The 119,897-nt window shown below is 45.2% G+C and overlaps 11 protein-coding genes and 2 pseudogenes across 12 annotated transcripts; 5 read left to right on the top strand and 8 right to left on the bottom strand.

Moving 5' to 3' along the window:
* Nucleotides 1-8,050: 8,050 nt before the first annotated feature.
* On the bottom strand, nucleotides 8,051-12,378 carry LOC133884696 (putative leucine-rich repeat receptor-like protein kinase At2g19210). Its single transcript, XM_062324208.1, has 13 exons — nucleotides 12,203-12,378; nucleotides 11,565-12,114; nucleotides 10,961-11,457; nucleotides 10,737-10,875; nucleotides 10,546-10,617; nucleotides 10,386-10,457; nucleotides 10,197-10,277; nucleotides 9,935-10,095; nucleotides 9,580-9,848; nucleotides 9,358-9,484; nucleotides 9,140-9,208; nucleotides 8,861-9,053; nucleotides 8,051-8,769 (listed from the first exon to the last, which is right to left on the bottom strand). The coding sequence occupies exons 1-13, from the start codon at nucleotides 12,318-12,320 to the stop codon at nucleotides 8,265-8,267; spliced, it is 2,853 nt and encodes a 950-aa protein (XP_062180192.1). The 5' UTR covers nucleotides 12,321-12,378; the 3' UTR covers nucleotides 8,051-8,264.
* An 11,828-nt stretch (nucleotides 12,379-24,206) lies between these two features.
* LOC133884697 (putative leucine-rich repeat receptor-like protein kinase At2g19210) lies at nucleotides 24,207-28,441 on the bottom strand. Its single transcript, XM_062324209.1, has 13 exons — nucleotides 28,315-28,441; nucleotides 27,629-28,181; nucleotides 27,008-27,504; nucleotides 26,772-26,910; nucleotides 26,599-26,670; nucleotides 26,440-26,511; nucleotides 26,254-26,334; nucleotides 25,986-26,146; nucleotides 25,632-25,900; nucleotides 25,403-25,529; nucleotides 25,246-25,314; nucleotides 24,966-25,158; nucleotides 24,207-24,882 (listed from the first exon to the last, which is right to left on the bottom strand). The coding sequence occupies exons 1-13, from the start codon at nucleotides 28,430-28,432 to the stop codon at nucleotides 24,387-24,389; spliced, it is 2,847 nt and encodes a 948-aa protein (XP_062180193.1). The 5' UTR covers nucleotides 28,433-28,441; the 3' UTR covers nucleotides 24,207-24,386.
* A 1,428-nt stretch (nucleotides 28,442-29,869) lies between these two features.
* Nucleotides 29,870-39,542, bottom strand: LOC133884698 (ATP-dependent 6-phosphofructokinase 6-like). Its single transcript, XM_062324210.1, has 14 exons — nucleotides 38,874-39,542; nucleotides 33,549-33,595; nucleotides 33,397-33,436; nucleotides 33,247-33,309; nucleotides 33,021-33,158; nucleotides 32,417-32,575; nucleotides 32,280-32,333; nucleotides 31,948-32,016; nucleotides 31,709-31,838; nucleotides 31,344-31,384; nucleotides 30,968-31,192; nucleotides 30,758-30,803; nucleotides 30,511-30,662; nucleotides 29,870-30,253 (listed from the first exon to the last, which is right to left on the bottom strand). The coding sequence occupies exons 1-14, from the start codon at nucleotides 39,180-39,182 to the stop codon at nucleotides 30,032-30,034; spliced, it is 1,695 nt and encodes a 564-aa protein (XP_062180194.1). The 5' UTR covers nucleotides 39,183-39,542; the 3' UTR covers nucleotides 29,870-30,031.
* Nucleotides 39,543-42,147: 2,605 nt separating this feature from the next.
* Nucleotides 42,148-46,157, top strand: LOC133885454 (putative leucine-rich repeat receptor-like protein kinase At2g19210; annotated as a pseudogene).
* Nucleotides 46,158-46,592: 435 nt separating this feature from the next.
* On the bottom strand, nucleotides 46,593-50,313 carry LOC133885069 (mitochondrial-processing peptidase subunit alpha-like). The gene is made up of 13 exons (XM_062324703.1): nucleotides 50,150-50,313; nucleotides 49,543-49,764; nucleotides 49,169-49,465; nucleotides 48,926-49,093; nucleotides 48,672-48,839; nucleotides 48,505-48,585; nucleotides 48,253-48,319; nucleotides 48,064-48,161; nucleotides 47,886-47,958; nucleotides 47,715-47,785; nucleotides 47,575-47,624; nucleotides 47,069-47,181; nucleotides 46,593-46,992 (listed from the first exon to the last, which is right to left on the bottom strand). The coding sequence occupies exons 1-13, from the start codon at nucleotides 50,186-50,188 to the stop codon at nucleotides 46,940-46,942; spliced, it is 1,500 nt and encodes a 499-aa protein (XP_062180687.1). The 5' UTR covers nucleotides 50,189-50,313; the 3' UTR covers nucleotides 46,593-46,939.
* A 2,178-nt stretch (nucleotides 50,314-52,491) lies between these two features.
* Nucleotides 52,492-53,240, bottom strand: LOC133884163 (leucine-rich repeat receptor-like serine/threonine-protein kinase At2g14510). The gene has a single exon (XM_062323518.1). The coding sequence runs from the start codon at nucleotides 53,238-53,240 to the stop codon at nucleotides 52,794-52,796; it is 447 nt and encodes a 148-aa protein (XP_062179502.1). The 3' UTR covers nucleotides 52,492-52,793.
* Nucleotides 53,241-55,023: 1,783 nt separating this feature from the next.
* LOC133885812 (putative leucine-rich repeat receptor-like serine/threonine-protein kinase At2g19230) lies at nucleotides 55,024-59,686 on the bottom strand. The gene is made up of 13 exons (XM_062325560.1): nucleotides 59,565-59,686; nucleotides 58,878-59,433; nucleotides 58,257-58,753; nucleotides 58,034-58,172; nucleotides 57,524-57,595; nucleotides 57,360-57,431; nucleotides 57,191-57,271; nucleotides 56,933-57,099; nucleotides 56,585-56,853; nucleotides 56,384-56,510; nucleotides 56,116-56,184; nucleotides 55,838-56,030; nucleotides 55,024-55,757 (listed from the first exon to the last, which is right to left on the bottom strand). The coding sequence occupies exons 1-13, from the start codon at nucleotides 59,668-59,670 to the stop codon at nucleotides 55,256-55,258; spliced, it is 2,850 nt and encodes a 949-aa protein (XP_062181544.1). The 5' UTR covers nucleotides 59,671-59,686; the 3' UTR covers nucleotides 55,024-55,255.
* Nucleotides 59,687-62,576: 2,890 nt separating this feature from the next.
* LOC133885183 (protein OXIDATIVE STRESS 3 LIKE 1-like) lies at nucleotides 62,577-63,594 on the bottom strand. Its single transcript, XM_062324847.1, has 2 exons — nucleotides 63,203-63,594; nucleotides 62,577-63,114 (listed from the first exon to the last, which is right to left on the bottom strand). The coding sequence occupies exons 1-2, from the start codon at nucleotides 63,577-63,579 to the stop codon at nucleotides 62,871-62,873; spliced, it is 621 nt and encodes a 206-aa protein (XP_062180831.1). The 5' UTR covers nucleotides 63,580-63,594; the 3' UTR covers nucleotides 62,577-62,870.
* A 15,032-nt stretch (nucleotides 63,595-78,626) lies between these two features.
* On the top strand, nucleotides 78,627-79,468 carry LOC133885202 (uncharacterized). The gene is made up of 2 exons (XM_062324875.1): nucleotides 78,627-78,672; nucleotides 78,878-79,468. The coding sequence occupies exons 1-2, from the start codon at nucleotides 78,637-78,639 to the stop codon at nucleotides 79,289-79,291; spliced, it is 450 nt and encodes a 149-aa protein (XP_062180859.1). The 5' UTR covers nucleotides 78,627-78,636; the 3' UTR covers nucleotides 79,292-79,468.
* A 10-nt stretch (nucleotides 79,469-79,478) lies between these two features.
* Nucleotides 79,479-84,566, top strand: LOC133885203 (profilin-like). Its single transcript, XM_062324876.1, has 4 exons — nucleotides 79,479-79,504; nucleotides 84,011-84,091; nucleotides 84,206-84,328; nucleotides 84,432-84,566. Exons 1-4 carry the CDS (start codon nucleotides 79,484-79,486, stop codon nucleotides 84,564-84,566), a joined length of 360 nt encoding a protein of 119 aa, XP_062180860.1. The 5' UTR covers nucleotides 79,479-79,483.
* A 4,378-nt stretch (nucleotides 84,567-88,944) lies between these two features.
* On the top strand, nucleotides 88,945-92,356 carry LOC133885614 (auxin-responsive protein IAA18-like). The gene is made up of 7 exons (XM_062325344.1): nucleotides 88,945-89,203; nucleotides 89,749-90,101; nucleotides 90,179-90,338; nucleotides 91,008-91,270; nucleotides 91,401-91,548; nucleotides 91,794-91,857; nucleotides 91,995-92,356. The coding sequence occupies exons 2-7, from the start codon at nucleotides 89,759-89,761 to the stop codon at nucleotides 92,028-92,030; spliced, it is 1,014 nt and encodes a 337-aa protein (XP_062181328.1). The 5' UTR covers nucleotides 88,945-89,203; nucleotides 89,749-89,758; the 3' UTR covers nucleotides 92,031-92,356.
* An 11,319-nt stretch (nucleotides 92,357-103,675) lies between these two features.
* Nucleotides 103,676-107,372, top strand: LOC133884690 (receptor-like protein kinase HSL1; annotated as a pseudogene).
* Nucleotides 107,363-112,239, bottom strand: LOC133884691 (hexokinase-5-like). Of its 2 annotated transcripts, none has more exons than XM_062324203.1 (9): nucleotides 111,751-112,239; nucleotides 110,700-110,850; nucleotides 110,429-110,611; nucleotides 109,753-109,827; nucleotides 109,384-109,539; nucleotides 109,144-109,242; nucleotides 108,923-109,053; nucleotides 108,139-108,220; nucleotides 107,363-108,055 (listed from the first exon to the last, which is right to left on the bottom strand). In XM_062324203.1, exons 1-9 carry the CDS (start codon nucleotides 112,047-112,049, stop codon nucleotides 107,708-107,710), a joined length of 1,524 nt encoding a protein of 507 aa, XP_062180187.1. In that variant the 5' UTR covers nucleotides 112,050-112,239; the 3' UTR covers nucleotides 107,363-107,707. The 2 variants fall into 2 exon arrangements, with proteins under 2 accessions (XP_062180187.1, XP_062180188.1); XM_062324204.1 differs by lacking the exon at nucleotides 111,751-112,239 and adding an exon at nucleotides 110,971-111,130.
* Nucleotides 112,240-119,897: the final 7,658 nt, after the last annotated feature.

Genomic DNA, 119,897 nt, shown 5'->3' with positions numbered 1-119,897 from the left:
ATGCATGCTCAAGGCCAAGAAGCTCCCTGGATACTTTTGGGGCGAAGCAGTGAACACCGCCGTGCACATCCTCAACCGGTCTTCGACACGAGCGCTCGAAGGCAAGACTCCTTTTGAATCCTGGCACGGCGTGCGCCCCGCCGTCCACTACTTCCGCACGTTCGGGTGTGTAGCTCATGTGAAGAACACACGACCGGGCCTCAAGAAGCTTGACAATCGCAGCTCGCCAACCATCTTCATCGGCTACGAGGCAGGCTCCAAGGCGTACCGCTGCTACAACCCTTCAAGCGGGCGCATCGTCGTATCACGTGACGTCGTGTTCGACGAGGTGGCAACATGGAACTGGTATGACGAGAACCTTGACGATTCAATCAGCGACGAGCCTTTCATCATCGAGTACACATCAGAGTACCTCCCAGGTGCGCCACGGGCCAGCACGGCGACACCGGAGTACCTGCCTCCATCCCCTGCGCCTGCGCCATCTCCGAGATAGACGACGACAACAACTCTAGAGTCGAGCCAGTTCGTCTCTCCACCGCCCGAACACAAGGAGGATTTGGACGCAGAGCACGACGACGCTCCACTTCGGTTCTGCGCCATCGACGCCGTCATCGGGCCAGCTTCCCCTCCTGGACTCGTTCCTCGGGTCCTCCACGAGGAGCTCCAGTTCACCACGGCGGATGAACCTGCGTCCTTCAGCGACGCAGAGCGTGATGCAAGCTGGAGGCAAGCGATGCGCGAAGAAATGAAGGCCATTGAGAACAATGGCACCTGGGAGCTCACCGCGCTCCCCACTGGGCACCGAGCAATCGGGCTTAAGTGGGTTTTCAAAGTGAAGCGCGACGAGAGTGGCAAGGTCGTTCGGCACAAGGCTCGCTTGGTGGCAAAAGGCTACGTCCAGCGTGCGGGGATTGACTTCGATGAGGTTTTTGCCCCGGTGGCGCGGATGGAGTCAGTACGGGCACTACTCGCTCTGGCGGCGCATGAGCACTGGGCTGTCCATCATATGGACGTCAAAAGCGCCTTCCTCAACAGCGAGCTCAAGGAGGAAGTGTACGTGTCGCAACCGCCAGGCTTCGTCATCAACGGCAACGAACACAAGGTGTTGCGTTTGCGCAAAGCGCTGTACGGCCTACGTCAAGCACCGAGGGCCTTGAATGCCAAGCTTGATGCCTCTATGGCATTGCTCGGTTTCCAGAGGAGCAGCTCCGAGCACGGCATCTACATCCGCAGCAGAGGATCGTCTCGGCTGATCGTGGGTGTCTATGTCGATGACCTTGTCATCACCGGCACCAGTAGCGCTGAAATTGAAGCATTCAAGTCAGAGATGAAGAAGGAATTCTTGATGAGCGACCTCGGGCTGCTGTCGTACTATCTCAGAATCGAGGTGAGCCAAGTGCCGGAGGGCATCACACTCTGTCAATCGGCTTATGCAGGCAAGTTGCTGGAGCAGAATGGCATGACCTCGTGTAATCCAAGTTTGGCACCGATGGAGTCAAGACTCAAGCTTAGCAGGGAAAGCACTACGCCACTGGTGAATGCCACGGAGTACAGGCGCGTCATCGGTGGACTGCGCTACTTGGTGCATACTCGGCCAGACCTAGCCTACGCGGTGGGCTATCTGAGCCGGTTCATGAAGAAGCCTCACCAGGATCACCAGGATTTTGGTACGTAGCTTCGGTACGTAGCTGGAACGCATGATTTTGGTCTTCACTTCACCAGGAAGGAGGAAGGGCGGGCTCGGCTTGTTGGGTACAGCGATGCTGATATGGCAGGCGACATCGACACAAAGAAGAGCACGAGTGGCGTCATCTTCTTCCTCGGTGGCAACCCGATCACTTGGCAATCCTCCAAGCAAAAGGTTGTAGCTCTGTCCTCGTGTGAGGCAGAGTACATCGCAGTAGCTACGGCTGCTTGCCAAGGCGTCTGGCTAGCTCGACTCGTGACTGACATGATCGGAATCGGGTCTGGAGCGCCGGAGCTCAAGGTGGACAACCAGTCCACAATCGCCCTTAGCAAAAATCTCGTCTTCCACGACCGAAGAAAACACATCGACACGCGATTCCACTACATTCGGGAGTGCATCGACGGGAACAAGATCGTCCTCAAGCATACTTCAACTGAAGATCAATTGGCGGACCTTCTGACTAAGGCACTCGGGCGTGTGCGCTTTCAGGAGCTGCGCGTCTTAATCGGTGTCCAGAAGACTGGTGAGTGCAGCAAGGATTAGGGGGGGAGAAATGTTGCAAATACTCCAGCGCCTCACCATTTGCTCTGTTCTGTTTTTGCTTAGTTTGTTTTAGAGCTTAGTTTGTTTTCTCTAGTAGTTGAACATGGCTTAGAATTGTCAGTTGTGGCCGTGCGCATTTGTAGAAGCCTCGACGCATGCCCGTTCATGCAGGAGAGCTCGTGGTCATGCTCGGCATGGAAGCGGTCGTGGGATGGCACGATCACCATGCGGCCATGCCGTGTGTACAGGTAGTTTGTAGCTCAAGCTTTCCTTTATATAGTTTGCCAATACAATCAGAAAACACTGCCAGTTCTTGCAGCACCAATCACTGGGTTCAATCGTGTTTTGAGTGCGTGAGTTCTTGTGTTCACCGGCAGCGAGAAACCGGCGGTCTTCCACGACATGTGGGTGCTTGGGCCAGTGACCGTGCGTGCCACGGTGGCGGATTCCTCACCAACGACGCGCACATTCCCTCTGTGTGAGCCTGTCTTCGTGTTGAGGGTGTCCTAGGAGCACTGGGCTCCTTCTCTTGTGCAAGTGCGATGCGCTTAGAGTAGGGGAAGCTCTGCCCAAATTTTGTGGCTGCTTCCTTCTTCGGGGTCGATCTAGGCTCGCTCTAGTGGTCGGCTGCTGTCGTCGGCACCCAAAATGGATTCACATGCTCGTGTAGACCATTGGCCCCAAACTTTTGACTCGTCTAGACCATCGGCCCCAAACTTTTGACTCGAGCTGCAGCCCCTAGCACAACCCCGATGAGCTCTCCAATGTTGCTCCGCCGTGCTTGCTCATTGCAGACTTTCTCCTTGCGCCGCCGCTACGCTCTACCGGCGAGTTACGGGTGCGCGCATGGTTGCCCTAGCCTGTTGGTCTGGCCCGACCAAAGCAAGCCGAGGCTCAGCCTGTGAGTTGCCTGCCTGTTGGCCAAAGCCCAACATGGTCGATGGCATTCCACCATGGGCCAGCCCAGTGTCACGTCCCAAAAATACTAATTTTGTAATTAAGCATGCGTAATTATTATCGCATGTGTTTATACGTGTTTGCCTATCAAAGACTAGTTAAACATGTTTCAAATATCTTAGCGATGATTTAGAGCACTTTGAAGAATCTCTAAATACCATGGAGACGGAAAAGAATAGAAGGAGGTTGATGAAGGGAGACTTAGAAAAATTTCAGCAAAAGAACCCCATCACGGTCTGACTGTCAGGTACGCTGTCACGTGGGCTGCCACGTGGATTCCCACGGTTCGACTGGAGCTAGTTGTGGTCTGATCGTCAGCATATAAAGGCTCAGGTTAAGTAGACCGATCACTTTCTTTTGCTCTCTCTCCCCCACGTGCACACTCTCTCCCCCACGTGCACACTCTCTCACACCCTCTCCCTCATTTTTTCCCCAACCGGCCAAGAGAGTTGGTGGAGAGGAGGAGCAAGGAGGGGAGGCCAAGGAGGAGGTTTTTGGCGAGCTCCCCCATCGAAGGTAGTCTTCCGTGTCGAGCCCGAGCTCCTCGGCAACGTCTTGTTCCTCCTCAAGCCATCCACCACCTCTCTGACGTTGATTTCGAGCTCCGGCCATTCTGCGACCTCCACGATCGGACCACGGGCTTGCTAGGACATGGTGAGCACCCTAGACCTCCTCCCATTCCTTCTCCATAGCTAGATCGACCGGATTTGAGCTCATCGAGCTCAACAATGGCCTCCACTGCCATTAGAGGCAATAGCAGAGTTTCGATCGTCTTTTGCATGTGCTTGTTATCCTACGCGGTGGAGTAGATCAAGATGATGCTTTAGGTCCGAAATCCCTACCCGAAAACCACCGGAGGTAACATCCTAAGAGGGTGGTGAATTAGGACATCTAAAACTAATCGACTTCAAAAACTTCACAAGATAAACATATATTAAATTCTATCTAAATGTACTAAAACTTCACAAGATAAACATATATTAAATTCTATCTAAATGTACTCTAGATTTATCTAGTGTGTCTACTCTACCGCTCAAAAGGGTTTGTAACCTATAACTAATCCTAGCAAACTACTCTAGGAAGATAAACAAGCAAAAATAAATTGCAAGTATGTAAATACGGAAACATAAAGAGGGTAGAGAGAGCAAGCTCAGCACAAGAGATTTTTATCCTATGATATTGATGATATAAATGCGACCCCTAATCCATGTTGGAGCAACCACCAAGGCTATTGTTCTCAGACGGCACCCAATCACGACTCTTAAGCCATTTAGGCCTCAATTAGGTTGAGCCACCAAACTACCGAGGCAAGGCCTCACCACAAGCCTCTCTTCCAGTCATTTACTGTCATTTTCACTTCAGATTTTGAACCACCAAGGCAATGGTCTCCGCTTCCCCGTACAAACGTATTGCTACCGTTCCACACTAAGTCGAAGGGTCAACAAGCATGAGCCACCAAGGCTCAAGGTGCCAGTGAGTCACCAAGACTTCAAGGTGTCGGTGTACCACTTAGTACAATGTAAGATCACTCCTTGATACCCTCTCTAGGCAGCAACAACTCTCTGTAAGACTAATAGCACTAATCACTCCCTTAATTTTGTGCTAATTACCTTAGATGATCACTTTTAGTACTTTGGTGGTTTGGATGTCTTCTCAAGTGTATACGAGCTTCCATGGACTCTAGCACACTCAAATGGTCTAGTGGGGGGTATTTATAGCCTCAACCCTACAAACTAGATGTTGCTCCAATGACTCAAACAAACTATGAACACCGGATGATTTGGCATCAATAGCAGTACAAACACTGGACCATTCGTTGCGTACAATAGTGGCAACAAGTCATTGGAACCCACTCAAACTCATTTGTGAACACCGGATGTTCCAGTGTAACCTTGAACTCCATTATCGGACTATCCGATGTGTAGACTTCAGCCAATCGAGCCACTTTACACTATGCATTTGTCCGGTATGTATAATCCTCTGATCACTGGACCATCCAGCGTGAACAACTTCGCTAGCCATTGCAAAATCTTCTGAAAAATGCTTCGGCGAAGACTCCGATGTATGCGCCTTTACATCGTCGAACCATCCGGTGTGTAGAATTCCTTCTACCACTGGAAAAAACTCCTGAAAAATGCTTCAGCATATTTATCACCTCAACGGCGGACCATCTGGTGTAGTATTTAATTTCGTCTTTTGAGTCAAAACACTTCGGTGTGTATTTCTTTCTGAGTACCAGACCATCCTGTGAGTACACCTTACCAAGCACCGGACCATCCGGTGAGTGCAATCTTCTCTGAACTCGTTCAATTCAAACTTTATTGAGTCCCGCTTTGGTAGCTTCTACATGTATTGCATCCATGAGGCCTACTAAAGCATATACTTGATAAACATATTAGTCCCATTGACTATATTGTCATTAATCACTAAAATCACATACATGCCTTAAAAGGGTCATGTTTGCTAGGGGGTGTCAACTTTTTCCTTTTAAATACTTGGTCTTAGACTCTACCGTTAATCAGCTTCCCTGCTAATTGAGAAGTAGACCATACTGTCTGCTTGGTCCTATCAGTCAATCAAAATTTACCCTACAAAATATTAGAAAATTGATAATATTAAAAAGAATGCAGAGAACAAAGACAATATGATTTCCGGTATCTAGCAATAATAACAATATTGATGTTCTTACTATCGTAGAGCTCCAATAGTCAATGAGAGGATGTATTATCATATACATAGATCTAATATCAACAAGCTTACCACCAAAGCACAAGTTGCCAATGGCAACTGGGGAACTAAACTAAGGCTGTGTACTGCAAAACAATTCTACAAAGAGTGACAAAAAAATCTATCTAAGAAAGCTAAATGAGGGAATGTGTTATCCTCACCTCAATTTTGATGGAACAATCTAGCAAAGGGCAAACACAGTGGGGATCATCTAGACCTACAATCAAGAAAAATGCATCCATGTAACATGCACCTTATAGAAATTGAGGGGCATACAGGGAGAACAAATATGCTGAAGCCTTGAAGATCCATTTGAAGCAGGTAGATCCACCATTCCCTGCTTGAACCATATCAATTTCAATACTATATGTAGACTTGCCAACATGACTGAAAAGTATAATGGAAAATAGCAAGAATATGCATGCATAAGCTAATTAAATAATACACCAGAAGAATACTTTATTTATATCCTTTAAGCAGGATGATTCTAGTCTAGAACAAAGAACAAAAGTGAGAAAAATCCAGCAAATGGCAAACACAGTGGGGATCATCCAGACCTACAATCAAGAAAAATGCATCCATATAACATGTATCTTATAGCAATTGAGGGGCATATAGGGAGAACAAATATGTTGAAGGCTTGAAGATCCATTCGAAGCAAGTAGATCCACCATTCTCTGCTTGAACCATATCAATTTCAATGCTATATGTAGACTTGCCAATAGGACTGAAAAGTATAATGTAAAATAGCAAGAATGTGCAGGCATAAGCTAACTAAATGATACACCGGAAGAATACTTTATTTAGATCCTTTAAGCAAGATGATCCTAGTCTAGAACAAAGAACAAAAGTGAGAAAAATGTAGTTGAAATTTTAGAGAAGAGGATAGATCCCCCAAAAAAAACATTTGCAATGGATTGAACACAGATTCTGGCACTAGATTGTCTCAACTCATGATGTGCATGAACGACACAACCACCTTTGCCATGCTCACGGCTCACCATCTCCACGACGTGCTCGATAATGTGCGCCATGACCACCTGCTCAGCCGTGAACAATCCGCATTAGGACAAGAATGGCAAGAAGCCAAGAACGGAGCAAATTGAGAAGGTCCAAGGTTTCTTCTACTCATGGGAGGGAGTGTCTTCCAGAAATCAGGCGTCTAGGTGATCCTGGCGGCCCACAACGCGAGCATGATGATGGAGATGACAACAAGCGGCAGCGTCGACGTGAGCCACAGGTACCAAAATGCATTGAGCACCTTATGGATGTAGATGTTGAAGATCACGTTCAGTGCCCACCACGTCCGAAAGCACACCTTGATCTTGGTGCATCGTGTGGTCTCCGAGGGATCCACCGGTTATGCACCGCCATGGTGGCCACTGGCACCACAGGGGATGCGACGTAGTCGTTGCGCGCCACCGACACCAAGAATGGCTCCTGATGGTACAAGGGTTGTGCCGAGAAGGATAGGGAGAGCGCGCGGTGGCCGACGACAGCGGAAGGAGGTGGAAGGTGGAGGGGCTCGAAGTGCAGGGGCGCGACGACTATCCTGGGTCCGAAGAGCGTGATAGATGGTGTGGAGATTCGACCTCAGGCTACGATTGCCTTCAAGTGGCAGAGACCCAGTAGCAGGAGGTCGCCGGGCTGATCTGAGAGGGGAACGAGGCTAGCTGGCAATGGAGGGAAGGGAGGGAGGGTGCGGCGGTGTCGTGGTTAGGCCGAATCTAAGAGGGGAACGGGGCCTCCTAGCGCTTGGAGGGGGAGGGGTGGGGCGGTGGTCACGAAGAATGGTGGTGGTGGGGAGGAGAGATGGCGGTGGGGAGGGGATGGGGCACAACTGCGGGGAGGGGAGGAGTTGGACTGACAGGCTGTGCGGGATTGGGGCGGTTGGAGACGATAGACGAGTCGAGCGTGGGGAGGGGAGCAAGGGGGCCAGACCCGAAGTGGGGGATTCAGGTACATGTGGGATTCATAGGATTCAGGATATGCGTGAGAATTATTAGAGATTTTTTAAGTAGTAGAGACGAGAGGAAAATAGAAGAAGATGTGACGTGAGAACAAACTCGTGTTTTCTATAGTAAAGACTTCAACACTAAAAATGGTATGTTAGAATAAAAGTTCAACAACCTTTTTTATAAATATACTTTTCATAGTATGCACCCAACATTTACATCGAAGATTCTAAATAAGCAACCCGTTTCCTTGGAATACTCAAGTCGATGACCAAGCTAAACATTTTTGTCTTAACAGCCTCCTGAATCAGGATTGCCAACAACCCCAGCGGCGCTAGGGTATGTTGTCAATGACTCCCATTGATTTATCGTGCAGTAGGTTCAAAAGAGAAGAATTATCGTGCAGCAGGGCCCGTGGGCATTGTTGGCGTCCTCCCAAAATTTTGCTCAATCTCAAATGTAGTGCTGCTCTGGCTCACGTCAGTGGACTGGCCATCAGCGGCGTACCCATTGTAACCAGAGTACGGGTCGCTACTACTGCCGGTGTAGAAGCTGCCATTCACGTCGGCACCGCCGGCGCCAGCCTCCTCGAGCTCGAGGCACTCCTGTAGCTGCGCCACAACGTCGGTCATGGTGGGCCGCTGCGCTGAGGCCTGTGCGGTGCACTTGAGTGCGATGTCTGCGGCCTTCCACACGCCGTTGACGTCGTGGTCGCCACGCATGCGCGGGTCCACGACGCCCTCGATGTTGCCCCGCGCAAGCCGCTGCCGCACCCACTGGATGATGCTGGTGGGCTCCGGGTCGTGCAAGATGGCCGGCCTCCCCGTGACTAGCTCCAGCAGCACCACGCCGAAGCTGTACACGTCGCTCTTTATCGTCGGCTGCATCGTTGCATGGTACCTGCTCGTTTTTTTGTTGCATGAATGAGTAGTTCGGGGAAATAAACAGGAAAACATGAGTGATTTGGTAAAAGGAATCTGGATTGACATACTCTGGATCAACGTATCCAATTGTACCAACAAGCGAATTCGTGTATACTTGCGTGCTGTTGTCACGATTGATAGCCTTAGTCAAGCCAAAATCAGCGATCTTGGCTTCTAGTTTGGCATTCAGTAGGATATTGGTTGCCTTCACATCCCTGTGAATGAGAGGCGGATTGCACCCCTTGTGCAGATACTCCAATCCTGTGCGTACATTAGTGTTCACGCTTCTAGCAAAACCAAACCTTCACTGACAAATTGGCTGCAAAATGATATTTACGAATGGGTACCTTGCGCTGATTCCAGTGCAATTCTGAGCCTCTGTCTCCAGCTTAAGAATCCCCCGTTGCGGCCATTTCCTGCAAATGGATTGACAGAAGGAGAATCTCAGAACAACAGAGGAGCTTAAAATGGTTATATAGATGAATATCTGTAAATTTTGACAAGTTTGAAGCGTTACAGTGTACCATGCAAGCTGAAGTGCAGAACTGCTAAACAACTCACATACCTGCGATGTGCTCTTGCAGGGTGCCTTCTGACATGTACTCGTAGACAAGCGCCATGTACTCCCCATCCTTGCAGTAACCGATCATGGGCACTAGATTCTTGTGATGAATCCGTGTCAAGATCTGAGCCTGAACAAGCGATCACGTCTAATCAAATCTCTGTCCAAAATTTCTCAATTCAAATTTATCGCCAGACACACCAACTGCATCTGAAGAAATCCTACCTCTGCGAGGAACTCCTTGACACCCTGATTGGAAGTCTCAGATCGCAGCTTGACAGCCACCTGAGTGCCATCCTCCAAGAACCCATCATAGACCAACCCGAACCCTCCCCGGCCGAGCACGCGCTGGAAGTTGTTCGTGATCATCTCCAGCTCCTTGTAAGTGAACCGGCGGTTCTCAAGTTGCAACGAGCTCTGCGCGTACGCGTCACCAGTTGGGACATGGCTCGTCGGCGTCTCGTTTTGAGGCTTCACGGCGTTGTTCGTTGGTCCTGAATGGCAGCGGCACAACAAACATCAGTTTTGTGTTCAGGATAATGGGGCCGGGAATTGCTAGAGCAGACAGTTGATGTGTCACCTCGCTTTTGTCGTCTCAAGAAGCAGCAGAGTAGCACTACCACTGATGCTATCACCACAACCAGAACAACAGGAACGGCAATGTAGATGCCTAGCTTGCTCTTCCGTTTCGTGGTTTGGCATGAATTGCCGTTGGTACAGAGGTTTGGATTATTGCCATATCTGCAAAAAAATGAGATGAAGACAGTACTACTTTAATCAAACTGTCAAGCAGTAATGCGCTATTATGTTTGCTAGAACCAAAAAAGAATCTGGGAATGGACCTAAGACTTAGGGAGCCATCTTGAGTTCTTTTGAGGAGTCCAGAGGGAATTGATCCGTTCAGCTGATTCCCTGTCAAATCTCTGAAAGAAACCAAATGGCATTCGTTTGACTCAACGTGATGCATAAAAACATTCCCTTTTTTTTAAGAAATTAGGAACATTCAAAATTTTACAAGTTAGCAGACTTACAAAACTGTCAGTGAAGATAATTGTGAAAGGGAGTCTGGAATTGAGCCTGTCAAGTTGTTGTGTGACAGATCCCTGTAAAACGTGGACTAAGATCTGTGACCTCATTTTGTTTCAGAGAACCACTACAAGATTAAAAATAGATCGAGAACTCCACACGTACACGTAGTGGACGGCCTTGAGATTTGCGAAAGAAGACGATATATCGCCATTCAGACCACTGAAGGATAGGTTTCTGCATCATATGAATACACGGTAGCTACGTTTAAACACAATTAATAACTAGCTTATCCTTTTCTTTTCCATTTTATCATGAGCATAAGCCAGTGTTCGGTATAAATCTGAACTACTCACACGCTGGTGATTCTTGGAGGATTGGAAATGGCATAGCTGCACGTCAACCCATCCCACGCAAGAGTCTTTGGGACGCACGGGTCACCCATCCAGTTCTTCTGGACAAGATACTTCGCCTTGATCGCCGTGATGGCAGATACTGTCAATTGCACACAAGTTAATTTTTCAGTATTACTCTCGCTTTGCTTAATCATCAGCTCATGGATGTGTCTACGTGTACGTACCGTCCAAGGAATATGTAGCAACGTTTGTCGTGGAGATGACGGAGAAGACCTCGACAGCGTTGATGATCGGCGGCAGCGTCGAGTTGGCGGTGGCGTTGATGGAGATATTGTACCGTGAGATGCCCCGATAGGGGTTGCTGTTGTACGTGGCGTCGGTGGAGAGGTACCCCGGCGTGAAGGCCTTCGGGTACCACGGCTCGCCGTTGAGGTTGATGTAGAACTGGCGCACGGCGTTGCCGGGCAGGAGCTGCAGCTCGGAGAAGTGCATGATGCCGATGTACCCCGGCGTCGGGTCCTTGGGCTGCGGCTCCGAGTCCCAGAAGAACTCGATGTTCTTGGAGGCGTTGCGTGGCGTGATCGCCGTCTGCATCACCTTTGACGGCGCCTCGAACAGGTCGTTGTCTATGTTCTGCACCCTCAGTGTCGTCGATAGAGAGTTCCAGGAGGCGGTGTCGACCCAAGGGATCCATACTCTGTCGTGTGGATCATCAGGGTACCTGACCAATCAAAAGTTTTGCGGCCAATTAGTACAAGGATTCCGGTCTTCCTATTGATTATCGTGAAAAAAAAAACAGGTGATGTACTCGAATATTTTTGCTCTCACCTGACGAGGGTAATATCAGTCGGGCCGAAGTTGATCCTGCCGAGGAGGACCAGGCCCTGCGTCGCGTTCACCTGCGGGTAGAGCGAGCTTTTGAGCGGCCTCAGGTCCAGCCCGGAGATGAACGGCGTCCCGGCGCCGGTGTTCACCAGGCACACCTGTACGAAGTCGTCCGGCACGACGACGATGGATTCCAGTATCATCGAGGTGTCGGCGTCCGTGATGTTTGCCACCGTCCAGTAGTTGACGCCGACGTAGAGGTCGAAGATGGGTGGGCGGCGGAGCCCGTCGTAGTTGCCGTACTTGAAGGTGGCGCGGAGGAGGTACTTGAGCCCGGCCACGAGGGACCGGAGGGTGTAGCAGTTGCGCGCGCCGTCAGGGAAGCTGCGCACGTTGTGGTAGCGCTTGGATAGCAGCGGCGTGATGTACTCTGCCGAGATGTTGTGGTTCGAGCCGGCATCGATGAAGGCGGCGTCCGGGGCGTAGGACAGTTTGGTGGTGTCGTCCACATAGCTCGCCGTCCCCGGCAGGCCGCAGTCTATGCTGATGAATCCTGCAACCGCACAGTACCGAGTTCAGTCATCGTACGTGCATAGCATTGTGCTGTGATGATGCCATCCATGCATGTTGAGCAAACATACCGATGCTGTCGGGCTGAGCACGAGCTTGGAGTGCACCGGCTGTGGCCGCGGCGGCGAGGCAGAGAAGCAGCAGCCACGACCTTGCCGGCGCCATTGTTCTCGGCGTCGATTGCTCCATTGCACATGCAAGCAGCTACCGGGGCATAGTGTGTGTGTGTGTATATATGTTCAACTCTAGGCTCTCCTTCTAGCTAAGCACGTTATGTGAGAGCAACGGGCTCTTATTCTAGACAGTAAACAAAGTCTCTCTCTAGCTGAGCATATTGCTCACATCAACGCCACCACGAAAAACCACGGCAGCACAGCTATCCGGTACACAGCTGCAAGTCGTCGACGCCGCCTGGCATTCGAAAAAGCACATATGAACGAGTCACTGGTGAGTGGGTCCTGTTCTAATCATCACCGGTCATCTCTCTGCGGGACCGGCATGTCAGTGTCTGTTTAACAGCGGCAGCTAACCGAGGAAGAGATGAGACAGTTTCACATGGGGGGGGGGGGGGGGGGTTGACTTGCATAGGGACTGGTCAGCGGCCTTGCTGGACGCACGATTTGGGAGCCCGACTTCGGTGGCGGACTGGCCGTGGTCCCGCGGCCAGTGGACTTCTGACTTTTTCGCTGCAGCGATCGGAACTTTGGAGGGTGCTCGTGGAGAGGTACATGTGGGCAGTTCGTGCCAGAAAGAATCCATTGACCATGAAGATTGATGGTTTGCCTCTGCATCGTCCGAGAGAATTATTTAGATTGTGCAACTTGCATTCTACATGATTGACGAAACTGCACTTTTTTATTGTGCTGAATTTCTATTTTTTCGCTGTACTGCATAGTTTTGCAAACCCATGTTCGTAGCATGTTAAGTGTAGCTACTGGCTTCCACAAGTCAGTGTATTCGTTCTGGCATTTTGCGCATGAGAGACAGCACATACTTCGCTTCATAGAACGTATTACGGAATGTTATAGCAATTGCGTACTTAAGTTACCACTGGCACTAGTTTACAGTGGGCAAATTGAAGATTTAGAATGCAACGCATTTTTTTCTTTCGAATCGGGCTTACCCCCATTTCCACTAGCATCAACGGAAAACCAAGTTTGATTCAAAGATATAGATGTTTAGCTGGTAGCGCCACCAGGGTTGTTGGTCGTTCCACAACGAACTTGCAGGCGGTCTTCATCATTGTGTCCATGGCTCCACGCCCTATAGAATCGCTTCCTGGACTCCGTTGTCATACAAACCTGCCCAATAACGCATGAAGGAACAAGAATGATAGATTATCTCACAAGGGTGCCTTAACATTTTCTTATCGAAGCAGGTTTCTTGTTTCGGTCTTTCCATATTGCCCAATAACTGCCAGGCCAAGGGTATAAACCTTGCTGCCTGTTGGTAACCATTTTTTAATTCAACCTCAGTACTGAGATAAACTAGTTGGCGTATCATTTGCCCCAAACCAGGCCAATATGCTTGCTGCTGCTGCTGCTGTAAATGCAGAAAGCTGACATAACATGGTTACATGCCCAAGTCCATTTCGTCAGCTATGCTGCTGGTAACCAAAAAATACTGAAACATTCTTGGCTAGTTTGTCGTGATATCACATATCTGCGACAACAAATATCTCGATTCAAACACAACAGACATGTGGGCCACAGCTTGGAGTCGGTGGCCGATGCCGGCCCGGCCACCGTGAAACTTGGCAATTGACGCAGACCATCACGGCGCTAACACACAAGCCTAACATATGGCCAGAGCCATCACGTTGGTACTGAGTTCATAACAAAACGGAACGGATCCATGGTAGCCCAAGGTCCATGACCCTAGGGCACACGATGGTCAGCTGATGGCACTACCGGCTCAAAGGGGGAAATAGAACTGATGGCACAGCTTGGCAGATTCTGCAGCAAATATATATGATAGTAAGTGTGGACCTGAACCTGAGAAAATTCGCGAGAGCTCTCCGATTTCGTTGGCTATGGTATGAATGGACGGCAGATAATAACCCCGGGTTAGGATGCCTATGCTTTGCACTGACACGGATCGGGCATTTTTTGAGGCAGCTACCATGATCATCATCAGAAACGGGGAAACGGCAAGTTTATGGCACTCATGGTGGCTACAAGGGGAATCGAACATCTTCGTGACTTCTAAAAGGATGAAGCAGAAGGTGAGGGAGGCTATGCATAACAACTCTTGGGTGCGGCACATCAACTTTAACGCTTTTTCTTCCACCTAGAATTTCGTCAAATTTGTCCTCCTATGATCACGCTCCAGCAAGTCCAGTTGAATGAGAATGTCCCCGATGCTATCACCTGGAACCTCACCTCCCATGGAGAGTACATAGCGGCCTCAGCCTACCAAGCGGAGTTCTTAGGTTCGATGTCCACAGGTATGGAACAGTTGATCTAGAAAGTTTGGGTGCCACCTAAGTGCAAGTTCTTCTCGTGGCTTGCTTTCCAGAATCGGATTTGGACAGCGGACAGGCTCATTAAGAGGGGGTGGCTAAACCAGAGTATTTGTCCTTTATGCAGAGCCACAGATGAGTCGGCAATCACATTTTTGCACACTACAGATTTTCCAATCATGTTCGGGAGGCCATCTTCAGTTGGTGCATCGGGAGAACCAAGTGCACAACGGCATGGGATGCCTTCGACACTATCAAGTATTGGTGATGCCTTTGACATTGTCAAGTATTGGTGGAGAGCTATCGGCTCCATGCATGGGGTGCCACCTAGGGCCCTTCGACCTCTCATCATTCTTATAATATGGGAGCTATGAAATGAAAGGAATGAAAGAGTTTTCCAACACCATGAGATTTCGGCAATCGCCTTGGTAGCGAAAATCAAGGAGGAGGCAGGGTCATGGTGCACTACGGGAGCTAAGAACCTAGCGTCCTTTCTTTCTTTGCCCTAATTAGGGTCCTTTTGTTGTCTTTTTATTTCCCATCAGTTTGTTGTCTGACTTTTCTCCTCCTCTATTAATATATAGTTGGTAGATCTCCTGCCAGTTAATTTTTTTTAAAAAAAAGATAGTACGCGTGGAGCTTCATCACTGGCGTTGCATTTGGTTGGGTATTGGTAAGAGGTAATGGGAGTTTAAAGGGAGGGGTTTAAAATTCTCTTGTTTGTTTCGTGGGAGTGGAAGTTTGAGGACAAGTTCCTACCAATCTCTTACAAGAGGGGGGCTGGTAATCGAGTGGGAGTTATGTACTTAATGAAAAGTGATTATATCTTCATCGTTCATCGCAACTTATGTTTCAACTCTTCACTCCTAAACTCACCAACCAAACGATGGAAAAGTATTCATTCTTAGACTCTCTCTTAACTTCCATCGCAAGCCAAATAAGGGATAGGGATTAAAACTCCAACTCCCATTCCCCTTCCCATCGCTTGCCAAACGTGTTGTTGTGTTCATTTATTACTCATGTAGTCATGCTATCAGGAAAGTATACGAGTGTCCTCCACACAAGGCATATGCATATGAAAAGCAAAAAATTGTTGCATCACCAAGCCGTGCAGGCTTCGAAAGGATAGGAATAGTTCATGTACACAATTGTGGTGCACTAATAATCATTAGATCCCGTCATTAGCAACAGTCGATGTAGATTGCTCAAACAGTTCATCACGCGATGGCTGGTGCCCATTGGCAGTGGTGGCCTGTTGGCCAGCCTATCAGCCTCGCTCACTTCATCGATGTCCTTCTGAATTAAGAAGCTTGGATGGTTGGTTGAGGACTGTTAGAAATAAATGCGTGGAAGCAATGGATCTACCAAAATGATGCACGTGAGAGATGACAGACGATACCGGAGACACGATATTTGTTAATGAGGTTCAGCTGAAGCCCACATAAATCAGACATGACTACGGATGCTCCTCCCCACAGTTGCAACACCGGTGAGCCTGACGTCATCTGTTGGACCATGTGTCCAGTTTCTCCTTGTGTCTCATATATCAGTTCCTGGATCAGTAACTGGTACACACAGATTACAACAGGATAATATCATAGTCATACTTCAAACAAAATATATTACCTGAATAAAGCAATACATAGGTCTCACGGCTTAGGATTCCTGCCATCCACAACCGACCTGTCAAATAGAACAGAACTCGATAGTGGCATTAAGGTATGCCCAATGCATAGGCAACTTGAGTTTGGACGTAGCCTTAATGTTCTATGCTTCATCATTATACTCAAAGTAATGACATGGCTTCTCACCTGAATTAAGCAGGCAAGTTTGAGTATGAGAGATACTCAGCAAGTACTAGCACTACTTCAAGGAATAAGTTGATGCTTATAGGTTTTATCAAGGAATCATGCCATAGGGCTTAATTTTGAGCATAAAGACAGTTTCTGTGCAGAGAGTTAAGTTTGCAAAGCATAGTTCAAAGCATTTTGTAACACCAAGCTTAATGTCAACATTAAAGGTATGTTGTTGGCCCTGAGGGAGATGCAATATGTCATGTTAGTTCCTCTGTTTTACAATTGGTCAACACCTTGTCCGCTCCAACTCATGGCACACAACCAACACTTTCCAAAACACATGAGCATACATCCCATGCACACATAAAGGAAACACACACTTGAACTAATCATTAGGAGAGCCCACTGTAACCATGTTCATGACCAAGGACATGGCCATTCGAATAAATTTACACTCTGCAAAGGTTGTACACTTTACTCGCACAATATGCTTATCATCCAACCATGGACAATTACAGATTGGACATAATGAGGTCCCGTATCCACTGAGCTCGCCATGATATCGACACACGTGGCAACTAGGGGCTCATGATCAACATGGCTCAAATCAATTATCTTAGAGTCTCCAGCTGGATCGCGAGACTGTATTTAGCTCGCCCAAGTTTTCTCCTAGCTCCTGTTGCCACTACCAACCTTCAAGTGGACATCGGGTTTAGTTAGTGGGGTGTGAGGCTAAGACCTACCCATACATGACATGTGGTCGTGCTGTTGGGGTTAGGTGTGAGGCTAAGACCTACCCATACATGACATGTGGTCGTGCTGTTGGGAACCTTATAGGGTTTCATGGAATAAAGCTAAATAATATCAAGGTATGGCATAATCAAGCTAGGTCATAACTACTCAAGTATTTAAAACAATTAAAATAGAGTGTGCATATAATAAGCTTTTAAAACGACCGATTGGGTTGTGGTGATAAAACTTGGGTCAAATATGATAAAGGAAGTTAGGACTTGCCTTTATCGAGGACATGTCTCTGCCCTTGCTCACGATCTGGGACTTCTAGGTTCCTCTCGAATGGGTCATACTCTCCAAGTCCTTCCTCATGTTCTTGCTCATATTTTTGTACTTCTAACCTACACAATTTAACATCAATAAGCACAAAATCCAATAAACCTAAATTCAAATTCAAGAGCAACTTGAAATCTCAAAAGAACTCTGAAGCAAAGAAAGAACAAGAAGGAAAAGTGTCTCAATTGTCCTAGAGAGATGGACTCTTTGGTTATATACTATTGTAAAATCATGAGTTTAAGCATTTATAATATAGCAAATTCACTTATTTTTAAAAAATATATAATTACATAAAACAAATTAAAAGCAAGGAAATATATATTTATATATATACTAGTATGTATATATTCAAATGTATTATTGTAGCTAAATATTCTAAAGAGCACCAAATTAAATTCTAAATTAATCAGTGCAATAGTTTGAATCATATGCATTTTGGTTTATTTGTTTTTATGGTTCTTTGAGTGTAGATTTGAATTTGAATGTCTCTCAAATTCAAATCTATTTCTTAGATTCAAATCAACTGAAATCCAAATTCAATTTAAATCTTTTGAATTTAAATCCTCTCCCAAAGTCAGAGTTTCAGATCCAACTCATAATTCAAATACTCTTATTTGAATTAATTCCTAACCCAATTTTAATTTCAAATGCAAATTCAAATACATCAATTTGAATTTATCCCAATCAATTCAATTTCCTTTCTTTCTTCTTGGGCCACCCTTCTCTCTCATTCTCTCTACATAGCCCGGCCATGTGGCCTAGCCGACCCGACATCGCGCCCGTTCTCCTCCATCGCACACACGCCGGCCCAACTCCCGCGCTCGCCCGACCTGACTCACGAGCACGTGAACTCCAGCCCACCATCGCCCTCTCGTTGCGCTCACCGACGCACGGGACCTACGCACTAGAATCATCCCTAACATCCAGCTCGCCCCTCCTTCCATGCTCATAGTCGTACCGCCCTTTCCCCTTGCATTCAAGGCGCCAGAGATGTTAGCACCTCTCTCTCTCTCTCTAGCCATCTCTCTGTCTCTCACCTCTATCGTGCACACGGCCCAAGACGGTGTCACACGATGACTTGGGAGGCCGCCTTGCCGGTTGGATTGCTGCCGCGCAGCCACGCACCCCCACAATTTATGGTGGGCATCGGCCATCGCGCTGCTCATTGAGGACAGTGTAACACTGCAAGCACCGCACCGCCACCTTGCTTCTCTCCCTCCCCCTTTATAAAATGGGAAATCGTCCACCCTGGATCCCCTTTTCACCACCGCCCCCACCACCCTAGTTGCCTCACCTCACCGCCGTCTTCCCGCCACAACACCACAGAGAGGAGTCTTGGAGCTATTCTGTAGGAGTCTTCAACACTCAAGGCCGAGAAGAACATGGGTCCATGAAGGAGCAGCTCGAGCTTGACGCCGCCACCGCCCACTCCACCATCGACTGCCCTTGCGCTTCCTGTCCAAATGTTGGTGAGCCTCCCCCGCCCTTTTGCCTCTCCCAAGATGGCACAAATTGGTCCTAGTGTCCTGCCTTTGCGCGGCAAGGAGGGGTCAGCCGTGGGATTTTATCCCCGCCGCCGCGATGTAGTCGTCGTTGGTGCCCAATTCCTGCTGTTGAGCCGGCCTTCGTGCTGTGGAAGAGCCTAAGAGGTCGTAGCAGTAGGATTGTAGGTGCCCACAGCCATAGAAGTGTAGGGGAAGTGCTCCCCGTTTCTCCTGCTATCGTTCGGTCGCCATCTAAGTGTGCCCCGGCCATCAGCCAATGTCAAGGGCCTAAAAAATGGAATCCCCGCCTCCCTTAGTTGCCCGGCCATCGCTTCCCTTGGTATCCATCGCCTATGTGTCCCTTCTGACAAGGACTTCGGCAAGGAGCCGTCGTGGACCCTCGCTGTCAACTCCTTGCTCTGCTCCACCGACGAACACGCCCACACGAACGCCACATTGGTGCATGACCGTGTCGACCCGGCATGGTCGGCCGGCTTGCTGGCACGGCCCAGTGGCCGATGCCACTTCATCCTTGGGTCGGCCTCCCCCGCTTGGCCCACAAACCAACCGTCCTGAGGCCATTTGCCCGATGGGTCGGCCTAGTGAACTCGACCCAAACTCTATGCAACCCAACCTCTATGTAGCCTCAGACCCAAGCCCAGCCAGCCCAGCCCAAGCCAGTGGGACCCACCAGCACTATGCAGTGGGCCCCGCATACTTGTTCAGTGGGTCCCACTTATGGGCCCCACCCATAAATAGTATCATTTTATAATTTTTCAATTTAGTTTTAGACTAAATCTTTTGAGAGTCATAACTTCTCTATTCTGACTCCAATTCTAGTGATTCTTTTGTCTAAATTCATCTAAATTTGAGATCTATCTTTCTACTGTAGTGCAATATCCTTTAGGGATAATTTGGTATTCCAATTGGTGTTATTTAATTCTTTTCTAGTAAAGTCGTTGTTGACTGTAATCGCGTTTGCAGAATCGGAGGAGTTCGCTGAGGAACCAGAGAACCCCGACTTAGACCAATGTTTAGAAGAAGACTTTAGAGAAGGCAAGTTCAATCTTGATCATTTTGAGCCCATGTTTTTAATAATCTAATTGATCAACTTAAAACTTAACTTATTATCGCATATGATATGTATTGTGCTGTTTCAACTGTTTGAAGTAGTTAAATCCTACCAAATAATTTTCATATCTTAAATGTCATTATCTAGAAAACATATCACCTTAGGATTTACCTGTCATTATCTATATTAACGTCAGATGACACCTTGATATCTAGCATGTTTAGGATGGAATACATCTCCTTAGAGATGCGCAATGGAATACATCTCTTCAGATATGTCACTTCACTAAATACTAATTTAACCCATATCCATGAATCTTTGGCGATTGGAGAAATTCTTGATGTGGTGTAGGATATAGCGGGTGGTGTGTAAAATGGGTGAAAACTGTTTTAGCAGGAGCAAGTAGAGTAGTCCTCTGGTAAAGATGCTCTTAGGGAGCTTGAGTTACGTATGTGATATTCATTGCTAGCTGAAGATACCTGCCTTGACCGTATAAATACCGAATCATTGCGCCATTATGTTAAGCCACTCCAATGCAACTATACAACTTGTATGAGCATGACTTGACTTTTTCTTTCTCCAGACCGAATTGGACATTCTACTGGAAGGGCGATGAGCAACGAGAACGTAAGTGACAATCTGGCTCTCTACTTGGGTGTTGCAAGACTGGCAAAAGCCTAAAGGGATCTGGCATCAGGTACGAGGCTTCTAGAACTTGATGTGTTTTAAAGTAGTTGTCCAGCAAAGAAAGGTGATTGAAGTGTCTTGGTACGATTCGCTCCTCCGCTCGCAACAGATGGAGGCTGAGTATATTGCATAGGTACATTGTACAACCTCTACAGAGAGTAAATCTATTTGAATAGTCATGTGCACGGTCATGGACATGCAAAGCAATGACCTCACTTGGTTAGACTTGGAGCGTGTGTATCTTTGATGAGTAAGTGTGTGGACTAGATATCCATGTGATGAGGTTTCTAGCTCGATCTGCCAGGAGTTTTGTGGTTCTAAAGGTACATCATACATAATGTTAGGGACTACTTAGTGAGGTGTAGCCTTTTTCAGGACCGAAAACCCCCCAAATATACCTTGTTTATGTTGTTTACAAAGTTAACGATAGAGAATACAACTGACTATCTGCATAAAACTGTTTTACGCTTCAAACTAAACCGTAAAGCCTTGTCCTTGATATATTCTTTATGCATCTATCAATACCTTGAAGTAGTATATAACTTATTGAGTACCTTCCGTACTCATTCTTACAACCATTCAGATTAGGCGCGGATGAGGAGTAGATTTAGTAGTCACGTTCGCACCTTAGCTACCTGTAGCTTTAGGTTGTTGTTCCGCTATGTTTTTATTGGCCAGCCTTGTAATATACTCTATGGTTTAAGATCTTTGTACTGTTGTAACATTAATACTTTTATATTTGATATATGACTATGATACTACGTGTTGTACTGTATTTATCAGCTACTTGATCCAGAAACTGGTACATAAGGCATATGAGATCTTAGGAACGAGGTCTTACAACTACTATATGAATTTGAAATATGAAGACTATGTGTTGTTATCTGACGAAAACTAGGTCAAATCCTAATTCTATACTACTATGTGAACCTGAGAGAAAACCTGATCAAATCATTATAACTATATTGATGTGATTTTACAGATAAGCCAAACATTGAAGACACTATTAGGGTTTTCTACGTGTGCATGTGTGTGTGCTAGTATGTCCATGGGTGTTATGGCGAGGCTATTCTGCGCCTATGCGTAGTTGCTATTCGCACTGCGCATATCCCCTAGTTACAACCCAAAACACTGTGAGTTACAACTTGTTATTCGCACTGCGCACATCCTCCGGTTACAACTCGAAACACTGTGAGTTACAAATTGTTAGGTAGATCAGTTACAACTTTACGTCCAGAAATACAGAATTGCAACACGAGAAGTTAACACTATGAGTTACAACTTGTTATTCGCACTGCACACATCCCCCAGTTACAACTTGAAACACTGTGAGTTACAACTTGTTAGGTAGATCAATTACAACTTCACGTCCATAAATACATAATTGCAACACGAGAAGCTAATACTGTGAGTTACAACTTGTTATTCGCACTGCGCACATCTCTTCCCAGTTACAACCCGAAACACTATGAGTTACAACCCGAAACATTGTGAGTTACAAATTGTGGGGTGTGCGCAGACATGAACTACAGTGAGCATACCTGCAGAATATACATACAATATATATAATTATTTAGCATTTATATCTAATCATTTGGCATTTATTTAATAATTACAATAATTAAACTATTATTTAATTATATTAAAATTGAATTTATATCTAAAATATAATAATCATATTTATCTACCTTTAGAATTTTTTATGGTACTAGATAAAAGGTTAATTGTAACTTACAGCAAAAACACTCAAATTAGATTGAAATTCAAATAAACTCCAAAAATTGTGAAATTGGTATGATTGGATAGTTTTTTTGAATTTATATGAATTTTTGCAAAAGAGCTGTTCAAATCGGAGTTGAAATAGGAGAAACGACCATTACAATATTAATTCCGGAAATGAATAAAGGGGAATATTCCCTGTAATTTGAAAAAGGATTTTGGATTTATTAACTAATTTTGGTAACTCGAGAAAAGGCTTGGTCACCAACACGTAGGCCCGCGGCATACAATCAAAGTCAGTATAGCATTACAAAGTAATTAACTTTTTCACCGTATAACATAGGGCTAGAAATAATTTTAAAAATTATCATATCACATAAGAAGAATATTAGTAAATTTTTTCAGATTTTTATAAATTTATTTGAGACCTTAACAATTGTTAGAAATTATAAAGTAGCCTTTTGGAGAATTTTAATTTAAATTCTATATAGTCTTTTTGAGTGAATTCAATTAAAATGGGTTGCACATGGATTATGAAATATGTAAAAAAGTTCAAAGATTTTTTAGCAATAGAAGACTAGTATTTGAACAGAGAAGATGATAGGGGAAATTGAAGCCACCAAGTATCGTTCCCATGGGTTACTGTATATGCACGGGGTTAACCGCCCTTTCAGAGACTATAAGGCATATTTGCACTATGAGAGGACGGTAAGAGTCTATGGTATGAGCGGGGCTGTTTACCCTTTTTTAAGGACGGTAAGGGTCTAACTGTCTTATAAAAGTACAATAGGCATTTATTTTCATAAATCTTTTATCTGAGGTATATTTAAATAAATATTTATATGATAAGTAGAGAAAGACAGAGTTGTTAACGAAGAAGATGATGAACGAAACACCAGCTCCAATAGATTAGAAAATATTAAAAAAAAACTCGACGAAGGGGTGCGGCATGGGATTCACGCGGTGCGGCTGGCCTCGGGGTGCGGAGATGGGCCAAGACAAAAAAGAAAGAAGGAAAGGGAAGGAGGGAGGGGCTGGTCTAGTGGGCTGAAGAATGGAAAATGAAGATGGGTTGTGGCCCGATGGAAAATTAGAATAAGGAAAAGAGAGAGAAAAGGGAATGGGGGCGATGCTCGGCTGATTCTGAGAAGAAGGATTGAGAGGTGGGTTTCAGCTCGAATGGGTTTAGGATTTTAGAAATTGTTTTAATAATTACTCAGAGACAAAGAAAGCTCAAATTTGAATTTCAAATATAATTCTAACAAAATTAGAGAACACCAAAAATGCATTATGGTAGACCTTATGCAAGTTCTCAAATTTAGGAAATTTAAATTTGAAGCACGTTTGGGATACTTGCTTGTATTTAAAATGCAACCCCCCCCCCCCCCCTCAAAGTCACTTGGATTTTGATTTTCCCCCCAAAAGTTGTTTTGTTGCAAAAAAAAAAACCCTAAAGGTTTGATTTTGTTGCAAAAACACTCCCAAAAATTAAAAAAAATTCTAAAAAAAACTAGAGACAATTATAAGACTTTTGTGAAATTTGTTTTCAAAACTAATATCCTTTGTATCATATTTCATGGAGAGGAAGTTTGGAAAAAAAAACGTGCAGCTCATTTATTAATTCGAGTTAAATGCATAGTTAATTATTTACTAATCCAAAAATCATGAAACTAATTTTTTTAGTCTTCTTACATGATCCTCTGTCTTCTAAAAATACATGAAATCTTGAAATAGTTATTGTAGCGTGCATGATTGAGTAAATGCGTTGCAGATAGATTAATTCACAACTAATTCATAACACTCCCAAAATTAGTGAAACCACTTTTATTAGTTTACTTAAACAATTATTTGTGTAGAAAAAATAATTGTAGATATGATTGCCAACAACCACGGCCAACCACAGCGGCGTCAGGGAATAGATTGTCAATGACTCCCATTTAGTTACCGTGCAGCAGGTTCTAAAAAGAATTATCGTGCAGCAGGACCCGTGGGCATCGTTGGCACCCTTCCAAAATTATGCTCCATCTCAAACGTAGTGCTGCCCTGGCTCACGTCGGTGGACTGGCCATCAGCGTTGTTACCAGAGTACGGGTCGCTGCTGCTACTGGTGTAGAACCCAACTTTCATGGCGCCACCGCCGCCGCGAGACTCCTCCAGCTCGAGGCACTCCTGCAGCTGCGCCACCACGTCGGTCATGGTGGGCCGCTGCGCTGAGGCCTGTGCGGTGCACTTGAGCGCGATGTCCGCAGCCTTCCACACGCTGTTGACGTCGTGGTCGCCACGCATGCGCGGGTCCACGACGCCCTCCATGTTGCCTCGCGCTAGGCGCTGCCGCGCCCATTGGATTATGCTCGTGGGCTCCGGGTCCCGCAGAATGGCCGGCCTACCCGTGATCAGCTCTAGCAGCACGACGCCGAAGCTGTACACGTCGCTCTTGGTCGTCGGCTGCATCGTTGCATGGTACCTGCACGTTTGGGTTGCATGAAGTATCTGGAGAGAAAATGGAAAAGAAAAGAGATTTGGTAAAGAGCTACGGGGTTGGCGTACTCGGGATCAACGTATCCGAGTGTACCAACAAGTGTGTTCGTGGACACGTGAGTGTCGTTGTCGCGATTGAAAGCCTTGGTCAAGCCAAAATCAGCAATCTTGGCCTCCAGTTTGGCGTTTAGTAGGATGTTGGTCGCCTTCACGTCCCTGTGAATGAGAGGCGGGTTGCACCCCTTGTGGAGGTACTCCAGCCCTGCATGCACATCATCAGTGTTCACGCTTCAAGCAAAACGAAACCTTCAATAACAATCTGACTGCAGATGAATTCGAAAATTGTCACCTTGTGCAGATTCCAATGCGATTCGGAGCCTCTGTCTCCAGCTTAAGAATCCTCCATTGAGGCCATTTCCTGCAAATGGATCAGCATTTTGGCGGTTTGAAGTGTTATAATGGACCATTCAAGTTGAAGCGCCGAGCTGCTAAACAACTTCGCATACCTGAAATATGCTCTTGCAAGGTGCCTTCTGGCATGTACTCGTAGACAAGTGCCATATACTCCCCATCCTTGCAGTAACCGATCATGGACACCAGATTCTTGTGATGAATCCGTGCTAAGATCTGAGCCTGAACAAGTGATCATGACCAATCAAATTTCGCTGCAAAGTCTACTAAGTCCAGATGCAAATCAGTATCTGCAAACAAGAACCGCATCTGAAGAAATCCTACCTCGGCGAGGAACTCCTTGACACCCTGATTGGAAGTCTCAGACCGCAGCTTGACAGCCACCTGAGTGCCATCCTCCAAGAACCCATCATAGACCAACCCGAACCCTCCCCGGCCGAGCACGCGCTGGAAGTTGTTCGTGATCATCTCCAGCTCCCTGTACGTGAACCGGCGGTTCTCAAGCTGCAGCGAGCTCTGCGCGTACGCGTCACCTGTTGGCACATAGCTCATCGGCGTCTCGTTCTGAGGCTTCACGGCGTTGGTCATTGATCCTGAATGGCAGTGTCGACGCAACAAGCGTCAGATTTGTGTTCAGGATGACGGGGAAACAGATAGAGCAGACAGCTGATGTGTCACCTTGCTTTTTTCCTCTACAGAAGCAGAGGAGTAGTACTACCACTGATACGATCACCGCAACCAGAACTACAGGCACGGCAATGTAGATGGCTAGCTTGCTCTTCGCTTTCGTCGTCTGACACGAATTGCCGTTTGTGCAGAGGTTTGGATTGTTGCCATATCTACAAACAGATGAGATAAAGATAGTACTAATTTAATCGTACTGTCAAAGTGTCAAGCAGTAATGGAATACCATGTTTGCTAAAACCAAAAGAGTAATGGAGTGGACCTCAGATTTAGGGAGCCGTCTTGAATTCTTTTGAGGAGTCCAGAGGGAATTGATCCGTTGAGTTGATTCCCTGTCAAATCTCTGAAAGAAATCAAATGATATCACATTAGCCAACGAGATACATAGGAATATTCAAAAATAAATTCGAAAGGCAATGTCCAAAATTTGGCAAATCAGAAGACTTACAGAACTGTCAGTGAAGATAATTGTGAAAGGGAGTCAGGAATTGAGCCTGTCAAGTTGTTGTGTGACAGATCCCTGCAAGACGTGGACCAAGATATGACACCTTATTTTGTTTCGGTGATCCATTACGAAATTAAAATAGATCATGAACTCCACACGTACAGGTATTGGACGGCCTTGAGATTTGTGAAAGAAGTGGATATATCTCCGTTCAGACCACTAAATGATAGGTTTCTGCAAAATATGAATGCCCAGTAGCTCAGTTTAACAACAGTTACCTAGCTTTCCTTTTCCTTCGCATCTTTCAGTGTTCTGTGGAAATTTGAGCTACTTACACGGCGGTGATTCTTGGAGGACTGGAAATGGCATAGCTGCATGTTAACCCATCCCACGCGAGAGTTTTCGGAACGCACGGGTCACCCATCCAGTTCTTCTGGACATGATACTTCTGCTTGATCGCCGTGATGGCAGATACTGCCAATTTCACATAAGTTAATTTTTCAGTAATACTCCCGCTTTGCTTAATCATCAGCTCATGCATGTATCTGTCTACGTGACTACGTGTACGTACCGTCCTGGGAGTCTGTGGCAACGTTGGTGGTGGAGATGACGGAGAAGACCTCGACAGCGTTGATGATCGGCGGCAGAGTCGAGTTGGCGGTGGCGTTGATCGAGATATTGTACCGAGCAAGGCCCCGATAGGGGTTGCTGTTGTACGTGGCGTCGCTGTAGAGGTACTCCGGCGTGAAGGCCTTCGGGTACCACGGTTTGCCGTTGAGGTTGATGTAGAACTGGCGCACGGCATTGCCGGACAGGAGCTGTAGCTCGGAGAAGTGCATGATGCCGATGTACCCCGGCGTCGGGTCCTTGGGCTGCGGCTCCGAGTCCCAGCGGAACTCGATGTTCTTGGAGGCGTTGCGCGGAGTGATCGCCGTCTGCATCACCTTTGACGGCGCCTCGAACAGGTCGTTGTCTATGTTCTGCACCCTCAATGTCGTCGATAGAGAGTTCCAGCTGTTGGCGTCGACCCAGGGGAACCAGAACCTGTCGTGTGGATCATCGGGGTACCTGACCAATCATTGGTTTTCGCGGTCAATTACTTCGTTATTCCACGTTAATTACGTCAAGGATATCGCTCTTCAGATTGATTTAGTGGGGAAAACCAGGTGATGGACTGTGATCTTTTGCTGACCTGACGATGTCCGTATCATCGGTCGGGCCGAAGTTGATCCTGCCGAGCAGGACCAGGCCCTGCGTCGCGTTCGCTTGCGGGTAGAGCGAGCTCTTGAGCGGCCTCAGATCCAGCCCGGAGATGAACGGCGTGCCGGATCCGGTGTTCACCAGGCAGACCTGCACGAAGTCATCCGGCACGAGGACGATGGCCTCCAGGATCACCGGGCTGTCGGCGCTCGTGATGTTCACCATGCTCCAGAAGTTGACGCCGACGTAGAGGTCGAAGATGGGCGGCCGGCTGAGGCCGTCGTAGTTGCCGTACATGAAGGTGGCGCGGAGGATGTACTTGAGCCCTGCCTCGAGGGACCGGAGCGTGTAGCAGCTGCGCGAGCTGTCGGGAAAGCTGCGCATGTTGAGGTAGCGCTTGCCGAGCTTCGGCGTGATGTACACGGCCGAGATGTTTTGGTTCGATCCGGCGTCGGTGAAGGCGGCGTCCGGGGCGTACGACAGCTTAGTGGTGTCGTCCACGTAGCTCGCCGTCCCCGGAAAGCCACAGTCTACGCTGATGAAGCCTGCAACCGCACACAACGCCCGGTTCTTCAATCGTGCATGGTGCATTGCAATGTGTCGTGATGACGTCAGCCATCCATGCAAGCAGTAGCTAGGATCCGAAATGTTGTGAAACCGGACGAGATGTGAGCATACCTATGCTGTCAGGCTGGGCGCGAGCTTGGAGTACGCCGGCGGTGGCGACTGCGGCGAGGCAGAGAAGCAGCAGCCACGACCTTGCCGGCTCCATTGTTGTCGGCGTTGATTGCTCCATTGCACATGCAAGCAACTACCTGAACGTAATATATGTTCAACTCTGTGCTTTCCTTCTAGCTAAGCACACTACATATGCAAGCAGCGGTTCTTATTCTAGACATTAGACAGTATTCTGTCACCGGCTGTTCTAAAAAAATCTCCCTCTAGCTAAGCACATCGCTCACATCAACACCACCATGATCAAGTCGTCGACGACGCCCTGGCATACGATAAAACATATACGAATAAATCACTGACCAGTGGGCCCTGATCGAACCATCGTTGGCCATCTCTTTGGGGGACCTTCATGCCAGTGAGTGGCTGTGATAGTGGCAGGTTAGCCGAGGAAGATACGAGCGGATCACACATTCACATGGGCGGGGCGTTTACTTGCATAAGGGCCGGTCAACGGCCTTGCTGGACGCACGACTTGGGAGCCCGACTTCGGTGGGCCCGTGGCCAGTGGACTTCGGACTTTTTCGCTGCGCCGGAAATTTCGATCGGAATTTTGGAGGGTGTTCGTGCAGAGGTGGCTGTGAGCAGTTCGTCATAGGGACCACGAAGATTGCAGCGTACCACGCAGGGTAGTTTGTCTCTGCAAGTCGTTCGAGACTCTAGATTGTCCAATATTGCACCCTAGTTGATTGACGAAACTGCACTGTGTAGTACCAGTATTATTCTTGTACTCATATTTTTTTATATATTTTCATTGTAATAAATTGTTTTGCCGACTTGTTTTGCAGCCTGTATGTGTAGGTACTAGACTACTAGCTTCCACAAGTCTGTACTTGATCTGGCATTTTGCGCAAGAAAGACAGCACAAAGCACATACTGATTGTGTCCAACTTTCAGTTTATGACTGTCTCAAAAAAAAAAAAACTTCCAGTTTATGAAAGGCGCGTACTTAAGTGCCACTGGTACTAGTTTATTGTGAGCAGACCGAATATTTAGAATGCGGACACAACATGGTTACATGCCTGCACGCATTTCTTCTGCTGTGCTGCTGGTAACCAAGCTGGGCTGCAGATTGTGCTATCTACCGTGTTCTAAAATAAAATAAGTATCCTACGCCAGTTGGTCGCGGCCTCTCATTTCTGTGACAACGCCAACCTCGATTCAGGATTCCGGCTTGGCGGATGCCGGCCCGGCCACCGTGAAATCTGGCAAATGATGCAGAGTTGCAGACCATCAACGTCGCTAAGATGCAAGCCTAACATCTGACCAGCCAGGAGCCATCACGTTGGTAAAGTGAGTTCATTACACACGGGGACGGATCCATGGTAGCCCCTGGGCCATGATCTAAGGGCAGGCGATCATCAGCTGGTGTCACATCCGCTCAATACATCCGCTCAATCGGGGGGGGGGGGGGGTACCTGATGGCACAACTCTGCATATTCTTGTTTGAGCAAAACAACTCTGCATATTCTGAAGCAATACAAGATAGTGAGTGTGCAGCTTCATCAATGGTGTTCATTTTATTACGCGTGCCATCAGGATAGTATCCGTGTGTCCCTCTACACAAGGCATTTGCATATCGAAAGTGGCCAAGCTGCCCAGGCCTCAAAACTCGAAAGGATAGTAATAGCTCTTGTACACAATTGCGGTGCACCGACAATCACTATATATCGCCATTTGCAGAAGTCGATGAAGATTGTTCGAAGGAGTTCGCCATGCGATGGCTGGCGACCACTGGCAGCGGTGGCCTATTGGCCAACCTGTCGGCCTCGCTCGCTTCATCGATGTCCTTCTGACTCAAGAAGCTTGGCTGGTTGGTTGACGACAACAGCCTCGCCCACATCCTGTCAGTGATCCTAACCTTGTTCCTTGTGGATGTCACCCTCTGCCATCAAAAGAAAATTTCAGCGTCTATCATTAGTATATAAAATTCCAAATGCAGTGGAACTCTTTTGAATTGGTCTAGTTCTGTTTGATAACATGTTTTACTTTGTCTGTACTCCGAAGCATAACTGCCGCTTGTGCAAGAAGCCAGGAAGCGAAAGAGGTGATGGAAGTTCAAGCGGGTGATGCGTTCTCAACTGGAACAAGAACGGCATACTGCCTATGTAAATAAATAAGGGGTTGTTACTCAATACTCACATAGAAAGGTATGTAGGTATGTCTGCCGTTGACCATTCCAACGGTAAAGCTATACCCTGCCATTGCCCCATGGATGGCACTGTGTGCCAGAAGTGTGCAGTAGACATTGTCAGATGCATTGCTTGGAATAGCACGGATCATGTAGGTAGGATCTGCCAATATATATGGAATATGTTAACAATAAGATCTATAAATTGTTTCAAAACCATATCCATTGTAAAAATAACACAATTAGTTAAATAGCTACCTATGTATTTAATTGTCATCTCCATCCTTTTGCTCTTGAAGTAATCCTACAAGAAATTAGTACAAGTGCAAGGATTATTAATTGAAACCTTCAAGCAACACATATGGTAGTATTATATAGTTCCCAGTAATCTATGAGACAGTGAATACCAAAATTACAAGATAGAGAACTGAATTGAATCCAGTGGCAAAAATTTTTTTGGGTATGTACCTTTATCTTGTGAGTCAACCAAAGGCCAATATCAAGAAGCAATTTATTTCCAGATGCATCTTGTTGATCTGATATGGCTATACTTTTTGCAATAAGATCCTGTCCTGCTCCCTCAGCAACAACAATAACCATGTGTTTGTTCTCTTTCAGCCTCCTTTCAATATATTGAAGCAATCCACCTTCTCCATCCATATAAAACGGAGACTCTGGAATCAAACAGCAGTCCTATGGAAATTGGAAGTGAGGTAATGAATCAGGAAAGAAAAAAAAAAGAACTAAAATACCACTGTTTGAAAAAGTACTCCAACAAACAAGAATCAGAGAATGAATTGAAGTAAAATATAACATCCTGCAGGTACGGATGGCATCAACTTACCACATCTCGGCTAGCAAGAGTAGCATACATCGCAATGAACCCTGCAATAGTAGGGCAACATAAGAATGTACAAACAAGAAGATGAAAGGAAACATTCCGGTCAAAAAAAAAAAGATGAAAGGAAGCAGCAGACAAGTCGGTAACTTCATGGTGTTTGAAGGAAAGAAAAAAACAAGAGCTCTTCAGTCAGTATTAAGAATGGAAATATGCTATGTGAACTAAGAGTGCCTGGTGAAAGATTAAGATAATTGGGGTTTTTTCCTTCTTTTTATTATAAGTCTGGTAGGTGCTTTCAAGTCAAAGACATCATTAAGATAGCACAAAGAGATGGCAGGCATCTGTATGAGATGTGTCAGAAAACTAACCACTATAACGACCCATCAGTTTTACTAAGCCTATTCCATTCTCAGCACTGCAAGCTTCCACATGAGCTGAATCAATGGCACGCTGGGCCTCTTCCACAGCCGTATCAAAACCAAAGGACTTGTCGATAATCTAAGAACCAAGAGATTGGCATGTCACATCCTCATATGAGTGGTCATGTTAACAGGATGTGTATAAAGGCTTCTGCATATGAAAATATACATATTGTGCAAAATATTACCGCTATGTCATTATCTATTGTCTTGGGAACTCCAGCCACAGCAACTTTTAGGCCACGTTTTCGAATTTCCTGCCAGTATTTCGAAAGTGATGAAACAGAGTAAAGGATATCTTCAATAAAATGCACTGTTTGATTTTCCACATATCATCTTGCCACTAGAATGCATACATGTTGACAATGATGTTTTCAGAGTAGCAAATGTTAATAAAATCAGCAGTACTAAATACCTATTACTACAGTGTAATTTTCTAGAGGCTTCTAATACCACGTTCCTCTATAATCTATGCTGAACAAAATAAATGTCATGAGTACCACATGCCAGTGATAATTACCTTGAAGATCTCATACGCTCCCTTCTGAGTTCCATCTCCGCCGATGATATACACCTGGGTAAGGTGTGCAAGTATATCAGTCAACATCCAATCAGAAGAGTTATGACAAAGGGTGCAATTTGTTCACTCATCTTTACCTGATTAATTCCACGATCTTGAATGTTGTCAACAATCTTTTTTGTATCATGACCACCTCGTGATGTTCCCAGAACTGTACCACCCCTTTTGTGAATGTCATTGACACTCTTTGGTGTCATGGGAAGGTAGTTGCTAGAATAGAAGCCCTTGTATCCATTCTGTAATTGGTAATAACATGTTTAAGATAGTCAAACTTTAAATATAAGATGATCAAATTTTGATTACCCTAGACCTTTCATCATCCTACCAGTCTACCACATGAGCTACCATATTAAACCTACCAGTCAGCACACATATTGATTGTTGTCCCATAAATCCATAATAAAACATTTCACACGCACATTTGACTGAAACATCCACATTAGTACACATTCAACCTGCAGCTATTTTATTAGAATGAATGAAAATAAATATAAAAGACGATCAGAATTCTTTAGAGGACACACTAAAACATGAGATGCTTAATAAGCTGTGGTAAGAACCTAAAGTATACTGGCCATTCCTTTTTGAACAGCAGCAAACTATAGGGGGGTAAAAAGCATGTCTGAGATGTAAGATTGGACTTTAACAATCTATTGTGTCCATTAAGAAGGGGATACACACCTGTATTCCATAGATTTTGTTGACATTGTACATGTGTGACAAGCCACAAACCAGTTCTCTGATAACGGTGTTAAGACCAGGGCAGAGACCTCCACAAGTTACAATGCAGGCTTTCACTTCATCAGAGTCAAAATAAACCTAATAAGGTCCAAGTCCAAAGGTTTCTGTCAGCCTAGAAACAAGTGATGTGTTGCCATAATTAAAGGAGGTGGCTAGTGTATCATACCTTCTGACGAGGCCCGGCACGACGGAAGTGAACACCGCGCCGACTGTTCTTCTGAACAACCACCTGTAAGAGCAACAGATATAACTGCTTGTAAATTCACCATTGACCACAATATCAATGGTGAAATATAAATTAACATTTACTTTTTACCTTTTGAGGTACAGTGTCATCTTCATTGACAAAATACTGCCTGGTATGATGAGAAAAAAATTCCAGCTTAACATATTGCACACCAACACACGCATGGAAGAAATTGACTAATTGAAAGCAGTCAAACAATGTATAAGGAAGGCAATCCATACTTGACAGTTGAATAGGCCGGATGATCTTGCAATGGATTAGGATAAATCTGTCAACAAGAACAAAATAGCAAACTATCAGCTCAACCATCGTAGTTTTACTTTCTCAAGTGAATTAAATCCAGCACACTTCAATCAAAATAGACAGATATCATCAATATAGTCCACCTTTTTACTACAAATTTCCATGATTTGGCTGATCAATAACTGCTTTGGCTGGGAGCGCAAACCAGACAATAGTAGTACCTTGTTTCCTATACTGAGCATATCCTCCATTGTACCCACTGAAATCTCCCATCTAACAATATGGCTGTTGGGGGAAACGCCCCAGCCATGAGATATTTAGACGACATGTAGCGGCATCATTATTGCGATTATAGTATCCCAGTTACACCTTCACATGTAAAAGGGTGAAAGGTCCAAAATACCATCGTATGTACATTATTTTAACATAATATCTTAGGGGTAATTTGGTAATTTCCCCTGCCCCTTCTCTCTATAAAAGAGCCCCACAGGGGCAGGCAAGAGGACTCTAGATATTTCCCCGTTGATACACACTCCTCTCCTCAAGGCAATTGGCCATCCCCAAGCTTGAGCCATCTCTAATGAGCGGGCCTCTCGCCACACTCTGTCCAAGACACTTTTTCGTGCTCCAACAGCGCATCGTCTGTGGGGATTTGAACAAAGAGGCTTGTTGAAAGGAGAAAGCAAGAGAAACGGCACCGAGTAGCGCGAGGCAAGACGCCGGTGTGCAGGTCATCTTCGGCCTCAACGTGTCGTCGCCATGCGAGCAGGCGCGATTTGATGCACGTGCAATGACCACAAGCATCGCACGGCGGCGTGCCACCGGCCAAGCGAGCGAAACATGTCCTAACTATGCACATGCGCACACGCCAGCTCGCACTCGGCCACACCTACGAGCGCGAGCCAGAGCACACCCCTACACACCCTCCAAAAGGAATGCGAGGACCCCTTGGGCACCTCCGAGCTCGGCGACAGGTACGTCCATGATACATGCATGTGACCAGGCATGTCCATGCACTCCTTGCTAGGTTGGTTGCGTACGTCACACAGCATGACTACGTTGACGGTAGTAGCTCTCTGTCATGGGTATAGGGCACCTAGAAAGCTGGGCATGCTGGCCATGTCGACGTAGCCACTCGCATCAGCGTGATGGGTCACGCTTGTGCTAGGAGAAATAATAGTAAAAAGAGAGCATGCTCATCTAAATAGTGTGGTTGTGGCTACTCCGCCATATAGAAAGTACTACAGAAGGTTGGATTAGTCAAAAGGTATGGGTCCACCCGACACATGCACTGTCCACAGCAGGGCATGGCACCGCTATGTTTGACTAAAGCCCTCGCAGGGCCAGATCATGTCTTTGAGATATTTGTTCTCGTGGAGATAGTAGTAGTATATTTATTTACTTATTGTACGCGTGCTGAGTCTCTATAGTCTATGGTCTGTATCACAAGGCGTAGGTGCATGGTACTGAAGGATAGCTCTTGAATTTTGTAGAGCCCGTGTGTCCTTGCCACTGGCAAGCTTATCTTTTTGTCAGATAGCCGGGTCTTATCACACTTTTCAACCCCTAGCTGCTAACAAACTGCTGGGCCTGTTTAGATAGGCCAATGCAGGTTTAGGGTCCTGCGAGCTGTGAGCATGGTCAAAAAAGCTTGCATGCCGTTGCAGCGTGAGGCCCGATCTCATCATTGCGCCTCCTACCAGCACCAGTAGGGAGGTTTTGCTCGGTACTACAGGCGACCACAGGCCACTACGGCTCCGAGCCACGCCCCCAGCTTCTACTGTAGTTAGCTATTCGCCCATAAACTATACGTACAAAACTTAAACTTAAGTCATATCCTTGCTCAGATAGTGTCGCATAGTGCATAACAATAAAAACCCTTTGTCATGAGCGTCGAGGTCTAAAAACCCCCACCATGAGCATCGAGGTCTAACCCACCCACCCACCCACCCCCCCCCCCCCGCGCGCCATGAGCGTCAAGGTCTAAAAACCCTCCGCTATGAGCCTCGAGGTCTAAAAATCCTCTGCCATGAGCGTCGAGGTGTAAAAACCCTCTGTCATGAGCGTCAAGGTCTAAAAACCCTCTGCTATGAGCGTCGAGGTCTAAAAAACTCTTCGCAATGAGCGTCGAGGTCTAAAAACCCTCCAGACCTCGACAGCATAACCTCGATTGCTACAAACACGCACTCCACTCACTCGCAACCGAAAGGCGAGGGGGTGGGAGATGACACTCTGCGTAGTACACACCGCACGTATGTTGCAGGACGCACCCACCGCTTGCTTGCGACCGAAACAGGAGGGGAGCCAGGGTCAGAAAGCCCATGATGGCGGGCACCGCACAACACTGGATCATGAACAATGCAAGGGTCAAGATCCTGAGAAACTTGAGTGGGACTCGGGATAGGTTGGTTGTGGGGCTTCGCCGTCATCATGGCGACCCCTCAGCCTCGCCTCCGTCGAGCATCGTCATAACTACATGCTAAGGCGGTTGCAGACTGCCCCCCTCAGCCTCGCTATCAACTTCACCTCCGGGCCCAGCAATGGTGCTCCAGATGGCCTCGCCTTCATCGAGTATCGTCGCGACTACATGTTGAGGGGGTCACGATTTGCCCCCCTTAGCCTCGCCGACGACTTCACCTCCAGCCCTCGCCGGGACACTCCGGCCGGCCTCGCTTCCGTCGAGCATCGCCACGACTACATGATGAGGGGGTCGCGGACTGCCCCCCTCAGCCTCGCGAGCGACTTCACCCCGGACCTCGCCGCGACGCTCCGACCGGCCTCCCCTCCGTCGAGCGTCACCGCGACTACATGCTGAGGGGGTCGCGGACTACCCCCCTCAGCCTCGCCGTCGACTTCACCTTCGGCCCCCGCCGTGGTGCTCCGTCCGGCCTCGCCTCCGTTGAGTATCGCCGCGACTATATGGTGAGGGGGTCGCAAACTGCCCCCCTCAGCCTCGCCGGTGACTTCAACTCTGGCCCTCACCGCAACGCTCTAGCCGACCTCCCCTCCGTCGAGTCTCCGCAACTACATGCTGAGGGGGTCGCGGACTGCCCCTCAACCTCGCCGGCGACTTCACCTCCGGCCCTCGCCGCAGTGCTTCGAACGGCCTCACCTCCGTCGAGCATCGCCGCGACTACATGCTGAGAGGGTCGCGACATGCCCCCTCAGCATGGCCGTCGACTTCACATTCAACCCTCGCCGCGGTGCTTCGGACAGCCTCGCCTCCGTCGAGCATCGTCGCAAGTACATGCTAAGGGGGTCATGGACTGCCCCCTCAGCCTCGCCAGCGACTTCACCTCCGTCGAGCGTCGCCGCGACTACATGCTAAGGGGGTCACAAACTGCCCCCCTCAACCTCGCCGTTGACTTCACCTACAGCCCCCGCTGCGGTGCTCCGAACGGCCTCGCCTCTGTCAAGCATCGCTGCGACTACATGCTTAGGGGCTCGCGACCTGACCCCCTCAGCCTCGCCGATGACTTCACCTCCAGCCTTCGCCACGATGCTCCGACCGCCCTCGCTTCCGTCGAGCATCGCCGCGACTACACGCTAAGGGGGTCGCGGACTGCTCCACTCAGCCTCGCTGGCGACTTCACCTTCGGCCCTCGCCGCGACACTCCGGCCAGCCTCCCCTCCGTCGAGAGTCACCGCGACTACATGCTAAGGGGGTTGCGGACTGCCCCCCTCAACCTCACCGTTGACTTCACCTCCAGTGCCCACTGCGGTGCTCCGTCCGGTCTCGCCTCCGTCGAGTATCGTCACGACTACATACTGAGGGGGTCGCGAACTGCCCCCTCAGCCTCGCCAATGACTTCAACCCTAGCCCTCGCCGCGATGCTCCGGCTAGCCTCACCTCCGTCGAGAGTCGTCACAACTACATGCTAAGGGGGTCGCGGACTGCCCCCTCAGCCTCGCTGGCGACTTCACCTCCGGCCCTCGCCGCAGTGCTCTGGACGGCCTCACCTCCGTCGAGCATCACCGTGACTACATGTTGAGGGGGTCGCGGCCTGCCCCCCTCAACCTAACCGTCGACTTCACCTCCGGCCCATGCCATGGTGCTCCGGACGGCCTCGCCTCCGTCGAGCATCGCCGCGACTACATGCTGAGGGGGTCGTGGACTGCCCCATTCAGCCTCACCGGCGACTTCACCTCCGGCCCTCGCCGCGACACTCTGGTTGGTCTCACCTTCGTCGAGCGTTGCCACAACTACATGCTGAGGAGGTCACGGACTGCCCCCCTCAGCCTCGTCGTCTACTTCACCTCCGACCCCCGATGTGGTGCTCCTGACAACCTCGTCTCTGTCGAGCATCGTCACAACTACATGCTGAGGGGGTCACAGACTGCCCTCCTCAGCCTCGCCGGCGACTTCACCTCCGACCCTCGCCACAGTACTCCGGACAGTTTCGCCTTCGTCAAGCATCGTCGTGAGCCTTCGCTCCTTGCTTCAGACGTCCACGCTACAACGACAGGGAACGGTCCGAGATAACCTGACTTCAGAAGAAAAAAAAAACAGGGGGGGGGGGGGGGGCTGAAGCTAGTTCTCTATACATCCGCTCGCCCCTCGAGATCTCGAAACTGGCGGATGAGAAGGTGCTATTAGGAAAACACCCTAGCCATGAGATATTTAGACGATATGTGGCGCAACCATTATTGCGATTATAGTATCCCAGCTACCACCTCACATGTAAAGGGATGAAAGAACCAAAATACCCTCGGATAATATTATTGTAACATAATATCTTAAGAGCAGGCTGGAAATTACCCCTGCTCCTTGTGTCTATAAAAGAGCCCCAGAGAGGCAGGTAAGGGGACTCCAGATCTTTCCCCACTAATACACACTCTCTCCTTCTCTCCTCATGGCTATTGGCCATCCCAAGATTGAGCCCTCTCCGATGAGCGGACCTCTCACTGTACTCTGTCCGAGACACATTTTCATGCTCCAACAATGGCAATGAATCCACACAATACCAGTAACTTTAACAGTTTAAGAATTCATTTGTTCTATTCTGCCCCTCTTCCAATCTTAACTAAATAAACAGCACCGAACGCTCAACTGCTACAGCATCCTAGTCTCCAAAAATGGATCTCCATGACAGAAATCCCAGAAACACGGCAGCCAACAAGCAAGCAATCTCCACCAAAAATCGGCTACTCGGAGCACCTCACCCGCCCAAAAGCGGACACCACAAAGACCATCGGCGGACCGGAACCGACCGTACCAAAGCGCAGCACCATAAACCTGTCTCTCCGGAGCGATCTCGCTAGAGCAACAGGGCAGGCGAGAGGGGAAAGGTGTCGGTTCTCACCGGGATGTCGGGGAGGTAGTCGGTGAGGTGCGGCACGTCGTCGAGGACGTACCCGAAGTCGCCCTCGGAGATCTTGACGTAGGCGGCATCGGCGAGGCTGACGGAGGAGGCGTTGCGGAGAGCGCGGAGGTTGGGGTACGAGTCGCGGGAGATCCGCACGCACGACGCGGAGAACGGCAGCGCCGCCTTCGCCGCCTGCTCTGGGGGCCCGCCCTCGTCATGCCCCCGCTCCCGCTCCCGCTCGTCCCCTTCCTCCTCCTGACGGTGCTCGTCGTTGTCGTCCGGGGGCAGGATGATGTGCGACGCCATGGGGGGCGATCTGGAACGGAAGGATGCTTCGGGTGTGCCGCGCTTGCCCGGGGGGGGGGCGTTCCCGAGGTTTAGCTCTACTTGCTCAATTACTTCGCTGCCAGAAGCGGCCGAGGCGGTCGCATTTCCGGTGGTTTAATAATGCTACCTGCGATGGGAGGAAAGAGAGGGCCGGGTGGGCCAGACGAGTCGCCTGGTTTTGAGCTGCGCGTTCGTGGTTTTGCCGGCAGTTTGGCGCGGTGGATACTACCCTGGAGTTGTGTCGCGGTTTTTGCGAGACGCGAGCGGCGATAGCCTCGGCCGGGCGGTCGGCACCCGACCCGACCCGGCGATTCTTCACCGGTGCGTTGGAATTGGCGAGGATTGGCTTCTTGGCTTCAGTGCGCGGTGGATGCTTTTCTGCAGGCGAGTTTGGGCTTTGTGGGGATGGGCAGGCGGCGATGCGATGCGATGCGGCCGGATGATGATACTCGTCGGACGGAAGCAAACCCGCCTCGCTCAGAGGCAGTGCCGTCGAGCGTTGGCTGGTTTCAGGGTCAGGGTTGTGGTCGGTCGGTCCCAGCCACATGGGACTAGCCAAACCGTATGCCGCGCCGCCGCCACGCTGCGGAGAAGCCGGCGCGCGGGTCAATTCCCGGCGTCGCGTCTCTGCCCTTGCGCCGCAGGAAAGGGCGCAGCGGGATCGTAGGAAATGCTCGTGCCTCGTAATCGCACATAACACTTGGACACACGCTTTGACTATTGAGCACACCATATGTGCATGTTTATTTCTTTCGGAGTTTAATTAAAAAAATACGAGCACAAACCCCGGTGAACTTTAAATTTATACGAGCATTTTCAACGGGAGGGCATGGAAAGTTGAAATCGGCATCAGCAAGAAATCAACATGCCTCCGTCGGTCTCGCTTAAACCCGCTGGTCACTGGATTTCGTCATAGAATACATGCAACATACCAGAAAAGCTTTTCGCTGCGCTTGATCAAAGAAAGAGAAAATGAACAAGAGCTACGCTTTATAACCATTCAGGATTGGGTGTGGCTTTATAACCATTCAGGATTCATTCTCGACGCATTGGTTTCTTCATAGCCGAAAGTATCATTAGTTTATGCTCTGATCTGAGTAGCATGAGGCACATGAAATCTTATGTGAATCACCTAGGATCACCTTAAGGCTAAATAACCATGGATCCGAGCGGAACGATGAGAAAAAGAAGTGGAGTTAGAAAGCCATATGATAGATGGTACCTACTCCCTCTGATTGTAAATATAGGTTGTTTTAGTCTTCTCAATTATTCTTTAAATATAAGTTATTTTTGAACTTTTATGCACTTTTTTCTCTTTTTTCTCTTCTTATCATTGTTTAATAAATACTATCACTCTCACAAATGAATGAGTTATCTTTTCCAATACAGAATAAATAAAAAGCAGCAAAGTCATTTGATCTACTTTCTTAATCTCTATGTACAAATCTAAAACGACTTACATTTGCAATCGGAGAGAATATCTTTTACGGTTCGGAGGTAAGCGGCATACTACGAGAGAATATTAAGCTTTATCGAACATACAGGGAATAGGAGGTAGTGCTTGTTTTTGAGGGAACATGCAAATCACCCAATCATATCTGGAAGGATCTAATGGGTGTGATTTTTGTCTGTATTGATCACTTCCCCAACGGCGGTGAGTCAAAGTTAGCATGAAGCCAACTATCGGCCCACAGCATAAATACGCAAAAATGGACAAATCGTACATCCAGACCTGTTTGGATGGGCCGAATCTCGGCCCAACCCATGTGTATAGGCGCAGAATTTGAGCCGAATTTCCGACCCATCCATATGGGTTGGGCCGGTATTCGTACCATCCAAATGGGCCTCCTAGGTAGAATGATATCCATCCTTATGAGAATCCATTGCGAATGCTCATTTAGAAAAATTCAAAAAAAAAATGCTCATTTAAAATGAAACGTGCGGCTGACAGACTCGTAGCTAGGTACATGAATAACTGCAAGAACAGCATACAGTATTACAGTGAGTTAACTATAAGTTGTCGAGCACCCTCTTTTTTAATAAAAAAACTTCTTACAACACGCAGATACACACTGATACCACCATATGATACACTCACAAAACATCTAATAAAAGATCATACGGAGCTTGAAGATTGAGCACACTCTTATTTAGCAATGAATATTTAAGGTGGAGGAGTATCACAAAAAGCATATACGTTGTCGGGCACCGTGCCTGATGCCTCAACTTAGAAGTAATGGGCAAACCATCGCCGCCATTCCCTGACAGAAGCTTGCCATTTGCCAATCACTAACCGCTCAGAAATAGTTTGACACATGGAAGCCAGCACCTACATTTACAGGCTATAAACATGCTTGCAAAATTATCGATGACAGTGAAAATTGAAAATTTGTTCAGTACAATAAACAGAGCAGTTTCTTCAATCCAGCAGAATGCAACTTTCAGAATCTAAATTAATCTGACGACTTGTAGAGACAAATTCTTCTGCACGGCACCATGGTACGTAACGACCTTGCTAATGGATTATTTTCTTTTCTCTTCTTTTCCTTTTTTTTTCTTTTGAGAAAAGATGGTCAATGGCTTCTTCCAGGCACGAACTATCCACCCACAAGTATCCGGACAACCTCCCACTTGCAATTTGCCAATTTCCGGCACGTAGAAGAAGTTAGAAGTCTACTACACGTGGGCCCATGCCCACCGAATCAGTTAGTTGTTGCCACAATCGTACAGTCACTGACATGCCGGACCTACCAAAAGGTGGCTCACTTACATTGCTGACGTGGTTATTTTGTGGTAGTGTTGATGCGATCAATGTGCTAGCTACTGAGAAATTTGCCTCTTTTTTCTGGATTACAGCTGTTGGGAGAATTGGTGCATGTATTATGTATAGAAGGGGCAAATAGAGCTAAACATACATTGTACTCCTTTGGCGCTTGCAAGCGCAATGGGGCAATCGGTGCCGAGAACAATGGCGGCAACGTCGCGGTTGCTGCTTCTCTGCCTCGCCACCGCTGCCATCGCCGGAGTGCGTCAAGCTCACACCCAGCCCGACAGCAACGGTACGTATGCTCAGCATGCGTGGATGGCATCATCACAGCACAATGCACCATGGATGCACGCTGGAACAATTAGGCGTTGTGTGCGGTTGCAGGTTTCATCAGCATAGACTGTGGTCTGCCGGGGACGGGGAGCTACGTGGACGACACCACCAAGCTGTCGTACTCCCCGGACGCCGCCTTCACCGACGCCGGCACGAACTACAACATCTCGGCCGGGTACATGATGCCGCTGCTCTCCAAGCGCTACTACAACGTGCGCAGCTTCCCCGACGGGGTGCGCAACTGCTACACGCTCCGGTCCCTCGTGCTCGGACTCAAGTACCTCCTCCGCGCCACCTTCAAGTACGGCAACTACGACGGCCTGAACAAGCTGTCCGTCTTCGACCTCTACATCGGCGTCAATCTCTGGGGGACGGTGAATATCTCGAGCCCGGACGGCGTGGCGATCCTGGAGGCCATCGTCGTCGTGCCGGACGACTTCGTGCAGGTGTGCCTGGTGAACACCGGCTCCGGGACGCCGTTCATCTCCGCGCTGGAGCTGAGGCCTCTCACCATGAGCTCGCTCTACCCGCAAGTGAACGCGTTGCAGGGCCTGTTCCTGTTCGACAGGATCAACTTCGGCCCGACTGATGAGACGGCCATTGTCAGGTGAGCGAAAGAAATCCTTGACGCAATGGGACAGGAGCAGCTGTGAAGTAATTGACCACGAACAAAATTGATTGGCCAGGTACCCTGATGATCCGCATGATAGAATATGGTTCCCTTTGGTCGACGCCACTAACTGGGCCGAGATATCGACGACGAACAAGGTGATCAACGTCAACAACGATCTCTTCGAGGCGCCGTCGAAGGTGATGCAGACGGCAATCACGCCGCGCAACGCCTCCAAAAACATCGAGTTCTCGTGGGATTCCCACTTGGCATTGGGGTACATCGTCGTCATGCACTTCTCCGAGCTGCAGCTGCTCCGCAGCAACGCGGTGCGCCAGTTCTACATCAACCTCAACGGCAAGCTGTGGTACCCGGGCGGCGTCACGCCAGACTACCTCCGCACCGACGCCACCTACAACACCAACCCCTCCCGGGGCCACGCGCAGTACAACATCTCCATCAACGCCACCGCCAACTCGACGCTGCCGCCGATCATCAACGCCATCGAGATTTTCTCCGTCATCTCCACCACCAACGTCGGCACGGACTCCCAGGACGGTACGTGCATGTACACAAATACATGAACACGCAGGTGAGCTCATGGTTAATCAGGCAAAAAACAGGGTGTCATTGAAAACTTGGGTGCTATTAACAGTATCTTCCATCACGGCGATCAAGGAGAAGTATCGGGTGCAGAAGAACTGGATGGGTGACCCGTGTGGTCCGAAGAATTTTGCGTGGAACGGGTTGACATGCAGCTATTTCATTTCCAGTCGTTCAAGAATCACCGGCGTGTAAGTTCTTCCAATTTATACAGAACTCTAACAATCAAGACTCGTGACAAAATGTGAAAGAAAAAATAGAAGCTAGTTATTGTGCTTAAACTGGGTTTAAAAAAGAAACAAAACTGTGGTTAAACTTAACTGACTCGCCGGACATTCTGCAGAAACCTATCCTTCAGTGGTTTGAACGGCGATATATGGTCTTCTTTCGCAAACCTCAAGGCCGTCCAGTATTTGTATGTGTGGAGTTCTTGATCTATTATTTCAGCCTCGAAGTAGTGCGATCTCTGAAGCACAATAAGACTGGCATATCATGGTCCATATATTTGTTGCAGGGATCTGTCACACAACAACTTGTCAGGCTCAATTCCTGATGCCCTTTCACAATTACCTTCACTAACAGTTCTGTAAGTTCATTTTAAAAAACAAGTTTTGTAAGTTGCTAACATGTAAAGTTTTGCCTGATCCGGGTTGATTCACACCATTGGCATTTGGTTTCTTACAGAGATTTGACAAGCAACCAGCTCAGTGGGTCAATTCCCCCTGGACTTCTCAAAAGAATTCAAGATGGCTCCCTAAATCTAAGGTCACTTTCCTGATTCTCTTTAATTCGGTTGTAGCAAGCATGATATCTTGACTGTTTGACTAAAACTACCGATCTCATTTGTTTGTAGATATGGCAATAATTCAAACCTTTGCACCAACGCCGATTCATGTCAGGCTCAGATCACGAAAGGGAAGGAGAAGAGCAAGCTAGCCATCTACATTGCTATCCCTGTAGTTCTGGTCGTGGTGATAATATCAGTGGTAGTACTGCTCTTCTGCTTGCCGCGACGAAAAAAGCAAGGTACACATCAACTGTCTGCTCCAGCATATTTTCGCCAACCTGAACACAAAACTTATGCCTGTTTTATGTGCCAATCAGGATCAACGAGCAACTCTGTGAAGCCACAAAATGAGACGACGAGCCATGTGCAGAGCTCGCTGCAGCTTGAAAACCGTCGGTTCACGTACGAGGAATTAGAGGTCATCACAAACTATTTCCAGCAAGTGCTCGGCCGGGGCGGCTTCGGGTACGTCTACCATGGCTTCTTGGAGGATGGCACGCAGGTGGCAGTCAAGCTGCGGTCTGAGTCTTCCAATCAGGGTGTCAAGGAGTTCCTCGCAGAGGTAGGATTTCTTCAGATGCAATCCATTTTTTAGATAAATTTTTGCTTCAGGAAACTTTGCATTGGAATTTGACTAGTCATGATCATTTGTTCAGGCTCAGATCTTAACACGGATTCATCACAAGAATCTGGTGTCCATGATCGGTTACTGCAAGGATAGGGAGTACATGGCACTTGTCTACGAGTACATGTCTGAAGGAACCCTGCAAGAGCACATTGCAGGTACGTCATATCTGAGCTTTTAGTAGATAAGCTTGCACTGCACACCGTACCATCTCAAACTGCCAAGATTTAAGTGTTATTCATCAATGGTATCATTTTGACGTGCTTATGCTGATACGAGCTTCTCGTTCTGTCGATCCATTTGCTGGAAAAGGCAGCCGTGGAAGATATTTAACCTGGAGGCAGAGGCTCGGAATCGCACTGGAATCAGCGCTAGGTACTTATTTATGAATTTATTTATCAGTTCAATTGATACTGAGTTTTTGATTCTACTAGAAGCGTGAACACTGATTGATGTACGTACAGGCTTGGAGTATCTGCACAGGGGATGCAGCCCATCTCTAATTCATAGGGATGTGAAGACGACCAACATCTTACTGAATGATAAGCTGGAGGGCAAGATTGCTGATTTTGGCTTGTCCAAGGTTTTCAATCGTGACAACCACACTCATGTATAGACGAGCACGCTTGTTGGTACACCCGGATACGTTGATCCAGAGTATGTCAATCCCAATGCCCTTTACCAACTCTCTCTCTCTCTAATGGAGAACAATTCATGCAACCAAAACTATCAGGTACTATGCAACGATGCAGCCAACGACCAAAAGTGATGTGTACAGCTTTGGCGTCGTGCTGCTAGAGCTAATCACGGGGAAGCCGGCCATCCTGCGTGACCCGGAGCCCATCAGCGTCATCCAGTGGGTGCAGCAGCGCCTGGAGCGAGGCAACATCGAGGGCGTGGTGGACGCGCGCATGCGCGGCGGCGACGACTACGACGTCAACGGCGTGTGGAAGGCCGCGGACATCGCGCTCAGGTGCACTGCGCAGGCGTCGACGCAGCGACCCACCATGACCGGTGTGGTAGCGCAGCTGCAGGAGTGCCTTGAGCTCGAGGACGGCCGCACGGGCGGTGATGCAAAAGGCGGCTTCTACACCGGCGGCCCCAGCTCGGGTTACAACGCGTACGCCGCTGACAGGTCAACTGACACGAGCCAAAGCAGTGTTGCATTTGAGATGGAGCATAATTTTGGGAAGGCGCCAACAATGGACACAGGTCCTGTTGCACGATGACGTTCTTCCTGAATTTTACAAATGCTCACATTTGAAGTGTGTGCAGTTTTGTTCTTTTGCTAGACCACGGAATTGATGTACTGCTTTGTCTATTCTTTCCACAGTAACAGTCAACATTTCTTCCATCAGTGTACTTGTGAATCTGTAATGCTTCGCAGCTTTGAATTTATCAATAATTCATGTTAGTGACCTTTGAGTTTTCTTTCCGGGTGAAGGTTGATATATATGAGCATGGACAATGCGAGGCCGTGGAAAATTGAGACGAGCTTTTCCAACAAGAAATCAATCTGCCATCCGTCCATTGCTTTCGTTTAAGCATGTGCCAGCATTGAGCTTCGTACACAGAATACATCCAGAGAAACAACTCTTCTATGGATCGCAAAAGGCTTCATTACCAAAATTAGCAACACAATCACGCTAACAAACCGCGGAAAGGATAGAAAACAGTTTGCAACTTAGCATGCATCCAACCATGGGGCCAATAGAAGTGATACGCCAACATGCACGAATGCAGCATGATACAAGAGTATCTTTCTGAACTAAAATGCCAGACAAAAAAGTATGACCTCATAAGCTCCCATGCAGCTACCTCACCAAATCAGGGAGAACCGGGATAGCCGGAAAGTTGTGAGAGTCAATGCATGTTTTTGAGCGTATGAATGCAGGGAAAGGGGATATATCAAGCGCTAGAAATCGTATGATTCTTATTCTGTGAGTAACCATCCATAAAACATTTGTATAGGCGAATTATTCCAGCTGAATGCAAGTCCAATGCTGAATGCTCACTTTGAGTGAAACTTGCGGCTGACAGACTCGTAGCTAGGCACATGAATAACTGCAATGAGAATATTTTCCATTAGTCACTATAACTCGTTGAGCACCATGCCTTAACTTGAAAGTACTGAACATACCATCACCCCACGATGCCATTGTAAGGGGTGAAGAAATTATCTTCTTTGCAGTTGAAGAAATGTCATTCAAAGTGATCTCCTTGACAGTTTTCAGGAAATATTCAATGGGTTTCCTGCGATTTAAAAAATATAGACTCAATTTAAGATAATAAGTGCTCTACTGGCATAAGCGAAAAGATGGTTACATTATAAAATAATGCCCTACACAATGTCTGGGTTCTGAAGGAATGTTAGCTAAAGCAGAAATGCACATACACAATGTCTGGGTTCTGAAGGAATGTTAGCTAAAGCAGAAATGCACAGCATTGCATGCATCACATTATGCTAAGAAACTACTGCTATGTTCTTGAATCAGCTTGGACTTGTTGGGCAACCAAAAATACTCAAAAGTGATATTACAAAAAATCATCCAAAGGAACTACACTAATATTTTGGTGAGGACACAATATATAAATATGGCAGAAAATAGACTTGATTAATGTATTAGCATATCAATAATCTCAAACCTTTCCCCATAAGTCAGAACCTGTCTTCCAATATCTTCAGATGCTATAGTCTGAAACAGGGAAAAAATATGTAGTGTAAAGAACATTTTAGGAAAATAAGTCATATAACTGGGATTTGATCAGGAGTAAGAACAGCGTACTCTTGATTCCAAGTTCATCAGAACTGCAGACTTGGTAGCCTCTTTAGCACGATCAAGCTGTTCTTGTGAAACTAAAAGAGGTAAAAGATGGAGGACAAAAGGAATATGACTGATAATGGTCAATCGAATGTGGAAATAGATGCTAATTTGAGATGATAGACAATAAGGAACCTTTTCCAGGAGTTGCAATTTCAAGGAGTTCCCCTGCTGCCAAATCCACAGCCTTTGATGAAAAATCTGGACTCTGGTGGATGATAACAAATAATAAAAAGAAACCAGTCAGCTGCGTTAATTGCTTGAGTCTTAGAAAGGCATACACAATTTAGACTGTGCTCCACGAGAGGCTTACAGTAACTGCATAAATTCCAAAAAGACCCGAATTGTTAAAGACACTGTTGAAAGCAGAGAATGATTCGATCTGTTGGTAATTGTTCAAAATACGGAGATCTGTTGGTACAGGGTCAAAGCTCATTTAGGATATATCACAAAGGTATGCTGGTATAGCCCTGAGACAAGTACGATTTAAAAAGAGACATACACAATCGAGAATGCATTCCCTTTCCAGGGCCTCCAGCAGAGAAGGACCCTCCTCCTCCCATGAGCATCTGCAAAGCAAAAAAATTGATTTACTTAAGTCATTAGTTATGAATACAAAGATAGCACATGTGATAACATATAAAACAAGTTTTAAAAAATATATATAAAAAACAAGCCCAGCAATTCCTACACAGAACAGACAACATAGGGTATCCATAAATGATTAGATCACTTCAACATTTGTTCCGAATACCTGAAGCACTGTCACAATCATTGCAGTTTTCTCTTGATTCCAGCCACCAGGCACCTCAAAAGCTAGTGCAATGTGTGTACTCTGATCACAAGAAATTCAACTTGGAGAATAAGGGAAGTAATCATTCATACAGCCTCAAGCAAAATGCTGCAATGCCAACAACTCACAGGAGAATCTGCTTGGCAACGATAGTCCCCTCCGACATACACTGATTTTGGCTCTTCAGGACGTTTCACACTGGGAAGATCTGATAGAAGTGGTTCTACAATTGAAACCAACTCATCATGCTCAACTCCTGATGCTGCGAGAACCATCCTGGGAGCTGTGTAATTTTCCTACATTTATCACCACAAGCAAAAATGTCAACAGGGATGCCTTTGTGACTAAACATTAACTTGGGAATTAAATCACTGAATCTTACAGCAACAAATTCCTCCAGGACGCTAACATCCAATCGGTTTACAGCAGATTCTGAAGCTATCAAAGGTTTTGCTAGTGCCCCAGAATATCCAGCTGAATGAAGTGCCTCAAGAAGTAGACCTTGAGGATTAGAAGACACTTCAGCTATTTCCGATTTTATCTTCTGAAGCTGTAGAAACAATCAGCAAACCCTAAGTGCATAGCAGGAAACAAAAACTTAAGTTTACTTAAATTGATTGAGTACCTGCTCTTTGACCTCCCATTCTAAAAATGCCGGGTTCCTCACACTGTCAATGAGAACTTCAACCATCTCCGGTGCATAGCTCTTCAGTGCATCATATGTATAGCTCATTTGCTCACGTGAAGCCGATGCAGAGACATTTCCACCAATGGCCTCTACCTCACGAACTAGCCGTAAGTGACTCCGATTCGTGGTACTTTTGAATGCCATTCTCTCCAATAGATGTGACACCCCAGAGGATGCAGGCGTTTCATAAATTGAACCACAGTCGATGTACAGACCCACAGATGCTGCCGGGCTCTGAAATTAAGTCCATAGAAAAACATTACAGGCATAATAAGATGGAACACTGTACTTAAGTGAGTGTCGAGGAATACCGAGGATGTCTCCGATGCAACCTTGACACCATTTGGAAGAGTAGTGATTTTTGTCTTAGATGGCTCCACAAAGTCTGGTAGAGGTGGGGGAAGGGTAATGCCTGGGAGCGGAACATCAAGGGGAGGGAGTTGGCTTGATTTTCCGCCAAGAAACCAGCTGAACAGACCACCTGAGGACTGCTTCACAACACTAGTACTAGCAAACCTAGTAGCACCATGATGCTGAAAATTGAAAACAAAATAAGTACTGTCAAGTATATCTTCGTGTTGCAGAATGTGTCAATAATTAACATGGAGCAAGTGGGAAACACAGCTCAAAGGGCATGTGAAATAAATGGGATGTACCTAACATGAGACAACTGAAAACAACCAATGCTGAGGGCTGAATTACCCCATTAGATTCGTAATAATTAAGAAAAAACATTATAATTCCCATATCCATCTATTCTCCTATATACAAAATGAACCAATTATTCGGATGCGCTACATGAGCAAATAGGGCCGCGCGAGCCGTTTGGATCGGATCTAATGGAAGCGCGCTCATACCGAGTGGATCGAGACATGCATGCAACGGGGCTGTGGGAGGAAGAAGGGGGGAGGGCGGAACCTTGAGGGAGCGGAGGTGGCTCCCCGCTGCACGGTACATGGTCGCCGTCGATTTCGAGCTCCTGGCACCCTGCGGCGGCGGAGAAGGACGAGGAGGAGAAGCCGTCGGCGACGAGTGGTGTGCGGTTTCAAGGGCAGGATCGGTGCGGCGGCGCAAGAAAAGTTCCAGGGACGAGCCTGATCCACCTCGCACGCTGGGCCGCTTGGTTTGCGGGCCGCTGCTATGCTGCTAATGGACTACGGATTTTGGGCCTGGGTCAAGCGTTAAACGGGCCGAGGAAATACCGGCCCATCTGACGGCCGACACGGACTCGCTGGGCGCAAGAAAGACGCACGCGATTCATAAGCGCTGTGTATATCGTGTTTGCCATGTTACATGCAGAGCGATAAATTGATGTGTTGAAACAGCTCTTTTAACTCAAGGTGTTGTATTGTTATTTACTAGGCTCTCCAGGGCAATTAATTGTTGCATATTTTATGAACAGTTATGTTATATAATACAACCACCGTATCCCTACACATTTTTTTACTTTTGCATTTTGTGTTTGAGCAATATCTGGTATAAGATAAAGCCTTCTTCGCTCTCCTCATTAACTCCTTGTTATTTTTTTCGAAGGGATGGATTTATATTAAAACAGTAGCATAAGTACATCCTCAAGTTACAACAAAGACCCTATGAAAAGGAGAAAATACAATTAAGTCCTCCTGGGTCAGTTCTAACGTCGGCGACAACTGCTCCGGATTCTGCCGCTGAGGAAGATGATCGGAACCAGAACTAGCTCCACTTCTACACCGAGAGGAAGCCACTGAAAGAGCATCGGCTACCACCATGCCGGACGTAGAAGGGAAAGGAAACTGGTGTTACCTCCTTCAATGAAGAATAGCAGTCCAGAGAAAGATCTGCTACGGCTCGCCATGGATATGCACCACGACGACCCGCCCAGAAGGAAACTCGCCACCCGCGACAAAGTCACCGGGCTGGAAGCAAAACCCAGACATAGGGAACACTGAAAGCTCCATCCCAAACGCAAAGATCCTCCCACAGGGGCGCACGCCGGAATCGCCTCCACCGTGTGCCCAGAAGCGGTAGTGCCCGAACCCCGTCGTGCGCCACGACGCGCACGTGTCAGAGGCGACGGAGTTCCCGGACCCCACCACGAGGCTTCCGCCATGGGAGCGTCGATCTTGATAAGACCGATGACGAAGGAGACGACGACGGATCCCAAACCACAGGAATCCAACGCTGCCGCCTCCATCTCCAGGAGCATCAACTCCAGCGGACTGGAGATCATGAGCTGCAAAAGGGGAAAGGGAGATGGAAGCCGGGATCTCGTCCACTACAAGGTGGTCAGCAGAGCCGCCGCCGCCGCCGGCGATGACGCCGAGCGGCTAGCGTCGCTGCACCCACACCGACGAGGAGCCCGAGGAGGAAGACATCTATCCAGGCCAACTGAGAACTACAACCTATTTTATTCTAGGAGGACCGACCCGGTTCCCTCCTGCCGACAAGCTTGCCGAAGATAGGAAGGGAGGGGGCGGAATCTGAGAAGCTTCGGAGGAACTAAGGAATCGTGGGGGAGTTCGCCTCTTCGCTCGTGTCTAGGAGCTTCTACCGTGCCGCGCGGCCAGGGCTAGGGCATAGGCATCGCCGGACAGTACCGTGGCGCCTTGCCGGGGACCTACCGCGCGCGGCCGTGTGCGTTCGTATGTGCGTCCCCCACTTGGCATCTTCTAACGTACGTACCATCTGATCATCATCATGCCCTACCTTGTCATCGTGTTAGACTTTGCGGTAGCAACTTGGCAGAAAAGGATATCGATCGAGGGACGGATTAGGCAATGGCTTTGGGTTTTCTGATTGGTTTATGGGTGGTTAACATATAGCTTTGGGAGTCCGGCCGGTGCAATCGAGTAGCTAGTGAAATAAATTCCAAGACCTCGAGGCAAAAGACTACTGCAAGATCTTAATCTGTATCATATATTTTAGATCTAACAGCTCATGAGCGTGTATACAGACGTGATAGAAGATATGTGTCACACAGAAGTAAGAGTCTATTTATGAGACCCTATCTCACATAATTTTCTTCCAGTAGCTAGCATGATCCAGGCCACCACGTGCCCGTTGTCGACAGGTCCTGGTCGCGTTTACTACAAGGATCTGAGCTTTGACGTTTCATGCTCGGCAACCCTACGTGACAGAAATAGGATGATGGAGAGCCGCAGAGATGAGTTTTTGCAAGACAGTTGATTTGTATCCACAATCATCAAAAAGAAACGTCAAAGATCTTCTGCGTGCAACATTGCTAATTCGAAGCTATAAAATACAGCCAAAGCTGTGGAAGAATAGACAAGTACACTCATTGAGGAAGTGGTGGGGTGTCCTTCCGTAGGAAGAACAAGAACAGACAAAGCAGTATATCAACTCTTAGGTCTTCCAATAAAATAAAATAAAACTAAATACACTTATTTTCTCCTTTAGGGCAAAACTGCACACACTTCTATTGTCTGAATCTTTGTATAGTCGAACTTGCTTTGGTGAAACAACATCACTGGAAACCCCACGAAGAACCTTATCTTGCAACAGGACCTCTGTTCACTATTGGCACCTTCCCAAAACTATGGTCCATCTCGAATGCAGCGCTGCTCTAGCTCACGTCAATGGACTGGCCATCAGAGGCGTACGCGTTGTAACCCAAGTTGGGGTCGTTGCTGCTGCTGCCACTGCCGCTGCCGGTGTAGAAGCTGGTGTTTTCGTAACCGCCGGTGCGGCCCTCCTCTAGCTCGAGGCACTCCTGCAGCTGCGCCACCACGTCGGTCATTGCGGGCCGCTGTGTCGAGGCCTGCTCAGTGCACTTGAGGGCGATCTCCGCAGCCTTCCACACGCTATCGACGTCGTAGTCGCCGTGCATGCGCGGGTCCACGACGCCCTCGATGTTGCCCCGCGCCATGTGTTGCCGCGCCCACCGGGTAACGCCTGTGGGCTCCGGATCCCGTAGGATGGCCGGCCTCCCCGTGAACAGCTCGAACAACACGACGCCGAAGGTGTACACATCGCTCTTGGTCGTTGGCTGCATGTTGCATGGTACATTCATGTTTGGGTTGCATGAATTAATCATCAATTTTTTTGACAATTAATCATAAAAAATGGAAGAGCTTCGAGAGATTAAGGGTCTATTTATTTTATACTATTTATGGTTTCTGCTTCTATCAGAAGCACAGGAGTCAGAAGACTAAACAAATGAATTTCTTGAAAAGTGATTTTTGGAGAAGCTAGAAGGCTTCTTTTGAGAAAATGAACTAGAAACTGAGAAGCTAGTTGAGAATAGCTTTTATGAGAAATAGTGTGCTGAGAAGCTAAAAAAATATTATAAAATAAAACAGTTAAAATCTAAAAACAGTTTTCCAGAAAAACCAAAAATACAGCTTTTCAGATAAACCCGAAACAGAAGCCCAAACAAACCTCAATAGAAGACAGCATGATTGACAATTTTGACGTACACTGGATCAACGTATCCGGGTATACCAACAAGCCAATTTGTGGATACATGAGTGTCATTGTAGAGATTGAAAGCCTTGGACAAGCCAAAATCAGCAATCTTACCTTCCAATTTTGTGTTCAGACGTATGTTACTCGTCTTTACATCCCTGTTCATGCTTCTAGCAAAACCAAAACTCCGATATCAATTGGACCACAAGTTAAATTCATAGACAAGTATCTTGCGCTGAATCCAGTACGATTGGAAGCCTCTGCCTCCAGGATAAGCATCTTCTGTTGTGGCCATTTCCTGCAAATGGATTGATAGAACGAGAAATTCATATCAACAGTGGCACATCACAAATGATCGATCGATAGAACGAGAATTTATACCAACAGAGTCACTTCATAAATGATCCTATATATGAATAACACTTAGATCTTTGCAGTTTGAAGTGTTATGGTGTGCCGTGCAAGCTGTACTGCTTAACAACTCACATATGACATACCTCTCCTCCCTCTCTCTGTCCTTCCTCTTTCTCCTAGATCTCTCTCCCTCTCAATACATACAATAAGATATATATTTAATGTGAATTAATAATAATGATATATTTATTAATACATAATAATTTATATCACTCGGCATCAACAACACACATATATTATGAAACTAAAAATTTGTTTGGACTAAAAGTCACTAGCGGGCAAGGAGGATGGTTGACGATAACAATCTACTATAGAGTAAAACTAGGATGATAGGGATAGGACAATGGAGAGTCACTGAGATGAGTTTCATGAGACTGTCGGTTATTATCAATGTTCACCGTAAAGAAAACTCAAAATATCAGTAACATGTATCGTTGTGGTATTCAGAGTTGTAAATCATTACTCTATCCGTTCAGAAATAGTAGATATATTTATTTTTTTTAAAAGTCAAATTTTATATAGTTTGATTAATATTTAATCAAATAATAAGAATATCTAGTGTATAGAAATTATATAACTAGATTCATAATTTAAAATGATTTCACACTATATATGTTTTGTAGCTATAAATGATATATTTTGTGAAAAAATCTTAATCAAAATATAGCTTTAAAGACTGAACTCAAAAAAATACATCTACTTCGGAACAAGGAGAGAATTACAAAATCATAGGCACACTGATTAAATCTCCACCAACGAAGATGGTTGACGACAACTATCTACTACAGCTTTTTTTTTCTTTTTTTCTTTTTTTTTGTGGTAATATAAGGCGACAAAAATAGGATGATGGAGAGCCGCAGAGATCGGTTTTTGTGAGACAGTTGATTCGTATCCACAGTCATTGGAAAGATATGTCAGGTGTCTTCGGCGTGCAACATTGCCAAATTTGAAGCTGTAAAATGTAGCCAAAGATGTGGAAAGAATAGACAAGTGCACTCAGTGAGGATAGTAGTGGAGTGTCCTTCCGTGGGAAGAACAGACAAAGTAGTACATAAACTCCGAGGTCTTCCAATTTTTTTTTAAAAAAAAACTGCATACACTTATTTTCTTTTTTAGGCCAAACTGCACACACTTCTAACGTCGGGACCTTTGTATAGTCGAACTTGCTTTGCTGAAACAGCATCACTGAAAAACCCTAGAAGAACCTTATCTTGCAACAGGCCCTATGTTCATTCTTGGCACCTTCCCAAAATTATGCTCCATCTCAAATGCAGTGCTGCCCTGGCTCACGTCAATGGACTGGTCATCAGCGGCGTACGCGTTGTAACCAGAGTTGGGGTCGCTGCTGCCGCCGGTGTAGAAGCTAGCGTTTGCGTAACCGCCGGTGTGGCCCTCCTCGAGCTCAAGGCCCTCCTGCAGCTGCGCCACCACATCAGTCATTGTGGGCCGTTGCGCCGACACCTGCACGGTGCACTTGAGCGCGACGTTCGCGGCCTTCCACACGCTGTTGACGTCGTACTCGCCGTGCATGCGCGCGTCCACGACTTCCTCGATGTTGCCCCGTGCCAAGCGCTGCCGCACCCACTGGATGATGTTGGTAGGCTCTTGCTCGTACATGATGGCCTGCCTCCCCGTGACCAGCTCCAGTAGCACAACTCCGAAGCTGTAAACGTCACTCTTGGTCGTCGGCTGCAGGGTTGCCTGACACCTATGTTGCACGAATTGCTCGTCACTAGTGGAAAAATGATCATTTTGATAGATTTGATAAAGGATATTGGATGGACATACTCTGGATCAACGTATCCGAGTGTACCAGCGAAAATATTCGTGGACATATGAGCTTCGTTGTCAAGATTGAAAGCCTTGGACAAACCAAAATCGGCAATCTTGGCTTCCAGTTTTGTGTTCAGTAGGATGTTAGTCGTCTTCACATCCCTGTGAATGAGAGGTGGGTTACACCCCTTGTGCAGATACTCCAGCCCTGCACGTACAATGGTGTTCGCGCTTCTAGTAAAACCAAAATTCCAATACCAATTGGACCACAAGTTAGATTCATAAATAAGCACCTTGCGCTGATTCCAGTGCGATTCGAAGCCTCTGCCTCCAGGTTAAACTTCTTCTGTTGCGGCCATTTCCTGCGAACGGATCGATCGAACGAGAAATTCATATCAACAGAGGCACATCATAAATGATCGATCGATAGAACGAGAATTCATATCAACATAGGCACTTCAAAAATGATCCTATAGATGAATAACACTTAAATCTTGGCAGTTTGAAATGTTATGGTGTGCCGTGCAAGCTGGACTGCTTAACAACTCACATATGACATACCTGCAAGCTGCTCTCGCAGGGTGCCTTCTGACATGTACTCGTAGACAAGTGCCATGTACTGCCCGTCCTTGCAGTACCCGATCATGGACACGAGATTCTTGTGATGAATCCGTGTTAAGATCTGAGCCTGAGTAAATGATCACGAGTACTAATCAAATTCCACCGCGAAATTTCTTGATGCAAATTCTGAAGAAATTCTACCTCTGCGAGGAACTGCTTGACGCCCTGATTGGAAGACTGAGACCGCAGCTTGACTGCCACCTGAGTGCCGTCCTCCAAGAAGCCATCGTAGACTTCCCCGAACCCTCCGCGGCCGAGCACACGCTGGAAGTTGTTCGTGATCATTTCCAGTTCCTTGTACGTGAACCGGCGGTTCTCAAGCTGCAGCGAGCTCTGCGCGTACGCGTCACCTGGTGGCACATGGCTCGTCGGCGCCTCATTTTGAGGCTTCACAGACTGGCTCATTGATTCTGAATGGCACATACAAAAAGCATCAGGTTTGTGTTCAGGTTGGGGAAAATTTGCTGGAGCAGAGAGTTGATGTGCCACCTTGCTTCTTTCGTCGAAGGAAGCAGCAAAGTAGTGCTACCAGTAGTCCTACCACAACAACCAGAACTACAGGGACAGCAATGTAGACGGCAAGCCTGCTCTTCTTTTTCGGGGTCGGACTCGGACATGAATCGGCATTGCTGCAAAGGTTTGGATTATTGCCATATCTACAAACAAATAAGATAAACAAATAGTTTTAATGAAACTGCCAAGATATCATGCATGCTACAATAACCAAAAGAGAACCACGGAATCGACCTTAGATCTAAGGAGCCATCTTCAATTCTTTTGAGAAGTCCAGGGGGGATTGATCCATTGAGCTGGTTGTCTGTCAAATCTCTGAAAGAAACCAAATGCTATTGATGTGAGTCAAAGTGGTGCGAGGGGGGCGGATAAGGCAAAAAAACAATATAAGCTAGCAACTTACAGAAGTGTTAGTGAAGGTAACTGTGAAAGGACTTCAGGAATTGAGCCTGTCAGATTGTTGTGTGATAGATCCCTGCAACATATATATGGACCATGATATATGTGACTTATTTTGTTAGAAATGTCCATTACGAGGTTGAAATAGATCGAGAACTCCACACATACAAATATTGGACGGCCTTGAGATTTGCGAAAGAAGACGATATGTCGCTGTCTATACCACTGAAGGATATGTTTCTGCAAAATATCCGATAATTCAGTTTAACGATAGCCTTTTCTTTTAACCCTGTTTAAGATACTAACTACTCACTCCGATCATAAATACATGATGTCGTGGACATGACTCAGTCAATATTTTGAAACTTTGACTATCAATAACTTTTAAATAATTAGTTTAAAAACATAACAATTATATGTATAGATTTGTCTTAAAAAGTAAATTCATAATATTGTAAGTTTATTGGATTTTGTAAATATAATTTAATAGAAAATAGCTGCCAAATATAAACATTTGAGACCGTGCCATGTTCAAACCTAAAGTGTTTTTTTAGGAGTAGCTTTTCTTTTTTTGAAAAAAAAGATTCAAGAAAGGTCCTAAATAGATCAATGATTTCGTTCTTGTCTTGTCATGAGTTTTGAGCACAAGTTAGCTAGTGTTCTGTATTAAGTACTTACACGCCAGTGATTCTTGGAGGACTCGATATGCCATAGCTGCAAGTCAACCCGTTCCACGAAAGAGTCTTCGGACCACATGGGTCACCCATCCAGTTCTTTTGCACGCGATACTTCACCTTGATCGCCGTGATGGCAGATACTGTTAATTGCACCCAAGTTTTCATTAACACCCGCGCGTTGCTGCCTTATCCGCATGCTCATGTATATGTCTACGTGCACGTACCGTCCTGGGAGTCTGTGCCAACGTTGGTGGTGGAGATGACGGAGAAAACCTCGACGGCGTTGATGATCGGCGGCAGAGTCGAGTTGGCGGTGGCGTTGATCGAGATATTGTACCGAGCAAGGCCCCGATAGGGGTTGATGTTGTACGTGGCGTCTCTGTAGAGGTACTCCGGCGTGAAGGCCTTCGGGTACCACGGTTTGCCGTCGAGGTTGATGTAGAACTGGCGCACGGCATTGCCGGGCAGGAGCTGTAGCTCGGAGAAGTGCATGATGCCGATGTACCCCGGCGTCGGGTCCTTGGGCTGAGGCTCCGAGTCCCAGAAGAACTCGATGTTCTTGGAGGCGTTGCGTGGCGTGATCGCCGTCTGCATCACCTTTAACGGCGCCTCGAACAGGTCGCTGTCTATGTTCTGCACCCTCAATGTCGTCGATAGAGAGTTCCAGCTGGTGGCATCGACCCAGGGGAACCAGAACCTGTCGCGTGGATCATCGGGGTACCTGACCAATCATTGGTTTTCGCGGTCAATTACTTCGTTACTCCACGTTAATTACGTCAAGGATATCGCTCTTCAGACTGATTTAGTGGGGAAAAGCAGGTGATGGACTGGTATCTTTTGCTGACCTGACAATTCGCGTATCATCGGTCGCACCGAAGTTGATCCTGCCGAGCAGGACCAGGCCCTGCGTCGCGTTCGCTTGCGGGTAGAGCGAGCTCTTGGTGAGAGGCCTCAGCTCCAGCGCGGAGATGAACGGCGTCCCGGAGCCGGTGTTCACCAGGCAAACCTGCACGAAGTTGTCCGGCACGACGACGATGACCTCCAGGATCTTCCGGCTGTCGGCGCCCGTGATGTTCACCATGCTCCAGAAGTTGACGCCGACGTAGAGGTCGAAGATGGGCGGACGGCTGAGACCGTCGTAGTTGCCGTACATGAAGGTGGCGCGGAGGATGTACTTGAGCCTGGCCTCGAGGGACCGGATCGTGTAGCAGTTGCGCGCCCCGTTGGGAAAGCTGCGCACGTTGAGGTAGAGCTTGCCGAGGTTTGGCGTGATGTACGCGGCCGAGATGTTTTGATTCGATCCGGCGTCGGTGAAGGCAGCGTCCGGGGCGTAGGATAGCTTGGTGGTGTCGTCCACGTAGCTCGCCGTCCCCGGCAGGCCACAGTCTATGCTGATGAAACCTGCAACCGCACAAGAATATCTTGTTCTTCAATCGTGCGCGGACGCATGGTACATAGAGTTGTGTTGTCATGCCACCTATACATGCAATAGGATCTGAAATGGTGTGAAACCTTCGAGATGTTGAGCATACCGATGCGGTCGGGCTGTGCACGAGCTCGGAGTACCGCAGTGGCGGCGAGGCAGATAAGCAGCCACCACGATGTTGCTGCCATTGTTCTCGGCATTGATTGCTCCATTGCATTAGCTAGCAGCCGAAGCAGCACAATATCTATTTAACGAAAATGCTTCCTGAGGCGGTGAGGCCTTCTATTATCGGGACGAAAAATAAATCCCAGTTGCTAACATTGATCGCAACAGCAACCATAAAATTAATCACGTCAGCGCATATTTATTCAACACACAGAACAAGTATTAATTCTCCCTGAGGCCTTCTGTTATCGGGACGAAAAATAAATCCCAGTTGCTAACATGGATCGCACCAGCAACCATAAAATTAACCACTTCAGCACATCTTTATCCAGCACATAGCATACGGCAAAACGTATACAAACCTGCAGTAGACTTCTGACTTCTCCGCGCTTGGAAATTGGCTAAATGCAAGCTGGAACTTTTTTTCCCCTGAAGAAAGAATACTCCACCAGGCTTCCTAAAAAAATGAATATTGACGAAGGTTGTTCCGTACTGTGCAGGAAAATTTGTCTCTACAAGTCGTCAGATTAATTTAGATTGTGAAAGTTGCTTCTACTTTTTTTTTTTTTTTTGGCGAGGAACAAGTGGCATTATACTTGATTGACGAAACAGCTCTAGCCAGTGTTTGTTAGATGAAAGAAGTATAACTTTTTTGCCTATTTTTTAATAAAGCAAGTACAGCTTTCGGCTTCTATACTAACATAACATCAAGACTTTAAGAATATATATAATAATTTTATAAATGTGAGTATGTGTTCTAAGTCTTGAACTCGAATTCGGTGAACCGGTTTTACGATAACAACCCTAACCAATTGAGTTATGCTTAATGATTTTTGCAAGCATATTTGAAGCCTGGATAAGTTCTTTCTTCCACAAAGCATACTTCGGACTGTTTGATCATTCTGCACAAGGATCCTGTCGAACTTTGGTTCCTGGAAACGTATTACTAAGCTGCGGTAATGCTAACTAGCGGGCCGCCTCTGCTTCAAAGTCGCGGACCACGCCAATCGTCGGGCGCCAGCCGGGCCTCGTGTCGTGTCGCTCCTGCAGATTTTGAGGTTGGGTTAAACGAATTTTGGCCCGGCCCACGGCATGCGTCCAACGTTCGATACGAACTCGCGTCGCGGCGCGAGACATGCGCCTGAGACATTCGGCGGAGAGCGGGCCGTGGTTGACACGAGGCCACGCCGCCGCGGTCGCCCACGCGGGCGCGGGCCCGAAGCCGCGGTTTTCTGCTAGTTTATGCTATTCAGAAGTAAAAAAATTAAACTAAATAGTCTATTTTTTAGAAATGGTTTTTGAGAACAAAAATTGTTGTTATTATTGAAAGTCATAAGTGGATCTAGAGAAGCTTTTATAGTTTAGGAGAGATGATGTTCTAAGGAGTATTATATATTATATATTTTATCTGTAAAAAAAGCCAATTCAAAAACAATTTTTTATAAGTGGATTTTCAACATCAGCTTTTAAAAATAGCTTATAAAAAAATCAGTCCAACCAAACATGTCCTTATCTCAACCTCCTGTTATCCAGACCAGTAGTAAGTTTTAAACCTGTAATACAGAAACGGTATTCTCTCCTATGCGTTTGCATGCAATATATAATGTCACTGTATATAATCATAGATGTTATTTTCTGCCTCATGACGATGCATTGTGCAATCAGCAAAACAATTGGTCAGCGTAACGGTAGACATGAGGTAGGAAAGTGGAGCGATAGAGAGTTATGTTAGTTATGTGTCATCATCATGTGTAGCAGGTTTATAATATTGCCTTCTGATATTTTGAATGACCAGATAACTCTGTTTTTCAGGCTCACGGTACCAATCATCTTGAAATTCCAACAATGGAGTACCTTTTCGCACCTTCTCTGGAGGATATTTGCCGAGCAGTGGATTTTATTCCCCGTAAGTACCTCAGACTTTTTTTTCTTTTTCTTTTTTTTTGAACCGTGGCGTCAGCCATGAATCCATGTATATTTTCTTTTAGGTTTATTAGGATTTTCATTTTTTATCATGCTGCATTAAAAGGCAACTTGTTGTTTCGGTAGATGTCAACTCAGTTATAGGACCCAAATTTAGTGGTGGTCAATTTGGATTAGCTAGGTAGGTGATAGTGGTGAGCTAAGGGTTAGGGGATGCATGTTGCTTTACAAAGGGTGCGCTGTTATTCTCTTTGTTGTAGTTATACATATTATCTTCTTGTATGTGAAGTATTGTTCTTCAATGCATGTCCCAACTGCAAGCACAAGATTATTTTTGTTATCACTGATCACGATGTACGATATCGGAAATGGTATTGTAGTGAACTGATTAGTATGGTGCTGATTTAATCGATTGCAGTAGTAGTAGTATGCTTTCTTGGGTCCTTGAAGCTATACTGATTTAATTGATTACAGTAGTAGTATACTAGCCACCAGTCAATCATGAGGAAGCTATCCTGCTTCCTTGAAGCTCACCGGCAACTGCGAACCAACTCCGAGCCGTTTCACTGAGGTTCGAGCCTGCTAGGTAGATCTGCAATGGTTTTTGCCCTCTTTTTTTTTTTTTTTGCACGTTGTACATCAGCAGAGCGTAATTTAGCGGCATAGGTTTCCACAGCCTCCGGGGGGGGGGGGGGGAGAGATCTATGTTGTGTAGAGAAATCGAGAGATTTGAGTGCGTGCCTCATTGTAGGCTGTACAAGTGATTTCATTGTTTCTCCGGAATAAGAAGGTGTATGTTTCGTGTGTGCATGTGCTTCCTGCTCGACACTAGGTTGCAAATAGAGTTTCAGTTTGTTTTGATGTTTCACCATTCTGTTCGATGGATGGATCCACCCGGACTCCTGGAGGGACTTTGCGAATACGGCAGAGCCTAAAGCCCTAAGCTGATGTCCTCATCCGGGCCAACTCCAAAAGATGCTAGATTGAAATACTCCCAATTTCCATGAACAATGGAAGGAGATTCTCGATCGCATCGAAAGATCCACATGAGCAATGGACGGAAAATTTCGATAACCAGATGCCTCACACTGTCCTGCTCCGTATTTACAGTACACACAGAACAGTTTTCTTGCCGAGTAGCAAAACGATCCAAGTTCCTCTATTGGTAGCTGAGCAAGAAACAGTGCAACGCCTCGTAATTTTTTCACGGACTAATGCGCCCGTGGTGAAAATTCCCGCGGAAGTGGGAAGAAGAGGAGCACACAGAGAGAGACCCTCAAGATCAAAAGCATTCCTGCGGCGTTCTCTACCTCGCACTCGCAGCCTACTGATGGTACCCGTTCTGAATAGGGGGCGGCCTGAACCCCTTGGCCGCCACGAGGTTCAGATTCGCGCAGGAGCTCGAGGAGGTCTTCTTGGCCATCCCTCCCAGCGCGACGTAGCTCTTGCACGACTTGATCTTCTGCTTGTAGGGGCTGTCCTTCTTGCGCAGGTCCTCCAGGCACCGCACCTCCTCCAGGCACGCGAACGACTGGGACCTGCCCTCGTAGTATCTCGACAATCCTTTCCTGCGAGTTCTAGCACGGTGAGCACGGAAAGCTTTACCCTTCTGGTGAAAATCTTTCATGTGATTTGCCGGGAGGTATATACACTTACTTGCCCGGGAGCTGCGACATCATGGACGACATGTCGTAGATGCTGTCCGAGTTCATTCCCCGCAGCGGCTGCGGCACGAACAGGCGGCTGTCCTGGTCACACGTGCCCTCCCCCGCGCCGTCCGGGAAGTGGTCCTCGCCGTCGGCGTCGGACTCACCGCCGGAGACGGACGACATCGTCTCGAACAGCTCTTCGTTCCCCTCTTCACCGCGCCTGCAGCTCATTTCGGTGGCAAGGCAAACCTGAACTACCCGCTCCCAGCCTCCCCCCGTGCTAGCCCAGGAAAACGCAGCTGTTTCCTGCTCGCTCTTTCTCTTTGGACTCGTTTCTTCTCCCTTGCTCTGATCTCTTGCGAGTTTGGGCATTGGCCTCCGCATCGCCGGTGCGGTGGCGCGTATATATACACAGGCACAGCGAACGCACAGCCGAGCCCGACGGGAGAACAACGCGCGGTGCGCCCGCTACACGCTCGCTTTCAGACGCGGCACGGCGTCGTTTGACCAAAGCCACCATGGTAACGTGCGCAATTTGCTGCGGAAAAGAAAGAAAAAAAATGCAAAGATAATGCGCGCAATTTGCAGTAGACGGCTCGGAGATGTCCCCTCGCATCGCCGTTGCCGGTGCGGCTACATGCGAATCGGGTCGTCTGCGATCGACGCTGACGCGGGCCCCATGCCGGTGGCCCGCCGGCCCAATCCATGGGTATTTGGGTTCATAAAGCCGGTCGGTCGGGTCGGGTCGGGTTGGCCGGCCACCGCCGCGCTGCCACACATGGCTTTCTCCCCGGAATCTGCTCCGCGGCTGCGCCCCCGGTCTGATCTTATCCTCGTCTCATTTCGGTCGCGCGGATGGGGCCCAGCACGGTTCGGATCATGGGCTACCTTGAATCTGTTTACTCGACTTCTTATGACGCAGACGCGTGGGGCCCCGATCGAGACGGTGACGGCCTGGTGGCCGGCCGCCAGGGCCCTCGCGTCCTAGCTCGCAGGTAATGTTTAGACCATCTCAAATCATTTTGTTAGATCCAAAATCTCTTTATTAAGTAACTTTTTCTTCAGTATTTTAACAATTTTACTTTAGGACGGATTTTTTTTACTTTTTCTTTACGAATCTTTTGAAGAGAAACTGTTGAAGATAAATAAAAATAAAGTAAATGAGAATAAAAAAGAGAATTAGAAAGTAAACGAAATAAAAAGAATATGGTTGGATATGTTTTTATGGGAAGCACATGGCGTTTGCTCTTGCGGTTAATAACCGGATCTGGGATAGAGTGCGTTTTGCGTTCCGAGGAAAATACACGCACTAGCACCAGCTCCTAGAGCCTGCCGGATTTACACGTCAGGTTAAAGTCGTCGAGAAAATGGCCACTAAAAGAAAAAGGTTGATGCTCGAGTCCCTGAATAGCTCGGCAGCGAGCTGAACATGTTCATTTCGGCCTAGGGTTCGCCAAATGGAAATCCATGAGAGTTTTCTTTGGTGTCTATGCACTGTATCGTTTTCCCGTGATCTATTGCCAAGACCCTTCGGAGGGCACGGGAAGTTGAAATATGAGCATCACAAAACTAGATCAGGCCTGCAATTATAGTAGTACGCGTATAGAAACGCGTACTTTCCCGGGGTACGGCAACTCGTTCGCTATAATGCTTCGCCTTAATTACGCACTCCTTTTTATTCAAGGGAAATGCATCACATACCACTATTTACAGCAAATATGCATTTCAATTTCAATCGTTGCATCCTGAGTTGTACTTAAGTGTGGTGGTACGTGTAGCAGTACTCCCAAACAGAAACATGTTTATCGATTCTCGTGACCACATCATCATGTGATAAACATTTTAAGACGCAATCAACTCGCGCAGCAGCCTTCTCGCATATCGTACTCCTCAATCCATTTCACCATCTTCCAAAACAGAGACACTCTGAAGTACTACTAGTACCATACTAACTCAGAAGGCGAGCAAAAATTCAAAAATAAATAATATATGACACCATATTTAGATAATATGTTAGGATATTTACAAATTTAGTATGTGTATTTGATATTTTAAATTCTAAAAACCCAATTTTAATATCTGAGACACTGAAAAAAAACGTGGATCCGACAGTATTTGACACCTGAGGGCCAAATATAACACTGTGTACCATATTCAACACCTCAGATACAAAAACGATATGTATTCGACATCTGAGATGTTAAATAAGATGCATAGTAGCGTATTCGATACCGTAGGTGCCGAATACACCCGCCACCCAGTGTTGTCCCGTTGCGAAGAAAGAAGCTAGCAAGATATGTATGTGTGCATTTAAGTTTTTTATTTAACACGTGATTTTATTTGGAGTACAAAAATAGTCTAAAAATTCTAAATATTTTCATAAGCAAATTATAGCTCACTAGCAACCCATTTTAATTATTTTTATCTGAAAATACCTAGTCAATATTTAATTAAAATTATCAAAATAAAATTAATTTTATAAATTCTAGCAATTTTTCATACCTCAAATAAATTCCCAAAAATATAGAAAAATTCACTAATATTCTTCTCATGTGATGTACTAATTTATAAAAACGTTTCCAACCCTAGGTTATTTGGTGAAAAAATAAGTTCCTTTGTAATGCTCTATTTATATGTATTTTTATCATTTCATATGATATTTTTTAATTTAATTTAAATAAAAAAGTATACATTTATATTGATACATAGAACTCAAATAATCAAATATTCACTAGTATTCTTCTCATGTGATGCATGATAGATTGATTACTACTACTAAGATTATAAATACAGACACTTAATAAGTATAGAAACTAGGAATTACGAATATATATTTACATTCATTTTTTTTAAAAGTAGGTAGTGATACAATAAGTTTTAATATTTATAAATTAAATATGACAGATGATATATCTAAAATTTAAATAACCAGATAAGGAGCATGCAGATGGGGATGTCATCTCTCAAAGCAGGAAGAGAAAAAGGAAGAAATGAAGCACAGAGAACAGCAAGAATAGACTTAATATTAATATGAGAGGTTACCCGTGGTTTTTAGCTTGGTGCAAGCAATAGATTAAATGGAGCATGTTTGAATTAATCTGTGAACCAAGATTTTATGTATGTTTGAATTTTTTATTCAAATTAAATTTAAAAAAGAATATCATATAAAATGATAAAAATGCATATAAATAGAGTATTACACAGGCTTAATATTAATACGAGAACTAATGTTTTGTGCATGTTAACTTTTTATTCAAATTAAATTAAAAAGAGAATATCGTATGAAATAATGAAAATATATATAAATAGAGTATTACAAAGGAACTCACTTTTGTACCAAATAACCTAGGATTGAAAATATTTTTATAAATTAGTAAATCACGTGAGAAGAATATTAGTAAATTTAGTAGATTTTTGAGAATTTATCTAAGGTATTAAAAATTGCTAGAAATTATAAAAGTAGTCTTATTTGGAGAATTTTAATTAAATATTGGTTCGGGCTTTTTATCTAACCAATTAAAATGAGTTGCTAGTGAGCTCTAATTTACTCATGAAAATATTTAGAATATTTAGATTATTTTTATATTTCTAAATAAAATCATGAGTTAAATAAAAAATTTAAATGCACACGTAGACACAACTTGCTAGCTTCTTTCTTCGCAACAGTATAACATCAGGTGGCAGCTGTTTTCGGCACCTGATGTGCGGAATGAGGTATTGTTTATCGTATTCGGTACATCAAACGTCAAATACATGCCATTTTTAGCTTATAAGATGTTGTATATGGTGCATAATACCATATTTAACACCTTAAGTGCCAAATACTGTCGCGTACACACATAACGAATACTATCAAGACCATGTTTTTCGGTGCCTCGGATGTCGAAATTATTTTTTCAAAATTTAAAATACTGAATACACCAATACATTATTTATTATGATAAATACCGTATCATATATTGTCTATTTTTTAATTTTGGTGAAATCGAAAGCACGGCGACGTGCCGGGTTCTGGAACCCGGACACGCGTCGCGGGAAGCGGCTACGTGCCAAGTGCGTGTCCCGTGCGGAACCCCCGGCGAGCCTGACACGCCGTGCACCGGGCCGAACTCGTAGGCCCTGAGGGAGAAGGGAAAATAAATAATCAAATAAAAAACCGGCGACGCGCGCATCGCTGTAGCGCCGTTTCCGGGCACGCGGACGTCCACGAGGTCGCGCCAGCGAGACCAGGGACAGGCTTTCTCGTGCTCGCGTGTTGCTCCACACGATGTCACGGCTGCCCAAATGCACCTGTCGACTGGTCAGCCTTTCGTGTTTTTCTTTCGCCCTTTCCTTCCTCGAGCCGACCCAGTGTCCTAATCGTCAGCATTAATCTCTGCGCTTTGGTGTCTAATCGAGGTTTATGTCTAGCGCCAGGACGGCTTAATCTTAGGATGAAAACGGAATGGGTTTTTTCTATCCATCTGTTGAAAGGTTTATCAAACAAATATGAGATGATTGTTATTCGTATTTGACTTTGGATCAAGAAAAAGATTAGATATATAATAAAGTATCTATTCAAATTATATAAATGTTAGATGTTATGAAAAAATATGATAATTAGTATTCGTTCGAATGATCTAAATGTATAAGATATGTTACAAAATGATAAATAATTATTCAACACTATTATATTTAAATATAATTTAAAAAATATAATATATAATAAACTATATCTATCTATATCCGATCTAATTTCACCCCTGCTTAATCCTTATAACCTTATCCACGTCACGGCTGTTCCGAGCCAAGCGTCGTGGATCAGCACAAAAGCCATGTACCGGACGTCCTTGCCGTACGAGGGTAGCAAAATTCGAACTGTGCAAGTCACGTGTTAAAAATTAAGACTTGGGAGTCGAGAGACCGAGGATGTGATCAGCTCATGTGGACGGGAGGATCGCAAGATCCGCGACCGGTTTGCAACCACTGGTGAGGCATAGTTAAAGACCGGAGACAAGACACGGTTGCCAGCTGCAGACCGCGTAGCCCACGGAGAACGTCAACCCGAAGCGGAGGAGCCCAGACTGGACGCAACGAATCCAAGTTCCATCAGCTCGTCGCTGCGGAGATCGCGGCAAGGCACGCCGCGTCTGGCGACCTGTCTGGCTGACCGGCTGCCTCGGTTCCGAGCTCCGGCGCCGCGCCAGGCGGCCGAGCAACGCGGTCCGCGGCATAGGAAGAAGTGTGTTTGGGTTGGTTGGTGCGAGGACGACAGCGGCATGCAATGATGCATCACCATGTGGCGTGTGGGCTGGCTCGGTGCACGTGCCGATCTCTTACGTGCGCGCCGGATCCGGATGCTTCCTTATCCCGTTATCCGGCTATCCTAAAACGGGATCGTGCGTTTAACGTTATAATCCAGCTAATGCACGACTGTACATGCTGTAGTGGGTCTGTACGCACACCCTTATTAAAAAGCATCTAATTAAGACGTCATCGTTACCGGGCAATCTATCTGCCTATTCACGGCAAAACAAAACAAAAATAGGGAAAAAATCATATGTTATTTTACTATTTACCTAGCTAGATAAACATTTTTATTAAAAGTTATAAGCAAATCAGAACGAATTTAAAAACAAATTGTGACATTTGTGCAACTAAATTGAGATGAATTTAGAGATCATAAAAGGTAAATCAAATAGAAGATTTTGTCAGGGATAAATCCTGATAATAATTCTGGATATATCGGACGACGGACGCGTTAATATACACTTTCTATTTGTATATATCAAATTAGATTTAATAATATTAGGATTTATTCAGATTCGAGTCTCCTATGAGATAATAATCCTACGCTTTGTATATTATTTTATAAATTGAGTGAACTTGTTATAAAATATCCTCCTCCTTATTAGCAAAATCTTCACCCATTTATATATCAGAAATAAAGATATACAAACAAACGAACTGTGCTAAATCCTATGGTAGTGATGTCAATGGAGACCCGATCATTGATTCCCCACGGGGAATTCCTCTATTAGTGGACGGGGATGGGAAGATTTCATCACCCGTGGGGATATAAATGGTACAAATCATATCTCCATCGAGTCTAGTGGGGACGGGTATGGGAAAGTATTCCCCGTCCCCATTTCCCCGCGGGGACCCATTTCGACCCAGCGGTGGTGGTCCAGGCGTGTGCGACCGACCCAGGCGGGAGCCAGATGCGCGGCCCAGGTGGGCGCTAGCGCGCAGCCTAGTCAGGTACGACCTGGCGTCGTGGCACGGTGCGGGTCGGCCAAGTGGGTGGCCTCGGCTCAATGGGCTGCCTCGGCCGGTGGGCGGGGACAGGTTCCCCGTCGGGTCTCCATTCCCCGCACGGGGACGGGGATGGGGAGAAAATAGTCCCCGCGAGCGGGGGCGGGGACGGGGACGGGGAATTTTCCTTCGTGCGGGAATAGGGATGGGGAGCCATTCCCCGACGGAGAATTTTCTATTGATATCCCTATTATATGGTAGACATACCCCTGACGGAGCCAACTACCACTAGCCCATTATGACGTCAGATAGATATAACTGCTCTGCTCTGATCATCCTGTGCGTCCTGTAACATCACCGAACTTGTCACACTCACCCGTCAAACCATCATACAATATTAAATACTACGGAACGGGTCACTGTAACTACACACCACCCCACGACTATGCCTCGCCGAAAGCAAGTGCTTGTAGAAGGGGGAAACACTCGATTATACAACATTAAATGAGACTTAACTGGTTATGTGAGGACCGATTCTGTGGTCAATAAGGACTGATCACAGGATATTGCTCTGCAACTAGGAGGCTGGTCGCACAAGCCTTGCTATGGTTATGCGATATGACCGTGGTCTTGACAATACCTGTTGCTGGCTGACACTTGGCGGCACGGAACCTGCCACATGGGGCACCCCTTACCTATTATACCTACAGATTTATTTCGGTTAAAACAATAGAGTTTATGTTTAAGATTTAAAAAACCAAAATCAACGGAAGATTTGCACATAGATAATTAATTATGAGAAGCATAATTAAGATAGCTGCCAACAAAATGAAAAGTAATTTGGTGTATTTTGCTTGGCAAATTGTAATAGTGTATGTGCAGTTTGTTAGAACTAGAAACGAACCTAAAAAGCAATTTGATTTATCTTTTTTGGCAAATCTGAAAAAATATATAGTCAAATTGGCATAAAATGCAAAAGAAATCGTAGAACAAACTCCTTATCACCTAAATCGAAGCAATCCTATTGGGTTGAGCTCCTCACTACCCAAATCAAAGCTCTACCACTGTGCTCAAGCTCATCGCCAGCATGGGCAGAGGAGAGGAGGGAGGGGAGGGAAACGAGGTGATGGAGGATGCAATGATGCTGGGGTCCGGGAAGGAGAGGTCAGAGCGAAGGGAGAAGAGGAGGAGGAGGTCGAGGGTAACGGGAGCGCACGGAGGAAGTCGACGGCAAGGCGCTTGCGTAAGGCGGAGGAGGGCACGAACAGGATTTCAGTGGTCACAGTGCGAGCGAGAGCGGAGACTTCATGATCGGCGACACACTGTTCTAGGGGCTGCAGCAGCGTGGACGACTGCTGAAATGCGTCCGAGAAGCGGAGTTCGGTGATGATATGTGCAATGAGGACGTCCATTGCAACGCCGAAGACAAGGGGCTCCAACGATCGCCGGAGCTAGAGGAGAGGGATGGTAACCTAGATCTATTGAGATGTATGGTGTACTGGTGGCCGTCTCAATTCTCTTAACTTCACTATGAGACCACAGAGTGTTGGTGTCAACTGCTGAGTGAAAAGTGAGTGAATCAGGTGGCTACGCGTGAGAGATGGTATCCTATCACTAGCATGACGTGTGGACGGAACCATTAACACTGGCACGCTTAGAATTTAGTCTATATGCTATAAGTATACACATTACACTCAGAACCATGAAATTTTCTTGAGATTTCTACGTGACGCCCTCCACGCCGCATCGGCACGCTTGGAATTTAGTCTATATATATTATGAGTATACACATTACGCTCAGAACTGTGAAGTTTTCTTGAGATTTCTACGTGACGCCCTGCAAGCCGCTCAAATACCCGAGTCGTAGCATGTGAGGAAAATCTAGATATATAGTGGGCGGCACGTGGATTTGGACCATCTAGTCTGGTCCAATCGGCGACAAGAATGGTCCGAGCTGGGTGGCATGTGGGCTCATGCTTTAGGCCGTTTTGGCGAAGCGAATGAACCGGAAAACACAGCCGGTTTATACCATTTTTGGCCGAGCGCTACGGACCTTTTACCAACCAAGAGTACAGCTGATGTAAGGTACCAGGTCGTGGAGTCCTGGTGCTTCACGAGCTGTGGTTATCAAATGGTCCCAAGGCCCCGGCCTATCCCTTTTTGCGGTGTACGTAACTATCGCGGGATTCCACGGATCATCTCCACAATAATGTCTCGGATTCCACTTATCGTCTCCACAATAATGTGTCGAGAACTTTGGTCTTTTGGGAGGAAAAGAGAAAAAGCTGAGAACTTTGGTCTATGGCTCAACCGAGACAAACTTCCACACCCTCAATTGGAAGTGTTGGCCGTCGTCTAAATGTAGAGGCGGATCCAGCTAATAAATTTAAGGATATTGAATGTACTTAATAAATAATCGTCTAGTTTAAAGTTGAAAAAAAGTACCTTACATAAATATAGCGGTAATCGTCTAGCTTAAAGTTGAAAAAAGTTTCTTACACAAATATAGTGATAAAATAAATGCAAAATACATAAAACAAAGAGAGCATATCACTAATTTAGCTAGATGTTTTTCTATCGCGACAATAGTCTAATATTCTTTATCTTCGTGAGGAGATATCTAAACAAATCGCATGATAAATTAGTGATATAGAAATTTATTTTAGTTTCAAATCATTATGAAGATTAGAAGAGAAAAGTGAATAAACCATATCGCTAATTTAGTTTAAGACACTAACATTTGACGTCTTCCCGTGTATTCAAACCATTTTGTGATTTTTATGATTACTAATGCTTCTAGTATAGCAAATTTATAAGCATAGCTAGAAATGGTAATTCATCTAAACTCTAAATGATTCTAACTTCTAAGTACACAAAACTTGTAAAGACTCAATACCTGTGGGTTGCGGCCCTGCGCGCTCGCCCCTCGAACTCGGTCACTCGGAGGCTCGGACCCTCGCCGTGCCCGCACCCGCTTCTGCACGCCGCCTCGCGCCTCCTGCTCGCGTCTCGCCGGTCGCTGGTCGGGACTTGGGGCTTTCGATTTGAGAAGGCTGTGTCTGTGTGTGGGATGAGAATGCTGGGCACTTGGGCTACCGTGGGCTGCAGTCTGCAGATTTGGTTATGCAGGTTTGTTGGGCTGGAGTAAGGTCAAGGCCCAATGTGGTAGACGGTTCACTGGTTCAGCACTCAGCCATTCAGAAGTTGGCCTGGCCCATCCGGCGCACTCACCTTCTTCCTCGAGTAGCACTGTAGTAGGAGTTCAGCAGGCGCGGCCGGCCGGACGGGATGACGATTTTCTTTGCCGGCGCCGAGGCTGACATACTTGGAGCCTGGGGTGGGGGGGGGGGGGCTCCAGCTCCCTGCCCTCCAGAAGATATGCCCCTGCCTAAATGCATGATAAGCTTTGGACTTCAGGCAGGCTAGCGCGCAGGGGCTGGCCACGTAACACTTTTTTTGCCGCCTGTGCCGACATGCGGCTGAAACGGCGCATCATATCCTCGCAGAAACGAGCGCTGTATCTAGATTCTAGTCCATTCTGCCGACAATTAGGTCGACGTCAGATGGGCTGCGATTAGGCCGACCCCATCCGGATGTTGCAGATATAGCAGACGAATATGGACTGAGATTGTGCAGTAGGTGCTTAGCCGAGTATCCATCCATAGGCTTGGGCGCGCGACTGCTCAGGTATCACAATGGTGGACCTCTCTTGCTTCTACCACTGCAGTGCCTAAGAAAGCTACTCGAACCCTGGTCATTCCAGTAAGTTGGAAACTGTGGAACGAGAGTAACACGAGGATTTTTTATTTTTTATTTTTTTATTTTTTATTTACCAAAAGAGCTATCGGCGGTGCCATTGGCCCAAATGATCAAAAAAGAGCTGCGAACATGGACGTTTGCGGGTGAAAAATATCTAATGCAATTTTTACCAAGCATGTAACTATTCTCTTTTTCTTTACTCCTCCGTATATAACTTGGTCAGTAAGGGCTCTTCTTCATAATTAATATAATAGGTAAACGTAAATCTCTTATCTATTCATTTTAAAAAAGAAATGGGAATGTCAGGAATGCATATTGTGTAGGCGAAGAAGTCTCCGTCAGCAGTGGATCCACCAATCCACCAGGCGTTAATATTGATTTTTTTATTATGATACCACTTATGTTAATAAAATGTAGGTCCATCTCAGTGATAAACAAACAAAACTATCTTTTTACAGTAACAAAAAATCAATTAGCTCGGTAGTGGGAGGGCTCAAACTCCTCTTCTAATTTTTAGACATATAAGAGGAAGAAGAGAAAAAGATGAAAAGAAGGAGGAAAAGAAAGAAGAGAAAAAAAGAGGAAAAAGAAGAAGAGAGAGCCTCTCCATCACAGGTAGGGAAGCTTACAGAGTTCAGATCAGATGCGCTACGGGCCTACGAGGCTATGACAGGCAGATGAGAACGGGAGCATGCATTAGGTTACGCCATCTTTTCTGTTCGTCTTGAGCTCTGTCACAAGCTACACCGGCACGACATAGAGAAGGTTGCAGAGGAGCTAAGGAAACGGTTGGAACTGCAGGTTCAGCGTTTTCCCCAGAAACCGTGCGGTTTCCATGGCCGAAGAACGAGCGCTGTATCTAGATTCTAGTCCATTCTGCCGACAATTAGGTCGAGGTCAGATGGGCTGAGATTAGGCTGACCCCATCCGGATGTTAGGCTGGGCGCAGGCTGGTACATGGTCCTCGTCATGTCAAACGCTGGACGCTCTTTGCGTCGTGGTGTGGTGTGCACTACTAGTCTTCTAGACGCACAGGTGGACCAGAGTTTGAATTGTTTCTGCACATATGGTCAGTCTCAGATTTTTTTTATTTCAAAGTAAAAAAATTGCAAAACGAGGAGTCCGTTCGAAAAATTTAAAAAATAGGTTAATATTGCCCGTCGGAAGGTGTCACCTTTCCAACAGGTGATAGGTAAGAACTAAAAAACATTACATTCTATTGCTTTCAAAATTCAAATTAATATCGAAATAATTATGAAAAAATCTTAAAAAAATATATGTTGTAGAGTATATTATGATCTAGCTCTAAAAAAATTAGATAAAAATATAATATGTACAATAAGAAACTAAATAAATAAAAGACAATAGATTGTGTACAATAAAATTTGTCTTTTGTTTCTCATTGTAAAAGTAATTATTTGAATTATTTTTTTAAGATATATATTATAGCATCCTCTACAACATATTTTTTTAGAATTTTTCATGACTATTTTTATAGTGTTTTGAATTTTGAGAGCAACGAAACGTAGTGTATTTTTTATTTTTCAACCTGTCGTCTATTGGAAGGGTGGCATCTTTAATTTTTGTTAAAGGTGTCACCCTTCCCATGGGTGATAATATTCTATTTTTGCAATTTTTCAAATAGACATTTAGTTTTATAATTTTTTGATTTTCAAAATATAAAAATAAAAAAGCTCGTCAGTCTAGGCTCTTTTTGTCAGGCCTTTTGCAGGGCTTAGCTTGGGCTTTTGGAGAAGCTTGCATCTAACTAGAAGTAGGCCCATAACTTGGCCCATACTGGTACGTCGAGGATCCTGTTGCACGATGGTATGTCTCAAATCAATCCAGGTTCTCAGCGCAACATGGCAACTTGTGCTTGCAAATTGTGTGGGGCGGGCGATGATTCTTGGGATCATGCACTCTTGAGCTGCACCATGTCAAAATGTGTTTGGGCACTGATGGATGGAAATCTCACTGAATTTATTGCAACAACATCCATTCAGAATCCAAGGGAATGGGTGTTTTACAGGCTTGAATCATTGCCTTCTCGTGATGCTCGTCGTCTGCTCATATGTTGTTGGGCAAAATGGTGGGCAAGAAGGAAAGCTATACATGAAGGGGAATTCTACAGCACAATGTATACTTATCTTTCTGTTCAGGATTTATTGAGGATTTACGTATGACGAGCCAAACATTGAATACAAAACCAATGAAATTTTCAGCTAAGCAGGCGAAGAACGGAGGTAGCTTTGGCCGGTGGATACCACCACCGAAGGACACTGAAGATAAATGTTGATGCCTCGCTAGCAAAATCAGGACACACAGGTGCAGTGGGAGCTGTACGCAGAAGTCATGAGGGCATCTTCCTTTGCCACTGCTGTGGTTTTTGGTGGTGTGTCTGATCCTACAGTTTTGGAGGCTCAGGCGTGCAATGAAGCCATGAATGAATAGGGAACAGGTAGACTATACTAGCGTAAAATAAAAAAAATTCTACCGCTATAGGCACCCACATTGAAATCCCATTAGGACTAGTCCTTCACAGATCATAATCTGTTTAAACTCTCTTAAGGATCAAATCCATATATCCTGTTTCAACCCATTAAGTATATAAACCGTTATGTTCATATATAACAACTATGACTCGAAAATCCTTTTTGAGCCAAAATTAATAGTGGTCCTAGCAGAACTTATTAACTCTCGAATATACATAAATATCATATCGATTGAACCTAATATATGCATGCACCCATTTCGTTGCCTCACAATACCAGTCAAACTCAAGACGAAACATGTGACATACTTATGATAGCTTGACCATCCACTCAATCTTATAGCGGATTACTCAACTTATGATTAAGTCTTTAACTATATTGATATAGGCATGCACTTTCTAATCTAAACATATTGAGGAATCTAGAGATATCTCTCCCGTTATAAAGAAGAGGCAAATTCTATCTTTAATGTCATGACAAATACACATATGTCTCACTTGTGTGACACCTAATTAAAGTTAACCACTTTTTACCTTTAGCCATCCATTCAACATAATCTTGACCAGACCAAAGGGCCATGACCGGTACACTGCAAAGGCCTCTAGCTTTATTAGAAGTGGTATTGCCTTTTCACTCATGTCCTTTTAGATGTCTCCACTTCAAAACAGCTTTTTGCTCATGCGAATTTCCGATTTTTCATCATCTTAGCATGTAAATATGATCAGTCCGATAGATATGGAACACATAAACTGGATATGGTCTTAATATATCTACGCATACAGTATAATAGCTGCACCACAAAGTCTCCATTTTATACCCTAATTTATCCACTTTATACAGCAATCAAACTGAGCCCAAACATCCACCACTATTTACCACGTAAAAGGAATCTACAAAGTTTCAGGGAGCTTGAAGAAAATCATTGGGAGGGCTGTACTAATTTAAAACGAACATATTTAAATATTTGTATTAGTATTGAAGGTGTGATAATTAGAGTTTCTTTACCAAACTACTACGCAAAAAAAAAAATTCCTCATGTGAAAATTAGCCATTTAATTTACTTTAAAATTCTTTAAAATTTGAAACAACACTGAAGCATTTTCTCACATTTATTTATGCACACGAACATCAAGATTGGCTAATATTTCAAAAAGCAGCAATTTTTTTTTATCTCCACTGAGGTAATATATCACTCCATATTCGCTAACTAAAATTATTCATTTATACAGTACTAATAATATCTCCAGTGGAAATCATGTATTTCTTACGGTTTGTCATTTGAATCCTAAAGTTAATTCAACAAAATAAAATTAATACAGAAAAAAATAGTGGCTGGATTAATTTGAATGAACAGGGCTGTGAGTATATATAGGTAGGTACGTAACACCTAATAGTTTAGGCGAATTAATTGTAATATCGGACATTAATGCAATTTCTCTGACTATTTTCTTTTTTAAAAAAGGTCATGTATCGAGTCTTTACATAAAAGTTTGTGCTCCTTTAATTACGCTATGAAACAGTACAATCTTTAGTAAAGTGATTTTTTAAATAATTTTTTAAAGTAAATTCTATAGGAAAGTGATTCTGTAGCGAAAATGAATCATAGTAAGTTTGTTTTTTCAGCTTTAAAATCTAATTTATTTTATATAATCACTTACACGGAATCACTTTAAAAATTAAAAATTACAAATTGGTGTCAACAGAGCTTTCATAAATTTCACTCTACGAATTGATCTGAGAATTGTACCAAATAAACCCTAATACTATGATTTCCTTTTGCCCTTTGCTGATCCGCGTAATAAGAAAGAACAGTCCTGCTACTTATTCCTAATTGCAGGAGCTCCTCGATTTAGGAGCTGGGACACTCAGCTCCTAGCTAGGAGCTCTGGCTACTTCTTTTGATTTAAAGTTTTTGGAAGGAAATATTTAGTAAAGTGATTTTATAATTGAAAGTGATTTTTAAATAATTCTTTAGAGTAAATTCTACAGAGAAGTGATTCTTTAGGGAAAGTGAACCATAATAAATTAATTTTTTTTTGCTCTTAAAATCTAATTCATTTTAAGTAATCACTTACACGAAATTATTTTAAAAGTTTAAAATTACAAATTAATGTTAACAGAGCTTTCATATATTTCACTCTAAAAATTAATCCTAGATCTGTACCAAATAAACCTTTCCTTTTGCCTTTTGCTGTTCCGCGTAAGAAGAAAGAATAGTGCTGCAACTTATTCCTAATTGCAGGAGCTCCTCGATTTAGGAGTTGGGACACTCAGCTCCTAGCTCTGGCTACTCCTGATAGATAGCTCTTCGTACGTCAACCAGCTAGCGCCGCCGGGTAAAAGCAGACTTGTCGTCTCGAGAAGGCACAGGCTACAGAGCCACGTATGAACGAGGACGGCCAAGTGACCTCAAAGAGGAAAAGAAATGAAATAAAACAAAAAAGTGCTCACGATGGAGGTGTGTCATGTGGTCATGGCAAAATCCCCCAGCCGATTGGCGTCCCGTGAGCCGCTCACAGGCGCTGCTCGATCCACGCACATCATCGATCCGCCATGCTTTCGCTGCTGCGTGCGCATGCCTTGCAAAATGGCAGAATTAAGCACTACCTTAACCTCACAAATCAAGAAGTCACTCCGGTAATAACTAACCATCATGCTTGCATGCAAATGACGGACCCTCAGACAATGGATTGGCATTTAACCTGAGGCTTACTCCAGTAAACAGTAGCGGCAACCGATGAGAAAGAGACTAAAGCAGGTTCCATGCAAGTGTGTGCAGCTTCAATCCCAGCTCCCATTTGGCAGCACGAAAAGATCTACACTGTGGCCGATAAATAGGCCCTGGAGGGAGGCCTCGCTAGCCAGCCCGTGTGCACGAGTGATCTATTGACCAGGCTAACTACTTGATTAGAAAGTAGCTTAAGGAAGGTACGAGATAGTCTTTAATTTGGCCATAATGCCCTGGAGTCTAGCTAAACAGGCGGAACCCACGGTAATGATTGTTATTCACCTGCAGATCACTTCCTTCTCCATCCATGGTTCTGCATGCCTCTCTTAATGTCGTGCGACGCATGCGCGATGGACTACACGCGCGCATGCTTGCATGGAGGCAGCATGAACACGACATGGGCAACCTGCGGGTGGCGGACGTGAACGTCGAAACTAACCTTGTACTGTTTGCGCCTGGTGCTCTGCAGCGCTCGGGCTCGGAGGGCGGGGACCCGCTGGACGTGGAGGCGCTGAGCGTGCGATGCGAGTGCTGCGGGATGGCGGAGGATTGCACGCCCACGTACATCGGCCGCGTGCGGGAGCGGTTCCAGGGGAAGTGGGTGTGCGGGCTGTGCGCCGAGGCCGTCAAGGAGCGGCAGGCACGGGAGCCGGCGCTCACCGTGGCCGGCGCCGTGGAGGCGCACGCGGCGCTGTGCGAGCGGTTCAACTCCACCGTGCGGCTCAACCCCAAGCTGTCCCTCGCCAGCTCTATGCGCGACATCGCGCGCAAGAGCAACCAGCACCGGAGCGGTGGCGGCGGCGCCACCGCGACCACCCCTCCATCCGCATGCGGCGGCGACAAGCTGAGCCGCGCCGCCAGCTGTGCGCTGCTCTACGCCTGACACATGGATGTGTGATCCCTATCGATCTGATCACCAACAACCATATTACAGCAGCACGTACGAGCTAGCGCGTTAGCTCGACGGGATGCACTGCTTGCCGTGATATATATACTCACACGCGACATGCATGTATATGTAGCATAGGACATGCATGTAGCCGGTAAGTACTGTAGTAGCAACTGATGTTATTGCATGTACTATTTAATTTGTGACGTCTTTATACATGATACATAGCAGTACTAAGTGATGAAGCATGTTTAAGTGATGTTATTGTATGTGCACAACTGTTTAAGTGATGAAGTATGTACTCTGAAAGTATAGACTAGTTTTTCTATATATATATAACATACAGATCCATACTGCTGTATATTCAACTGGTTTCTTATCCAGATCTGTGTCTTCATGTGTCGTAGTTCAGCTCATGCAAGGTATATTCAACTAAGCAACTGGTTCCTCACCTGCAAGTCGGTAAATCATGCACGCAGTTATGCATACTACTCTGCAGATCAAAATGGCTCGCGACTGTTGCTGCTCAGTCCTTGGTTGCCGCGTTTGGACATTTGGTTGGCGTGAAGCGACCTGCCTTATCACGTTATCAGAGAACTTGTACGTACCTCAAGCTAGTTTGGAACCGGGGGATTGCTATCGAGTTCGAGTACAGTCAGTATGAAATCAAGCCTGGCCCTTCCAGTATAGCTCTGTCCAGAGGTTTAGACTGAGTATAGCTCGAAAAGGCTAACTGGGTCGGGCTACTATTGGACCAGAATTTTCCTCCTTAAAAAAGAAGTTTGTATACTACTGTAGTGGGTTGATTTAACGCGGTAAGGGTCCTGTCTGGAAAGGAAAAACCTAGCTAAAGGAAAGCATGGTAGCTAGAGTTTCATAGGAACTCTGAACTCATGACAAAACGGTACATGTGTATTGAGAGAAAGAGAAAGAACACATCAAACTTTTCAGAGGAAATGATACAAAATTTAACCTCATGTTTAGAATCCTCAAAAGTTCGAGCAAATAAAAGTTCCAATCATCCCATAGGGGATTGCTTGAACCATTCCTGCAGTAATCCAAAGGTTCTGCTTTGATTAACTGGGGTCACAGTAATTCACTCAACCCATTTATCTCTATCATGTTTAGGCTTACCATACCAGTTGTACGTCATTTCAGGCTAGCAAAATTTGTTGCCCAACAAAAAGATCTAGATTAGGATTAGCCAAACTTTGTTATTTTTGGAAACACTGAACGAAGAAATCTGCTGTTGATCAGTCCGCACTCACTCGGCCATCGGTCACCGTTACAACATCTCCAATAATACAGATAGATACTATATATAAGAGTTGTATATGTCATCAATAGATAATATAATAGCCAACTTCTCTAATAGCATAATTATACTATTATTTATAAAATTAATTTAGACTCACATGCAGTAGACTATAATACCATTTTATTTAATGAGTAGACTACCTAATGACTTATAGTTAGTTTTCTCTCTCTTCATTCATTCTCTCGTTCATATAGTAAAAAATTTAGCATGACATCTCTCATATAGCTAGCTGATATAAATAGTTAGAGACACTATTATAAATCTAGATCGAGATAGACTTCAATAAACGAAAGAAATATCTAGCCCAAGTGTACAGAGCCAACCAAAGTGGATGAAGCATACGTATTTGCATGCTAAGAATGGTTGCATACAACTTTCAGCTACAATCTCTGAGTTACTGCGTGAATCTCTAACTAACTGTATGACAAAAACCTGTAGCTATAAGCGAATTAATCACGGTGCTTACCCACGACATGTTCCATGTTAAATTCGAAAAGTACCCTTCTAACTATCCAATCACAAAATATCATTTGACATAGCATTTGATAGTCCCTAAATATGTGATTACGCATTCTTAGTAATCAATGACGATCTAAGTCTAAAAATCCTACAAGTATACCATTTGAGATTACAACTGATGGCAGATTATATAGCAATCTCAACAGTATATCAAGATGGGTCTATCCAACACCATATTCTCTAACACGTGTTGATATTATTAATTTGATACCTTCATATCTATGATATATGAAATATGATTATCAGTCAATACATGTGCTATTCTATGAATTATTATTATCTTCATAATAATATAAGACTAGAGGTCATTTTAGGATGATATCATAATAAAACAAAGAGCTTTATAAACAAGTTACATACTTATTAATCAATTATCTAAGGGCCAAATAATTATCTAAGGAACCGAATAAATAATAATTATTCAAGAAACCAAATAATATTATATATATATATAATAATCATCTTTATGATTGTTTCTAAGGTATTTCACCGACGTGAATTTGGTACAAGATGCCTACTTCACTGGCATATCCATAGCCTCGGATTCTCCAGTGATAGCCATCACGGTGTACTAATGTTGCAATCCTCTAAGAAATCAAGCTAAAGGAGGGAGAATTCCAAGACTGCTCCTTTCACTATTTTTTGCCGCAACGGCAAAAGCTCTGCCGGAATCAATTAAGAGAGGAAGTGGAGAGTATTTATAATAGTATTTATAAGAGTTTCAGAGCCTAGGTCTCACAACAAGAAAAAGGAGACAGCGGGGGTAAATGAAACGGTATGTAGTTAAAACAACAGAGCATCAAACCATAGGGACAAGGCCATCAGCCCATTGAGAAGATCACCCATCTCATTTGGAGGATGTCTTATACTGTTTAGTTTGCAACTTGGTTCAGTGTCCTTATCGAATTTCGAAAGATGTGATGATTTCTTTCCTTTTATATATTCCATGAAATGTAAATGAGGACGTCATTTGTCACATGTCTTTGCTCCTTCAATATGGTTGTTGAAACCCCGTGCCACCATCTCGCCACATTGGCGTGAGTGTTCCTTTCACCATGAAAATAGGGATGTCAACGATCTATGCTCATAATCATGCTAGTCATGCGTGTTCTCTTGGGGTGGGTCGCTATGTTTGGTTTTCATCCCCCTCCTTAGATTCATGGATGCAGCTGTGAACTTTGTACGGAATCGATGCATTTTTTATCATTGAGAGCAAGCCACCGTCCAGATCATCCGTTTATCAATGATGAAGCCGCTCTCTAGGTTTTGTGGTCACACCCCCATCTAGGATGTCTTTTAGCGCTAGAGTAGGCTCTCTTTTAGGGGTTGGGGAAGTATCCGTAGTCCCTAAACTTTGTTTTGTATATGAGTGGTTTAAACTTTTTATGTAGTCCGTCAAGCTTTCTTTTTATTAATACAATGATGATCCTCCTCTCAGTTTTCTTAAAAAAAAACTGTGAACTTTGTGAGCTAATGAAGTCCCGATTCCACTAAAAAAATCAATCCAGGTCCAGCACGGTTACTGAATCTTTTTTTAAACGAAAAAACTTTATTTTTTTAAGTAACGGTTACTGAAACTTTATTTGAAACGAAAAAACTTCATTTTTTAAGTGAAGGCTACCGAAACTTTGAAGATTTTATTATCAATTCACATTGTACAGTACTAGACTGCTAGGCTATTACATATATTAAAGAGCAAAGAATCGAAAGTCAAGGGGGCGAGTTATTATGTATTTATATATAACTAGCTATAGAATATCTTATTCTATGGCCGGACTCAACTCACACATCCGACCCAACCCGAATGACCCGATCCAACCCATTTGCTCAAATTGTGAGATTTTTTTCCTATTTTGATCTGCAGTGGGTCCGCGCCATGGACAATGGCGCGGATATTGTAGCGCGAACACGGTCAACACCCGCGCCATTTTCCATGGCACGGACCCTCCCGTCACCTCCACTACCGAGCCTGTGGGGTCCGCGCCATGGACAATGGCGCGGATATTGTAGCGCGAACACGGCCAACACCCGCGCCATTGTCCATGGCGCGGACCCCTAGCATCACCTCCAGTACCGAGCCTTTGGGGTCCGCGCCATGGACAATGGCGCGGATATTGTAGCGCGAACACGGCCAACACCCGCGCCATTGTCCATGGCGCGGACCCCTGAGCCCGGGGCGCGCCATTCCTGGGGTCCGCGCCATGGACAATGGCGCGGAACGCCTCACGTACCCTGGCTACAGAATAACCTATATTATAACTAGCTACATATTATACTTGTCCTATATATATATATACTTATACGTGTGTGTATATATATTTAAACATATAATATAATTTTTAGTTTTGAGAAATTTTAGAAAAATATCGAAATAATTGAAAACTAAAAAGCATGAAACAAAATTTGTTACGTTCATATAATTGCCGTCTACAGATTAAAATTATATGTATACATAAAAGTACTACTGTTTTATTTATAATTAAATAAATGTGTTAAATATTGATAAATTTATAAATAAATATTGAGATATCCAAAATTAATGAATCTAATTTTTTAGTCTTTTTTTATCATATTCTGTGAATAAAAATAGGTGTGGCTTACTATATTATCTGTTCACAAGTCCAGCATGCATCATGGATATATACGCGCACCAACTCATCGGTATTAAAGTACTTTTTCCCGCCAGAGTACTAAGCAAGCAGCCCTCCAAACATGGCGAAGTCGAAGGGCGCGAAGAGATGAACGGGTGGCTGGGACGACTTCGGGATCCGTTCTTCCACTCTCCGATCTATATATGCCACCCGTTTCATGCATCGCAACTGGAGTTCGTCACCGTCAGTAACAGCCGAGGAGAAGGCACCCTCTGCAGATCAGAGATCGAGGGCCACCACCTCACCTCCGCGGTCATCATCGGCCACGACGGCACCATTTGGGCTCAGAGCTCCGCGTTCCCCGCGGCAGTTAATGCCTGAGTAGTCCTTGACCGATACCGCGATACGGCGTTCTTGTTGTGTGATCGATCGCGCGCGCTAACATCTCTCGGGAAATTTTGTGTGCGGGGCGGTGCGCAGTTCAAGCCCGAGGAGATGGCCAAGATCATGAAGGATTTCGATCAGCCTGGCACCTCCCGACCGGCCTGTTTCTTGGACCGACGAAATAATATGATCATCCAAGCTGTCATCCGCGGCAAGAAGGTGACTGTGGCATTGCTTCTCTCAGTTTCTATATGGCTTTATCTTGCCGTATTCCCCGCGTCCAGTCTGAGAGCCCCGGCCCGTTCGTGCTTGGTACTGCAAGGGATCGGGAGGCCTCACCGTGAAGAAGACCGGTCAGGCACTCGTCATTGGCATCTACGACGAGCCGACGACTCCCGGGCAGTGCAACATGGTTGTGGAGAGGCTCGGCAACTACCTGATCAAACAGGGCATGTAGCCAGTAGCTTGATGGTTTTCGACACGTAGTTTCGTCCCTTTTTTTATTATTAGCCGTCCATGGGAATATGGGACTGCATCACTGACATGTTCCCCTGTTTGCCTGGCTCATGTCATCACCGGTTACCAATCGCTCTGGAAATTTTTATTCTTGACGTCGCTTAGGTTTTTAGTTATTGGCTCAGTTGGATCATTTGGTTGTCATATTTTGTGCAGACTCTACTAAGGCAAATAGCGTAAGAACAAGCTTAGGTGTGCAGATTATAGCCAGGGGCGGACCCCATTCAACCAAGGGCATTCAATTGAATGCCCAAATTTTTAAGAAAAAAATCCATTATATAGTCTACATATCATGCATATGTCATGAAAAATGGATGAAACGGTATATATTAGTATCCTAAAAGATGTAAGAACAAAATATTGCATTTTAGCAGAGAATGAATTTTAATGGCATGTTTGCACAACGGTTCGAAAATCATATGATGTAATCAACTTTGCCCAATTTTTCATTATGTTCAAAATTTGAATGCCCATCATACAGGTTCTGGGTCAATTTATGTTAGCTGAGGTGGCCTCGTTGGAGACGCCCTCAACGCTAATGATTACCACGCGACGTTGGTGAGTCGTGCAAACGATAAAGACGATCGATGGATGCATCTACCGGTAAAAAGGGACTGGATTTTTTTTACCCGTCCGATCATCCAAAACATTTTAAATGCTAATCGGATCTTGAATATTTGAAAGAAATCTCATATATTGTATCGGATCTTGAATAGTTATATTAGATATCGGATTCAGATGTATAGAGCTAGATATCTTTCGGATATTGGATATTAAGAATAAAATCGGATATATCTGAAGACTATCTGATAACTATCCAAATCTATTTTCTGAAGCTTATAACTTTTTCATACGGAGTTAGATAGAGACGATCTTTGTATGAAAACTATAGCTCTCACAAAATCTACATGTTTGTAGGTGATACCTTTTCATTTGAAGTTATTAATATATTCAAATAATTAATAGAAAATTCAGCCAACATATTAGATATTCGTAACTTCTTCGATTTCGCTCTAATATAATTCTATCTATAGAATTATATTGTTGATTTGCTAGTTGGATTTCTAGTATAGTTGAGTTTTAGATACGTTGAATGGTCGAATAATCATAACATTTGCGATATATACGGTTATTATTTTTACTTAATATCCGAATAAATATTCATCATTAATATTGTCTGTATTTAACTCGTCATATATTTAATTCATATTCGTGTTCGAGACTATATATATATATAATCATCTTATGGAACTCTAATTCTAATAAAAAAATATATAAAATAAGATACAGGATCAATAATATTCATTCGTATCCGACCTGATTACACTTATGCATCACGGGCACGGGCTGGTCGCGTTGGACTTGGGGCTCTGGACTGACTACTCGTATAACGGGCACACCGGCCGCATCCGCCGAACTTCCGACCAGTGCGATCAACTGGGCTGGAGTTCTTCTAAAAAGAGAAGCTGGGCTGGAGTTATTCCTATTCCGAGTTCCGACTTACTCGTGGGCTTTTAACCTTGCAAAGTCACTTTGCAATTCCGAGGACCAGTTCAAACACACAAATCCGGTCTCCGGAGGAGGGTGTTGCGGCTGGCAATCAACGGACGCTGACCACCAGCAGCACGCGCCCGGAGCACCAGCAACGGCAAAAGGCGCAGCGTTTCCCCCCAGCCGCGGCCGTCGGCGCCGTCTACAGCCCCAAACTCGAGGCCAGTTCGCACCGGGGCGCTGCCACACGTGCACGGACCGAGGAACGCACGCATCGCATCTCGCTGCTTGCCCCCCAGCCCCGGCTGACCCATCATCCACGAGGTGCGCAAGGGCCGCCCGCCTTATCCGCGTCGCGCGCCGGCCCGGTTCCGGCTGCGCGAGTTTACGCGGCCGGATCACACCACACTTACTGTGTTGGTCAAATATATAACTATGAGTACATACGTATAAGCAATGTATCCTATACGGATAGATATATACGATGTATATTTGATAGCTCTAAATATCATAGAATCAAATTAGCGGTACTTGTTATATCCGAAATCGAAGAAGTACATATCGAAAAGATTTAGATTGGTTATCCAAACCAGTACAACTTGTATTCAAAACATGTCTATTTACTTAGACATCAAAAAAGACAACTCACTATCGATTACAGCTAAATATGAGTCATTACCTCACCCCTATGTAAGAAAGAAAGGTTGAAGGAGAATAATAAAAAAGAGGACAACGAGCAACACGAAAGGTAACAACAGAAAAGTTACTCGATAACTTTAGCACTAGCACAGATTAGATCTAATCAACTACTTATAATAGTCTTAGCTACCTTGCTTGTACTTGAGATTATCGATACAAGATAATAACACCTCCACATGACGTAAGTTATTACTCCAATCAGATATCTGAATCTGTATATATTGTTTTGTCTCGTTTCGTGATTAATCTCTATTCTTGAAGGTACCAATCAATTTAAAAATATATTATCGAAAACAATCTCCAACAGTATTCACAGCTGCAGGGCAACTTCTGTCTCGTGGACGCGTGCCAGAATGCACGACCGACGCAAATGCATCTCCCGGCCATGCGCATTGCGCAGTTGCGGACGGACAGCACGGGGATGATGGAGGTGCACTCCAACTCGAGCGAGATGTCGCTGGACCACCGCCCAGCGTCGTAGACGCACCGTACCATACCGCCCATCTGCACGCCTGCCTGCGGCCGGCGATCACGCACAAGCCACTTTTCTGCGTGACGCTAACGCAAGAGAAGTCCACTCTTCTCTGCCACGCGGGGTCAAATTGCTGCCGCAAAGTCCACTCACTCTTCTCTTCTTTTTCTGCTAACATATTCCGTCAAGCGCGCGCGCCCGTCGTATTCATACCGTGCTTTCGTGTGTGTCTCTCTGCGTAGGCAGTGTTCCGTGCTGAGCTACGTATTGCACGCTTTACACCATTTCAGTAGCACAGATTTTTTTTTTCAACTACGGCTGACGATGAGCAGTATAAATTTATTATACACTGTGATCATATACATATATGAATCTCTAGGTCTTCTAAATTTTCAGATATATAATTGTACCTCAGAAATGAGTCCCCGGACGAATTAAAACTACTACCATGTATCGGAATATCACTCAAACAAGGAAATCTATATCTAAATTTAAAGATGACAGTGTTCCACTTAGAAAAAAATTTGAGTGCTATATGGCAACTAATATATATATATATATGAAGTCGAGAGACTATGCAGAAAAGAGAATCACCATCTAGAGAGGAGGTGATCTAGAGAGATGTCAAGATCTACATCGACAATAAGAAACTCTAGTTATATATCACATTTAGACTGGCAAGAATCCTCTTATAATCTGTCTCATGATATAAGAACACATGATGTAGAGTTATTATCTTTAAAAACCTAAATATGTTTAAATCTTTATTTTTTGACGTTTGATTCGACATGAGATACTATCCTCCATATTTATCACGTATTTGTAATACCAATAGTTCACCAATTGTCGACACGCGCATCACTAATTTGGGGTGAGAGGTGCTTGCCTCATTGGCTCTTGCGTCGACATGGGCAAGGAAAGTGCGTCGTCCCGTTGCGGCTACATGTAGACCGGCACTACCTGCTAACCTGCACCAGGCTGCAAGAGACTTGCACAGTCTGAGAAGGATGCATGGAAGCCATGAGCAGTAAAAGCTAACATGATCGGATATGATCTTTGTTAACCGGTGAGTATAATTGGCATTTTAAAGATGACTTGATTAGAGATTCTCGTAGAAGGATGAATCCTTTTCGTCCAACACAAACTATCTTCAAAAACAACAGTTTTTCAGCCAGGTCTTTCCTGAATAGTTAAAAAACCATATATAGCTCAACACGAACATATTCTTCAACAGCATGGGTCGTCACATATAAATTACACAATCAACAGGAACGCCGACAGTGGTCCCCCGAGGCTGGCCAGGCCGCTGAAGCCAACCAGAAGAGCGAACCATTGCATCACCCACACCACCTCCATCACCCGACAGCAACTACACGCAGATACAATAATCCAATAACGCAGCATCCATCACATCGCATCACCGCACTCGCTTGGATAAGCGTCGCTCAGCCCGCGCGGCTCGCCTGCCCATTCCCCCCGGCCCTTTCCTCCCACTCATCTACTCGTCAATCTGTTGATTATCTTATCCATCTTATAATTTTTTTATCTATTTCTTTAACACAAATCTTAACGCAATGCATCCGCATGCCCTGGTGGATTTTTCGTATTCTTCTGTTGCCCTCCGAACGGAACCTGTTCTATATACGCCAACTGCGCGCTTGCCAAGAACAGATATGTGAAAAAGGGCAGGATAAAAAGGAGAAGATATAGCGTATAGGTCAGGGCCGTATACAAGTAGGCCAAGGAAAAAGAACGGCGCCAACTCGAGGCACCACACTGGTATAAAAGAGAAGCCCAAGGTGCTCTATTCTGCCAAAGATAGTTGCTTGCTTCTGGTTTGCCGTTTCTCTCACCTGGGGTCCTGGGTTCTTGAATTCTTCAGCTAGCTCAGGTTGCTGCAGCTGTTCTTGTCTCAGGTCAGTTCTTGGCTCCTTGCTCTATTGAATTCTATTGCTGGATGATCCAGTGTGAGAGTTTCACGGTGTACTATCCTTGTCTGAATCAACAATCTAAGACGCATGAGCCGATTGTGTGTCTGAAGTGCCTTTGTTTTGATCATTTCCTTTGCTGAGCTTGATGAGTGAAAGACTTACGTTGTGAAAGACTTTTGTTTGACACGAACTTGAGAGGGTTTTGTCTTGTCGCCAGATAGGATAAGTTGCAGGCTCCATTTCCCTTGCCCCAAATGCCTTTGACGCGAGTTGATTTGGTGATCACGAGTCATTTCTTTTCCCAGCTTTTCTCTTCACCGCTTTCGTTCAGTTTGACCTTAGGATTATATCGCACGTTTATTTCACAATTTCTCCATCCTAAGCTGAGTGCAAAACTAAACTTTTTCAAGTGGTTGCATACTTGTATTCCTCTCGTTGCCGCACAACTCTGTCGAATAGGTTCTCGAGTTCTTGCTGGACCACCGTCACATATTTATATGGAAAGCTTTCTTTTCTTGTGCCTCTCCTAGATCAAGTCCAATGGAGGAAGACTCCAAAGAAAGAGCCCCTTCGACTCCTCAACTGCTAAACCTCATCCGAGATGAGAGAGAATGGAAGGTGAGAGAAGCAGAAGATGGAGGGACATCAAGAACCACAATCTCTGATGCTGAGGAGGACAAGAAGCTGGAGCTGAAGCTTGGCCTTCCTGGTGTCCAAGAAGAAGAGAGAACAGCCGGCCCAGGAGAGAAGATAGAGCAGCAACAGAAGAGCTACACAGCACTCTCCCTTGGCTGCTTCCCTGTACATTCAAAGCTTACTACCAGCACTGCTACTACTGGTGCAAAGAGAGGGTTCTTGGCTACTGTTGGTGCCAAACCAGAAGGTAGGGCAAAGGGAAAATATGCAGCCTTTTAGTTGTTCACCTTTTTGTTCTTTGACATCTTTCTTATGTAATTTAAGGTTGTAATCAGAGGCACCAGGATAGGGAAGGACGTGGGAATGAGTTAACATTAGGAGGTGAAAATATGGCAGGCGAGAGGAAGAAAGGATGCTGTCCCCCATCATCATCACATGACTCAGCTGCTGGGCCTGTGCACAGTAGCAGCAACCCCCAGTGGAGGTAAGGACAAATTTATTACTGCCTTTCCCGTCTTTTTGTGTTCTCAGCTATGGAAGCTATGCTTATTTATTATTGTCATCATGCATACGTGATCTTGAGAAAGGATTACATATTCTAATGTTCTTCTGCCCCCTTCAATTTGACTTCTTGATCCTGGCTTCCTGAATCAAATGTGATAATCAAATGAGTTTAGGCTAGCCCCTGTTTCTTGAGTTAGAATGGGGGTATAGTTATGGAGCTTCCGATTTGAAGAAGTAACCTTAGTCATGAAAATTCACTATTTTGCTAAAAGAAGTCTGCCTTTAATCAATCCTGTGGTTACTTTCTGTGACACTGAATAGTACACGTTACGTTTTGTACTTAACTTTTTCTTTGTTAATTGTGGCTACCCTTTCAGCCGCTGAACGGTGATTTACTTCGAATTCAATTATAATACCTTTCTATTGACAACTGTAGGAAATGGGAGTCTACTACAACATTCTCAATTTAAAGTCGCATAGCTTGAGATGTAGCTACATATTTCAGATATTTTAGTTCGTTAGCACAACTAGTTTGCCTATCTTTCCTACTACATCTGCCTATCTTTCCATAGCAAACTCACAGAGCCTTTAATTTTTTTTAAAAAAAAGGAAAACTACTCAAACTCACCGGTGCACTAATTCGATGCAGAGGTGCTGTTCTTCCGGTAGTCGGTTGGCCTCCAGTCCGATCCTTCAGAAGAAACCTCACAAATGGTAGTCCATCTAAGCAATCCCCTGAACGACAAAATGAAGAAGCTGGTGACAAGATGACGCTAACCTGCAAGAGGAGCCCGCTTGTCAAAATTAAGATGGACGGGATCCCCATTGGAAGGAAAATAGACCTTGCAGCTTATGACAGCTATCAGAAGCTGTCATCTGCCGTTGAAGAGTTGTTTCGTGGCTTTCTTGAAGGTGCGAATTAAATAACAGACCACAAAAAACAAATACTGACGTCAATTTTAGAAAATCAAATACTTGTGTATCTGAATAGCACCAATGGGAGATGTTTTCTCTAAAGAATCTGACTTCGGTTGTTCTGCAGCTCAAAAGGATTCAGCCTGTACTGAAAGTGGAGAGCAAGGAGCTGAAGAGAAAATATTTTCAGGGTTGTTGGATGGAACTGGTGAATACACTTTAGTTTACGAGGACAACGGAGGAGGCAGGACACTAGTTGGGGACCTACCATGGAAGTAAGCCTTAACCGTTCCTTTCTCTTATACGTATAGCATATTCGCACACCTAGTAGCTTTCTTTAAGTTTTTTGTAGGAAAGCTCTGTAAGTTTCTTAGGCATAAGAAATGCAATACGGCAAATGAGTTGTTTTATCGCCTTCAGTTACAGTCATGATTTTTGTCCAATTTTACCAAGTTTTAGAAGAACAACATAAGAACATGTCTGGTGTCCTATCTAATTTAAGTGCTTTTAACTCATGCAGTGTATTTGTTTCTACTGCCAAGAGGCTGAGGGTTATGAGAAGCTCGGAGCTTCCCCATGGCCTGGTAAGTACAGTGTCAATTCAAGCTCCGTTTGTTTGAACTTTAATTATTCTTAGATGCATCACATAAAGCTAACTGTTGGTTTCACTTCATCAATCCCATGTTTCCCCTCATTATATTTTACCTATGTTATTTTCCAGATTCAGAATGCCTCTGGGAGGGTAGCAGATCACTGAAATGATGAAATCATCCAGCCATAGGATCGTGCAAGCTGCAGTCAATCAGCTTTCTTCGGATGACCCTTTTTGGCTTGTAGAGATAAATCTAATAAGATAAATGTTACCATATAGCAGATGCCCAGAATGCACTGCAAATTCGTAACTTTAGCTTGTTCTGTTTCGAATGCAGTGTTGGTTAGTGAAATTCTACATGACCTAGTAGGTTTACTAAAGGTGGAAGATGTGTTTTTAGTGGGATTTAATATTTTTTGTACTAACTTCGCTAAGATGCAAGACACGCACCTAAAGTTCAGATCACAATGGTTAATTGCCTGTTATGCCAACACAGAGAGCAAGTGAACAACTGTGGAATGCAGGTTGCTCATTGATAATGGAGCAACAATGTGTTGAATAATTTCCTACTGGTGTGGTAGGCTGTGTAATTTACCAACTACATGACCCAACCATGAAAAAACTCAGCAACCAGATTGTTGTAGCTTCAGGACTCAACAGCAAACTTTGGGCACCCCTTGTCGGATACTTTGACCTGAGACCTCCAAAGATGTGATCATGGATTCATACTATGTAAAATATTGAGCCACGGGAAGCATGAAGTATACCTGAATTTTGTACTCTGAAAGAAAAGAGTAGGGAAAAAACATATTGTTTGCAGCAGCTCTGGTACTCAATTTCACTATTGAAACTCCGGTAATCATCAATAACCAGTTGGTTAATCATAATCTCCATCTGCTGATAATCAAGATTCAAGACCTGCAGGTTACACATAAAGCGTAGGACAACAGACAAAAAAAAACAATTCTTTTTGTGGTACAGATGGAAATATTCACTGTCATGCTTCCAGTTCCAGCCTAGGTATTGGGGACAAAGGAAAGGTCTTTGTCATTGGACCACCCCTGAATACCGAACAGCGGAAAAGAAGAAGAGACAGGGTGGATTACGAAAGAATCTTTAGCTCCTTTGTTGCCAGACATCTGTATTACTGTATACCCCGAGCTGTGTGCTCATATGTTGCCAGTGTATATTTTAGTTCCTGAGCTAAAAGCAGTGTTGCCTTTGCAAGAACGATGCATTGGAGTAGGTGAAAGCAACAGAAGTGCCTAGAAAATTTAGCATGCCAATAGCCCAAGCCTTAGCTTTTCTATATAACTACTACCTGTGCAGATTTTTCTAGTATCAGTTTGCTCTTGCTTGCATTATTGCTTTCCAGTATTATTATACTCATGGAAACAACTTGTCAATCAAATACATAATGTACTAGGTGTCTAGGCGTGGATTGAGATGCTATATGTGTAACGCTGAACATGCTAGTGGAGAATGGAGACCATTTATGCCACAACCAGCAGAAAAAAAGATTTTTAAATGATGTGGTAAAAGGTAAAGATGTGCATATAATTGAGATCATCGAGCATCAACATAAAGGATATCATCGAACAAAACAGTTCCAGTCCATCCATAGGAGCTATACCGGCATGCATGGGTATTCATCATATGTGTGCAGAACATAAGTGCCTATTACCTCAAAAGACATACCTGGTTCCTGCATTTTGAAGCCGTTTAGACTGTAGTACGATTCCAAGAATGCAGATATCGTGCCTAACAATCACAGTTGGAAGACAGATGATATTTACAGAAAAATAAGGGCAATCTGCATCTCCAGCATCGGCAAAAATACATGTGGTCCCAATCAAGGTGCAGAGTATGCAAATCATTTCATAATCTCAACTAGTTGTATATTTATCCAGCATCAATCATCAGATGATATTTATTTTGCGAAGTTTTTGTTCATCAGAAAAATGGTTATGGGAGGATGGAATAAAATTCACCTAGACAGTACTTTAAGATCACAGCCAGGCTTTTTGTTCCATTTCGTGGCTTTTTGGGTCCGGATGCTGGGCTTCCTGGAGGCTGTTCAAAAGGGTTGGGTGTTGTTGCCTGATGAATTATCCAAGCCCCCCTCTTGCGGTTGCATCTATTGCTCAAGCGTGTGGCTAAGGAACTCCAACGCTGGAGCAGCTCGACTATTGGCAATGTGAGAGAGCAATTGCTTATCGCTCGAGAGGTCATCCTTCGCTTGGAGACCGCCCAAGAAAGCCATGTTCTCACGTTGGCAGAGTCGGAGCTTCGTAAAAGGCTCAAGATGCTCTCAGGCAATGGAGGAAGTGTTGATTGCGAGGAATCGGTCGAGAGCTACCTAGCTATGTGATGGAGACGTTGATACCAGACTCTTCCACTCTTTTGCCAAGCATCGCACACACAACAACTTAATCACCTCTCTCTCCACACCTAATGGCTCGGTTTCCTCCCATTCGGACATGGAGGAAGTGTTGTTCGCCAATTTCAAATCCATCATGGGGACTGCTCGTTCCAGGGACTTTACCATAAACCTGCAGGATCTCAGCATTCTCCCCCTAGACCTGAGTTCATTGGACACGCCTTTCAGTTAAGAGCATGCCCATGAATAAGGCCCCCGGTCTGGATGGTTTCACGATTGAGTTTTATCGTGTTGCCTGGCCGATCATTAAGAATGATGTCACCTTGGCCATCGGCACCTTCGCCTTAGGAGACCGTAGATGCCTCAACTGGCTAAATGATGTGTTGATCACTCCGCTACCAAAGAAAGTGGAGGCCACCACCGCAGCTGATTATCGTCCCATTAGTTTGATTCACAATGTGGGCAAGCTCATCACTAAGGTGGCCCTCTGGCTTAACTCGTTTATCTCTTCTAGTTAAAGCGCTTTCATTACCGGTCGGTGCATCCATGACAACTACAAGTTGGTGCATTCCACTGCTAGGCTTCTCAAGAAGGTCAAACAACCGAAGGTTTTGCTCAAGCTTGACATCTCCAAGGCTTTCGACTTCGTCAATTGGGCCTTCTTGCTTGAGGTTTTAACAGCGTGGGGATTCGGCCCTCGATGGTGCATCTAGGTGGAGGCCATCATGTGTTCTTTGTCAACCCGGATCCTCCTCAATTCCATCCCCGGGCCTTCGCTTGTCCATGCCAATGGCCTTCGGCAAGGCGACTCCCTCTTCCTGTTTTTGCTCGTGATTGTCATGGGCATCCTTGCTCGTCTCCTAAATTTGGCCGCTGAGACGGCCATCCTGCAACCTACGGGGCACGCTTCTATTGTTCATCGTTGCTCCTTCTACGCAGACGATATGGTTGTGTTCTCACCTCCCACTCAACGGGACATCCGAGCACACTTTGCCATCCTCAATTTATTTGGAGCGATCTCAGGCCACAAAACCAACCTTGCAAAATGTGTTGTTGTGCCCATCTGCTGCGGTGAGGATGACATGCACACTGTCGTTGGTGAGCTCCCTTGCAGACTCTCATCTTTCCCAATTCAATATCTTGGAGTCCCTCTTACAATCGGTCGTCTCCGCAAAGGCCATTTACAACCGCTGGTTGACATGATTGCAGCTAAGTTACCTCAGTGGCAGGCCAAATTGATCTCTAAACCGAGTCGTGCCACTTTGGTGCGATCTGTCATCTCATCAACCCCGTTGCACACAATTATCTTCATAGCGGTACCCCCTGGCTTATCAAGAAAATTGACAAGATAAGGAAGGTCTTTTTATGAGCGGGGGACCAAAGAACATCTGGTGGTCGTTGTTCCCTCTCCTGGCCAAGGGTCTGCCGGCCTCTCAAATCTAGCGGCCTCGGCATTCAAGATCTTTGGCTCGCTGGTCTTGCTCTTCGTCTAAGGTGGCTCTGATGGCAACGGTGTGAGCCTTTCAAACTATGGACCAAGCTTCCTCTGCATCACGAGAAAGAGGTGGTTGCTTTGTTCCATGCGTCAATCAGGTGGGAGGTTGGCAATAGAAATTTCGTTCTCTTTTGGTCAGACAACTAGATCAATGGGGATTCAATCAAAGCTTCAGCTCCTAATCTATTTCTCTTTGTTGCTCCTTCTACATCAAGCAAGAGGACTATGAGTGAAGCCTTGCAAGACCGAAAATGGGTCAAAGACATTTCGGGCCCGTTGTCTATCTCGGCGATTATACAGTATTTGGAGCTCTGGAGCCAACTCGAACATGTCAACCTGACTAACGATGAGGACCGGGCGACTTGGAAATGGTCCAGTCCTAGACATTTCTCCTCCAAATCGGCTTATCAGGCCATGTTTCTGGGTTCCATCCAGTTCGAAAGTGCTACGGTGTTATGGAAAACTTGGGCTTCCTCCAAGGTGAAGTTCTTCGGTTGGTTGGCCCTTCATGGCCGACTTTGGACAACGGCAAGGCGACGACAGCATGGCCTCCAAACCAATGATTCTTGTGCTCATTGCTCGCAACTTCTAGAAACTACTGACCATCTTCTGCTCTATTGTATTTTGCCTAGGGAGATATGGTGGCAGATCTTAGGAATCCATGCACTAGCATCAGTGACTACGCTGTGTAGTTGGTGGATTGATCTGTGAGGCCGCGTTGACAACGAGCTTTGACAAGGTTTGGACTCGCTGATCCTTCTCGTTTGTTGGAGAATTTGGTTATCTCGCAATGACATCACATTCAACAATTGCCGCATTTCTTCGCACTTCTTGGTAGCCCTCATTAGAGACGACATCTGCCGGTGGTGCTAAGCCGAGGCAAAGAAGTTAGGGATAACCATGCAGCGATTACACCACGTCGGCTCAATCACCTGACCTTAGGCATCCCTAGTTTACCTAGTTGATCTTACGTGTGTACAATTTCAGTTTGGCATGATCGGCCTCTGACCTTTTCTTTAACCCGTCTGGTCGTCATGTAATCTCATACTTCATTTCCTACTTAATACGAAGATACGCAGCTCTATTGCGTATTCGAGAAGAAGAAAAAAGATCATAGCCAGGAGCCTTTAACAGGACAGATAGATACGGCGAAAATAGAGAGCATCTCTTTTCCAGAAAGAGAGTAGATAGCATTTGAGCTCACTGAAAGTAACTGTTCAAGGAAAGACATCAAGCTGGCGCAGTGCGAACAGATAAAATCAAAGCATAGACAGTTCAGGTATGTGCAACCAAGAAAAAAACTTTACAGCACGATAAGCAAAGATGTGGTGCTAAGCAGCTTTGTTCTCTGAGAGGCACCAATGCTAGAAACATGCAAACTTGACAAATCTGATAAATTAGACATTGCATCAAAGAACAGCACTGGTAGGTCCAGATTCTGATACAATCCGTCCCGATTTTGACAGGTGGCCCAATTAAAATAAGACATAGATTACACTAAAGAATAGTTCAGGAATTCTTAACCTTCATCTCTGCTTGTCCGATATCAGGCGGAAAGATATCCACACTTTATACATGTGCAGCAACCAAAACATATCGAACATTCTCGTTTGATCCTTTTAATGTTTTCAGAAGAAAAATAAATGTTCCCTACTTTTACTGGCACCCTATCCTCATTTTCCTGAATTCTCTAGTCAAATACAATCTGTCTTTCAATAATATAAGGGTGATGTATTAATGGTCTATCAGATCCTACGGGTGACTGAGAATTGACAACTCAACTGTGTTCTTTGTTTTCACATAACATTGTAGTTTCAGAATTGTTCACTAGTTCAATTTCCAACGTCATAATAATGGACAGCACGGACACCACCAGCAAAATATTCTAGGTGAACATCTAAACAGAGAATACCACCACTAAACAGAACAAGACAGTTGTGAAGCTGTCATGGGATCGAATTAACACGCGAAACGACTATTTCTAATCTGTTATACCGCTTCGATTTGGCCTCCTAGAACTGCAACATAAGGGGTCAAGGAATTAATGTACAATGCGTTGTGCGCCTCAACTCAGTGTAAGATGGTTCAGTGTCACTAGCCCTGATACTAGAAAGAGATGATGGCTAAACAAACTCATCACATACATGAATTTGCACCAACATTCCTGTGAGATTGAGGCTTGCAATTGCTCTTGTCAATAAGAAAACACTCACAAATGAGCTAATTGAAACATATTGAATTGCCGGAAAAGCTGGAAACGGACGCACAAACCATTCACAATTTCACATCGTTGTCAGACTGCGCAGGAGAAGGAAACCAATTGTTCATACCTTCTGGTGCCGATGTGTGTAGCCGGCCGCAGTGCTACTGTTAACCCAGCGTTGTGTCATCCAACCCAGTCCGGCCTCATGGCCTGCACCAAGCTCTCCACTATGCCCAGACACGGTGGTCGCGCGATGGCGGTTCACTTCCGACCCATGATCGGTGCCTCGGTGGCCGTCTCGCCGTCCCCCCGCCCCGCGCCGTGCCGGCCCACTAGCAGGAGCAGGAGCAGGAGCAGCGCCCGCCGGCCGGCCGGAACAGGAAAGCCCACCTGGAGGCGAGGTGGAAAGTCCTTTGGTATTACTTGAATTTTGAATATTAGTTGTAGCTGGAGAAGAGCGGTATTAGTACTCCATTTCAATCGAAATGCTTATGCTCCACATCGTGTTTTTGGTTAAACAACATAAAATATATTGAGAATCTTTGCAGTACAACATGATACTAGATGATGGAGAGTATCATTGTTGTGATCCAACCGTCCATTTTAGTAAGTATTATTGTAATTATCTTGATACCCTTAGGGGTAATTACGTCATTGATTGACCGAACTTTGGACTTTCGTCACCCATCATCGACCGACCGACGGAAGGTGGAAACCCTAATAAATGAAATGAACAGAATAAGTGAAAACTTATCCGAAGAATAAACTAACATTTTGATCTTCCCTAATTAAACATATAATTTACAAGTTTATCATAGTTTTTTTTTCCAATCCTACCCTTATGATACCCATGATATTGATAGGCGATAGAGTATCATTGGGCCAATCTAAACCACCGGATAAAAAAAATGAACGGTATGCACTCATTTAGATGTACTGTAAAAGATTTGAGAATTTTCAGAGCTACTTTAAAGTTTTGTTCATTATTTACCATGCTCTGTTGAACCGAGTAGCTTGAATTGTTTAGTGTTCAGGTGCCTGCATGGATCGCGTCTCAGTTTCTTGAGATATTTATACCTGCATGGATCGCCTGCCACTGGTTATCTCTACTGGAGATGGAAGCCATATGGTTGTGACATACCGTCCTTTGAAGGCAAAAAGTTGTGTTTGTGAGTTTGTGTATCTTTGTTGGTTCGGTTAGACCATCTCTAACTATATTTTCTTCATTTCATTCCTTTTGAAATTTCCGTCCCTATTCTTATTCTTTCTTATTTCTCTCTCATCTCCAACAACTTCCATTCGAAGGGATTTGTGAAGAGAAATGAGAGATAATTCTAAGTTGAAGGGAATGGAGGTGGAAATACTTAGATTCGTGAATGAGAATTCCTTCGCGAATGGAACACGAACCGCGATGGGATTCAGTTGGAGATGGCCTTATGTTCAGATGTACTGCAAAGTTCATTAGTGGTTCTGTTGGCATGTTGCTTAGTTTGTTACTTTGTTTTGACAGATATTGCCATATTAGGTGTTTGAAGCATTGATAGTATTCTTGTTTCAGTTTGTGTACAGATATTGATTGATTCAGTAGTAGAAGAGTTGAACATGTATTCTGTAATTCTGATTTTTGAGCTAGCGGTTAGCTACGGTTCATATCAGACTTTCAGTTATTCAGTGTTTCTGTCTTTCTGTTTATGATGATGCAAGACCCGACGGGTCCCTGTCGGATTGAGGTGTATGGATGTATTTTAACCCGACTAATAATTCGGGTGCGGGTTGACTTTTGATTTTCGGGTTTTGTGACGGGTGGATTTTGGTCGAACCCGCACCTGACCGGTTGACATCTCTGTCGCAGGAACCGCGGCTCCCTTTGAGTTTGGATGTACTGGCTGCTAACGGCTTTCTAAGTAGAATCAGTAAGGATCCTGCAGTGTAGTGTATCACATCACGGCAATTGCAAAGCCGTCATGCGTTTGCAATCGTGTCACCTCGCAACACAGCTCAACAATCGTAAACTATCCATGCGATTTTATGAAACATGTACCAGCTTTACCTCGAGGCCCAGGCATATCCTGATCACCTCTGCAGCTTTCGGATAGTTTTCATTCTAGAAGGTGTCCGTTTTTCAGAGCCACAAACAGTCCTTACCTCTACCTGATGAGTGGCTCACCAGTCAGCTTGTCCGTCCCTCATGTCTACATCTGAACTCTGAAGAGTAGAAAACTAGACGCCGCCAGCGGAAACAGACCAGCCCCGTTCGTGATTCTGTATCTGTCTGCGTCCCTCGTGCGGGTAGCTATCTGGGAAGTTTCTTCTCTCTTTGGAAGCAAATTATTCAGTCTTCTGGTAGACTTGTAGCTTTAGCATGCATACGTCGATCGTCTGCTGCCCACGCCTTTTCTACCGAGACAAACTGAACAAAGCTCACAGCAAAAAGGCATTGCCTCATCAGCTACACGTCTGCAGTATATTCTTCTTCTTCACATACCGTGCTCTGCTGAAATTTCAGACTAGCGCATGCGTCCAATACTCCAAGTGGTTATCCAATGGATAGTTTTTGTCAACATTTAGTTCGTCTTTTTACTTTAATTAGGTGGAGTAAATCTTTAGTTTTTTTTTTAATTTTGGGTCGATCCAATAATCCAAAAAATACCAAACTTGCATCAGCCATAACTGATGGCAGCACAGAGACACAGATTAGGTGTGTGCTGTAACACCAGTGAGCCATTTCCCGTTGGATAGCTGCAACCTTGTGAGGTCGATCTACGCACGGCGAGTCCGTGGTCAGCAAAGGCGAGCCGGACTTTGAAAATTTCTTCTGCCCCTGCCTAACGTCCAAGGGCGACGCTTCCCGGCTGATTTCCTTCCGGCTCGCCTCCGGACCACGGGACGAGCGGTGGGATCGGCACATGGCTATCTCTGAGGGAGTGGGACCGTGGGAGACCAGTCAATGGAGTATGCAAGTAATCATTTGCTAACGTTCTAGTAGAAGTACTCCGAACTCGCGTGGACACCTATTTTGTCGCGGCCTCGTCATTCTGCATTTCACATCTAGTTTGTTTTGAGCCAAGCGTTTGTTGTTGTTGTTTTTGTTTTTGTTTTTCAGGGAACTTCTTTTTCGGAACAAACAAAAAGGAAAAGAAAGAGAAAACAGAAATCATGATCAATTAAGTCCTCTCAGGGGCTTGCTTAAGAATAAGAAAGAGGAATCTTATGAAAATAGCATGGAATAAGGTTTGATTCTATTCATGACAATTCCGTAAATATTCCATTCCAAAAATCGAAACAATCGGGACTTTTCAGAGATTGGTCTCTAGAGGAGCGGTATCTTATATATTCGGTTTTGCCGATTTTTTTAAGCACAAATTCATTCATGTCACTACACATGCGCACCGTTCACTCCTAAAATTCACGAACGTGGGCGGGTGAGGGCTCGTCACTAAAGCCCCCACCCCCCAATAGACGCGAGCCCGGGTTATATTGATATCGACTGAGAATTTTAGTCACCCGGGCTACGAGCTGTTTGTGGTTCTACCGATTCTAAAGCTGAAAATTTATGTGTTTTGAGCTAAGCGTCTGTTTTTTTTTAATGGAACTCTAGAGGAGCGGTATCTGATATAATAATATTCGGTTTTGCTGATTCTAAAAGCTGAAAATTTGCTTGTATGTCATTAATTTAGTTGTGTTTTAATAAAATATTGTTTTGGTCTACGTATTATTGATACAGATAGTACCGTATGTTAATAAGAGAAATGATATTTTGTCGAAACAATAATTTAAATAGTGGCAACTCGGCATCTGCCCCGCTTGCGATGAACTGGTACATATCAAAATCAGCAATGCGGATCCAGATTTTAGTACTACTATTAAACAACTAAGATAATGCCAATCTACTCTTGATTTTTCTATTGATCGGAATTGTTTGATCCGCCATGGAAGAATCGCGAGTTGGACGAGGGCACATTTGTCTGTACAATAACTGGAGCACAAGCGCACGTGCAGTATTGAGTGTCTTTTTTACTTTCTTTCTCTGTTTCCCACCACTGACCATTAGTCAAATGATCTATAGCCAAGAATTAAGTGCTCGCTTGGATAGTCATACTAGTGCTCAAACTTCAGGTCTGCTTCTGATGTATCTTATTAATACGGAATTTTTTTCAACAGTAAACAACATACCTGTCGATAACAACATTTTCAGCATCCAGTATATGTTGTATAAGTGCATACATACAGTGATATGCGAGTATCTACGAGTTATACTAGTATTAAAATAATGATCTATAGACACAGGGTCCACATGCCGTAACCACATCTTATATTTACTAATTAGAGGCTCCTTTTAGTGCCTTCACGTTAATCCTAAGAAAATTCTATAAATTCTCATAAAAAAGCAAAACATCCAACCGTCGAATTAATTGATTGATTAACTGTAACCATTAATCAACAACCAGATGAATCATAGAGAAGCCTCAAAACTACTTCTTATCTTACCTTTCCTTCCCTTTTTTGTTTTAGATATTATTTATCCAACAAGGTTACGTTAGCAAACTCCAACTTAATTACGTTAGCAATCAACACATTTTTTTCAAATCAATTATAATCAAACATTACAAAATTAAAACAACAAAACACAAACATATTACGGATTATCACACAAAAACAATATCAAAGAATTTATAATGTATTTTAAAAAAACTATGAGATAAGGTGATGACATTAAAAATAATAATAATTTTAAAAAATCAAGAAACAAATAAAAATCAATTTGCATAACACATAAAATGAAAATTATAAATTAGATCTATTTACAAATAATAAACATGATTCCAATATTATGAAAAATATTATATTTATATTTTATATTCTAATATTTAAATATAAATAATTGATGTATCTTAGCGACCGACCTGAAACGACGAACACTCTCCGGGCATCTACTTGACAATTTGATTTGCATCGCCCTCCTTTTTTTTTTTTTGTCGCGGGTGATCGACCTCACTGTGCCGCGCGGAATAGTTTGACCATCCCGCTCTCAGCCAAGCGACGGGCCGCGACACGGATCGAGTCCAAGTAAGCGGAGCAGATTGCCGATCTTCTAGAACGGAAGAAACAACGAGTTAAACCTAGAATACTACTGCCACTAAAACACGTAGCTTATTAAGTTTGGTCCGTAATTTAGCAGCCACATCGAACAAATTCATCTCGAACATATTTGTGTCATCCCGGCCTAAATTAGATCGAGCCCATTAAGACCAATGAGGGGCATGGGATGTTATAAGGTGGTATGGGATGTTATAGAGTGTGGATTTGTTCAACCTTGCTAGTTGAGTCAAGTGGAGCTAACTTATAAAGTTAGCATTAGTTCATATCATTAGTTTGAAATTTTTTACACGGATAGCTATTGTTGCGTTATAAATAGTATTAGAGCAGACCTATGGGGCATATGTGAGGCACAGACATGAACATATTATGCATGACACGTGTATAAGTTTTGAGTGATCACACGGTAGGACATATGTGCTAAGTATAGATGGGTGCTAAGAGAAAATATTTCTGATCATTTGTCCAAGTGTATGCTAAACTGATTGATGAAGTGTATTCTAAGCGGTACACCTAAGTTTGAACTGCGTTGCAATATCCGTTTGAGACTAAGCAATCTAATTTTGACCCGTCTAAACCCAAGAAAAGAACGAGCAACAACCATATAATATGAAGCAAGCAAGTCTGAATCTTCCAAGCAACTTCCTTCGGGGTAACTGAACAGGAAGATCGGTCAGCAGACTCAGCACTTCCGTTCCCGCTACATAATGCCCACGCGCGTTTCACACTTCACACGCCGCGATGGCAGGCCACCGCACCCGCCCAGCAAACTGAACGCGCGCGCGCACCCGCGGCGGCGGACGGAGATAATCACACGAAAGCAACGGGAAAAACCCACGCGAAACCATGGCGCCATCGCCACGCGGCCACGCCTGCCTTCGCGTCCTGCTCTGCCTCGGCCTCGCTCTGCACTGCCTCCCCCGCCACGCCGCGGCGCAGCCCGCGCCCGACGAGGGGCAGCTCCTCCTCCAGATCAAGCGCGCGTGGGGCGACCCGGCGCCGCTCGCGTCGTGGCGTGCCGCGAGCAACGGGGCCCAGCACTGCAACTGGACCTACGTGTCCTGCGGCGCGGACGGCCGGGTCACGTCCCTGTCCCTCCCCAACGTCACGCTCGGCGGCGCCGTCCCCGACGCCATCGGCGGCCTCGCTGGCCTCACGGTGCTCAACCTGCACAACACCAGCGTCGGCGGTGGCTTCCCGGTGTTCCTCTACAACCTCACCGGTATCACGTACATAGACCTCTCGTTGAACCAGCTTGGCGGGGAGCTCCCAGCCGACATCGACCGGCTTGGGGGAAACCTGAATTACCTCGCCTTGGACAAGAACAACTTCGACGGTGAAATACCGGCGGCGGTATCGAAGCTCAAGAACCTGACGTACCTTGCCCTCAACAGCAACCAGTTCACTGGCACGATCCCGCCGGAGCTCGGTGAGCTGACTAACCTTCAGACGCTCAAGCTCGAGCTGAACTCGTTCGGTCCCGGCAAGCTGCCGGAGTCGTTCAAGAACCTGACGAAGCTGAGGACTATCTGGCTGGCGAAGTGCAACGTCACCGGCGAATTCCCGAGCTATGTCACGGAGATGCCGGAGATGGAGTATCTCGACCTGTCGGGGAACGCATTCACAGGAGACATACCTCCCGGGATCTGGAACCTCCAAAAGTTGCAGTACTTGTATCTGTACATCAACAACCTCTCCGGCGGCATCGTCATCAACGGCACAATCGGAGCAACAGGTTTGGTAGAGGTCGACATGTCCGAGAACCAGCTTAGTGGGACTATCCCAGAAAGCTTTGGGAGCTTGCTGAACCTAAGGTTCTTGAACTTGCGCCAGAACCAGATCTCTGGCGAGATACCGGCGAGCATTGCCCAGCTTCCATCCTTGGTATTCTTGTGGCTGTGGAACAATAATCTCACCGGAATGCTCCCGGCAGAGCTCGGCAAGCAGACGCCGTTGCTGAGGGACATCCAGATCGACGAGAACGACTTCTACGGGCCAATACCGGCGGGGATCTGCGACAACCGCCAGTTGTGGGTGCTCACCGCCTCCGGTAACCGCTTTAACGGCTCAATCCCGACCAGTCTTGCCAACTGCCCAACTCTCATAATGCTTGAGATCCAAGATAACGAGTTGTCCGGCGAGGTGCCGGCCGCTCTGTGGACGGAGACGAAGCTTGTCACCGTATATTTGTACAATAATTTACAGCTGGGCGGAAACCTGCCGGAGAAGATGTACTGGAATATTACGAGGCTCCTTATCGACAACAACCGGTTCAGCGGCCGGCTTCCGGCATCGGCTCCTCGGCTCCAGAAGTTTCACGCCGCGAACAACTTGTTCTCCGGCGATATACCCACTGGGTTCGCCGCCGGGATGCCACTGCTGCAGGAGCTGGACCTGTCGGCGAACCAGCTCTCTGGGGCAATCCCGGCGAGCATTGCATCACTCAGTGGCGTGTCTCAGATGAACTTCAGCCATAACCAGCTCACCGGCGAGATACCGGCCGGGTTAGGCTCCATGCCGGTGCTCACCCTACTCGACCTTTCGTCGAACCAGCTTTCCGGTGCCATCCCGCCGTCGCTGGGATCGCTGAAGGTTAACCAGCTTAACTTGTCCTCCAACAAGCTCACAGGCGAGGTCCCGGCTGCCCTCGCAATCGCAGCCTACGACCGAAGCTTCTTGGGCAACCCGGGCCTCTGCACCGCCGCCCCGTCGTCGGGGTACCTCACGGGCGTGCGCTCGTGTGCGGCCAACTCATCCGACCATGTCTCACCGCGTCTCCGCGCGAGCCTCCTCGCCGCGGGCGCCGCGCTCCTCGTCGTCATCGCAGCGCTTGCCTTCTTCGTCGTCCGCGACATCAAGAGGCGGAAGCGGCGGCTGGCGCAGGCAGAGGAGGCCTGGAAGCTCACCCCTTTCCATCCACTAGACTTCAGCGAAGCCTCCGTGCTGCGCGGGCTCGCCGACGAGAACCTCATCGGCAAGGGCGGATCGGGGCGCGTGTATCGCGTCACGTACACCAGCCGGAGTAGCGGCGGCGCGGGAGGCACTGTGGCTGTGAAGCGCATATGGACCGGCGGGAAGCTGGACAAAAACCTGGAGCGCGAGTTCGCGTCGGAGGTGGACATCCTCGGCCACATCCGCCACACCAACATCGTCAAGCTCCTGTGCTGCCTCTCCCGCGCGGAGACCAAGCTCCTCGTATACGAGTACATGGACTACGGCAGCCTCGACAAGTGCTTGCACGGCCACAAATGGCTGGTTGGGAGCGCCATGGCGAGGGCCCCGTCTGTCCGGAGAGCGCCGCTGGACTGGCCGACGAGGGTCAGGGTGGCCGTCGGCGCCGCGCGGGGGCTGTGTTACATGCACCATGAGTGCTCGCCGCCGATCGTGCACCGGGACGTCAAGTCTAGCAACATCTTGCTCGACTCGGAGTTACATGCCAAGGTCGCCGACTTCGGGCTCGCCCGGATGTTGGTGCAGGCCGGCACGCACGACACTGTGTCCCCCGTCGCCGGAACATTCGGCTACATGGCTCCCGGTACGTGCCTTGCCTCGGTGATCCTGAACGCCAGTTTCTAGTGGTACAGCAACTTATTTTGTACTCGTCACGTTTCTTTGTGCAGAGTGCGCGTACGCGAGGAAGGTGAACGAGAAGGTCGACGTGTACAGCTTCGGGGTTGTTCTCTTGGAGCTGACCACCGGCAGGGAGGCCAACGACGGTGGCGAGCACGGCTCCCTGGCCGACTGGGCGTGGCGGCACTTGCAATCCGGTAAAAGCATCACCGATGCTGCAGACAAGTGCATCAGGGACGCGGGGTACGGCGACGAGGTCGAGGCCGTCTTCAAGCTCGGGATCATATGCACCGGCCCCCAGCCGTCCACGCGGCCAACGATGAAGGACGTGCTGCAGATACTACTGCGTTGCGAGCAGGCGCACCAGAAAACCGTGGACGAGAAGGTCGCCGACTACGACGCCGCTCCACTCCTGCAGGTGAAGAGGCAGCTGCCGGAAACAGCTCTTTGATGGCAAAGGGATCGACGACGGCGGCAAGGGCGGCTTTGAGACTAGGACGTCTGAAGAAAAGCAGAGTGAGCAATAGCGTTAAGCTTGACCACCTGAGATCAGGATCTAGGACAGTACAGTAGCAAGCCTAGTGCACAATCTCAAGAGTGCAGGAGGAGGAGATAATCACCACTCACATCACCAACACTTCTGGCAATAACACTGATGGGCAGTACCATCAGGTGTGTATGTACTGTAAGTGCAATTATATCATCTTGAAGCCATAAAAATAATCCAGCATATATTGGAGGAGGCAAGAACATTTAGTTAAATTCGATCATGTCCTCTTTATTGCGAATACAAAAAGGTTAAAGATTTGCTTGGTTTACAACACCATACAAGGGGGAAAAGAATGGGCAGAACATGAATGGCATTGTTCAAACCTCCATTTCCATGCTCCTGCCATCGGAGCACTTATGCCATTAGATAACCTCCAAACTCATTGGTGCTTTACTAGCTATACCCCGCTGCAGAGAACTGGAGTGCGTCTGCAGAATAGCCGAGAAAGGAAGATAAAAATTCCCTGAGCGGAGCCCAGAACACAGGGAACGTTGAAGGGAAAAATGAGAAGCTACACTCGGATCTTGATACATGCTCATTGTCAGGACTAGTCGACCTCGGCATACTGCGAGTGTGAAGCTGCAAGAAGTGCAGCTCCAATGCCAGAGCCATCGTTGGCCAGCTTGGCAACCACAGAAGACGAGGCCTCTTCACCGAGCAGGTCAGTAAGAGTTGCTTCTAGGCAACTGCTGAACTTCTTGTAATGCTCATAGAGCCCACCATCCAAAGCGATGGCAGTTCTTGGCATTTTAGTGCCATCACTTGGTACTTTGTCCCGGCCTATCTTCTTCAGGATGCTATATATACCAGCAGCAGCCAAGCGTGCCCCACGCTCTGCAACAATGTCGCAGATGTGACGAGTAATGTATCTTACTTCCAGGGAAGTATCTGAGACCTGAACATAAGATCAAACATTTCATAAGCGATCAATAGTCACTGAACATTTTTGGTGTCCAATTTGGCACAAGCAAGTCATACCCCCACGATATCCTTCAGCTTAGCTCCAAGAATCTTGAGGTCATGTGAGGAGTCATGATGCATGGCTGACATATCTGGCGTCCTGTGATACCACAATCAATATATTAACAGAACTGATTCTACAAGTTCTAAAAATAAATCAATGTACCAGAGCTGGTGTGGAAAAAAGTTGTTAAGCATCACAAAAAGATGTTACTAATGGCATGGGATCTTCATCAGATCACAAATATGTTATGCAACCCAACTCATATATCTATTAATAAACTAAGGAGAGATTAGAGGTGATTGTTTATTTTTGGCCCCACGCAAATACTCTTATCAGTTCTGAATAATAATATAAAGCTATCCATTAACCAAACTCTTTCTAGCCTCACAATTTCTCCATCCAGATACTTATACAAAACTGCCAGAACATCAGAGAAAAAACGAGATCATTTCAGCTGCAAGCAATTGTGACAAAACTTAGTTGACTAAAAAATATTTTGTCATATGTCGCTTTCTTTGGATTACTCAGCTGATGTAACATGTAACTTGAGAAGAGACACAAGTTCCCTGTATACAATTGATTCAACTACAACTATAATTGCCACAAACTAAAATATTATCACAGGAAAAAAAAGGCCAAACTCTTGATGTCATGTGTTACAATTCAACGCACATGATCATAGAAAAAAAAACTCTTAACCATATGGTTAGCTAATGAGAAATAAATAAATAAAACATCTTTTCCATACCAGCAAACAGGCATGAACAGATCGATGATCAGTAGATCAAGAAACTATACCTCAGTACGAATGGCTGCTCCAGCTTAGGTGGGACAACATCCCCAAACAAAGAAGCGTCGTGAGCAAGCTTCAGTAAAATTCTTCGCACAATCTCTCCAAGATACATCCCAGAAATCATTTTTTCATATATCTGTCAGAAATCATACACAAGTTATCCACACATATTCATGCAGTTCACCTAAAAGACAAAAAGGGAAAGTAAATGAAAAGGGAGAAATACCTGTTCCCCAGGGTTCAAACTTTCAAAGTCCATGGCTTTATCATAATCTGAAAGAGGAAGCTTGTCGGATTTGAAGCTCCCCCATTCCGTATTGATTACCTAGAGCACACAGAATAATTCAAAGGTTACATGTTTCTCAAGTGGGATGAATTTTACAACAGCAAAGATACAGTGCATGTGTAAGGCCATACAATGGTTCTATAAACTTAGTTATTCAGAGTATAAGGAATTCAAACTAACCATGTTTCCAGATTTAGGCAGTAGCCCATTCCATTTAGGAATTGCATTAGCATGCTCCACATACGCTGCATTTGTACCAGTGCCCAATATTACGGCTGCAACTACATCATTATCCATATATCTCCCACCAGCCAATGTGCCGACTGTGTCATTAACCTATAGAACATCAATTCTCAGTCAGAATATTAAAGATATAAAAGAAGTCTCAGAACTAAAAGTTTGGCATGCACCATGTTGGCATCCCGTTAAGAGAGAAAAAGCTATTAAAAAAAGCATCAGGAATTTACAATACGAAAAAATAGCAATGTTTTCGATATGAAGACCCAGAAAAAAAATGGAGCAAAGTTTGAATAACAGATAATTACTTACCAATGCCGTAACTTTCATATCTAGCCCCTGCCTTTCCATGGCCCTGCTCAACTCAGACACAACATCTTCACCAACCTGATTCAAGAGCAATAAATATTCAGATCAAGTAAATGAGTAAATGTGATTATTGAAGGACACTTGACAACTAACATAGTCATCAACAACCAGATAGACATAATATTCTTACAGAGTTTCAGAAATATCCTTCCTAGCGAAACTCGATTCACATTGAGAAATCTGTTTGATCATAAACTATATGATGAAAAACAAAAGAATGGAGCAGGTACTAGTTTGTTTAAAGGTTAGTGAATCAACATCAAATCATATTTAACAGCAACACCGCTATTAAACTTCAAGACTGAAATATCTGCTCTAACATTCTTGTGTAACTGAAAGCTTGTCCTTCAAGAAAAGCAGCAAATGCCAGAGGCTCTATTGCTATATTAAATCAAACTATTTACTAGAAAAAAAAAGCTTGAGAAGATGTCTATCAAGCTATATAACCTGGTGCTATACACGAGGCTACATGGGTACCCCTCAAATCAAGCTTTATCAAAGAAATTTGCAAGAGAAATTCATGTATTATTAAGAAATTCCAGTTTGATCCCTTCTTACAAAAAACTACTAGGACGGCGTTCAATTGGTGGGATCATGAAAAAGTGCTTTGATTTTTTACCGTTCCGTTGATGGAAAAGCCCTTTGTCCACTTGATGAGTGTTCCTGATGATATTGATGTTTGGTGCACTGGGAAGGAAAAGGTGAAACCAAGCTCTCTCTGCCTACCCTCTGGGAGGTGGAAGTCTTCACCTTCAGTATGCACAAATTTAGCCAGTGCAGCAGCAATGAAATCAAACAGTTCCTGTATCAATAATTCAATATACATAAGGCAAGCAGTGCTGAAAACGTACAACTTCAAGAAACATGAAAACAGAACTGAGAGTACTCACCATGGAAGTCCCAACCATCAGATGTGGTGGAATGGAAACTTCCTCGTACTGTTGTTTGACAACACGTTTCTCCCTTCCTCCAAGTTGGACTCGCAGCACACGGAAGTTGGTCCCTCCAAGATCCAGTGCATAGAACAGCCCATGTTCATCTCTGCAGAAGCAAGACCCAGATGATTAGGTAATGAAGTGAAGCAGAAGTGTTGAACGTGGCTATATACAGTGTTGCTAGAACACATATTTTGTACTCATGAGTGGATTGCACTTAACAAACCGATGGTCAAAAGAATCACTGGATTTAAGAGCCTTCATTTCTCTGAAAATGTCTGTGGCTTAGTTCTTGAGAAATGATGACTACACCAATTTATGCCTCCAGATGAGTTCAGTTGATGGACATAATGGGACAAATAGCTAAAAGATACCACAAGGCCCACAACCACATAATCACATCTACATAATTGATAGCAATGAAGTGGGAGTAAATCTAAAGGAAATATCCACTGCATAAACTGGCAGTTAAGCATTGAAAAATCAACGCCCAGCATAGCAAAGCGAACACCATACCGAACTCGTCAAAAATCCCATCTTGCTTAGTGTACCAGGAATCCAAGACCGGTGCCATGTTCATTATTTCCTAGAGCACCAGAGTAGCACCTAGCGTGCGATCTGCGAGATCACAGACATCGAAAGCTCATGTAACAACTATAATCCGCCCATGAGCCATGAAGAAGCAAAGGAAGATTAAGTGGGAGGTGAGTGTTCCAAATTTCGTTTCGCGGCAGGCGCAGCATTCCCATAAAAATGCCAAGAAATTCGCAGATCTCCAACCAATTCACCGAAAGGCAGTCCATTCCTAATCAAAACAATAAGGAAAATCTCCACTCTGACGCGATCAACAAAGCGCTTTTGCATCCAGATCACCTCCGTATGCGACCTTTCCACCGAAAAGCAAGCATCTTTCGGATCACAAAGCTCACAGGCCATATCACAACCCAAAGGTAAGGAAAGGAACGGAAAGGAAAAGCGAGATCAGATCGGGAACGGAGCCCTTTACCCGGTGGGGAGGTTGTCCACGTAGCTGATAAGCATCTTGAGCTGCGCGTGGATGTCCCCGCGCAGCCCGCGCTCCATCTCGGCCACCATGGCGTCGGCGATGCTCCGCAGCAGCGCCGTGGGCGTGGCCAGGCTGCGCTCCACATCCTCAATCACCGCGGCCGCCCTCCTCTTCCGCTCCGCCTGCGCGGACCCCACCAGCTCGGACTCCCTCCGCCGGCGCCGGCGCGCCAGCACCACCGCCACCCCCACCGCGGCGCACACCGCCGCCGCCGTCCCCGCCACCGCCGCTTTCCCCATCGCCGATCCCAAAACTGGTCGCTGCCTCACGCCCTCACCCTTCGAGCGATCGATCCGAGCGCCGCACGAACTCCGCGTTCCGGATCCGAGGCTAACACCAGTGGATCCTCCTTCCTTCCCCGGTCGCGTAGCAGAATTGGAGAAAGACGGGAACCATGACTCGGGCGTTTTAACCGGTAACTAACCACCCCTCGGCTTTGCGGAATTCACGGATCTAACCTTGGATTTGCACGGATGAGATCCGTTCCTTGTCGAACTGGACGGGCTGGATCGGATCGTGGGGTAAATGGATCTGGGGGTTTGCCTGGAAATGAAGGCTCCTGGGCGAGAGGACATGTGTTAAATTACCAGATGGATGGATTTGAGGATTAACTCAATTATGGTAATAGATAAGCGGTTTTTTATAAGGACCTGACTAAATTTCGGACCTACGTTCTATAGTAGTTTAGTAGGCACATCCGTATTTAGCAAAAGTATGTACTCCCACATGCAATATACCACCTAAACAAACACTTTATACTCTTTTATCATTTTTAGTATACTCTAATACTAATTCTAAGATACTCCAATATGAGTTGTATGAAAAAAAATTCAATGTTAGCCTTTCATTTTTGCTATATACTCTTTTTTATACATAAAAGAAGTATATACGCAAATTATGATAAAAATCATGGAATTTTATAAAAAATTTCGTGGGATTTGTATTGTAGTATCTTATAATTACTAATGAAGTATATTTAAAGTGATAAAGAAGTATAACATACGTGTAAAAGTGATATATGAGAGGTGGGAGTACATACACCCAGGAGTCCATACTAGTTTTCCTATATATATATATATATATATATATATATATATATATATATATATATATATATATATATATATATATATATATGACACCTATTCTATACTCCTAGGAGTATGTACTTCCACATGCAATATACCACCTAAACAAACACTTTATACTCTTTTATCATTTTTAGTATACTCTAATACTAATTCTAAGATACTCCACTATGAGTTGTAAGAAAAAAAAATTCAATGTTAGCCTTTCATTTTTGCTATATACTCTTTTTTATACATAAAAGAAGTATGTACGCAAATTATGATAAAAATCATGGAATTTCATAAAAATTTTCGTGGGATTTGTATTATAGTATCTTATAATTACTAATGAAGTATATTTAAAGTGATAAAGAAGTATAACACACGTGTAAAAGTGGTATATGAGAGGTGGGAGTACATACACCCAGGAGTACATACTAGTTTTCCTATATATATATATATATAGTTTTTGGATAATTAACATCTAGTATTTAGAGCTTAATTTTTTTTATCTTATGATCATTGTGTGACAAAATCAAGCACAATTTTAATAAAAATCAAGCACAATCTTAATAATCTTAATAAAAATCTATCTATTCTTACTATATAAGCAAAATCATATGATCCAAAAAGCAAAAATAGAACCGTGTCAAGGTAAATCATACTCATGTGTTCCATACAAAGAAGAGGACAAGTGTGAACGCACGAAAAGTAGAATTTCATCAGATACAAATACTTATATTTTTCTAAATTGTGTATCTAATCTCTAATCCGTTTGCATGATTGTAGTCCTTACATTTTTATCAACAAAATGAGATCCATCTTGGTTATATTTTTGGTGTAATTTTTTGGACAGATATAAATTGCCTACATCAAAATTGAAAAACTGCTAGACTAATCCAATTAAAATATTTAAGTGGTTTTCTAAATTTCCGTATTTTAGAATATTAAAAAAACATTCACTTATGCAACTCACTTATTCACCCCATTTCAGTGCATGTCCGTTGATACTCTCTTCACAATATCCACATCAGTATTTCACTTTATCAAACATCAGTCGGATAAGTAAGTTTCTGTAAAGTAATGAGCAAGTTTTTGAAAAATTGTAAGCAAATTATAATACACTCAGAAGCACTTTTTTATATGAAGTTGATGTTGGAAAAAAATCACTTTGTCAACCATCACTCACATAAGCAAGTTTTTTAAAGTCATGAGCATGTTTTTTGAAAAAATGTAAGCAAATTATAATGCACTCAAAAGCACTCTTTTTATATGAAGTTGATGTTGAAAAAAATATCATCGAAATATATTGAATTGAGGTCTAGTTTTGAAGCTTTTGTCGCATAAAACACAATGGTGCAATCGGATTTTAATTTAGATGCTCGGTTTGGAAACGGAGTTGCATGTGAATGACGTTAGCAATTTTGTCATCTTTTCCTTCTCCATGCAAGCAACAACACACCAACCGATGACATCTGGTGCTAAACGAACGGCGGATCCGAGCGTGCATGCCGCACGACGAGGGCATGCACGCTCGAAATTTAGTCTTTAGGTTTTTATAAACGTAATACAACACGCAGATATACGTATACACTCACCATTATCAGACATATGTACTCAAAATGTCTACCGGAGACTAAAGGTATGGAACTTGGAGATTAATGAAGTCATCATAGATGTCTTCTTATCGATAGTTACATCGTCTATCATTAAAAAAATCACATTTGTAAGACACATAATGAACCCTAATTATTATTGAAGTTGCATTAAGCCTCTAAGTCAAAATCAAAAGGTGATTAGAGATACGGCATTGAAAGTGAGGTCATTTCCCACGTAGATGGCAGGGCCAGCAAAGATTCCTCATGTGAGGACGAGATGTCTCACCGATTGCTTGAAGTTCATGTCAGATGGAGCCATCCGATGCAACCGTGCAACAACTCCTCTTCAACGATCGCTCACAGGCGATAGTATCACAGTCACCGCCGACACCTAGGCCATACAGATTAGAAATATGATAGGCAAATACAGTGGTTTCTTCATTTTTTGTGCGTCATGTCACGTTTGCATGGCCATGTATAGGTTGAGTTTGTTTCACCAAACCACGCCAGATAGATTTGGACAATAGAGCTACGAAAGGATTGATATCCAATCCCAAGTCCAAACTAATCCATATACTACTAAAAGTATCTAATCTAAAACAGGTTTAACACTATACCGGCCAAATCCAGAACCATGCAATGAGGGTACAAATACATACATAAATCAGGAATTGGTAAATCCCGCCATGATGAGATCTTGTATGCTGCCTATATCCTAACTATGTGTTTATATATATAAATAATATGGGCAAGATTGGGATTGGCTCGGGATGATCCTAACTCTTAATAAGAAACAATGGGAGATTCAAAGAAGCCCAAATAAGATGTGGGAGTATGTTGCTACTGTTGCTGTCGTGAATGCCTTCATGATCGAATTGGACTGACATTCGAACAGGAAAGGTACCCCTTTGTTAAATGTTTTGCTCAAACTAGTTGCAAAGTTCAGACTGCAAAAGTTTTATTGATGACTATTTTTAATAATGGAATAAAATTATCCTGGTCTTTGCATCAAAATATACACATAGATGTTCATTATTACAAGATTATGACCAAAGACCATCACACCACATAGCAAACAAATAGTCTCTTGAAAACCAATTCATGCAAACTAAACTCCAAAGCACATATTCTATTATTAATTTTCATCCGTGCTTGACAAAGATTTTCATCACTGTTGTCTCCAAAAGATGACATTTAACCTTTATGCGGTGACATTCTTCCTATTTTTATGATATAGCCTAGAAGTGTATGCAATGGGTGCCTATGAGAATAACTTGCATATGAAAATGGAATATTGTTTTATCAAAAGTCGCATCAATGCGACTTAGCCACATAGCCAAACAAATATCATTTTTACTAACTGGAATCAAATTATCAAATTTGGGTGTCACGCCATCAAGCTATGCTCCAAACATATTAGAAACACTAATAGGAGGGTGAAGACCTAGAGCAACTTGAAACACTACCGTTTGTCACCGAGGTTCAATGTGCCACTACTAGTTTTATGTTTATGAAATCTTTTTTGAAACTGTAGATGAAGGTAGTATGACATTCTTCTTGCATGCTGTCTATCTAGGAAAAAAGATTTAGAAAATATTGTAACTTTGCAAGCAGAAGAAAAGATGTTTGTTGTTCAAATGATGTAGAGCCTAAAACTCGTAACCAGAATTTCTCGATAGTAAAGGCCTAAGCATACCTATTGTGTTGGGCATTCTTTCCATCTCTATTGTGCTCTTATGTATAGTGTATACAAAATAGAAAAAAGTTCATTTTGCCTCTCTCAACTATTGTGCAAGTCCGTCTTCCCCTCTCAACTGCAAAACCAGATATTTTACATCCTTCAACTATCAATACCGGATTTTTTTTCTTCCCCGCGTGTGACAGTGGTTTTGTCCGACGTGGGTCACCCGTGGTAGTGGGCCCCACTTGTCAAATGACATCTCATCTTTTCTTCTTCCCTCTTTTCTCTCTCTTTCTCTCTCTCAAAAAAATAGAGCTCACCGGCCCATAGACGCCATCATCCCAAGCTCTTTAAAGGGCAATGCACCTCCCTCCTCTTCCTCTCCCTCATTCTTCCCTCTCTCGACTAGAGCACAGAACACAACGCAGAGCTACCACCGAGCACCATCCACAGCGCCCGAGCCTCGTTCAGCCCTTTCCCAACCTGAATTGAGTATGTCGGTCTGAAAGTACATTTAGGCCCCCTAAGTGGGTTTTGGCTTATTGATGACAAAATGATTAAGGAACTAATATATTTATCGAAGCCATGAACAGGTCTTAGTCTAAATTGTGAAGACTCAAGACGATTGACGCCCCTCAAAAAGAAAAGAGAAGCAACGAGTAGTACTCAATAGGATTTAAATTGTTCTTTCTTTGAAATTGAGTCTAGGTTAGCTGTACTATTAAGAGGGTTGCATTTGTTAGCTTTCATAATGTCTCAATACTTAAGATAACTTTTAGAACCAATAAGTTGATAGACACATTCACCCACGGATACCGGGAATATTTGCAGAAGTTTACTGAGTTCGGAGTCTCCAGTGTTCACCGGATACTCCGGTCCTCAGTATTTAGGCTGGAGTCTTCGAGAAAGACTCTACCAGAAGAGCCTCGGTTCCGAATTTTTTAATTGTCCTGGGACTCTGGTGTTCACCGGGCACTCCGGTAGTTGGTGAGTTTTTAGGCCGGAGTCTCCGGTGTTCACCGGACACTCCGGTAGGAAAATATTTTTGGCTGGAGTCTCCGAGAGAGACTCCGTCAAGGGTCGCTCAGTTAGTATTTATTTTAAAAAAGACCGGAGTCTCCGGTGTTCACCGGATACTCCGGTACCTGGAGAGGCCGGAGAGTCCAGCAAGTCTCCGGACTTTGTCTCTATGGTAACTAAGTCTGGGCCAAAGACTCCGGTGTTCACCGGATACTCCGACAGCTTAACAGAACTGTAACAGCTAGTTCTGACACAATTCTGAGACCGTTCTGACGCCGTTTTGGATTTTAGGCCGAAGACTCCGGTGTTCACCGAATACTTCGGGGTAAGTATGTCAGAACAGTAACGGCTAGTTTTTGAAAGTGAGCTATATATACTCCCTCACCCCCAAGTATTAAAGGGTTGATGTTGCTGCTGAGCTCCACTTTCATAAAGCCTTTCAAGAGCATTTAAAAGCCCTCCAAACATCTCTAGTGCCTAGTTTTTTGGCCAAATTCGTGAGATTGTGTTTGGAGTGAACTTGAGTCACTTGAGCATTGAGTTCATCATCAAGCATTTATTGTGATCATTTCTTTTGGAGCCTTGTGCTCCTAGACGGTAAGGCATTGCCCGTAGAGCACTCAATCATTGTGGAGTGCCACGGGAAGTTTGTAATCGACATCGACTTGAGTAAGGAAATTCTAATTTGATCTTTGTGGTCGCTAGAAGATGATAGGGTTGGAAAAGACATGGCTCTTTGTGAGCTCCTCAACGGAGACGTAGGCACTTCTTTGTGAGGTGGCCGAACTCTGGGATAATCTCTTATCTCATCATTTGTGCAATTCTATTTAGTTGAGTAGTTTTGGGATTTTTCCCATACAATTAGTTTTTGTGATCATCTTGCTAGTATCTCTTATTATTTAAGTTTTGTGCTGATATTAGACCAAGTATCACCTTTTAGACTTTAGTTGTTCTTGATTAACTTTAGTTGTTCTCAAGTTCCTGTATAGACCGGAGACTCCCGACTAGACCGGATACTCCGGACAGACCGGAGTATCCGACCTTCACCGGAGTATCCTGCATCTGTTTAATTCGCTAGTCAGTTTTAATTTTTTAGAAAAACCAATTCACCCCCCCCCCTCTAGGCATCTTTAAGTACATTCACGGTCTCAACTTCTCCAACTTCGGCCACCACCCGATTCAATCACACGTCGAGCCGCCGCTGTAGCGCTCCTTCCAACCAAACAAGCACATGCTAAGCTTCCCCTCACCCTCCTCCTTCTTTTGAGCTCGTCGCTCTTCCTTCGGCCCGACGCCGGCATGCCTCTCCGCGGTGATCGAGTGCCTCAACCCCACGCCAGCGGCCGGGCCACAACTAGGCCCTCGGCCCAAGAGCCCCCTGTCAGGTTTCCCCTTCATGCACATTGAGCACTATCTCCTTCTCTTTGTGGTGGATGCGTTCATGATCCTATCGCGCAACCGTAGGTACCGGAGGAGAGCCTTGCGGTGGAATCTCGACTAGGGGTGGGCGTTCGGGTATTCCCGAATTTTGGGTCTGGGTATTTCGGGTATTTTGAATTTCAGTCTTCTCAAACTAGTACCCAATCTATGGTTCAAAAATTCGGGTACCCGAAACTACGGTTCGGGTACCCGAAATACCCAAAATACCCAAATTTCTTATATGGTACTCCTTTTGTTATTTTTGGTTTGATGTTTTAGATTTATGCACAGTTATTAAGAAAAAGATAAAAAAGCAAAAGCTTACCACATGCCCTTAGTAAAGTTGTCGCTTACTACCTTATCAAATTTGTTTGTCCTAAACTACTCATAGTGACCGATGAACAAAGAAATTGAGTCTCATAATCTTGTATCTGTATAATGTATCACAATTCACACACTAAATGAGGGAACATGCACTATAAGAACATATATGTATATGTCTCTTCTCAAAATAGTATAACATCAAATAAAAAAGAACATTTTTCCTCTCTAGAAACACTAAATGAAAAGAACATAATGATATTTCGGGTATTTTGGATACCCGAGGAACATACCCGAAAAAACAAAAAAAAAATCGATCATTTGTGACCCATACCCGAAATGCTGCTTGAAATTTCGGTCTTCAGGTAATTCAAGTTTGGTATCGGGTAGTACGGGCTCGGTTTTTGGTCTCGGGCATTTTTGCCCACCCCTAATCCCGACCGTCCCTAAGTGTGGTTTGTCGCTCAAGCCGAGGAGCCACCAGGACGCACCAACACCAAGGACGAGCTCGGAACTAGTGGTGGCCGTGCACAAGCCTTGTACCCCGTCGCCGCTCTGCTCCACCTCATCAAGCCTTCTTCCACTCCAGTAGTCGTCTCTCTTTCTCGATGAGCCCCAGTCCACCTTCTTCCTTGCATAGGCTAGTAGATGGTTGGTTAGGCTGAGCCGGCCGCACTGGACAAGGATCACGTCCACTTCCTCCTTGATGCAATTCGACATGCACACCGGCGCTGATGGCACCACCACCACCGATAGCTGCTTCGTCGCCTCCTCCTGCAAGGTCTGCAACTTCTTCTTCTTCTAAGGCTGAATTTTTGTCGGTCGGTCGTCTCCTTCGACGCCGCATGGGCCGAAGCTCATGCTGCGCAGTACGCCGAGCCATGTTGCGCATGCCGCCACGCCAAGGACTGCCATCACTGTGGATTGAGGAGGTCGGAGCCCTGTTGCCGCCCCGTCAAGCCGTACTGTTGTCGCGCTAAA

Source organism: Phragmites australis, chromosome 11 (assembly GCF_958298935.1).
Source record: "Phragmites australis chromosome 11, lpPhrAust1.1, whole genome shotgun sequence".
In the NCBI taxonomy this organism is placed as follows: domain Eukaryota; kingdom Viridiplantae; phylum Streptophyta; class Magnoliopsida; order Poales; family Poaceae; genus Phragmites; species Phragmites australis.
The sequence above is the reverse complement of the archived record's forward strand: the minus strand, read 5'-3'. Positions and strand labels throughout refer to the sequence as shown.

Excerpts from the sequence above, each read along its gene's own strand:
- LOC133885183 (XM_062324847.1), bottom strand. The coding sequence starts at position 63,579 with ATGCGGAGGCCAATGCCCAAACTCGCAAGAGATCAGAGCAAGGGAGAA. Across the intron at positions 63,115-63,202 it reads ATGTCGCAGCTCCCGGGCAA|GAAAGGATTGTCGAGATACT; the intron begins GTAAGTGTATAT and ends TAGAACTCGCAG.
- LOC133885812 (XM_062325560.1), bottom strand. The coding sequence starts at position 59,670 with ATGGAGCAATCAATGCCGAGAACAATGGCAGCAACATCGTGGTGGCTG. Across the intron at positions 59,434-59,564 it reads TGCACAGCCCGACCGCATCG|GTTTCATCAGCATAGACTGT; the intron begins GTATGCTCAACA and ends GTGCGGTTGCAG. Across the intron at positions 56,185-56,383 it reads CCTGCGAGAGCAGCTTGCAG|GAAATGGCCGCAACAGAAGA; the intron begins GTATGTCATATG and ends ATCCGTTCGCAG.
- LOC133885203 (XM_062324876.1), top strand. The coding sequence starts at position 79,484 with ATGTACTATTTAATTTGTGAC. Across the intron at positions 79,505-84,010 it reads TGTACTATTTAATTTGTGAC|ATCGAGGGCCACCACCTCAC; the intron begins GTCTTTATACAT and ends TGCAGATCAGAG. Across the intron at positions 84,092-84,205 it reads AGAGCTCCGCGTTCCCCGCG|TTCAAGCCCGAGGAGATGGC; the intron begins GCAGTTAATGCC and ends GGCGGTGCGCAG.
- LOC133885202 (XM_062324875.1), top strand. The coding sequence starts at position 78,637 with ATGCCCTGGAGTCTAGCTAAACAGGCGGAACCCACG. Across the intron at positions 78,673-78,877 it reads CTAAACAGGCGGAACCCACG|CGCTCGGGCTCGGAGGGCGG; the intron begins GTAATGATTGTT and ends GGTGCTCTGCAG.
- LOC133884691 (XM_062324203.1), bottom strand. The coding sequence starts at position 112,049 with ATGGGGAAAGCGGCGGTGGCGGGGACGGCGGCGGCGGTGTGCGCCGCG. Across the intron at positions 110,851-111,750 it reads GTGGACAACCTCCCCACCGG|AGATGAACATGGGCTGTTCT; the intron begins GTAAAGGGCTCC and ends TTGCTTCTGCAG. Across the intron at positions 109,054-109,143 it reads GTTTGAACCCTGGGGAACAG|ATATATGAAAAAATGATTTC; the intron begins GTATTTCTCCCT and ends GATTTCTGACAG.
- LOC133885069 (XM_062324703.1), bottom strand. The coding sequence starts at position 50,188 with ATGTACCGTGCAGCGGGGAGCCACCTCCGCTCCCTCAAG. Across the intron at positions 49,094-49,168 it reads AATGGGAGGTCAAAGAGCAG|CTTCAGAAGATAAAATCGGA; the intron begins GTACTCAATCAA and ends TTGTTTCTACAG. Across the intron at positions 47,786-47,885 it reads AATTGCAACTCCTGGAAAAG|TTTCACAAGAACAGCTTGAT; the intron begins GTTCCTTATTGT and ends TACCTCTTTTAG.
- LOC133884698 (XM_062324210.1), bottom strand. The coding sequence starts at position 39,182 with ATGGCGTCGCACATCATCCTGCCCCCGGACGACAACGACGAGCACCGT. Across the intron at positions 32,334-32,416 it reads AAGATCGTGGAATTAATCAG|GTGTATATCATCGGCGGAGA; the intron begins GTAAAGATGAGT and ends CACCTTACCCAG. Across the intron at positions 30,804-30,967 it reads GGTTGACTCACAAGATAAAG|GATTACTTCAAGAGCAAAAG; the intron begins GTACATACCCAA and ends AATTTCTTGTAG.
- LOC133884163 (XM_062323518.1), bottom strand. The coding sequence starts at position 53,240 with ATGAATGTACCATGCAACATGCAGCCAACGACCAAGAGCGATGTGTAC.
- LOC133884697 (XM_062324209.1), bottom strand. The coding sequence starts at position 28,432 with ATGGAGCAATCAACGCCGACAACAATGGAGCCGGCAAGGTCGTGGCTG. Across the intron at positions 26,911-27,007 it reads TGCCACAGACTCCCAGGACG|TATCTGCCATCACGGCGATC; the intron begins GTACGTACACGT and ends TGAAATTGGCAG. Across the intron at positions 25,530-25,631 it reads TCAAGGAGTTCCTCGCCGAG|GCTCAGATCTTAGCACGGAT; the intron begins GTAGGATTTCTT and ends TCACTTGTTCAG.
- LOC133884696 (XM_062324208.1), bottom strand. The coding sequence starts at position 12,320 with ATGGAGCAATCGACGCCGAGAACAATGGCGCCGGCAAGGTCGTGGCTG. Across the intron at positions 10,618-10,736 it reads CCTCCAAGAATCACCAGCGT|AAACCTATCCTTCAGTGGTC; the intron begins GTGAGTAGTTCA and ends CATATGATGCAG. Across the intron at positions 9,054-9,139 it reads TGCACTGGAATCAGCGCAAG|GATTGGAGTATCTGCACAAG; the intron begins GTACCCATTCGT and ends ATGTACGCACAG.
- LOC133885614 (XM_062325344.1), top strand. The coding sequence starts at position 89,759 with ATGGAGGAAGACTCCAAAGAAAGAGCCCCTTCGACTCCTCAACTGCTA. Across the intron at positions 91,549-91,793 it reads GTTGGGGACCTACCATGGAA|TGTATTTGTTTCTACTGCCA; the intron begins GTAAGCCTTAAC and ends TAACTCATGCAG. Across the intron at positions 91,858-91,994 it reads CGGAGCTTCCCCATGGCCTG|ATTCAGAATGCCTCTGGGAG; the intron begins GTAAGTACAGTG and ends GTTATTTTCCAG.